Genomic DNA, 144,167 nt, shown 5'->3' on the forward strand with positions numbered 1-144,167 from the left:
TGTGTCTGGCCAACATCCATCTCACCTTCATACTCTAAAAATGCCGTAGAACTCAGCGTTGCCCGGAACACGGTGCCATTTCACACCTTCACGCCTTTGCTTCTGCGGTGCCTGATATTTGGAGCATGCTTCCCCACCTTCAGATTGAGATCTCAGAACGTTTTATCAGCTCATCTGTGAAGACCTCGCTGCTGGTCCCTCCCGGCGTAGAACAGCCTCCTCTGTGTGATCGCATCGGACCTACTTCCCCTACAGCACCTGCCGCAGGCATCGGCTTTACCTGTGCCTGTCTGTGAACCCTTGAGGGTAGGAACAGTGTCTATGCATCTTTGTCTCCTCCATGCCTGGCACATAGTAGGTGATCATGTGTTGGTGTTTGTGAGCTGCCACAACTCACTTGAAGCCCCGTCTGTCTCTACTCCCTTTTCCTGCTCTGCTCTGCCCCTTCAAGGATAAAGAAACTCCAACATTTCTGCCGGCAGACTGGACAAGCCTTGCATGTGGATACAGTAGGCAGCTGCCTTCAAGGTGCAACTGAAGGGTCCCTAGAAAGATCCCTGCCTCCCCCGTCTCCCATCCCTCCCACAGTTGCTTCTCTTCTATGAGTGGAGGTCAGGATTCCTATAGGAATCCACGCTCCGCCTCCAGCTCCCCCTGTAGAATAAGGAGGTGGGACTCAGGGTCCCTTGTAACCCTGAAATACTTCCTCCTCCTCTTCCTCATGCTTCTTCTTTCTTCCTCTAACTCAAAAGAGATGAATGATTTAGAAAGAGCCAATGAATCAGAAACAGGGAAAGCAAAAAAAAAAAAAAGAGTAATTTTGCCAAGTTATTATTCAAAGGAGCTCTCTGGGACTAGGAGCAGAGCAGCGCCATCCATCACGGCACAGAGCTCTGGGCCTGGGGTCGGGGGAGGTGGGCCTGGGGTGGGGGGAGGTGGCCGTGCGGTCTGTGGACGGCTCTGGGCCCCGTGCGTGAGTGAGCAGCCAGCCTGGGGAAGCTGGGGCCCGCTGCCAGGCACTGCAGAAGGAGGGAGGGAGGCTGGAGGGACACTGAAAGGGGACCGGCAGCCCCAAGGCCTGGGGCAAGGCTTACTGACCTGCTTTCCTCAACAGGCCAGAGCCCTGGAGCCTGCCCTCTGGACTGGACTGGGCCAGCTCTGGGGAAAGCACCCTTTGGAGCAGCGGGAAGAGGGATGCGGGAGGCAGGCCTCAAGTCTGGAGCCTCTTCCGCTCAGCTGCTCTCCCCAAGCCTTTGCCACTCTGAGGGAGGCAGCCTTGTCCCACCAGAAGGGGGCCTAGTTCACACTCATCCCTGCATCCCAGGGCTTAGCTCGATGCACACTCCTTGGATGAGTGAACGGATGAAGGATGGCAAACTTGTTCCAGTACGTTGTTTGCTTCTCTTTGGGTTTTTTAAAAATTACTTTACCGTAATTTTTCTGCATGGGTTATCACTGCTTATTACGTTGTAATTATAACACACTTGGGGCAGAAGGGAAATCTGATTCCTCTCTGTGCACGCATTCTACAAATAGGAAGCCCCTGAAAAATATGTATGGAAGGAAAGAGGACAAGAGGGAGAGGCAGAACTTCTGGATGGCATCGAAGTCTCCGTGCAACCCCATGGTCCCACTGTGCCATCATCTGGGTCATTGTTGGCCCCAGGCTCTGCGTTAGAGGACATTTTGGTGCTGCTTACTGGATGAGTTTGTTGCATTCCTAGGTTCTAGGCGCTGGAGTTGAACAAAGTAGACAAAAGATTTCAAGGTCTGCTCTCAGTTTCCTCATCTGTAAAATGGAGACAACAATAATAATGGTACCTGTCAGATAGGGAAATGGTAAAATGATTAAATAAATTAATGTGTATAAGGTGCTTAAGACAGTGCTTGGCAGGTAGTAGGTTTAATAAATGCTGGTTATTTCTGTCTTAGTCTGTTTGGACTGCTATAGAACAATACCATAACCTGGAGGTCTTATAAACTACAGAATTTATTTCTCACAGTTCAGGAGGCTGGAGTCGGAGATCAGGGTCCCAGCATGGTCTGGTTCTGGTGAGGACCCTCTTCCAAGTTGGCCCTCTGCCATCAGGAGGGGTCTGCAGCCCTTTGTGTTCAGGTCCATTATCATTAGATACATTTGAGAGCCTAATAAACAACCTTCTTTCCTAGGGAGGACTACCAGGCTCCCAGGAGTCCGCAAACACTGCCCGCCACCCTCCATGTCACCGGGGAAGCCTTGACCGGCCATGTGGACATCACTGCATCGTTTCCCAAAGCAGCAAATCTTCCCGGGCTGCAGGAGGCCTGGGAAGATGGGAAGATGGAATCACAGCCCCTCCAGCTTGTCAGCTCTGCATTGTGAATTCAGGGGATAATGTGTCTTCTTTTCTCCCCTGATTGCTCCTGAAATCTCTGGCCTGTTTATCAAATCTGAGTGTTTTGCTGCACTTGGCTCTTTAGCTCTGTCTGTGCGCCTCTGCTCTAGAAGAGGGAAACAGAGACGTGCTCCTGGGGGATTTCCGTCCAGTGTTGAGGACAAGAAGGCCAGTTTCAATGAGGCTGTCCCCATGTCAGCAGAGGAGCAAGCAGATGGGTGGGCTTTCAGGGCATGAGGCAGGAGGGCCTCAGAAAGCACCTGACGCCCCTGTCTAGGCTGGACTGAGGCTAATCTCCCAGAAAGGAAAGTCCCCTCCTCACACTCCACTCTCCCAACAGAACCCGATCAAGTCAGCTGAGGCGTATTCGTTCATTCACTCCACAGGCACAGCACCAGGTGACAAGGACAAACAAGCATGGTGCCAATGCAATGAAGTAAATGCCAGCACAGGGCCTCACGAGCTGCTGCGGTGGCCAAAGCAGAGGGGAATCAAAGTTAGGATTGGAGAGAGATGTCCCCACCTTGATCTTGGAGGAGGCATGGGAAACGGGTGGAGGGTGTATTTGTACACAGAAGTCCGGGCATGTGCAAAGGCATAGAGGTGTGACTGTTTAATCTTAGGGTGACTGGATGGCAGGTCAGGAGCACAGGTAGGGAGGGAGTCAGATAGGACTGGAGGCTGAGCTATGAGGAGCTACTCAAAGATGTAAAGCAAGGGCCTGGCAGGATCATGTTAGAAAGACCAGTGTCTGCAGTGAATGAAATGACAGGGAGAACAAATGCAGGCGGAGCAGCTGGTGGAAGGGGACTTGGCCTAAGGCAGAGGTGGGGGATGGACTGGGGAATGGGAGAGAGGTGGATACAAGGCTGAGGGGTGAGCTTGAAGTCTTCCCATGCCATACCATTCAAGCTGAGGCACAAAACCTGTTCAAATCAGCCCTCATAAAAGGAGCATTGGTGGTCAGGATGGAATGGCAACCCCAACCCCAGTTCAGGGTGGGTCAAGTTAGGAGTGAGGCTGCCCTTTCCTTCTTTTTTAAAAAAGGTGGTTTTTTTTTTTTTTTTTTGGTTGTGCAGCAAGGCATGCAAGATCTTAGTTCCCTGACCAGGGATCAAACCTGCAGTGGAAGCAGAGAGTCCTAACCACTGGCCTACCAGGGCAATCCTTGTCCTTTCCTTCTTGAGGATCTGTGTGGTCTCTTGACACATCTCTCTTACCATGAGGTATCAGGACCTCTCACCCTGAGCAGTAGTCTCTACGTCTCCTCAGATTCTCAAGACAGAGCACCTGAGTGGCCCAGCTCACGTCCTTCCTACTGGGTATGGATTGGCTGCCTTGGGCTCAGGGTCCACGTCTGATGCCATCAGCCATGGTTGGGGTTGGGGAGGGGACTGGCGCTTATAGGATCACAGGGTTAGGAGCTGTGACGTATTCCCCAGGGGGTGCGGGCAGGGCAGGCAGTGAGCGAGCCTTGGACCATGACGGCCTTTACTTGTGCCTCTATTCGATACCGTGCGTTCAGATCCTACCAAAGCCTTTTCACTCTCTCGTGGTCCCAGGTGGTTTCAGTTGTGTGTGTGTTATTTCCAGCTAGCCTGAGAGCGCCCTGAGACTGGATCCTTTCTCCACCAGCCTCACATTTCCTACAGAGCCCTTGGAAAAGAGCTTAGTAAGAGCAGTACATAAAGATTTTTTGCCCCATCTTGGGTTGTAGTAAAGAAAAAATGTCATTTTTTTAACATAAAAAATTTTTTTTTTGGCTGCACCCCACAGCATGTGGGACCTTAGTTCTCCGACCAGGGATGGAACCCACACCCCCTGCATTGGAAGGCAGTCTTAACCACTGGACCAGCAGGGAAGTCCCTCCAGTGTTATTTTTAATTGCTTTACTATTTACTTAAGATTTGCAATAGGATAGTTGTCTCTTTGTCAGGGCCTCACCCTGTGAACAGTAAGGAGCAAGATAACCTGACCCCAAAATCCTTCCCTCTTCTCCTCTGCAAACTGACCCCTGACTTTGTGCTGAGCAACCCCAGGTGATAACTAATAACCAGATTAATTAGTTCTGAGAACGCTGATGCAGCCACGTGCCTCTTCTCCCCAGTGATGGTGAGAATCCGCTGGGGATTCTGGGAAAGTTTTCTTTTTCCTGATAAAAGGAGCAGGAGAGGCTGGTGCCACCTCTCTCCCGTGCTTCCTGTCTTGAGATTCCCGGACATCCCAGGTGATCCTAGGACCAGGAGGCAGAAGCCAAAGGTGAGTGGAGGACAAAGGTAGGAAGGCCCGGGCACTCCAGGCTGTGGGGAGCCTCTGCCTGCACCAGGGCTTGCCTTCTTGTTCTAGGACAGGAAGTTTCTTTGCTCTGCTCTGTCCCCCGCTCCCAGAACAGTGCCAGGCACAAGTCACCTCTCAGTAGTTCTCTGTGGATTGAGGGAATGTCTTTATTGTTTAGACCACCTTTAGGAGCTGTGTTGAAAGTAAAAGTCGCTCAGTCGTGTCCGACTCTTTGAGACCCCATAGACTATACAGTCCATGGAATTCTCCAGGCCAGAATACTGAAGTGGGTAGCTGTTTCCTTCTCCAGGGGATCTTCCCAACCCAAGGATGGAACCCAGGTCTCCCGTATTGCAGGTGGATTCTTTACCAGCTGAGCCTCAATGGAAGCCCAAGAATACTGGAGTGGGTAGCCTATCCCTTCTCCAGTGGATCTTCCTTACCCAGGAATCAAACCAGGGTCTCCTGCATTGCAGACAGATTCTTTACCAACTGAGCTATCAGGGGAGTTGTGTTACTTACAACTAAACATATTCCTAACTGATTCAGTATCTGTAAAAATCTGTGTATGCTATGATTCTAAGTGGAGTAGGCTGGGTGGACCCACAAGCTCAGGTGGCATCCTAAAAGTTTGAAAAAAGATGCCCCTGGCCCTCAGCCTTCCTCTGCATGGAGTGGGGATCACTTGCCCTTCTATCCCCTTCAATTTGCACTTACACCCCTTCTTGATCCTCAAGGGAAGGGCAATGTTGCTCATTATTTTTTACAAGTCAGTATTTTTTTGGCACCACCTGGAAGCTTCTGGCCTGGCCCTGACTCCCAGAGCTAAGGAGACAAATAGGATCCAGCCCTTCCTAGGTAGGAGACATTAAAGCAGAAGGCAATGGCACCCCACTCCAGTACTCTTGCCTGGAAAATCCCATGGGTGGAGGAGCCTGGTAGGCTGCAGTCCATAGGGTTGCTAAGAGTTGGACACGACTGAGCGACTTCACTTTCACTTTTCACTTTCATGCATTGGAGAAGGAAATGGCAACCCACTCCAGTGTTCTTGCCTGGAGAATCCCAGGGACGGGGGAGCCTGGTGGGCTGCCGTCTATGGGGTCGCACAGAGTCAGACACGACTGAAGCGACTTAGCAAACACTAGGGGGTGGGGAGCAGAAAGAGGGAGACTTTCAAGTCATTTCCTGCCCCCTGGCTCCAGCCTTGCATTATCCCTGACGTGAGTCATTAACCTGCTAATTACCAGCCAGTTACCTCTGCTGAAGCTACACTTCTAGTCTTTTAAACCTTTCTCCTCGGTACACAAAGGGCCTGACAACCTCAATTCCCCACCCCCACCCCCCAAGCTATCTTTGGTGGGGACCTAAAAAGTCCCTCTGCAGACAGGTCCTACACATACTCTGGCACCCCCTCCAGTGTGTGCTGAAGGGAACCTCCCCCAGGAGGCTCCACAATCACGAGTGCTTGTAAGTCAGCAGGGAAGTGAGTTGTATTATTCCTACCAAATGGGATGGAGAAAGTAAAGATCATGAAACGACCAGCTTTTCTGAGGTCCCCACTGCAGACCTAAAACCTGACTTTGTAATAGCCCCATTATTTTTACATCCAGCTGAAACAGGAGGGAAGAGGGCAGGGCACAACCTTAAAAGAATGACATCGCCATAGAACATGCCCAAAACTGGTTAGGACTAGCTAGGTTCAAGATGGCAGACTATGACTTTCAGTAGAGCTTGAGCCTCATTATACACTCGTTGTAATACATTAGCATCTAAGTGACGAACCCTCCAGTGCCGTGACAGTTCTGACATTGGCCATAAAAGGTCAGAAAGTGGGCAGTGGTCCAATTCCTAGAAACCCCTGCTTCTTCCCTGAAAGAGTTGGAATAATCCTCTCAGTCATTAGCCTAAGAAATTACTCAGTCCATAAAAACTAACAACCCCATATTTCAGGGCCTGTTGACTTCTGAGATGGCCCCCAGTTTGTGGAGTATGTGTATGCTAGTCACTCAGCTTGTTCCAACTCTTTGTGACCCCATGGACTCTAGCCCACCAGGCTCCTCTGTCCGTGGGATTCTCTAGGCAAGAATACCGGAGTGGGTTGCCATGCCCTCCTCCAGGGGATCTTCCCGACCTAGGGATCGAACCCAGGTCTCTTACATGTCCTGCATTGGCCGGCAGCTTCTTTACCACTAGCACCACCTGGGAAGCCCCGTGAAAACACAGGATACTGGCCCCAGATAGCTGAGGTGTGTATCAAAGGAATGATTTCACTGAGCCCCAACTTGAGCATCTTCCCATATATAGAAAAGCATTAAATTCCTTGAGATATCTGGTTTTCTTTAAATAACAATAATTTTTTGATGGACTGACTACCTGCTCTTTGTTGCCAAACTCCTATATATCCTGGCTCCCCCCTCACCTCCTCGGAGAAGTTCTCTCAGGGTTAACTGAGATGCTGCCTCGCTGCTTGACATCCTAAAAACTTCCTCCAGTAAAACATAACTCTCAAACTTTTAGGTCATGCATATTTTTTAAGTTGACAGAGGGGTGGCTGGAGGGCTGGCCTAGGTTGACACTCTCTCCTCCCATAGATTCTCAGGGCCTCTCTTTTTCCATGAACTCTCTCTATACTGGCTCTGTAAGCAAGCAGACAGGCCTTTCTCCATATCCTCTGCTTTAGCTCCTCTCTGAAATACCTAGATATCAGTATTTGATGCACATTTCCTGAGTTGTTTTACAGGTGTGAACCTGCCCCCCAAATGGAAGATGTTAACTAATTGATGACCATGAGCACATGGCCCTAGGCCTCCTGGAACCTAAGGCCTGATAATGCTAACCCCCGAGACATAGCCCTGTTACCGCACCATCAGCCAATCAAGAATTGTGCATGAACTGATCACACACCTTGTGACCCCACCCCTCCCTCACCTGGCCCTTTAAAAATACTTTGCTGGAACCCCTCAATGAGCCCCTTCAGGGGGCTTGGGGTTTTTTGGGTGTGAGCCACCCACAGCGTGAACCACCCATTTCGTAGCATGGCCCTGAAATAAACATTTGTCTGCTCCAAACTCCAATGTTTCCATTTGTTTGGTCATGGAGCATGTGAACCTGTGCTAACATCTCTACATCACCGAGACCAAATTTCTTATATATTGGCTCACGGCCTCCCCGAAACACAAAGGCAGACATTTCCAGAAATTCCTGAGGCTTAGGCCAGTGTCACTTTCACCTTATTAGTCAAAACAAATCACAGCCCAGCCCAGATCCAATGTGGAGGGACACCATGCAGGGTGTGGCCATGGGGAGGCCTGGTTCACTGACAGAGTGCCCAATGGCATTTCATTGAAGTTTGTCTGGTTTTCTAAAGCACCAAGATTTCTATAAAAGACTCAGCTCTCTCCCCTTCAGACTGCTGTTTTTTTTTAAATCAACTATAAGAAACACATGTATGCACACGGAGCTCTGAGAGTATTGCCACCCTAACCTGTAAACATTATAAAAATCTCTAAGAGGGTGAAGTTGTATGTTATGAAGGAGAGATTAAACATCATCATTTTTAGCTGCTATTTATGAGATGTCTTAAATGTGTTATTTCATCTGATCCAATCTTCATACCCATTTAGAGACAAACTGAGACTCAGAGGTGTTAGATCATCTGCCCACAGTGGTGGAGCTAGGTCTCTCCAACCCCAAGACCCTTCCATCATATCAAACAGAATCATTAGAGAATGGTGTAATGTTTCTAGTCTGCAGAAACAAGACCCTGAAAGGTGAAACTGACCAGGGTCCCCCAGTCAGGATCCTGATCCCTGCCTTGGAAGAGAACAGATGCAAAAGCAAGCATAGGGCCTGGCACATAGTAGGTATCCAGTAAACACAGGACCTAGCACACGATAGGTTTTCAGTAAACACAAGCGCCACCTCTCCACTCCAAACCTATTTCTTTCACAGCTCGCCATCGTGGGTTCCAGGCAGCAGTCACGATGCTGAGCTGTTGACATAATTGCAGACGTAACTGATTCACTCTCTGATTAGACGTGAAGTTAGATGGCCAGCTCAGAAAGTCTCTGCCCACTCCACCTTGCTCTTTTCCTCACTTGCATTTCACCCAACCATCTTGTGCTTTTTGAGAAGTCTGTTCCTGAAGAGCAGAGAAAAGTAACAGATTGGTGCACTGACTATGCGTGGCCAAGTGATTTATTTGTAATGTGACTAAACAAGATGCGCACCTGTCTGTGGAAACGCGATCACACTGAGTCATCAGGGATTTGGATGGCTGTTTAGGCAAGAAAAAGACAGGAGACGGAGGAGAGAAGGAGAACAGGAGAGAGAGGAGGGGAGGGGAGGAGAAGAGGCTGGGGCCAGTTCCTAAAAGTTATGGTTTCAACAGCATCAGTGAAGCACCTCCAATTGGGCCAGGTGTCCACAGTTAGCTTGACTGATGCCTAAAATTTTGCAATTAGACTTTCATTCCTCTGGTTTAATCAAACACAGTATGTCCCCCACTAAAGCGTTAACGAAACAGAATCAGGGCGTAAAACTACATCAGCTGTTTATCAAGGAGAACGCTCTTTTACAAAAGCAGGAATCTGCGTTTTTTTCCCCCTAGGCAGGGATGGGCATTAACCCAATGTTTGAAGGAGTCACCAGTGAGGGAACAAAAGGGCACAGAGAGGAAATTTGGGGGTTCTAGTTGTTTTACAATGTTATCTTCAGGTGTACGCAAGGTGATTCAGATACATACACACACACACACACATTATTTTCCCTATAGGTTATTACAAAACATTGAGTATAGTTCTCTGCACTATGTAATAGGTCCTTGTTGGTTAACTATTTTATATATAAAAGTTTGTATATATTAATCCCAAACTCCTAATTTATCCCTCCCCCTGCTTTCCCCTTTGGTAAGCATAAATTCATTTTTTGTTTGTGAATCTATTTCTGTTTTGTAAATAAGTTCGCTTGTATCCTTTTTTTAGATTCCACATATAGGTGATACCATGATATTTCATGGCTCCTCTTAATCATTGCAGCTGCCTGTACTGAGCCTTCCCTACCTAGGGCCGTGGGCACCATCCCATGCACGTGTTATTCCGTTCCATCTTCCCAGCAGATGCCCCTCTCTGCAGGTGAGGACACGGCGGTCCAGCCTTGACTTGTCCGTCTTAGCACCCTGAAGGGAAGCTCTGGGTACTGCAGTTTCCCACGGGACTCCCAGCACTGCCCGCAGTGTCCGGCTTCAGGAGGCACTCGGTGCGTCCTCTGTCCACAGAGTGAAGTGTGGTGGAGATGGAATGCGGTGTGGGCTAACACTGGCACCCGTGCCGTTCACCATTTGCTGTAGCTTTCTCCCAGGTAAGCCACTCCCTCTGCCCCACTTCTGGCCAGAGTAGCATGAGAAACTCGTGAACCGTGGCTTGCGGAGGCTAATGTCCTCCGTCTTTGCTCCAGGTCCCTGGGTAGCCCCCATAACTGGACAGCCAGACCCTTCCACTTTGCTCTGCTGGTTGTCTCTTTTCAGATAGTTGCTGTCCCCATTTCAGCTGTCATGCGTTTGAGGGCAGGCACAGCATCTCTGCAGAGGCTCTTTCGGTGATGGACATGTACTTTAGAGTTGTAAGAGGACCTTTCTTGATAGCGACATTTTTTTTTTTAATTGAAGGATAATTGCTTTACAGAATTTTGTTGTTTTCTGTCAAACCTCAACATGAATCAGCCATAGATATACATATATCCCCTCCCTCTGGAGCCTCCCTCCCATCTCCCTCCCCATCCCACCCCTCCAAGTTGATACAGAGCCCCTGTTTGAGTTTCCTGAGCCATACAGCAAATTCCGGTTGGTTATCCATTTTACATATAGTAATATAAGTTTCCTTGTTACTCATTCCATACATCTCACCCTCTCCTCCCCTCTCCCCATGTCCATAGGTCTATTCTCTATGTCTGTTTCTCCATTGCTGCCTTGTAAGTAAATTCTTCAGTACCATTTTTTATAGATTCTGTATATATGTATTATAATATGATGTTTATCTTTCTCTTTCTGACTTACTTTACTCTGTATAATAGTTTCTAGGTTCATCCACCTCATTAGAACCGACTCAAAGGTGTTCCTTTTTATGGCTGAGTAATACTCCATTGTGTATATGTACCACAACTTCTTTATCCACTCATCTGTTGAGGAGCACCTAGGTTGCTTCCTTGTTCTAGCTATTGTAAATAGTGCTGCAATGAACGACGGGATACATGTGTTTTTTTTCAATTTTGGTTTCCTCAGGGTGTATGTCCAGGAGTGGGATTGCTGGGTCATGTGGTGGTTTTATTCCTAGTTTTTTAAGGAATTTCCATACTGTCTTCCAAAGTGGCTGTATCAATTTACATTCCTACCAAGAGTGCAAGAGCATGTCCTTTTCTCCACACCCTCTCCAGCATTTATTGTTTGTAGACTTTTTGATGATGGCCATTCTGACTGATGCGAGATGATATCTCACTGGAGTTTTGATTTGCATTTCTCTAATAATGAGCGATGTTGAGCATCTTTTCATGTGTTTGTTAGCCATCTGTATGTCTTCTTTGGAGAAATGTCTGTTTAGGTCTTTTTCCCACTTTTTGATTGGGTTGTTTGTTTTTCTGATATTGAGTTGTATGAGCTGCCTGTATATTTTGGAAATTAATCCTTTGTCAGTTGTTTCATTTGCTATTATTTTCTCCCATTCTGAGGGTTGTATTCTTACCTTGCCTATAGTTTCCTTTGCTCGACAGCAACATTTTGCCTTTGTGTTTTCTATTAACCTGACCATGGTAGGCTTTCTGGTCAGCATCCCTCCCCTTATTCCTAGCATTTGGTTCAGCTGCAAAGGAGGGGGATGATGAAGTTATAAGTGAAGGGGGAGTCCATCAGAGTGGTAAATTTTTAAAGATTGAGAATATTGTGTGTGGGCAGGGATGGGGGAATGGATATGCATATGCTGTGGGTAAAGCCTCTTTAGAAGGCAAATCACCAGTAAACAACAGTGGCTTAAAATAGAAATTTTATTTTTCTTTCATACAAAAATCTAAGCTGGCAGGATGCCCTGAGAAGAAGGGTAGCTTGGCTCCTTGAGATTATCTAGAGGCCCAGATTCTTTCTATACATCATTCCACCATCCCCAAAGGTACTGTCTTCATCACCTGGTGGAAGCTGGTTCCCACCACCACCATATCTGCTCTCCAAGCAGCATTCTCAACAGGGAAAGAGGAAATAGGCCAACGGCTTCTTTTAAAAGCATGACTCAGAAATCTCACACAATACGTCCCACCGGCCAGAAGTTAGTTACCTGTCCCCCTTGTCTGTAGCAAGGGAGCGTGGGAAACACCTTCTCAAGCTGATTCTAGATAACACCCGGGAGATTCATTGCTAAAACAAATAACAGAGCAAAGATTTGTTGGGCAGCTTTAGACACATCGAGGAATTACCAAAATTAAAAGTGAACCTGTCGCTTGATCCAGCAATTCTAGTTCAGAAAATCTATTACAAGGATGTGTTCACACAAGTACATGAAGATTATGTAAAAGGGTAGTACTGATGGCCTTCAAACAAGTTTGCAAACTCTTGGACGCTCCTCCCTTCAAATGGCTGGACTCGGTGACTGACGTCTAATGACCAGAATGAGGCAGAGATGACCCTGTGTGACTTAGGAGGCTGGGTCTTAAAATGCATTGCTGCTTCTGTTCTCTCTTGAATAACTCACTCTGGGGGAAACCTGCCCCCAAGCTGTGAGGACCCTCAATCAGCCTCGTGGAGAGGGCCACTCAGGGAGCTAGGAATTAGGGCTCTCCACCATCAGACAGCGGGCAACCCCCTCCAGTATTCTTGTCTGAAGAGTCCCATGGGCAGAGGAGCCTGGCAGGCTACAGTCCATAGTGTCATAGAGAGTCAGACACAACATGCTAAGCACCTTAACGTGGCATGGCACCATCAGACATCGCCCACTTGGCAGCCCTGGAGGCAGTGAACCCTCCAGCACAGTCAAACCTCAGTGATTGTAGCCCCAGCCAACATTCTGACTGCAACCCAGTGAAAACCACGAAGCCAGAAGCCCTCCAGCCATGCAGCTCCCAAATTCCTGTCTGGCAAAAACTGTAAGCCATGTTAAATATTTATTATAGTTTTAAGTCACAAAATTTTGGGGTGATGTGTTAGGCAGCAATAATATTGCTTCCTTGTTTGTAGTAGTAAAAAACAGAAATACCAGAAATAATGATGAGAGGTTAGGGAGGGTGCTGTCGCCTAAGGGGGTGGGTTTGGGCTCCGCATGTGCACCCCTTCTGGTACACTGTTGTATATATGCATTGTGTACCCAAAGTGCCTTTCTGGATATACAGTACATACACAGCTGTGTATATTTATTGTATACACAAAGTGCCTTTGTGGACACATATACACAGTTTTTATATAGGTGCTGTCCCCTTGGGCTGATTCAATCAGCTGCCAGGTCACATGGCTCCTATTGTTAAATCAGTCCCCATAAACAGGTAACCCTCACTGATGTGATCAACATGCTTGTGTCATGTGACACCTACATGTTACACCAGCCCCTAAAACATGTGACTCCCATTGATTAAATCAGCTCCATTAGATATCCTGACCCCCACTAAATCAATCATCCTTCTTAAATCTCCTGGCATCTATTTTACCAATCAAACCCCTTAGGTTTCCTGACCTCCATTAAATTCATCTGCCTTCTTAACTCTCCAGACACCCATTAAGTCATTCTGCTTTCTTAATTCTCCTGTACCCCATTAAGTCAATGGGTCTTCTTCTTTTTCTTAAGATTTCCCAAATAACAAAACATTTGAGATTTGAGACTAATGGGAAATTTTAAGTAATGGGAATTGGACTCTCATCGGGGTCTTCTGGGAAATCAGAAGCACCATCCCCTTCTGCAGCTCAATGTTCCTCCAGTTTAATAATCCATTCTTTCTCTGGACGCCATTGGTCTGCTGGTCACAGACATAGCAGCAAGGGGTGGTGTGAGAAAGCTGCAGCGCGCAGAGCTCACAGAATAATGCCTGCACTTGGTGATAACTGGGCTTTGGAAGGTCTGGTGACAGAGGAAACACTTGAATGGTATTTCCTCCTGGTCGCTTCCCACTTCATAGTTTTCGTCCTCTTAGACACCACAGGGATGCTCATCAAGTTCGTGTTCGATCTGCCACCCATACTTGTGATCTGAACGGTCATGGAGGAATTTGCAGTGGTCTTCGAAGCCGCAAAAACCAATCTCCTCGTAGTCCTTACAAATGTCGAGCTGGTAATCCCAGCACATGGAGATGCTGGGGAGCTCGGATGGGGCCCTTCCTCACCATTCTGGAGGAAGCAGTGCCCATAGACGTATCCTTGGGCTTCATGTATTTCTGACAATTATTGACTATTAGATCTTATTAGATCTAATGATTATTAGATTAAACCACCCAAAAGATTATCTTCCTTGCCCCTCAGCTCCTCCTGGATCTTCTGGCTGTGCTCAAAGATGGTTTGTGCATCATGCTCCTTCTCTGTGTCTAGCGTGGACGGCAGTGGCCCCCATATCCTCTGGCCCTATGGCTTTCACCGAGCAAGTGGACTTACAGACCATGCCCAAACACTTGGGCTTGTTTTCCTCCTCCTCAATACTCTGGTCACCGTATGCCACCTCTGTCTACCACTGCCACGGGCCTTCTGTATCATGGGACTGTGGGGAGCTTGCTTCTCTTCCAGGCGAACCACAGTGTTCTCTTCGTCACTGCAGCTGGTTTCTCTGGACTCTTGGTTGCAGATGGGGCACTTCCTGCAGCCTGCAGCCACTTTTTGCCCAGACTTTTTGAAAAGAAAGATCTTTTTCACAACTTGTCTGTCCTCTTTCCTGGGGAAAGTTGCTCTGCCATTTTAAGAGTCTTGAGCTCCGAAATGGCTGTGGTCTGCTGGGTGGCGTGGGCCTGTTCATCACTGCACTGTTGAGTGCTCGACTGTGAATTCGTGCAAAATCTGTGGCCACAGGTGTTCTTAGTCTCCTGACCAACCTTAAAAAAAAAAAAGCCCCCTTAAATCATGTGACTGCCTTTGATTCGAGCAATCCCCTTAAATCAGCCTGGGAAGGGGGCTGTCCTTCTTCAGGGGTGCTTGGGTAGAGTATGCTGCTGCGTCGCTTCAGTCGTGTCCGACTCTGTGTGACCCCATAGACGGCAGCCAACCAGGCTTCCCGTCCCTGGGATTCTCCAGGCAAGAACACTGGAGTGGGTTGCCATTTCCTTCTCCAATGCATGAAAGTGAAAAGCGAAAGTGAAGTCACTCAGTCGTGTCCGACTCTAGCGACCCCATGAACTGCAGCCTACCAGGCTCCTCCATCCACAGGATTTTTCAGGCAAGAGTACTGGAGTGGGGTGCCATTGCCTTCTCCAGGGTAGAGTATAGTTGATGAATAATATCACGTTAGTTTCAGCTGTATGCAAAGTGATTCAGTAATACTTATACATGTATCTATTCTTTTTCAAATTTTTTCCCATTTAGGTTTTTACAGAATACTGAGCAGAGTTCCCTGTGCTATAGGGTAGGTCCTTGGAGGTTATCTATTTTGTTTTAGTGTTTGTTTTGGTTATCTATTTTTAATATTGTGGTATGTGTATGTCAATCCCAGTCTCCCAATTTATCTTTCCCCTTTGGTTAACCTTGGTAACCATAGGTTTGCTTTCTAAGTCTCTGAGTCTGTTTTATGAATTAGATTCACTTGTATAATTTTGATAGCTTACAGTGAATGGGGTCAGATTCCTGATGTCCAAAGAAGAAAATTTAGCTTGAGGATCAGAGACCAGGCTTGACCACTCAGGGCTCTGGTATGGTAGAAGTTTTATTACAGTGAAAAAGGACAGAGAATGCTTCTGACAGACATTGGAAGGCGGCAGAGAGTGCACCCCTCGCTCTTCTTAGCAAGGTCTCATATACTTTTACCAGACCCACTCCTGCAATATGCATCTTAAGTTAACAAGATTAGGATCAACAATAGAAAGATCTTACCAGACCCTATTTGGAACAACAGACTGGTTCCAAATAGGGAAAGGAATACGTCATGGCTGTATATCATCACCCTACTTATTTAACTTATACGCAGAGTACATTATGAGAAATGCTGGGCTGGAGGAAGCACAAACTGGAATCAAGATTGCCAGGAGAAATATCAATAACCTCAGATATGCAGATCACACCACCCTTATGGCAGAAAGCAAAGAAGAACTAAAGAGCCTCTTGATGAAGGTGAATGAAGAGAGTGAAAAAGTTGGCTTAAAATTCAACATTCAGAAAACTAAGATCATGGCATCTGGTCCCATCACTTCATGGCAAATAGATGGGGAAACAGTGGAAACAGTGTCAGACTTTATTTTTGGGGGCTCCAAAATCACTGCAGATGGTGACTGCAGCCATGAAATTAAAAGATGCTTACCCCTTGGAAGGAAAGTTATAACCAACCTAGATAGCATATTCAAAAGCAGAGATATTACTTTGCCAACAAAGGTCCATCTAGTCAAGGCTATGGTTTTTCCAGTGGTCATGTATGGATGTGAGAGTTGGACTGTGAAGAAAGCTGAGTGCAGAAGAATTGATGCTTTTGAACGGTGGTGTTAGAGAAGACTCTTGAGAGTCCCTTGGACTGCAAGGAGATCCAACCAGTCCATTCTAAAGGAGATCAGTCCTGGGTGTTCATTGGAAGGACTGATGCTGAGGCTGAAACTCCAGTACTTTGGCCACCTGATGCGAAGAGTTGACTCATTGGAAAAGACTGATGCTGGGAGGGATTGGGGGCAGGAGGAGAAGGAGACGACAGAGGATGAGATGGCTGGATGGCATCACTGACTCGATGCACATGAGTTTGGGTGAACTCCGGGAGTTGGTGATTGACAGGGAGGCCTGGCATGTTGCGATTCATGGGGTCACAGAGAGTCGGACTGAGCTACTGAACTGAACTGAGAAGGTTCTCAAGAAGGAGAAACATGTCCTCAAGCAGGATACATTGTTTTTATATAATCCTTAGTACAGAGTTTAAGCTGAGATGTTTTGTTGTGTAAACATCAGCTCTGGACTTAAAGAAAAAAACATTTTATGTGACTAAGACTAAAGAATGTAAAAAAAAAAAGTTTATCCTTTTTCTCCTCCTTGAAAACTCCAGACGCTTATCTCCTCCTTGAAAGCCCCAGACCTCTTTTTCCTCCTAGGGGACCCCGGACTTCTTATCAGTCTACCTAAGAATTTACTCTCTCAATTTTTTGATTCCCCATATAGAACTCTGGGAGTTGGTGATGGACAGGGAGGCCTGGCGTGCTGCAATTCATGGGGTCGCAAAGAGTTGGACACGACTGAGCGACTGGACTGAACTGAACTGATTTCCCATATAAGTGATATTATACACTATATGTCTTTCTCTAACTTACTTCACTTAGTATGCTAAGTTCCAGGCTCATCTTTGTAATGGCTGAGTAATAGTCCATTTTATGTTGCGCCACATCTTCTTTATCCATTCATCTGTTAATGGACGTTTAGGTTGTTTCCATGTCTTGGATATTGTGAACAGTGCTGCAGTGAACTTTGGGGTGCCTGTATCCTTTGAACCATGGTTTTTTCTGGATATATGCCCAGGAGTGGGATTGTTGCATCCTATGGTAGCTCTACTTTTAGTTTATTAAGGAACCTCCGTACTGTTTTCCATAGTGGCTGTACCAATTTACATTCCACCAACAGTGTAGGAAGGTTCTCTCTTCTCCACACCCTCGCCGGCATTTACTGTTTGTAGACTATTTGATGATGGCCATTCTGACAGGTGTAAGGTGATATCCCTTTGTAGTTTTGATTTCCATTTCTCTAATAATTAGTGATGTTGAACATCTTTTCATGTGCTTCTTGGCCATCTGTATATTTCTTTGGACATATGTCTATTTAGATCTTCTCCCCATTTTTGATTAGGTTGTTTGTTTTTTTTTTGATATTGAGCTGCATGAGCTGTTAGTAAATTTTGGAGATTAATTCCTTGTTGGTCAAATCATTTGCAAGTATTTTCTCCCATTCTGTGGGTTGTCTTTTTGTTTTGTTCTAGATTTCCTTTGATGTGCAAAAGCTTTTCAGTTTAATTAGGTCCCAATTGTGTTTTTGTTGTTATTTCCATTACTCTAGGAGAGTAAAAAGCCTCTTGATGAAAGTGAAAGAGGAGAGTGAAAGAGTTGGCTTAAAGCTCAACATTCAGAAAACGAAGATCATGGCATCTGGTCCCATCACTTCATGGCAAATAGATGGGGAAACAGTGGAAACAATGCCTGACTTTATTATTTTGGGCTCCAAAATCACTGCAGATGGTGACTGCAGCCATGAAATTAAAAGACACTCCTTGGAAGGATGACCAACCTAGATAGCATATTAAAAAGCAGAGATACTACTTTGCCAACAAAGGTCCATCTAGTCAAGGCTATGGTTTTTCCAGTAGTCATGTATGCATGTGAGAGTTGGACTGTGAAGAAAGCTGAGCGCCAAAGAATTGATGCTTTTGAACTGTGGTGTTGGAGAAGACTCTTGAGAATCCCTTGGACTGCAAGGAGATCCAACCAATCCATCCTAAAGGAGATCAGTCCTGGGTGTTCATTGGAAGGACTGATGCTAAAGCTGAAACTCCAATACTTTGGCCACCTGATGCGAAGAGTTGACTCATTGGAAAAGACTCTGATGCTGGGAGGGATTGGGGGCAGGAGGAGAACCGGACGACAGAGGATGAGATGGCTGGATGGCATCACCAACTGATGGAGATGAGCTTGAGTGAATTCCGGGAGTTGGTGATGGACAGGGAGGCCTGGCGTGCTGCGATTCATGGGGTTGCAAAGAGTCGGACACGACTGAGCGACTGAACTGAACTGAACTGAACTGAGGAGAGTAAAAATGTTGCTGCCATTTATGTCAGAGTGCTCTGTCTGTGTTTTCCTCTAAGAGTTTTATAGTGTCATATCTTACATATAGGTCTTTAATCCATTTTGAGTTTGTTTTTTGTGTGTGGAGGGGCTTCCCTGGTGGCTCAGATGGTAAAGCATCTGCCTGCAATGCAGGAGACCCGGGTTCGATCCCTGGGTTGGGAAGATCCCCTGGAGAAGGAAATGGCAACCCACTCCAGTACTCTTGCCCAGAAAATTCCATAGACAGAGGAGCCTTGTAGGCTACAGTCCATGGGGTTGCAAAGAGGTGGACATGACTGAGCGAATTCACTTCACTTCACTTTTTGTGAGTGGTGTAAGATAGCAGTCCAATTTCATTGCCCTGTATGTGTTTATCCAGTTTTTCTCAATACCATTTATTGAAGAAACTGTCTTATCCACATTGGATGCCTTTGGCTCCCTTGTCAAATACTAGTTGACCATGTAAGCTGGGGTTAGTTTTGAGCTCTGTTCTTAGTATATGTGTCTGTTTTTATGCCAGTACTGTACTGTTTTTATTACTGTAGCTTTGTGGTACAGTTGGAAATCAGGAAGTGTGTGAGTGAGTGAAAGTTGCTCAGTCATGTCTGACTCTTTGCGACCCCATGGGCTATACAGTCCATGGAATTCTCCAGGCCAGAATACTGGAGTGGGTAGCTGTTCCCTTCTCCAGGGGATCTTCCCAACCCAGGGGTCGAGCCCAGGTCTCCCACATTGCAGGCAGATTCTTTACCAGCTGAGGGAAGCCTGGAAGTGTGTGATACCTCCGGCTTTGTTCTTTTTTCTCAGGATTACTTTGGCTATTTGGGGTCGTTTGTGGTTCACTATAAATGTTAGGATTTTTTCCTATTTCTGTGGAGAATACTATTGATATTTTGATGGAGACTACATTGAATCTATAGCCATTTTAGTAATATTAATTCTTCTGATCCATGAGTACAGATATTTTTCTATTTGTTGTGTCTTTTATTTCTTTTCAGTAGTCTTACAGTTTTTGTTGTGCAGATCTTTCACTTCTTTGGTTAAATTTTTTCCTAAGTATTTTATTGTTTTGATGCTATTGTGAAAAGGATCTTTTTATTTCTTTTCATATATTTTATCCTTAGTGAATAGACAAAAAAACGGACTTCTGCTTATTGATGTTGTATGGTGCAACTTTACTGACATCATTGATTAGTTTTAACAGTTGTTTTGCTAGAGTCTTTGGGATTATCTATATACAAGATCATATCACCTGCCTTTCTGTATAAGTAATACTTACTGAAAGGATAAGTTTTATTTAGTCTTCCCGATTTAGATGCCTGTTATTTCTTTGTTTTAGTTAATTACTCTAGCAGGGCTTCCAATACTATATTGAGTAAGAATGGTGAAAATGGACATCCTTGTCTTATTCCTGATCTTAGAAGGAAAACTTTCAATCTTTCTCCACTGGGTATAATGCTAGCTATGCGTTTTTATATATGACCTTTATTATGTTTAGTTATATTGCCTCTGTACCAATATGCTAAGGGTTTTTATCATGAAAGGATGTTGTATTTCGTCAAATGGTTTTTCTGCATCTGTTGAGATGATCATGTAATAAAATATTTTGTTTCATTACTATGTGTTACATTTATTGATTTGCGTATGTTGAACCATCCTTGCATACAGGCATAAATCTCACTTGGTTGTGGTGTATAATCCTTCTTAAGTGTTTTTTAATTCAGTTTGCTGACACTATGTTGAAACTTTCTGTTCCTGTATTCATCAAGGATATTGATCTATAGTTTTCATTTCTTGTGGGGTCCTTATCTGGCTTTGGTTTCAAGGTAATCTTGGCCTCATAGAATGAGTGTGGAAGTATTCCCTTCTCAAAATTTTGTAAGAGTTTGAGAAGGACTGATGATGAGAAATCAGAGAACTCTCTCTCTCTTGCACATGCTGAGGAAAGGTATATCAGGACATAGTGACACGGCAGCCATCTGCAGGACAGGAAGAGAGTACTCACTGGAAACCAAAATGGCTTAACTTTGACCTTGGACTTCCAGCTTCCATCAGTTCAGTTCAGTCTCTCAGTCGTGTCCGACTCTTTGCGACCCCATGAATCACAGCACACCAGGCCTCCCTGTCCATCACCAACTCCCAGAGTTCACCCAAACTCATGTGGATCGAGTCAGTGATGCCATCCAGCTATCTCATCCTCTGTCGCCCCCTTCTCCTCCTGCCCTCAATGTCTCCCAGCATCAGGGTCTTTTCCAATGAGTCAACTCTTCACATAAGGTGGCCAAAGTATTGGAGTTTCAGCCTCAGCATCAGTCCTTCCAATAAACACCCAGGACTGATCTCCTTTAGGATCGACTGGTTGGATCTCCTTGCAGTCCAAGGGACTCTCAAGAGTCTTCTCCAACACCACAGTTCAAAAGCTTCAATTCTTTGGCGCTCAGCTTTCTTCACAGTCCAAATCTCACATCCATACATGACCACTGGAAAAACCATAGCTTTGATTAGATGGACATTTGTTGGCAAAGTAATATCTCTGCTTTTGAATATGCTGTCTAGGTTGGTCTTAACTTTCCTTCCAAGGAGTAAGCGTTTTTTAATTTCATGGCTGCAGTCACCATCTGCAGTGATTTTGGAGCCCCAAAAAATAAAGTCTGACACTGTTTCCACTGTTTCCCCATCTATTTCCCATGAAGTGATGGGACCAGATGCCATGATCTTCGTTTTCTGAATGTTGAGCTTTAAGCCAACTTTTTCACTTTCCACTTTCACTTTCATCAAGAGGCTTTTGAGTTCCTCTTCACTTTCTGCCATAAGGGTGGTGTCATCTGCATATCTGAGGTTATTGATATTTCTCCCGGCAATCTTGATTCCAGCTTGTGCTTCTCCCAGCCCAGCGTTTCTCATGATGTACTCTGCATAGAAGTTAAATAAACAGGGTGACAATATACAGCCTTGACGAACTCCTTTTCCTATTTGGAACCAGTCTGTTGTTCCATGTCCAGTTCTAACTGTTGCTTCCTGACCTGCATACAGATTTCTCAAGAGGCAGGTCAGGTGGTCTGGTATTCCCATATCTTTCAGAATTTTCCAGTTTATTGTGATCCACACAGTCAAAGGCTTTGTCATAGTCAATAAAGCAGAAATAGATGTTTTTCTGGAACTCTCTTGCTTTTTCCATGATCCAGCGGATGTTGGCAATTTGATCTCTGGTATCCTCTGCCTTTTCTAAAACTAGCTTGAACATCTGGAAGTTCACGGTTCACATATTGCTGAAGCCTGGCTTGGAGAATCTTGAGCATTACTTTACTAGCGTGTGAGATGAGTGCAATTGTGCGGTAGTTTGAACATTCTTTGGCATTGACTTTCTTTGAGATTGGAATGAAAACTGACTGTTTCCAGTCCTGTGGCCACTGCTGAGTTTTCCAAATTTGCTGGCATATTGAGTGCAGCACTTTCACAGCATCATCTTTCAGGATTTGAAAGAGCTCAGCTGAATTCCATCACCTCCACTAACTTTGTTCGTAGTGATGCTTTCTAAGGCCCACTTGACTTCACATTCCAGGATGTCTGGCTCTAGGTCAGTGATCACACCATCGTGATTATCTGGGTCGTGAAGATCTTTTTTGTACGGTTTTTCTGTGTATTCTTGCAACTTCTTCTTAATATCTTCTGCTTCTGTTAGGTCCCTACCATTTCTGTCCTTTATTGAGCCCATCTTTACAGGAAATGTTCCCTTGGTATCTCTGATTTTGTTGAAGAGATCTCTAGTCTTTCCCATTCTGTCGTTTTCCTCTATTTCTTTGCAATGATCGCTGAGGAAGGCTTTCTTATCTCTCCTTGCTATTCTTTGGAACTCTGCATTCAAATGGGAATATCTTTCCTTTTCTCCTTTGCTTTTTGCTTCTCTTCTTTTCACAGCTATTTGTAAGGCCTCCTCAGAGAGCCATTTTGCTTTTTTGCATTTCTTTTCCATGGGGATGGTCTTGATCCCTGTCTCCTGTACAACGTCAGGAACCTCTGTCCATAGTTCATCAGGCACTCTATCTATCAGATCTAGTCCCTTAAGTCTATTTCTAACTTCCACTGTATAATAATAAAGGATTTGATTTAGGTCATACCTGAATGGTCTAGTGGTTTTCCCTACTTTCTTCAATTTCAGTCTGAATTTGGCAATAAGGAGTTCATGATCTGAGCCACAGTCAGCTCCCAGTCTTGTTTTTGCTGACTGTATAGAGCTTCTCCATCTTTGGCTGCAAAGAATATAATCAATCTGATTTTGGTGTTGACTATTTGGTGATGTCCATGTATAGAGTTGTCTCTTGTGTTGTTGGAAGAGGGTGTTTGCTATGACCAGTGTGTTCTCTTGGTAAAACTCTATTAGTCTTTGCCCTGCTTCATTCTGTACTCCAAGGCCAAATTTCTCTGTTACTCCAGGTGTTTCCTGACTTCCTACTTTTGCATTCCAGTCCCCTATAATGAAAAGGACATCTTTTTTGGGTGTTAGTTCTAAAAGGTCTTGTAGGTCTTCATAGAACTGTTCAACTTCAGCTTCTTCAGCGTTACTGGTTGGGGCATAGGCTTGGATCACCGTGATATTTAATGGTTTGCCTTGGAAACGAACAGAGATCATTCTGTCGTTTTTGAGATTGCATCCAAATACTGCATTTCAGACTCTCTTGTTGACCATGATGGCTACTCCATTTCTTCTAAGGGATTCCTGCCCACAGTAGTAGATATAACGGTCATCTGAGTTAAATTCACCCCTTCCAGCTTCCATAGCTGTGGGGAAATAAATGCCTGCTGTTTAAGTTGTTCAGTCTATAGTATTTTGTTATGGCAGCCTCAGGACACTGACTAATACAGGTAATACTCCCATTTCTTCTTTGTCACCCTCTCTGTATTGAGATATCTCAGAAAGCAGAGAGGCTTGGTTTTACATATAGTTATGTCCCTAGAACCTAGCAAAGGGCCTGACATACCACTGCACCCAAATAAATACATCAACATTTGAAGTTTGCCATTCATACTTAGCAAGACAAACAGTATGAAGTAAAAATGCATACTTCATCCTGGCCTGTGCAATTAATTAATTTATTCCTTCACATTATTCAGCTTGTCGATATTTATTGAATTCCTCCTATGTGCCAGACAGATAACACTCAATATATGTTAATTCCCCTCCTGGTAAAATGGACTTGGTGTCTATCTAACTTTACTGGAACTCTAAAAGGAGCCAATTATCCTGCCCTCTCCCCGGGCGTCTGATAGAACTCAGTGTGTCCATCATAGCTATAGGAATATCACTAGCAGGCAAGGCTAGCTGAATTAGACCAGCAGTGTTTAAAGTTTAGCAAGAAAGCTTTCTGCAAATGTCAACACTACCGTTCCATTCCCAGCAAACCAGTGTTCCAGTCAGCAGGGCTGCGGATTCCAGTTTATTGAGTAATGCTGTAGAGAAGTCCTGACGACACAATCAAGTTCTCTAGATGAGGGATACCAGAAGGCAGAAGGTGGGGAACAACCATCACGGCTGCCTATTACGTGCAACATGCAGGATTTGCAGCTTCAGTTATGTCACCTCTGATCCTCATGAAAACGCTGATGGAGGGAGAGATGAGGCTAGCTTCAGCTGAGTGTAGGGGAATTAAGTGAATAGTCTTGTTGAGGCTTCAGAGACAAAGCAGAGCAGGCCTCTGACCTTGCTTCTAACCTGCCTGGACGCTGCGCTGACTGGGAGTGACTGCCTGCTACGAGTGCAAGACTTGCAGCACCAGAGTTAAGATGGGTGAGGAATCTTGAGATTGTTGAGACTCTGGAGAGGCCTTGGCCAACCAAGCCCCAGGCTTAACTACATTCCAAATTTTACACAACAAAACAAACAGCATTAACATGAAACCAGGCTTGCATTTTGGTGACAGATTGATGATGCCATCAGTTTGCCTCTGTCCTGGGATTAGAAGCAGGAACCCTGAACTGCAATCTTGGAAGTCTCACCCGCAGAGCGGACATGCTGCCTGGGACTCTTTCCCAGTTGGGACTTCAGATCTGCTGTGACACAGGACTTCCCAGTGCTGTTTGAGTCTGGATGTTGGTCAAAACCCAATTTGGTGATGTATTCTCTGCTCTTTCTATTTCTCTTTTCTTTTAATGTTAGTGTTGCAGGAAGAGGGAGCCCTTCCAGGGCCCGAAACTGGGCTCTTGTCTAACACTCGGAAATGAATTGTGGGAGGAGACACATGTGCTGACAAAGCAAGAGATTTTATTGGGAAAGGGCACCTGGGTGGAAAGCAGTAGGGTAAGGGAACCCAGGAGAACTGCTCTGCCGCGTGGCTCACAGTCGCGGGTTTTATGGTGATGGGATTAGTTTCCAGGTGGTCTTTGGCCAATCATTCTAATTCAGAGTCTTTCCTGGTGGTGCACGCATTGCTCAGCCAAGATGGATGCTAGCACGAGGGATTCTGGAAAGTGGACAGACACGCGATGTCTCCTTTAGACCTTTCCGGAACTCTTCCGATTGGTGGTGGCTTATTAGTTCCGTATTCCTTATCAGGATCTCCTGTCATAAGACAACTCATGCAAATGCTTACTATGGTGCCTGGCCAGGGTGGGCGGTTTCAATCAGTGCGCTTCCCCTAACATTAGTATGTTGAAAGGAAGCTAGATAATTCTCTAATAAATATCTGTCTTATTTATTTGTATGTAAAAGTGGCTTATTTTGTTAACAAATCCTTTGAACCTGAGACAAAACTTTCAGGCAAAACATTGAGGCCAGATGGGGGGTCTTCCCTTCAACTTCTTAGAATGGGTGGGGCTTCAGAGGCCAGTCACAGGAAAAGAAGAGAGCTGTGCTCTTGCCCAGGTGTCCTAGGACCCTGATCTTCTCCCTCTTCAATTCTCCTCCAAGGCCACGTGTAGGGATGTAACAATTTTAGAATCTTGAGCTGAAGGAGGAAAAGGTTTCCTTGTCTTTTAATGGGGGAGTTCTTAGTGTGTTTGCCTATTGGAGTGCTGGGGTAGCACCTGGTAGCTTGATGAGATTGTAAAATGAAGTTGCTAATGGAAATTACACACTGGGAATTACACAGTTTCCAGAACAATTGCTTAGTGAGTGCTCGTGCTGGGAGATTGGGAGTGTGGCTCCAGCTTGTCACAGCTGTGCACAGAAGGTACTGAGGCCAGGCCTGGCTGATACGGTACAGAAGGGTCTTCTTGCAGAGTTGGCTCTGCACAGGAAGTGGAGCCAAGAAGGAGCCAAGGTAAATGTATAAAACGAGATGCAAAGGGACTTCCCAGGTGGTCCAGTGGTTAAGACTCCATTCTCCCAGCGCAGGAGGTGTGGATTCAATCCCTGGTCGGGGAACTCCCACATACCACAACTAAGAGTTCCCATGCCACAACTAAAGATTCTTTATGCCACAGCTAAGATCTGGCACAGCCCAATAAATTAATTTTTTTAAAGTTCGGATGGAAAAGACACATTCCCTGAGCTAGCTCTCAGTCTGTCCCTGGGTGGAGATCTGAAGACATTTCATCTTGAACACAGGCAGGCAGCTGTATGCTAAAGCCTAGTTCCCAATTCCTGGGCAGAGCCAGAGAGCCTGGAGGCAGCAAGTTCCTCATTTTGATCGTCCTTCATCCCTGAGACAGTGGGGGATTGGGAGAGAGACACTACAGTAGGGAGACCCGCATGTGTGGGGAGGTCTGGAGCATGGCTAGAGTGAGAAGGGCTGGAAGGTGAGAACTGAGGCTGGAGAGGGCAGTAAGTACCACATCGTGACCTGCCTTATAAGGGACCTTAGTCTCGGGTTACATCTGTCTCATCTCCTTTCAACCTCAAAAGTGCAGCTATTGGAACTTCCCCGGTGACTCAGTGGTTAAGACTCCATGCTCCCAATGCAGAGGGCCTGGATTCCATCCCTGGCCAGGGAGCTAGATCCCCCATGCTGCAACTAAGACCCAGCACAACCAAATAAATTATGGTTGTTTTTTTTTTTAATGTCTTTTTGGGCAGTAGATTCTATGGTTGCCCTACTAATAAGCCATTGTGAAATGTATGCTCTTTATCCTAACACTGATGAGAACGATTGTAGGGTTTTAAGTGAAGAGAGTTACACAATCAGATTTGAGAGAGAGAGAGAGAGTGTGTGTGTGTGTGTGTGTGTGTGTGTGTTGGGGGGTTGTAAGGATTGCTTAGTGAGAATTTTTTTGAGGAGCTAATACGTTCATACAGGTCAAAATGTTAAAAGACCGAGAATTCTCCCTTCCATCCTTGCCCTCCTCTCATCCACCCATCCACTGACCCCTGTGACTTAATTTTCCTCCCTAAAAGTAAATCATGTTACCAGTTTCTTCTGCGTCCTTTCAGAGGTATTGAATGCACATACAACAGATTGTCTTTGTCTTTTGTTTCTATCATTTTCTCTCTAATTCTCTATTTTCTTTCAATTTTCTAATTTCCCTTTTTTCTCTTGCTTTCTCTTAATGACTTTTGCTGTGGCTTCTTCTTTGTCTTTGGATGTGGGGTATCTTTTTTGGTAGGTTCCTCCTGTAGATGGTTGTTCAACAGCGAGTTGTGATTTTGGTGCTCTCAGAGGAGGAGATGAGTGCACATCCTTCTACTCCAACATCTTGAACCAGAAATCTCTTACTGATTTTCTAACAGTAATTTTTTCTCCTTCAGATTTTAGACTTCTTTTTAAGAATGAAGATTAAACTTTTTTTTTTTCCTTCCACTTCTTCCCTGAGCTCTGTCAGCTCAGGATTCATTTCCTCCTATTGTTTCCATCTCTTTCCTGAGGTCTCTTCACTATGTTTTCTTAATTTTCTGGCTAGAATTTTCATATGCTCTGTGGCAATATTTTTTTTTTTTGATGCTCCTTTGCCTTGCTGCTGTTTGCTCTTTTTTCTCCCTCCTTTTTTCTTGTCAAATCTTTGTTTAGATGATTCATCATTAGAGCAGGTGATTTCTTTTTCTCTTTCCCATGGACCTTCTGTCTGAGAGTGGCCAAGGCTGCCTTCTAGGTGGTCTGAGTTTTCCTTATGACCCAGGGTTAATATTAACAACCGTAGCCTGAATTGTCTCCAGCCAGTGGTGGTGCTTTTCCCAGTGTAAAGCCTCTCCTCCCCTATTGCCACAGAGACAGATCACTTCCTGCAAACAGCTTGCCTGCACGATGCCTCACTTAGTCCTGGGCCAGCAGGACTCAAGCCACCAGGAAGTGCACCTGCTTCCTGCTCTTGCAAACGAGGGCTTTCCATAGTGCGCCCCTAGGCGTGCCCTCTGCCTTCTGATGGGTGTTTGCAGGTTGTCCCTGAGACTCTGCAGCAAACTGTCCTCACTCCACTTCCTCTGCTTTATTTTTTTCACTGTGCCATGCATCTGGCAAGATCCTAGTTCCCTGACCAGGAATTGAACCTGGTAAAAGCAAGGAGACCTAACCACTGGACCACCAGGGAATTACCTGAGTGCCTCTGATTTGATGGCAGCTCTTCTACCTATTTTGTGTTTTAAGCATCTCCTACTTGCACTCAAAATGGAGTTTTTCCTTTCTCAGTTCCTTTTCACTTTTAGATTGTTGCCAGTAATCGAAAGGGGGATTGCTAACTGGACGCCATCTTCAAATCAGAAGTTCTCAGCATAGAAAGCCTATGCTGTCTGTGGCCTCTAAACAGACTGAGGCAGAAAGCTTGCAGGTTGGTAGACCAGCGATCATAGAAAAAGCAAGAGAATTCCAGAAAAACGTCTACTTCTGCTTCAATGACTATACTAAAGTCTTTGACTGTGTAGATCACAACAAACTGTGGAAAATTCTTTTATGTGATAGGAATACCAGACCACCTTACCTGCCTTCTGCAAAACCTGTATGCAGGTCAAGAAACAACAGTTAAAAATGGACATGGAACAATGGACTGGTTCCAAATTGAGAAAGGAGTTCGTCAAGACTGTATATTGTCACCCTGTTTATTAAACTTATATACAGTGTACATCATGCGAAATTCTGGGCTGGATGAAGCACAACCTGAAATCAAGATTGCTAGGAGAAATATCAATAACCTCAGATATGCAGGTGACACCACCCTTATAGCAGAAAGCAACAAGGAACTAAAGAGCCTCTTGATGAAGGTGAAAGAGGAGAGTGAAAAAGCTGGCTTAAAACAGCATTCAAAAAATGAATATCATGGCATCCGGTCCCATCACTTCATGGTAAATAGCTGGGGAAACAATGAAAACAGTGACAGACTTTAGATTCTCAGGCTCCAGAATCACTGTGGATGATAACTGCAGCCACGAAATAAGACACTTGCTCCCTGGAAGAGAAGCCATGACAAACCTAGATAATGTATTAAAAAGCAGAGACATTACTTTGCTGATAAACATCCATATAGTCAAAGCTATGGTTATTCAAGTAGTCGTGTATGGATGTGAGAGTTGGACCATAAAGAAACCGAGCACTGAAGAATTGATGCTTTTGAACTATGGTGTTGGAGAAGACTCTTGAGAGTCCCTTGGATTGCAAGGAGATCAAACCAGTCAATCCTAAAGGAAATCAACCCTGAATATTCATTGGAAGGACTGATGCTGAATCTGAAGCTCCAATACTTTGACCACCTGACGCGAAGAGCTGACTCATTGTAAAAGACCCTGATGCTGGGCAAGATTGAAGGCAGGAGGAGAAGGGGGCAACAGAGGATGAGATGGTTGGATGGCATCACTGAATCAATGGACATGAATCTGAGCAAGCTCCGGGAGATGGTGAAGGACAGGGAAGCCTGGCGTGCTGCAGTCCAAGGGGTCAGGAAAAGCTGGACATGACTGAGTGACTGAACAACAACAATGACAAGACCAGTGAGGAGATTGCTTCTGCTCTGGGGAGTTGGTGCCAGGGAGGAAGAGAAGTAGATTGGAGACAAACTTGGGGGGTGTGTTGATAGCTTTTACCGTCTGATTAGATGTTGGAGGAGGGGTAGTGGAGAGGGCCAGGAGGAAGTGGACTATTTCAGGGCAGGCTTTGGGAAGCTGTGACATAATCATTAGAAGGACTGACACTGAAGCTGAAACTCTAATACTTTGGCCACCTGATGCAAAGAACTGACTCATTTGAAAAGACCCTGATGCTGGGAAAGATTGAAGGCAGGAGGAGAAGGGGACGACAGAGGATGAGATGGTTGGATGGTATCACCAACTCAATGAACATGAGTTTGGGTAAACTCTGGGAGTTGGCGATGGACAGGGAGGCCTGGCGTGCTGCAGTCGCTGGGGTCGCAAGGAGTCGGACACGACTGAGTGACTGAACTGAACTGAACGTGGAGTTGGGTTTGTTCTGCAGCTTGCTGCTGCGTCCCAAGCCAACTCTGTTTAGGCTGGCCTTCTGGGAAGGGCATAGGGGGTCCTAATGGGACAGTGAGCTCCCTACTGCTTCCCTGGAAGGTCCTCTGTAAGTACCTGGATTAAAGTCTGATGGAGACCTCCAGGAAGACCTGAGGCAACCAGAAGCAGAGTTCTTGCCACTTCAAGATTCCTGTCTCATTCACTAAGTCTCACTGATGATGAGACCTGAAAACAGGCTTTGCAAGATTAAAAACAAACAAAAAACCTGGGCATAAAATGCTCTGTAAAAGTATTGATATCCCAGTGTTTCCTGCCAAGCTCTGCCTAAGGAACATAGATTCCTGATTTTCCCAGGGGTGGAAGGGAGGGCCAGTTAGAGGTCTTAGAGCCCACCCCTGTCTCCTGCCTCCAGAAATGCTTTCTTGGGTAATGACATTGGGGGAAAAAAAAAATGAACAAAGAACATTGTCTTTCTTTAGGATTCTCCAGAGCAAAAAGATCAATTTTTTTTCTTTGATCAGAATGTGATAAGTCCTGGGGATTTTCTTTGTTTTTTTCCCTTAATGTGGTCAGGGTTGAGAACCAAGGGCTACACAGTCTCAGAGGTGGACAGAGTTCAAAGTAAGAAATTTGCTGGCCCCAGGCCTGTCTACTCCTATCCAGCAACACAACTGTCTGCCTGTGTCTGGATGAAATGTCTCCAGTTCTGCTCACTGGGGACAGATTGGTGGCTGCTGTCAATCAGGCAGGTAATGTGTCTTTTGTATCTGGTTAACACTTCTACCTTGGCTCCTCCTCTGATATGTTTCTTGACCCAGCCTATGTGGTTACAGCAGGGCTGGCATCAACACCTTCTGTACACCATTTGATAACTTAGAGCCTCACTCCCAATCTAAAAAGGCTGTTCCCCATTAGCAATTTCTTTGGAAAGTCTCCAGCCATTCCTAAGCTAGTTATTAGGCTTCATAAGGATTTATTTTAGCAAGAATAATCCGGAAACATTGACCTTCTTCCCCTAAAAATTCCACTCTGTGCTCTGCTCTACAGTGGAATGTTTTACCATCGTTTAAAATGGGGTTTATGTAAGATAATGTATTTAGAGAGGGTTTTAAAATGTGGGAGAATGCTTACCATATTGCAAAAAAAAAAAAAAAAAAAAAAAAGCAGGCTACACAACTGTTATGATTTCAAGTCTGTTAAAGATATGTGTGATAGAGTGAAAGGAGACTTGTCACCCTGCTCTTGCCATCGCCCCACACCCACCCCTATTTCTCTTCCAAGCAATTAAAGCCATATGCTTTTTTGTCAAGTTAATGAAGGATATCTTGTCATCTAACCTTGACAGAGAGAAGGTAAATGTTCTCTTGGGCTAATAAGGTCAGGGTGTTTGCTCACAGGAAATAGAGTTACTAGTACAGTAATGGGAAGAATATTAATTTCTTATGTGGGTCAAATATTATTTGTATGGTTGTGGGGTTTTTTTCCTGGAAGAAATTAGTCTTGGTGTAGGGAGGTAGGTTCTTTCTTAGAGGTACTGTTGGGTGAAGCAGCTATATGGAAGACCACCCCCATTCCCTGCCTCCCACACTTGCACCCCAGAACACAGGGCTCCCCTTTGCCCCCTGCACACTACCTCCCAGGAAAACCAGCTTTTCCTCTCTGGAGCAGAAACAGCTGACAGCTTGGGAAAAGACCTGGTCATTTGAAGCCAGAGGCTGGGAATGCGGGAGACATAGGAGTAGTTTTAAGAATTCCTCATTTGAGGAAGAGAGGTCGTTCCCAGAAGAGGATAAGCTGGATTTCTGAGCAGAAGGAGGTCAGAGGGGCAACAGGAAGAGAGGAAAGGGGTCAAGAGGTCTCCTCTCCAAGTAGGAGACTTTGGGGCAGTTCATGCAATAGCCTACTCTACCTTCCCTCCCACCCCCGCCAAATAGAACCCCAGATCTGTTCTCATTCAGTATGGAGCTGAAATCTTCCCTAAGGGCCCAGGGGCACCTCAGAGGAAGGTTGTGTAAGCCCATGCCGAGTGGTGGGGGGTGGGATGAAAGCAGCACATGTCACTGGGGACACACAGAGGTAGCCAGTTGGTCTATTGACACCCTCTTCCCAGAAGACACATTGGGTATCTCCTCACGGTCTTCTGGATAATCACGATGGTATGATCACTCACTTAGAGCCAGACATCCTGGAATGCAAAGTCAAGTGGGCCTTAGAAAGCATCACTACAAACAAAGTTAGTGGAGGTGATAGAATTCCAGTTGAGCTATTTCAAATCCGAAAAGATGATGCTGCACTTGATATGCCAGCAAATTTGGAAAACTCTGCAGTGGCCACAGGACTGGAAAAGGTCAGTTTTCATTTCAGTCCCAAAGAAAGGCAATGCCAAAGAATGCTCAAACTACCGCACAATTGTACTCATCTCACACACTCATAGAGTAATGCTCAAAATTTTCCAAGCCAGGCTTCAACAATACATGAACCATGAACTTCCAGATGTTCAAGGTGGATTTAGAAAAGGCACAGGAACCAGAGATCAAATTGCCAACATCCGTTGGATCATAGAAAAACCAAGAGAGTTCCAGAAAAACATCTATTTCTGCTTTATTGACTATGCCAAAGCCTTTGACTGTGTGGATCACAACAAATTGGAAAATTCTGAAAGAGATGGGAATACCAGACCACCTGACCTGCTTCTTGAGAAATCTGTATGCAGATCAGGAAGCAACAGTTAGAACTGAACATGGAACAACAGATTGGTTCCAAATAGGAAAAGGAGTACGTCAAGGCTGTATATTGTCACCCTGCTTATTTAACTTATATGCAGAGTACATCATGAGAAATGCTGGGCTGGAAGAAGCACAAGCTGGAACCAAGATTGCTGGGAGAAATATCAATAACCTCAGATATCCAGATGACACCACCCTTATGGAAGAAAGTGAAGAACTAAAGAGCCTCTTGATGAAAGTGAAAGAAGAGAGTGAAAAAGTTGGCTTAAAACTGAACATTCAGAAAACTAAGATCATTGCATCTGGTCCCATCACTTCACAGCAAATAGATGGGCAAACAGTGGAAATAATGATAGACTTTATTTTGGGGGGCTCCAAAATCACTGCAGATGGTGACTGCAGCCATGAAATTAAAAGACACTTACTCTTTGGAAGGAAAGTTATGACCAACCTAGACAGCATATTAAGAAGCAGAGACATTACTTTGCCAGCAAAGGTCCATCTAGTCAAAGGTATGGTTTTTCCAGTAGTCATGTATGGATGTGAGAGGTGGATCATAAAGAAAGCTGAGCATTGAAGAATTGTTGCTTTTGATATGTGGTGTTGGAGAAGACTCTTGAGAATCCCTTGGACTGCAAGGAGATCCAATCTGTCCATCCTAAAGGAAATCAGTCCTGAATATTCATTGGAAGGACTGAAGCTGAAACTCCAATACTTTGGCCACCTCATGCGAAGAGCTGACTCGTTTGAAAAGACCCTGATGCTGGGAAAGATTGAAGGTGGGAGAAGGGGATGACAGAGGATGAGATGGTTGGATGGCATCACTGACTCAATGGACATGAGTTTGAGTAAACTCCGGGAGTTGGTGATGAACAGGGAGGCCTGGTGTGCTGCTATCAATGGGGTTGCAAAGATTTGGACATGACTGAGTAACTGAACTGAACTCCCAGAAGACTCTAGAAAGAAGCCTTTTACAGGACTTACAAATTCACAAAAGGAAATAGGCTTAAATGGAAACTACGGTTCCTGCTGAATATCTGGATTATGGCTATCATATTTTCCTGCTTATTTGTGTTTTTCTGAGTTTGTCATTTTAAGAGGTATGTGCTATTTTTGCAATCATGAGGTAAAAAATTCCATGGCCATCTGCCCAAGGAGTCTCAAGGCTGGAGGTTAAGAGGCCTGAGGCAGCTTTGCAGGGGTGGGGATGTAGAGGTTATGACTGTGTCAGGCTGGAAGAAATGTTGAGAAGTCATTCTGTCAACTCCCCTGCCTCTGAGATGAAGTACCTGAACAAGACACAATAGCAGAACTTCCTTCCCACCTCGGGAACTGCCCATTGCTCCCCTCATCCTGCTCCCAGCAGAATCCCCAAAGAGCTTCAACTGCATGGTAAATGTTTTTATTGCTCTCGTGTTTCCATCGTTCACCTAAGTAGAAAACAGGGCATGATCTTCCTGCAAGGTCTTTGCTCGCAGGTGGCTCCAGGACCTGCCTACGGGCTCTGTCCTCTGAGAAGACCCAGTCACCCAAGGGGCTAGTGGAGTCAAGCTGGGCCCCAGGGGAGGGGGAACCCAGGTGATGAGGGAGAGAGTGCGTTGGCCCAGGACTTAGCAGGGAGAGCTGCTGGGCCTGGGAGAAGCAGCTGCCCCCACCCTCACCCCCAACATCCCCCATACCGCTTCCTTTTTTCCTTCCTTTTCTTTCCAATCTCATTCAAGGTGCTGAGCTGCAACAACAGTCTAAAAACGAATATTAAAAAAAAAAAGTTATTTATTTGGCTGTGCCAGGTCTCCGTTGCAGCACATGGGATCTTTAGTTGCTCTGGTTGCAGCATGTGAACTCTTAGTTGTGGCATGTGGGATCTAGTTTCCTGACCAGGGATGGAATCCCGGGCCCCCATACTGGGAGAATGGAGTTTTAACCATTGGACCACCAGGGAAGTCCCTGAACAAAAGCCTAGGCTTTGACCCCTGGCTTCCAGGAGCTTATAACCTGGTGACGGGGGGAAGACTCAGCTGGGGGAGTTAATTTCCTAACACAGGTGTCTGCTTTCCATAACCTGTTCCTATGCCCTATGGCAGGCAGGCAGATAGGAAACAGACATGGTGATGTGACAAGTAAGGGTGTCTCTGTTTAGGTAGGGTTGCAAGAAGAGGTCTGTGATGAGGCTTAGGTCACACCAAGTATAGAGCGTTCCCGAGTTCTGGAGATGAGGGAGAGCTGTGCTTTTGCTTTGGAGCAATACTATTGCTTCTTCCTCCCTCTTCCCTTTCTCTGAATAATTCCTCCTGTCCCCATCCCAAAGATTCTCTGTCCTAATGCCTGAAATTTGTGCATATGTGATTAAATTAATGGTTTTGAGATGGGGAGATTACCCTGGATTATCTGGATGGCCCAATGCAATGACAAGGATCCTTATAAAGAGGTGATAAGCATCTCAGAGAGAGAAAAGATGAAAGGATGGAAACAGAAGCCTGAGAGGAAAGAAGATGCTACGTTGCTGGGTTCAAAGGTGGAGGAAAGGACCATAAGCAAGGTGATCTCTGGAAGTTGGGAAAGGTGAAGGAGTGGATTCTCCCCACGCCCTGCACCTCTACCCCAGCCTCAAGGAGGATCACAGCCCTGTGACACTATTTAGGCATCCAGACTCCTGAACTGTAAGTCACTACATTTGATTTGTTTTAAGCCACTAAACCTGTGGAGATTTGTTGCAGCAGCAATAGAAAAGCAATACAGCTCCCCTCAGCCCTGCCCACAGTCCATGTGAGCCAATCGTCCGAACTACCTCTAGAAACAAGAAAGAGCTCCATGGATTTGAAATTAAACAGTAAAAAACAAGGGAAACATTTGGAGCATATAAAGTTGACCAAGAACTGACCAATTTATAGAGAGTCTGATAAGAAAAAGATCCCAAATCAGATTTGCCAATGAGCAAAGAATATGAACCCTACATGTTCAGCAAAAGAAAGGTGGATGGCTTTGTGCTGAAATGGAAAGATTCTCTCAGATGGGTTACTGGGTCAAAAACAAAAAAAAAAAAAAAAAAAAGAGTAAGCTGCAGGAGTATCAGGAGACTCCATTTGTGTAAAAACAAAATTGAGTCATACATATCAGATTACATATGTTCTTTTTTACTGGAAGGAATCCCAAGAAAATGTTGGGAAGATTGCCTTTGGGAGAGGAATACAGGGGAAGAGCATTTAATTTTTAAAATTTCCTGTTGCTTGCATTTTCTAAATTTATATTTTTTTCTAATTTTATTGAGATATAATTGATATAACATTGTATTCATTTTAGGTGTATAACATAATGATTTGATACATGTATATATTATAAAATGATGAAATAAGTATATTTAATGATTTTTTTTTTAATGTCAAAGAAAGCTGATTTGACCAAGGAGATTTTAACTCATTTTTGGTTTGCTTCTTGGTACCTCTTTGTATTAAAAAAAAAAAAAAAAAAAGAGTTCAACCAGCACAATAAGTGCGGGAAGAAAAGATCCTCTAGAGGAGGAAATGGCAACCCACTCCAGTATTCTTGCCTGGGAAATCCCATGGACAGAGGAGCCTGGAGGGCTACAGTCCATGGGGGTCGCAAAGAGTCGGACACAGCTGAGCACACACACGTGCCTGCCTTCGGGGCCGGTGTTGCCACTCCCTAATCATTCAACCTCTGGGCAAGCCAGGAGACTTCTCTGGGCCTTTGTCTCTTCTGTAAAATTGGGATGATGAAAATGCTTGTTTTGGGGGTTATGATGAGGCTTAAACAAGATCATATTTAGGAATACCCAGGGATCACCCCAGGCAAGAACACAACAAAACCAAGTTTTCTTCTCCTTCCTTGTCTTTCTTTCCAAGCCTGTCAAGGGCTGAAGGAGGCTTTGTTTAACAGCAGAGAGGTAAGAGCAAGTCTTCACCTATAAAAGTACAGCAACCTCGTAGAGAAAACCAAGTCACGAAGCCACACATCTATTCATATTTCCACATTTGTGTGTTTGCCACCACTTGCCGTCTCTGCCAGGTCACAGAAGGTTCATAAACATTGTGAGTGTTTAGAGCCCAGCAGGCACATTTTGCTTTCTCCCTGATGAAACTTGATTGTTGCTGCAGTAACTGAAATCCTAGGTGTCTTTAGCCTACTTGTCCACGCCCCGAGTGTGACCAAGGTGGGGCAAAAACAAGCCCACTTTGTTCCCAGGGCCCCGTGTCAATGTGCTAGTTTTCTGATGAATTCAAACAAGAAATGGAGCAGTCCAACTTATAGCTGCTCCAGGTGGTACCAGGGGCCAACTGTACTGAGCTGAGAGGAAAAGCTGAGCTCTTGGAATCGAAGGGTCTTTAGGAATCCTTTGCTAGGGTGGCCACCTCCCACCAGAAGTGCCTCTGTAGTGTCCTGACCATGGCGGGGGGGCGGGCAGCCCTCTTAGTGTTAAACGTGTGTGAGGTGGGTTTCATTTGCTGGAGGCCCCATACGTGATTGGTCAGTTCAGTTCAGTTCAGTTGCTCAGTCATGTCTGACTCTTTGTGACCCCCATGGACTGCAGCACACCAGGCTTTGCTGTTCATCATGAACTCCTGGAGATGGCTCAAACTCATGTATATCAAGTTGGTGATGCAATCCCACCTTCTCATCCTCTGTCATCCCCATCTCCTCCTGCCTTCAATCTTCCCCAGTGTCAGGGTCTTTTCCAATGAGTCAGTTCTTCATATCAGGTGTTCAAAGTATTGGAGCTTCAGCTTCAGCATCAGTCCTATTCCAGTGAATATTCTGGACTGATTTCCTTTAGGATGAACTGGTTGGATCTCCTTGCCATCCAAGAGACTCTCTAGTCTTCTCCAACACCACAGTTCAAAAGCATCAATTCTTCGGCGCTCAGCTTTCTCTATGATCCAACTCTCACATCCATACATGACTACTGGGGAAACCATAGCTTTGGCTCAATCAACCTTTCTTGGCAAAGTAACGTCTCTGCTTTTTAATATGCTCTCTAGGTTGGTCATAGCTTTTCTTCCAAGGAGCAAGCATGTTTGGCTGCAGTCAACATTTGCAGTAATTTTGGAGTCCAAGAAAATAAAGTCTGTCACTGTTTCCATTGCTTCCCCATCTATTTTCCATGAAGTGATGGGACAGGATGCCATGATCTTCATTTTTTGAATGCTGAGTTTTAAGCCAGATTTTTCACTCTCCTCTTTCACTTTAATCAAGAGGCTCTTTAGTTCCTCTTCACTTTCTGCCATAAAGATGGTGTCATCTGCATATTTTGAGGTTATTGATATTTCTCCCGGCAATCTTGATTTCAGGTTGTGCTTCATCCAGCCCAGCATTTTGCATGATGTGCACTGCATATAAGTTAAATAAGCAGGGTGACAATATCCAGCCTTGATGAACTCCTTTCCCAATTTGGAACCTGTCCACTGTTCTGTGTCTGATTCTAACTGTTGCTTCTTGACCTGAATACAGATTTCTCAGGAGGCAGGTAAGGTGGTCTGGTATTCCCATCTCTTTAAGAATTCTCCAGTTTGTTGTGATCCACACAGTCAAAGGCTTTGGTGTAGTCAATAAAGCAGAAGAGGGTTTTTTCTGGAACTGTCTTGCTTTTTCGATGATCCAGTGGATGTTGGCAATTTGATCTCTGGTTCCTCTGCCTTTTCTAAAGCCAGCTTGAACATCTGGAACTTCTCAGTTTTATGTACTGTTGAAGCCTCAGTTGGAGAATTTTGAGCATTACTTTGTTAGAGTGTGAGATGAGTACAATTGTGCGGTAGTTTGAACATTCTTTAGCATTGCCTTTCTTTGGGATTGGAATGAAAACTGACTTTTTCCAGTCCTGTGGCCACTGCTGAGTTTTCCAAATTTGCTGGCATATTGAGTGCAGAACTTTCAAAGCATAATCTTTTAGGATTTGAAATAGCTGAACTGGAATTCCATCACCTCCACTAGCATTGTTTGTAGTGATGCTTCCCAAGGCCCACTTGACTTTGTACTCCAGGATGTCTAGCTCTAGGTGACTGGTGACACCATCTTGGTTATCTGGGTGATGAAGATCTTTTTGTATAATTCTTCTGTGTATTCTTGCCACCTCTTCTTAGTATCTTCTCCCTCTGTTAGGCCCATACCATTTCTGTCCTTTGGTGTGCCCATCTTTGCATGAAATGTTCCCTTGGTATCTCTAATTTTCTTTAAGAGATCTCTAGTCTTTCCCACTCTATTGTTTTCCTCTATTTCTTTGCATTGATCACTTAGGAAGGCTTTCTTATCTCTCCTTGCTATTCTTTGGAACTCTGTATTCAGATGGGTTATCTTTCCTTTTTTCCTTTGCCTTTAGCTTCTCTCCTTTTCTCAGCTATTTGTAAGGCCTCCGCAGACAACCGTTTTGCATTCTTTTTCTGGGAGATGGTCTTGATCACTGCCTCCTGTACAATCTCACAAACCTCTGTCCATAGTTCTTCAGGCACTCTGTCTATCAGATCTAATCTTTTGAATCTATTTGTCACTTCCACTGTATAATCGTAAGGGATTTGATTTAAGTCATACCTGAATGGTCTAGTGGTTTTGCCTACTTTCAATTTCAGCCTGAATTTGGCAATAAGGAGTTCATGATCTGAGCCACAGTCAGCTCCTGGTCTTATTTTTGCTGACTGTATAGAGCTTCTCCTTCTTTGGCTGCAAAGAATATAATCAATCTGATTTCAGTGTTGACCATCTGGTGATGTCCGTGTGTAGAGTCATCTCTTGTGTTGTTGGAAGAGGGTGTTTGCTGTGACCAGGGCATTCTCTTGGCAAAACTCTGTTAGCCTTTGCCCTGTTTAATTTTGTACTCCAAGACCAAACTTGCCTGTTACTCTAGGTATCTCTTGACTTCCTATTTTTGCATTCCAGTCCCCTATGATGAATAGGATGTCTTTTTTGGGTGTTAGTTCTAAAAGGTCTTGTAGGTCTTCATAGAACTGTTCAACTTTAGGTTTTTTGGCATTAGTGGTTGGGGCATAGACTTGGATTACTGTGATATTGAATGGTTTGACTTGGAAACAATCAGAGATCATTCTGTCACTTTTGAGATTGCACCCAAATACTGCATTTCACACTCTTTTGTTGACTATGATGGCCACTCCATTTCTTCTAAGGGATTCTTGCCCACAGTAGTAGACATAATGGTCACCTGAATTAAATCCACCCCTTCCAGTCCATTTAATTCACTGATTCCTAAAATGTTGATGCTCACTCTTGCCATCTTGTTTGACCACTTCCAATTTGCCTTGATTCACGGACCTAATAGTCCAGGTTCCTGTGCAGTATTGTTCTTTACAGCATCGGAGTTTACTTCCATCACCAGTCACATACACCACTGGGTGTTTTTTTCACTTTGGCTCCATCTCTTCACTCTTTCTGGAGCTATTTCTTCCCTCTTCTCCTGTAGCATATTGGGCACCTCCTGACCTAGGGAGTTGATCTTTCAGTGTCATATCTGTTTGCCTTTTCATACTGTTCCTGGGGTTCTCAATGCAAGAATACTAAAGTGGTTTCCATTCCCTTCTCCAGTGGTTGGTCAGAGTCACCTCCTGTTCCCCAGGCCTTCGGGGAGGTTGCTTCTTTTTCCCCGAGAAGAATTCCCTTACTTTTTTTGATCATTCATCCATTTATTTGTTCTATCCACACACTTTGGTAGAAGTCTTTAAGTACCTGGCACTGTCCTGGGCTCTGATCAGTACAGCAGTGTCCATGACATAGACCCTGACCTCAGGACAAAGCCACAAGGTGTCAACTGAAAAAAAAAAGTACAACCTAAGAGTTGAGAGTTATGAGGTTTTGGGTTTGTTTGGGGGTTTTTGTCATTGCCGTTGTCAATCTTATTTGTTTTTATTGCAGTATAGTTGATTTATAATATTATGCCAATCTCTGCTATACAGTTACACATATGCATGTACATTCTTTTTTTATATTCTTTTTCATTAAGGTTTACCACAGGATATTGATAGTTCCCTGTGCTATACAGTAGGAGCTTGTTTTTTTATCCATTTAAAACGTAATAGTTTGCATACCAATCCCAGACTCTCAGTCCATCCCTCTCCCTCCCCTCAGCCCCAGCCTTTGCAACCAGAGAGCTTTGTTGTATTCAGTGGACAAAACTGAGGACTTAAGCCCCTCAGATAATGTCTGAGCATCTCAGATAACTTGGAAAAACTGCTCCAAAGAGGCAAGAGGGGAGTCAGGATACATAGGAGTTTTTGCAACAGGCACCAGATAGTTGGAACATCAAAAATTTACTGTTAATTAAGGAAAACTAGATATATCCAGTTAAGGGATTTAGTGCTTTTCTATGTATGGGAAGATGCAAGAGTCTGGGCTCACTGACATCATTCCTTTGATACGCACCTCAGCTCTCTGGGGCCAGTATCCTGTGCTTTTTTATCCAGGGTCTCCTCAGCGTGGACCATCAGGGCAGCTGTAATGTGATGGCTTGGTGGCTGCATATCCTTTGTTTGCTGATATGCAGACCATATTTATCATTCACAAAGGGGATGAAAGGAGCAGTGAGCAGGTCTTCTGCATGGGGGATGGCGCCTTGGCTAAAATAGAGACCAGTGGTCACCTAGGACTTTCTGAATACCTAACATGAGCAGGGCAGTAGAGCTACAAAAAAGGGAGATGGAATCTAGAGAGATTTATGGCCTGGGGCTTGATGAAATTTGGGCCATGAGGGAGGGAAGGGGTCAGGGATGATCCAGCTCAGTGATGAGGGTGAGAATGTGGCAGGAGATAGCTGGACCCCAGGCTGAGTAGCCAGAGTTTGCCCCTGTGGACAGATACTCCAAGATGAAGAGGAGGAGAAGCTAAGCCCGACCCAGATAAGAGACCACATGTCTCTTATTCTCAAGGTCAAGGAGACCTTCCTGACTACACGTCCTCTGAAAAGTCCCTTGGTGGTCAAAACAGAGGAGGCGTCACCTCATAGTCAGTGATGTCAACCTACCCATACGCCTCTTTGCTGAAATCCATCTTGGCTAAGAGATACATGCACACACATGGGAGGACCCTGAGATAGACGAAGTACGAACTTCGAAGATAGACGAAGAACCAGGCAAAGCAAGATGACTGGTCAAAGAAAACCCAGAATAAATGACCCATAAAAGTGATTCAAACTGCCCTGAGGACAAGACTCTCTGAGCGCACCCAAGTGTCTATACACATGTACCCTTTTTCCTCTTAATCAGCACAACTTGTTTCACTACTTTTCACCTTTGTGGGAATTCATTTCAACAAAGCCGAAGGGCCTGGGCCTTGCCACTGGTCACTGTTCTCTTGTGGTCTAGTGGTTAGGATTCAGTGCTCTCGTGTCGTGGCCTGATTTCAGTCTCTGGCTGGGAACTGAAATCCTGCTTCAAATGGCTGCAGGCTGAGGCCACCGGAGATCAAGAACGCAGACAGGAAACAGGTTGACGGGAACGAGAATGAGCTGGGATTCAGACCCAACCGTGGGGTTCTGGGCCACCTCCAAGCGGGCAGGCCAGTGGTAGCTGGGTCTAGAGTTTCATGGCACAGGAGTGACATCTAGAATGGTCGTGGGGAATCAAGTTCCTCAATAAATGGTTAGTCAGGGAAGGTGGAAGAGACAGCTTGAGAGAGAGAAGACCGAGGACAGCCCTGGGAGGCCCTATGCGTAAAGGATGGGAACCCCAGGTCTGGGGGGAACGGCGTGGAGAGGAAGGGGAACACACAGAGGAAGTGAAATCACAGCGGCCCTGCGTCCGTGCCCCACTTCTTTTTTTTAAAACAGCACTTACTTTTGGCTATGCCAAGTCTTAGTTGTGGCACACAGGATCTTCTGGCTTGCATACTCTTAGTTTTGGTATGTGAGATCTAGTTCCCTGACCAGGGATTGAACCCCGGCCCCTACATTGGGAGCTTGGAGTCTTAGCCACTGGCCTACCAAGGAAGCCCTCCTACCCCACTACTTGTGGAGTTTCCTTTGGGAAGTCACCTTCCTCCTTTGTCTTTCATGTGGTTTGAGTGATGGTGGTGGTGGTGGGGGCGGGGGGGGTCCTTAGACAACTGTGTATGCCAGCCCCCCACCTTCACCTTGACTGATTTAGGGATGGTGTATAAACCCTCAGGGCCAACAGGAAGCAAGGAGATGTCAGGGAAAGGGAGGCTTTGGGGGAAAAAGGAATTCTTTTACTAGAAGACTCCCCCTTGGCTTGGAAAGAGTAGGGTAGAATGTGAAGTCAGGCTCCAGTACAGCCATTTAAAACTGTGATGGAAAGCCTAGAGCTACTGGAGGCTCCCTAAGTGAGGCCTGAGTTTGAAACCTAAATTGTAGGAGGCAGGACATATAGAGACCGGGTCTTAGATGACATTGTTTGAGCCACTGGATCAAGCTTCACCAGAAGCTAGTGTGCATACATGCTAAGTCGTTCAGTTATGTCCCACTCTTTGAGACCCTATGGACTGTAGCCCATCAGGTTCCCCTGTCCATGGGATTCTCCAGGCAAGAATACTGGAGTGGGTTGCCATTTCCTTCTGCAGGGGATCCCGACCCACAGATTGAACCCACGACTCTTATGCCGCATTGGCAGTGGGTTCATTACCGCTAGTGCTACCTGGGAAATCCGTACTTCTAGGCTTTTCAGTGATGCATGGCCATAACTTCCTTTGACTGTTGAAGTCAGTTTGAGCAGCGTTTTGTATTGCTCCTTGCAATACAGAGTCCTAATTAATGCATAAGCTGAGGAATAGACCACCTTGGGTGAGTGGGTGGAGCATGGGATGGGAGGGGAGGTGTCAGGATTTCAGAAACTTTGACGCTTCTGTGAATCACTATCACCTATAGGGCCACATCAGTGGGTTTTCTGTTTTGTAATCTTTTTACAGGTTTTTCCCCTTTTCCTGCTGTATCACCTCCCTGACAGAACAATTAACATAATTCTAAAGGTGCTTACTCACTAAAAATGAGATGTTGTTGGAAATTAGGTTGGACTCTCCTTCTCCTTATGTTGCTTGCCCAGATACTGAAGGGCTGTCCTCATCAACCAGGGTCAATGGTGTGGAACAGCACGTTCTTGAGTCTCTCCCCACTCAGATCCATCCTCCACACTGTGGCCCAGCATACCCTCTAAAATATATATCCCTGCCTAAAAAACGGGCTTCCCTGGTGGCTCAGGGGTAAAGAATCTGCCTGCCAAAGCCAGAGATGCAGGTTTGATCCCTGGATTGGGAAGATCCCCTGGAGAGGGAATTGGCAAGTATTCTTGCCTGGAAAAATCCATGAACAGAGGACCCTGAGCATGATTAAAATCTGCACCCACTGTTTGTTGTCAAACTGAACATGCCATGCCCTTCCATGCCTCTATGACTGCGTGACTGCTTTCCCTTGCCTAGAGAGATCGTTAATAACAAGAGATCATGTTTGTTGGGCACTTTCCATGGACCAGGCGCTGCATGAACTGCTGCCCATGGGTTGTCTCATTTAATCCTCACAGCTTCCCAATGGGCAGTGCTATTCTCATACCCCCACCGCTCCCAGGGTGTTACCCCTGTCGCCACAACTCAGACACTGGAGGGGGGAATATGCTGGAAAAGCAGTCATGGATTCTGGACTAAGGTCAACCCTGGAGTTAGGGAATGGGTGGAGGATCAATGGGGAAGGTTGGACAAAATATAATTGTCTAAAAAAGAGTCTGAACAGGAAGTGAGGAGAACCAGGTGAGGAACTGGACGTTGTCTCCAGTTTGGGAAATTCCATCTCCCTGGATGTTGGGGCTCCACCCACCCTCGAGCAAAGGTCTCAGGGGACCTTGAGAATCCACATTGGTCAGGCTAGGTCCTCTGGTCTATGTTCTACCCCAGAAACCACAGGTAACGTCTATCTCTACAATGTCTCTGCCAAGTGTGCATGCACGCATGCGTGCGTGCGTGCGTGTGTGTGTCTGTGTAGGGGACTGTTTGCATCTTTGTCAAAGTCAGGAATCTGTGTGACAAGTAGGGTCCTCGATGGCCACTCCCATCCACGGTCCCCCAGGGCACAGTCCCCATCTCCCAAACCTGACCCTTTTCTGCTTGGGAGATGCTGCCCAGTTTTCTACTTCAGCTGCTTCCATCTCACCCCCTCCATACCCTCCCTCTTTTCAGACAATGCAGCATAATTCCTCCAAAGATGTGTTTTCACAAAAGCCAGGAAGGGGAGGATGGCTTCTGAGTGCTTGGCAACAGCAGCCTGCAGCCCAGGCTCACCCAGCAACACAAAGGCCTCTGGGAACAGAAGAAACGCACCAACGCTGGGCTTCCTCCCGCGCTGGGAGCAGCGCAGGAAGAGCAAGCGTGTGGGAATATCTCCACCACCCCTCCGTTCCTGATCCTGGAGTCACTTGATTATGGCTGTCTCCTGTGTTCATCATTTGAGCCTAAGCTGCGTGAAGGCAGGACTTTTGTGTCTATTGTGTTCACTTTGGTGCTAGCACAGGGCCTGACACAGCAGGTGCTCAGTAAGTGTTTCTGGAAGAAAGGGATGGAAGAAGGAGGCTACAGAGCATGAGAGAGGTTATGGGCAGAATAAGGGTAATGGTGCCATCATTTCACCTTGATCCCCATCCGTTTACTCAGAGCCCCTCTGACCCTGTCTCTGTGCTCCCTCACCTGGAAGGGAGAGCATGGGCTTGCTGCCTGCCGAAGACCCTGGACAGCTACTGTCTCTGGCTCCCCTAATGAGGAGCAGCACACAGGGGGAGTCAGGCAGAGCTGGCTGTGAATTCCACTTAGTGACCTTGGGCAGCTTAAACTAGTCTCATCAGCAAATCAGCAGATCGAAGCTACTTAACTGTATTAAATGAGCTGCTAATATGTAAATGTGCCTGGCTCCTGCTGGAGGCTTGAGAAATGGAGCTATTATCATTTACACGGCCTTTTGGACTTCATCTCACTCTAATGACCACTTGCTTTCTGCTGGGCAAATGCAGGGCACTTCCTTTGCTAAGGGCTAGAGATCTGGGGATGAAGAAGATGGAGTCTTGCCCATTGAGGGGGTCATATCTTCCCACATGACATTCTGGCCCCTGGTTTATCTTTCTTGTCTCCTTCTCCAGTATCCCCACTGGGCTCAGGGCCTTTTCTGGACAGAGTTCAGCCCATGACAGCCTCAGCTGACTCCTCAGAGAAGCCCTGGAGCTTCTCTCCACCCCTCAGGGTTGTCCTGACTTGGGCTGCAATGGCCAGATGGTTATACTCTGTCAGTCCCCAGATGTGGGCTGTGGGGGAAGGGAAGGATCTTGGGCAGGGCTTCCCCGGGCAGCTGAGGCTCTCCTGAAGGGGCTGACCGCTGTGCTTGCCACAACCCTCCCAGCAGGTCCCTCACTGAAGGAGCACTTCCCCGGGCAGCCTGCCACCTGGGTAGAGAAGATCTTTTGGCCTAGAAAGATTTTCTGAGACTCTTCAGCCCCAGTGCCTCTGGTTTGGTTGAATTCTTCCAGGAGTGCTGCACAGTCATAGGACTTGCCTGGCCCTGCAGCCTGAAGCAGGCTTCCTGCACAGGCCTGAGGCCTGAGGCTCAGCAGGGTCCTCGTGGCTCCCTTCTCACACCTCAGCGGAATTCTCTACTTGGCCTGGATGGCCTCACACTGGTGAAATTGGTGAAATTCAGCTGTCCTCCTTTAAGACTCAGAAATCATCTCTTCCAGGAAGCTCTCTGGGATCCCACCCCTTTGCTGGGAAGAGTGGGCCCTTCTGAACCCCTCTGAGCATCCTGCGTTTTGTACACAATCAATGTGGAGGAAGTTGTATGAGGTGGGGAGGGGCCTTATCGATCCCTGTACAACAGTAACGTAGTCGTGCCGGCCGCCGTCGGCTACTTCCTCTGACGGTCCTGGCGCTGCGCTGTGCACACACAGCTGGGCTGACCTCATCCAAACAACCCCGTGAGGGAAGAGTAGCTGTCTTGTACAACAGAGGCCTCCGTGCCCACGATCACATCATCACTAAGCATCAGAGTTATTAATAGTACACAGACGGGAGTCAGTTTGAAGCCTCAGAGTCCTCTGGAAATGGCGGTTAGGGAAGGAGAAGGGAAGGAAGGAGAAAAGAGGAGAGGGAGGGAGGGAAGAAAGGATGCGCTCCCCCCCACCCCCTCCAGTCTGTCCATGCCCCTGGGGGCAGGTCTACTGGCTGCCTATTTCCCGGAGCTGTTGAGTCCCTGCCCCCTCCCACAAGCCCTTCCCAGAACCCTCTCAGCCTGGAATCCTGGCCTGGGGAAAATGCAGTTGTCAAATCAAAGCCTGTTGGTGGGGAAGTTTGCTGCACCCGGGCGTGGTGAGTTCACAGTTTTAATCCTGATGTTTACTTTCTTTCTGTCCATCCCCTGTCGCTCCCTTAGAAGAACTGCCTCAGGCTTCCTGTTGCAGCATCAGACAGGGATGGAAGATGCAGCTCGCATTAGCAGTGGAAGCCTCTAAAGCAGCTTAAGTCCCTGGAGGTGCCTGGCACACAGAAACCTGCCCTGAGCCGGGAGCACGAGGGGCCAGGGAGGGGCTCGCAGAGGACAGACACACAGATACAGTCATGTTGATGTGCCTGAGGGCACACAGCTGCTTACCTGCACAGGAGCATACATGGCCCCCAAAGTGCCTCCAGACCGCATCCTCACACGCAGGCGTGCGTGCATCTAACATACGCGTCGATAGACACACACCTGCACACACAATCGCTACAGTGACACACCTGGTTTCTGGTAAGAAACACAGTTGTGTCCTTAGCCTCCTGCCAATGAGTCTACTGATTCCATCTCTGAAATGTCTCTAAGTGTCCCCTGAAGCCCCCCCACCCCACCACAGTCCCGGTCCCTTTAACCCCATCCATTCTGGCTGGATCTCTGCTGTGTTCTTGTCCAGGCTATAGTCTAGCCTACAAGAGCAGGCTTCTCAGCTGGTGCTAGTGGTAAACAACTTGTCTGCTAATGCAGGAGACATAAATGATGCTGGTTCAATCCCTGGGCTGGGAAAATCCCCTGGAGAAGGGAATGGCAACCCGGTCCAGTATTCTGACCTGGAGAATCCCATGGAACAAAGGAGCCTGGCAGGCTATACAGTCCATGGGATCGAAGAATCGGACACAACTAAAGCAACTTCGCGCACACGCACGCACACACAAGAACAGGGCGGCCTGGGTATCAGGCGAACCTGACCATGGCACCCCTGGTTTAAAACCCTTCAGAGGCCTCCCCTTTCCTACCAGATGTAATTCAAATCATTTGGCATCCCATATAAGGCCCTTTGCAATCTGGTTTCAGCCCCCAGCTTGGAGCCCCAGGCGCTCAGCTCTCCAGCAGGGGAACTCGAGAGAGAAGCCGCCCCCGCCTGCTTACCACATGAAATCCCCTCCTCTGCCTCCACCCTTTCCTTTGCTAAACTGTCGCTTAGCCATCTTTCAAGACCCAGCTCAGCCAGTGTCTCCCCACTCCATCCTGATGTTCAAGGCATTGCTGGTGTCATGTCCTACTGCTTTCTCTTGCCCTGACCACCATCAGCGTCACCTCTGTACAAGTGAGCTGCTCCCATGGGACTCCATGCATATCCAGTACAGAGCCCAAAACCCGCGAATACTCAACCAACTCCCGGGAGTGAGTGAAGACGTGAATTGGTCTGCATGATCGTCAGATGGCACTAGGTCAGATCTTTCTGGGCTGGGGACTACTCAGGCAGGTGCTACAACTTCTCTGAGCTCAGCCTAACGGAGATGAAAGGAACCAGGAATGCCCCCAGGCAGAGTTGACAGTATGGGCTACAGAGATGCATGGAAAAATCTTTGCAGAGTGGGGAGTTGGTGATGGACAGGGAGGCCTGGCATGCTGAGATTCATGGGGTCACAAAGAGTCAGACACGACTGAGCGGCTGAACTGAACTAAGTACGTGGTGAGTGCTCCACAAATGATCACTGAGGCTGTTGTTTTTTATTTCTATTTTTATTTTCACTGACGTCCTTCTACTCATGTTTTCTGATGTTCTGTCTCTCTTGCTGTCTACCCAGTTTGGTGCTGCGCTCCCAGAACTGACTCACTGAAGGTTTGCTGTCGGACTGGTCCACACTGTATGTCTTCTGAAGGCTTGTTTCCAGTCTAAGAATTCTGAGCTGAGGGATGTTCTTTCTCCCTGACAGCCTCCACTGAGCCTGGAAGAGGAGAGCTAGACAAAGTATGTTCCTCCGCCTGTCTCCCCAAGCTGCACAGATGTTCTGTTTGCAGTTCTGTGAATTGAATTGAGTTGGGACCTGGGGGTAGGGGGTGGGGGGCTTCCTAGGTGGCACAGAAGTAAAGTAAAATTGGCATTCCTTCCTGTCAATGTAGGAGATGCAGGAGACACGGGTTCGATCTGTGGTTGGGAAGATCCCCTGGAGTAAGAAATGGCAACCCACTCCAGTATTCTTACTTGGAAAATTCCACAGTCAGAGGAGCCTAGTGGGCTGCAGTCCTTGGGTCCCAAAGAGTCAGATACAACTGAGTGACTGAGAACGGGACGCGTGGGGAAGAGAATAGCTGGGCCTTTCTGCTCCAAAAGGCAGAGTCATTACAGCCAGTCCCTCAGCAGCTGCAGGCACCCCCCGCCACCAGATGCTGCCCAAGTGGCTGGGGTTCCCATAGCAACTTCTGTGGGGACCAGCTGTCCCTACTTTGCCACAGGTCCTCCTGGACTTGTGTGAGAGATTAGGAAGAGAATGTGGAGGATGCCAAGAAAGTGATATCACTTTGACATGCAGATGCTTTTATCCTCACAATAACCCTGAGAGGAACATGCTATGATTGTCCTCTTTCTACTGACAAGGAAGTGGAGGTCCAAGGTCACCCACCAACAAACAAGAGGACTGGTCTGTAGTTGTATCAGTTTGCACTGATGCATTCAGCGTGGATCAGCGTAAGGATCTCTGGCCGCAAGCAATAGAAACTTCCGTAAATAGAAAAGAATGCATGGAGGGACTATGGTGCGGTGCCAGCAACAAGGGAAAAGTGAGACATGTGATTGGAAAGAACAGGAAGTACGGCAGCTTCAAGGGTCTGGGTGGAAGGAATGAACAAACAATCATTTCATCAGAATGAAGACACTTCTGTTTTTAAATCTTTTTTCCTCTCCTTTTAGGACTCAGGTTCAGAAGGGCCTGGGTCGAGTGCCACCTGTTAACTGGGAGAAGGCAGAGGCTGTGATTGACAGCCCTACCGAACCTATATCTGGTGGGGTAGGGAGAGGTCCCCCTGAAAAACCTGGGATGCTGTTTCTAGAAGAAAGGGAAATGAATGAATGCCAGGCAGGCCAGAACCCAAACTCACCTGACTGAACCATGCCACGGGGCACAGGATGTTCTGCAGGCTAACTGACCTTGCACACCCAATACACACACACACTCACACACACACACTCCTTTTCTCTTTAGCTTTTAGTCTTGGTTGTTAGAAAGAGACCTGCATGCCTGTGTGGATGCTGAGTCATGTCCACCTCTTGGCGACTCCATGGACTGTAGCTCGACAGGCTCTTCTGTCCATGAGATTTCCTAGGCAAGAACACTGGAATGAATTGCCATTCCCTCCTCTAGGAGATCTTCTGCACTTAGGGATGAAACCTGTGTCTCCTGCACTGGCAGGCAGAATCTTTACCATTGTGCCACCTGGGAAGCCCCAGAAAGAGCCCTGCTGCTGCTGCTAAGTTGCTCAGTTGTGTCCGACTCTGTGCGACCCCATAGACGGCAGCCCACCAGGCTCCCCTGTCCCTGGGATTCTCCAGGCAAGAACGCTGGAGTGGGTTGCCATTTCCTTCTCCAATGCAGGAAAGTGAAAAGTGAAAGGGAAGTCGCTCAGTCATGTCCGACTCTTCGCGACCCCATGGACTGCAGCCCACCAGGCTCCTCCGTCCATGGGATTTTCCAGGCAAGAGTGCTGGAGTGGGGTGCCATTGCCTTCTCCAAGAAAGAGCCCTAGTAGCCTTCTAATGTTATATGTAATTTCCTTATTAGGTATGTTTTTTACAAGATTTTTTGGATGTGGACCATTTTAAGAGTCTATTGAATTTGTTACAACATTGCTTCTATTTCTTGTTTTGGGTTTTTAGGCGAGAGGCATGTAGGGTCTTAGTTCTCCAACCAGGGATTGAACCGGCACCTCTTGCACTGGGAGGCGAAGCTTTAACCACCGCGCGCCTCACTGTGTTTATGTTCATTGTCTATCGCCTGCCTCTCCTGTCCCCTCTAGAACATAAGATCCAGGAAGACCGATATTTTCTCCTATGTGTTCACTACTGTGTTCCCAGGGCCTGAAAGAGCGCCTGGCACCTAGTAGGAGCTCAATAAATGCTGAATGACTACAGAAGCACCAACCGCTCCAACAGACACTTGAGGTGTGGAAGTGAACTGAAAGCAGGATCTGGACCTCACGAAGCTTTGGATTCGTAACACAGAAACAACACAAGTAAATAGCAAAAGAACAAAACCAAGATAATAAAAAATTGTAATACGTACTTTGAAGTAAACAAATATGTGTTAAAAAAAAAAAAGAAAGTGAAAAATTACTTAAGATATGTCCTTCCATGGAAGGACATGGAAAATTACTTAAGATATGGCCTCTCTCAAGCAACATTTAAACAGAGGCCTGAAGAGTGAGAAGAAGCTGATGGTGAAAAGTGTGAATGCAAAGGCTTCCAAGTCAAGGAAAGGCCCAGAGGCTGAAAGGCATTTGGTATTTTTGAGGAACTGGGATGATAACACCAGTGTGGGTGGGCCTTAGTAAGTGGAGTTAGCAAGGGCTAGTGGGGTGATTGGAGAAGGCAATGGCACCCCACTCCAGTACTCTTGCCTGGAAAATCCCATGGACGGAGGAGCCTGGTGGGCTGCAGTCCATGGGGTTGCTAAGAGTCGGACACGTCTGAGTGACTTCCCATTCACTTTTCACTTTCATGCATTGGAGAAGGAAATGGCAACCCACTCCAGCGTTCTTGCCTGGAGAATCTCAGGGACGGGGGAGCCTGGTGGGCTGCCGTCTATGGGGTCACACAGAGTCGGACACGACTGAAGCGATGCAGCAGCAGCAGCAGCAGCAGTGGGGTGATGCAGTTGATGTGGGGGAATGTGCCAGGCACCACAGCCCTGGGGCTTCGTAGGACATGACTTGTGGTTTAGAGTGCATTCTGGGTAATCAGTACTTGAACCCATTTTTAATTCAAATGGATCCCCCTGGCTGCTGGGTGAAGAACACAGTAAGTCGGGGGACCAGTCACTAGGCAATGTGGTGGTCCAGACTGGGGCTGAACATGGGTGGCTGAGGACAGAAGATGGTGGGACACCTTTAAATCACCTCTCAGTTAAATCAAGTGCTACAATCAGGCTAGATGTCACCCTCCAGAGCCCATGAAGGTCCCCCCACCCACAGTTCACTCTCAGTCTGTAGGTGATGAATGGTCCCACTGATGATCTGGCTGGGCCCTGTGCCTAAGTGACGGGTGATGGATGGGATTGGAACTGAACGCTCTGAGCCACGTGGCCAACACACTGCTCCGAGGAGGACTTGAGCCAGGAGTTAATTTAAAGAAAGGAGTGGAGAGCTCAATAACGCTTCCTACACTGCTCAATTAGTGGAAAGGGCTACTGGGACCTGGAGTTTTCAAGAGCCCCTTAATCATCTTCTGTCTGCCTGACAGTGTGCAGGAGTGTGGCAGAGATAATTGTACCTACCCATTAACAGATGCAATTAAGGCTCTAGGGCCTCTAGCACCCCCTTCTCCAATTAAACAGCAGATGAAGGGCCCATGGGGGTGGCTTTTGAGATGAATCACTTGGAGATGAAAACTTGGAGGCTGGAAGTCTGGATGGAGAGGTGATTAGAGTCCATCAGATCGTGATGGGGAAGGTGAGACCCTGGTCCAATCCCAGCCTGCTCCCTCTTGAGGCCCTCCAGCCATAGACTTGAGGATGAATTAGAGTTCAGCTTCACCCAGAGGAGAGTCAATGTTTGGAACCCACTGACCACCACCTCCAGCCAGCTGCTGCTTCTTTGCCAAAGACACACCCACAGAGTGTTTAGATTCTGGTGAATTCCTGGATAATTAATTTTGTGAGAACTGCGGCTGTCTGGTGTGTTGGTGGCGGGGGGGAGGGGGGGAGCAGGGTGGAGAGGAGTGGAGTGCTAAGAAGACATGCTGCTGTCCTGTAAGGGGTGGGGCGGGGAAGGCAACACCCTTTCCTGGGCATCTCCAATATGCCAGGCGTTGTGCTCCTTCTTGTCTTATAGACCATGTCCTTCAATTTAATCCAAATCCCACAGCCTTGGAGGAAGGACATGCTCTCTCCGTACAGGAGATGGAACAAAGCTTGGGGAATTCAAGTGGTTTATCTAAGATCACAGAACTTGTAGGTGGTGGAACCAGGATTGAACTCTGTTCTATCTAACATCCAAGTTGTTGCTCTCTCCACTATGCCAGGCCCCTTTGAAATCTCAGCGGCCAAGACCGTTTCCCCTGTGTCCCTTCATGCCCCACGGGGTGGACTCAGAGGGACATTTCAGATGTTATTTCCAACTCTCTTCCCCCACCCCCTTCCCCTTGGTGAACTGCTAAGACTCTGTGGTCTCTGAGGGGCCAAGGTAGGACTTGACAGGTGGTGAGTCCTGTGGTGCTGGCCATCATGCTCATTTCAAGCCGAAAGAAAAAAGAAACCCCCCTCCCCCAAACTGTCTCTTCCTGGTCTCTTTATGCATCTCACCCATTACAACTGCTCTGAATCATCATACACGTGCTGATCCTCATTTGCATTCAACATCTCCACTGGAGCTCCAGGGCAGGGCCCAATTGAGTAGTTCGACTTCTGAGTTTGCACTGAGGAAGCTCTGCTCCTCCTGACCCTCCTAGCGCAAGGGTCCCCCCTGCAGGGGCCCAGATGAAGGCCAGGAGGGGACAGCCTGCATCTGCCCAGGGACCCTGCGGCCCCAGACATGCTGCTGTAGCTCTGTTGCTGCCCTGGGCGCTCAGGGCGTGAGTGATATGTTTCCTAATCCCCAAATCCTCCGTCTTATTTTCCTGGGAAATTTGGATTTTCTCTGTGGCTTCAGTGAGGAGCTATTTCTAGAGAGGAACCAGAATCACTGGGGTGAAATCATCACTAGACTGTGTCAACAGGGGACTGCTTGCCAGTCATCCTGAGGCAGGAGACAGATGGGCCCCCGGAGCAAACAGTTGGCACTGGTTCTCTGCGGACCGATACTCCGAGACTAAAATAGCAGGACAATTGAGGGAGGAGGTGGGGCCCTGCCCAGACAGACGGTAAGAGACCACGTGTGCCTCTTTCTCAAAGTCAGGAGACCTTCTCGACTACACATGCGCAGACAGGCTCCTCAGAGGTCAAAAAAGGAGGGGGCGCCACCCCATAGTAAGTGATGCTAACTACTCACAGGCCTCTTGAGTGGAATCCATCTTGGTAAGAAATGCGTGTGCACACATGGGAGGGTCCTGAGATAAACCAAATAGGGACTCTGAACCAGGCAAAGCAAAATCATTGGCCAAAGGAAATCTCGGAGAAACACGTAAGTTTAAATTACCCACAGAAGTGATTTAAATTGCCACAGGGGTACAACTCTGAGTCCACTTGTGTGTTTATCCATATGTACTATATTCCTTTCCTCCTAATAAACACTTTACTTGTTTCACTACTTTTCGTCTTTGTGGGAATTCTTTTCCGCAAAGCTGAAGAGCCAGGTCCTTGTCACTGACCACTAGTCTAGCGGTTATGATTTGGTGCTCACACCGCCGGGACCCGACCTCAGTATCTGGCAGGGAACCAAAGCCCTACTTCAAGCTGCTGCAGGCTGAGGCCACCCGAGATCAACCCTTCTTCTGAGGCCTTCCTGGGTAACACCAAGACCCCTGCTGCTTTTCTGGGGCCTAGTGTCTTCTTGAGCTTAGGACTCTCCCAGGTCTGCCTCATTCACTCCAGACTCCCTGGAAGCTCTAACCAGGTAGGGAGAGAAAAGGGGAGGGGCACCCAGCTGCAGCCTGACCTAGGTGAGAAGCCTGCTGCTGTCCGCAGCAGCCACCGGGCATGCGCTGACTGCCAGCGGGAGGGTCTCTGCTGCCCCCGTGACCCCTAGAACACTGCTGCATGTTTAGGGTGGCAACCAATCCTCTCTCCTCCCCTCCTTTTCTTTCCAAACGTTTACCAAAGGTCCACCACGAGTCTGGCTGAGTTCTCGGAGCTGAGGACCACATGATAAACAAGCAAGTTCCCTGTCCAGCTGGAGAGACACTCAGGTAAGCAACACACAGTAAGAAGTCGAGTGTAAGAGTTTTTTTCAGGAGAATGGGGAGCAAAGGCCTCCCTCTGGGAGCAGAGGCGGGGATAATGATCCGGCTGGGGGAGACTGGCCTTTGCGTTCAGTCCTGAAGGCTGACTAGGGCAGGGAGGCACAGATTTTCCAGGAGGAGGAAAAGCCTGAGCCGAGGTGAGAAAGACACAGGGGATGTGGTCTGTCACTGCCACCTGCATGCTGCTGCTTCCACAGCCCCAGAATTGTCAGGGTTTCATAGCGCCAGCCCCAGAGTGGAGGGATGGCCAGGCCTTGCAGATGGCAGCCCATGAGCCAGGTCGGGGCTCTGAAGGGCCGGGAGACACTGAGGCCCCTCCTCCTCTCCACTCTATATTTTGGAGTTGGGGTGGAGAGGCCACAGACACCTGCTCTGGGGTCAGACTCCAGATTCAGGGAGAACCCTCAATCCACACAGCTTGGGTAGGAACGGTCTGGCCAAGATGTCTCTAAGCCAGAGTGAGCACACACAGGTGTGCACGCGTGCATGAGAGCATACACATGCAGAGCTGCGAGGGCCTGGATCCTTTCACTGCTCACCCTTCTCTTCCATGAGCAGATTCCCCTTCACACCACGCTGAGCATCACCAACTGACTGATGCCAAACAGATGGTGGGAAAGTGCGCTGGTTCCAAGGGGGGATGGGCGGCAAGGTCATTGCTGACCTTGAGTGAGGGCTGGGCTGCAGGGCAGTGGAAGGACAGTGAATGGCGTCCCTGTCATCCTGGTAGCTCAGCCCAGGCCCTCCTGTCCGGCCACCTGTGTTCAGCTGGGAAGCTGAATCCACGAGGTTAAGTCTCCCCACATCCGGCCTCACAGTTTCCTTCTCTTTCCTCTTTTCTTTCTTAAATTTAAACCTTCTGCTTGCTTCCTTCTCTCCTCTTCTCTATCCTTTGTGGGTGGTGGGGGAGGGTGGGGAATGGGCCGTGAGAAAGAAAAAACGTGGGAGCCCTGACTTTCAGAAGCTGGCCTGACGCCCACAGCAGAGTTGGGTTATACGCCTGTTAGGTATGAACGATTTCACAGAACACTGGCCTCAAAGTTGACTCTGAGATCAAGATAAAATGAGATGAAGCAAGGCCACTTGGTAATTTTGTCTAAGACTTGAGACTTCCCTGGTGGTTCAGTGGTTAACTTTCACTGCAGGGGGCACAGGTTCTATTCCCAGGTTGGGGCACTAAGATCCCACATATGCTGCACAGTGTGACCAAAAAAAAAAAAAAAAAAAAGATACAGAGACCAAACTTATGGTTGCCAGGGAGAGAGAATGGAGGTAAGGGATAGCTAGGGAGTTTGGGATCAACATGTACATTCTGCTATATTTAAAGTGGATAAACAACAAGGACCTACCATAACAGGGAACTCTGCTCAATGTTATGTGGCAGCCTGGATAGGAGGGGAGTTTGGAGGAGAATGGATACATGTATATGCATGACTGAGGCCCTTTGCTGTTCACCTGAAGCTATCACAACATTGTTAATCAGCTATACGCTAAGTTAAAAGTTAAAAAAAAAAAATTGTCTAAGACAAAAACAAAGTCATTCTGTGCTGTGCTGTGCTTAGTCTCTCAGTCGTATCCGACTCTTTACGACCCCATGGACTGTAGCCTGCCAGGCTTCTCCGTCCGTGGGGATTCTCCAGGCAAGAATACTGGAGTGGTTTGCCATGCCCTCCTCCAGGGGCTCATCCCAGGAATTGAACTGGGGTCTCCTGCATTGCTGGTGGGTTCTTTACCAGCTGATCTACCAGGGAAGGCCTGCCACCCAACAATACCCCCACTCTTGGCCAAGGTGGGTGACTGCTACTTCTTTACCAATGTCAGTTTTCTTCATTCTAGTCTCCCCTCCCCATAGATGAGAGTCACTGAAATAGTCATAGAAGAGCCCTACTTTTTGAAGCCATTGATCTAGAGCAAGGCTCATTTCCTGAGACCCTCTACTAAGTCACCCCACCACAGCTCAGTGCTATGGTGGGTTCTTTCTAAGACCCTCCAGTGGGAATAACGCCCCAGGATTCCCCACGGGGATACTCTCCCTCTCTATCATGAGGAACAGACTCAGCTGGGTTAATTGTAGATGTCTTCCTGGTGGTCTTTGGCTGAAGAGCATCAACAGAATTGGAAGTTCCAGCCAAGATTCAGTTGAGAACCACCACCTTAGATCAGGACCGTCACTCAGTGCAGTAACAGTACATACATCTTTCACAGGATGAGCCCCAGGTCCTGGTATTTATAACCCCACCCCCAGGTGATTATTCTGTGTGTCCTGGATTGTGAACGATGAGTGACGAGTCACTTTAAGGAGCCGGAGTGTAGTCAGAAAAGCAATGTCTGTGAAGCCTTGCACTCGGGTCCTGCACCGGGTGCTCGGCTCCTGTGAGCTTCGTGTGTTTGCTTCTGTGCCTTATTCATTTTGCTGTCCCTCTTAATAAACGGCTGTCGAAGGAACACCGATGCTGCTGATGGGAAGCCGCAGATCATGTCAAATGCAACACATCTCAGAGCGTGCCACCGTTTTTCTCCCCAAACCATCCTTCCCTCCATCTCAGTGTTCTCTCGGTCACTAAGGTTACAGCCCAGAGTCCGAGGCTCTCACTCATCCCACGGCCCTGCCCCCTCCTCTTGCAGGATCTTGTGACCCTCCTTCCTTTCTGATTCTCAGGCCAGTGGTGGTTTGGGACTCGCAGCCTTCCCTATTCAGTTCATAATCTCCAAGTTAGCTCTTTCTAGAACTTGGCCTGACCATGACACACCCCCAGCTCAAACACCCTCCATGGACCCTCATGCATGCATGCATGCTCAGTCACTTCAGTTGTGCCCAGCTCCTTGTGATCCTATGGACTGTAGCCTGCCAGGCTCTTCTGTCCATGGGATTCTCCAGACAAGAATACTGGAGTGGGTTGCCATGCCCTCCTCCAGGGGATCTTCCTGACCCAGGGATCCAACCTGTGCCTCCTGCATCTCCTGCATTCCAGGTGGATTCTTTGCTCACTGAGCCACCTGGGAAGCCTCCATGGATCCTTATCACCTCCTAGTAATGTTCAAGCCCTTATCTTGACTTACAAGGCTTTCCATAATTTAGTCCCACCTCACACACAAATATACTTTAATGAAGTGTTCTCCTTAGGTCCAAAACATCCTTCATGTTTTCAAGTCATACTTTGCTTATGTTGATCCAGCTGCCTGGCATGCCCTTCCCACCACTTTTTCTAAATAAATCCTACTTATCATTCAAATTCCAGCTTAAATGCTACTTTCTCCATCTCTGATCACCTCAACCAAATGAAGCTACTGACCCTTTGTCATCTCTTAAAACCATCCTCCTCATTTGTTTCTTCTTATCATACACTGAACTGAATTGTGCCTCAATTTCTTCATGTACATAATGGGGATAATGTCATAGAGTTATGATGAGGATGAAATGAGATAATCACACAAGTAGAATGCCTCACACAGAACCTGACAGAAACAATAGTTAGTATCACTGTAATAACTGTTTTTGTTGTTGAACAAGGTTGAACTCTCCCGGAGCAGGTGTCTTAGTTTCTGTGGGCATACAGTTCACCTGGGCATCTTGTTAAAATCCAGGTACGGTTCGGGAGGTCTGGGGTGCACCTGAAAGCCTGTATTTCTTTCCTTTTTATTTTTGGCTGTGCCACATGGCATACGGATCTCAGTTCCCCAGCCAGGGGTCGAACCCATGCCCCCTTCAGTGGAAGCATGAATTCCTAACCACTGGACAGCCAGAATTCCTAGAGCTTGCATTTCTAACAAGCTCCCAGATGGCACAAAAGCTGCTTGTACGAGGACCACACTTGAAATAGCAAAGTCCGAGAGGGCAGGGTTTGTGTCTTGGGTAACAATATCTTTCTCACAGAATCTGGCATGGATTCCTGCACAGAATAGAGGCCTCATCATTTTTAAAAATGAATGCATCCTCTTGGTAGTGGTAGGAATGAGACTGCAGAGACAGCCCCCTTACTCAGAAGCTTGCACACACACCCACTCCACCCCAGTGACTCTAACCTTGCGTGGGACTGAGATTTCCCAGGGGCCCAGCTGCTGTGCTTCAGAAATCAGTGCTCTGAGATGGAACGGCTGTGTGCTACCCTTATAGCCCTGATTAATTCCCTCCCTTTGTTTGCCTCATTATCGTGATTAGGTTCTGCCTGTAGCATAGCAACGGCTAATTGTAGGCTGGTTGCAGAGTGCATAATTCCCGCTATTAAAATTTTATCGAGGCTTAATTGTGCTCCTTTTTTTGCAGCAGCGAAGCTTCAAAGTTTCAGAAAAGAAGGGATGTGGTTAGTGGGAGCTGATGATTTTTTAATCTTAGCAAGCTCTGGAAAGCCTGGCTCTGCAATCGCATTGACCTTGAGATGATTTCCCGCGGCCAGAAAGAAGCCCATCATTTATTTATTAACCCTCCAGAAGGTCTGCACACAATCCCCTGTGGCCAGGCAGAAAGAATATTATGGGTCAAATGCCATTACAGAAAGCCCCAGAGAGAAAAGACCAAACTATTTGGCCATGTGGGCATTTGGGCTGGAGAGCAGCAGTTTGTACACGGCCGTGCTGCGACATGTTACTCCGCACACAGTGCCACATGGCCACTCAACGGCCTTCCAAAATCAGCAGCAGAATTGAGACTTTGAAAACAGTTTTCCAGGAATTCAAGTGCCAAAGCGCCCCAGCTGTGTGTACTGGGAGGTGAAAAGAGGTGACCCCATTAGCAGGTACTTTCTACAAAGGCTTTTCAAGCCCACGTGATCACCAGCAGCACCAGGAGCTCATTAGAGCAGCACGCTTCCGGGCTCCAGCTCAACTTACTCATCAGGAATGAGGAGGTGGGCTGAAACTCACTCCTCAGGTAATGCCCATGCTGAGTCACTTTGGGAATCACTTACCTGCAGTTGCAAGGGACTGGAAAATGTCTAAAAGCCAGTAAAACAACTGACATCTGTGCATTAGGGTGAGGGGTTCAGTGTGTACCAGTGGTGTCCCACTCTGTGACCCCATGGACTGCAGCCCAGGATGTCCATGGGATTTTCCAGGCAAGAATACTGGAGTAGGTTGCCGTTTCCTCCTCCAGGGGATCTTTTTTTGCGGGGTGGGGTAGGGGAGTGGGGAGTGTCCACTTAGTCTGCTGCTGCCGCTGCTAAGTTGCTTCAGTCGTGTCCGACTCTGTATGACCCCAGAGACGGCAGCCCACGAGGCTCCGCTGTCCCTGGGATTCTCCAGGCAAGAACACTGGAGTGGGTTGCCATTTCCTTCTCCACCACTTAGTCTACTTAGCTCAAATTGGAACCATAAAGCCTGATGGTGCCAGATGATCTAAGTCAGTGGTTCTCCAACCACAGAGTGCATCAGAACTACCTGGAAGTCTTCTTAAAACACAGATTGCTGCTCCCTACATCCTGAAGTGTCTGATCCATTAAGTCAAGAGTGAGGCTGAGCCTCTGCATATTTAACAAGCTTACAGAGATATGCTGCTGCTACTGCTGTAAGGACAATACTTTGAGGACCACTGCCCTCAATGATGCTCCAAACTTGGACCAAATATGTCTCTCTGAAAAGGGCTGAGTTGTGTTTCTTGATCCTCACATTATAGACTGTTGCTTTACGTGATGACTCTGTGCTTGTGTCTTAGACACCAACCTGTAACCCAGAAACAGAGATATTTGTAATCAAGCTTTGGCCTGAGGCGTTATGAAGGAGGAGTTGAATCCAGGGGTCTTGGATTTAAACATGCTGAATCCAGATGGACCCACACTCTTTTATCATTATTAAGTCAAGCAAGGCTTTTAAAAGGAGGTGAGATTTGGGGCACTGTTTAAATGAAAGGCAAGGAGTTATTTGATGAGCTGATTTCAAGCTGGAAAAGACTTTAGATAGGGTTCAAAAATGGAATGGCAGTGAATGAGTGGAAAATAGTGCACATTTTATAGAGGGGAGATAAATGGGAGGGGGTGGTAATGGTAAAAAGGGGAAAATCAGAGGAGCTTTCAAGCAGGTGTTGCAATTCAAAAACCTTCAGAGGCCAGACAGATAATAGAAATGAATGAGGTAGACAATTCAAATTAGAAGCTGTGATTCCAATTTAAATAAGAACATGGGGAGGGGGAACATGGTAGACGGCAAAGGCCTAGCCCTTCTAGAAGGGGAGCCTCAATTCTGCTCTTGCCTGTTGTTGCCAGGGAAGAATGTAGGCCCAGGAATGGTTTGCTGTTTTGAATTTTCAAGAGACGCTGGGAATCTGAATTCTAATATGGAATTTGCCAACTTGTAAAAACTGAGCTCTGGGGTGTCTCTGGTGGTCCGGGGTGTCTCTGGTGGTCCGGGGTGTCTCTGGTGGTGGGGTGTCTCTGGTGGTCCGGGGTGTCTCTGGTGGTGGGGTGTCTCTGGTGGTCCGGGGTGTCTCTGGTGGTCCGGGTGTCTCTGGTGGTCCGGGGTGTCTCTGGTGGTCCGGGTGTCTCTGGTGGTCCGGGGTGTCTCTGGTGGTCCAGCAGTTAAAACTTCACCTTCCATTGCAGATGTTGTCAGCTGCATCCCGTGTCGTAGCCCCCATGCCTTGTGGCCAAAAACCAAAACATAAAACGCAAACAGCATTGTAACAAATTCAGTAAAGACTTAAAAAATGATTCACATAAAAAACTTTAAAAAAATTAAACAATACTGAGCCCCAGTCAAAACATGCTTGTGAGCTATTCATTTATAACACAGGTTTAAAGAGTTCAGTTCCTACTTCCTAGATCCTAATTCATGGGAAGGCTTCTGCAGGTAGTTGGCATGTTTTTTGGTCTTCTAGGGTGAGGATTAGCTATAAGGAGAGAAAAAGAAAAAGAGTAAGAAGGGGTAGAAAGATGAAAACAAAGGAAAACATTGTAAAAAGAAGGAATCTACTATTAGAAGTGACCTATGGCACCCCACTCCAGTACTCTTGCCTGGAGAATCCCAGGGACGGGGGAGCCTGGTGGGCTGCCGTCTATGGGGTCACACAGAGTTGGACACGACTGAAGTGACTTGGCAGCAGTAGCAGTCCTGTACATGGGAGAAGGCAATGGCACCCCACTCCAGTACTCTTGCCTGGAAAATCCCATGGACGGAGGAGCCTGGTAGGCTGCAGTCCGTGGGGTTGCACAGAGTCGGACACGACTGAAGTGACTTGGCGGCGGCGGCGGTCCTGTACATAAAGAATATATCACTTCTACAGCATCCCTGATGTGGTAGACTGTTAATTTGGTGGCCCTTGTGGAGTTTCCTCCCACAGTGACTCTGGGCTTGGCCAATGGGTCATTAGAAAGCCTGATCCCAGCAAAGTCTTGATAAGTCCTCATGCATTGGAATGCTTATTCTTGGGATCCAGCTGCCATGTGGAAAGACCAGGTCCCCACTTTTCAGCCATCCCTGCCAAGGTGCCAGGCAGGTGGATGAAACCATCTTGGACAGTCTGACTGCAACTACATAAGACCTCAAGAGAGACCAACAGAAGACTCTCTAGCTTACCCTCAAATCAGAGTTGTGAGAAATAATGGTGGTTGTTCTAAGCCACTAAGTTTTGGAGTGAAGATCTTCTGTGACTTATGGTGGATTGTGCATCCTGACAAACCCATCACAGATCTAGAATATCATAAGTTGAAAATGTGTTTTAAATATATCTAACCTACAAACATAGCTTTACCTGGCCTACCTTTAAATTGCTCAGAACACTTATATTAACTGATAGTTGGGCAAAATCATTGTCAAGAATGTTAAATATCTGATGTAATATGTTGAATACTGGACTGAAAGTGAGAACCGTAATGGTCGTGAGGGTATAGAATGATTGTCAGCGTATTGATTGTCTAGCTCGGGTCTCAGGACTGACTAGGAGCTGTGGCTCACTGCTACTGCCCAGCTTCACCAGAGAGTATCCCTACTATATATCACGAGCCTTGAAAATGAACAGAATTCAAAATTCTAATTAGGCTTATACTGAGTGTGTATCACTCTCCCACCTTGGTAAAGTCGCAGCATCATAAGTCAGGAACCATCTGTACTTTGTTATTCATGAAAATTAATGGAGACACCTAGTGAGCAGTTGGCCTATGAATCATATATGATTCTGCGGTAGCATAAAAAGTAAATATTTGGTCTTCGTCTCTGGTTCCTAGCATAGAACTCCTAAAACCCTTGGAATCTCCTGAATGATAATGTCTTTTGTATACTAATGAGATGACTGGAGACTGGGGTCTCAACATAGCTTCAGGATGGGGACTGGTCACCAGAAAGACCGAGGCATGATTAGAAGGTTGGAATGTGGAACCTTAACCCATCCAACCTCTGAGGAAGGAAGAGGGGCTGGAGACTGAGTTTCATCACCAGTGGCTGATGGTTTAGTCAGCTATGTCTCCATGCACACCCATCCCTAACCCTGTGCATCTCTTCCATTTGGCTGTTCCAGAGTTCTAGCTTTTATAATAAACCAGAAAACAAGTGTTTTCCTGAGTTCTGTGAGCTGTTCGAGCAAATCACCAAACCTGAGAAGGGGGTCATGAGAACCCCTGATTTATAGCTGGTTGGTCAGAAGGATAGGTGGCCCAGGACTCATGATTGGTGTATCAGGCAGTCACGTGGAACTATGCCTTTAACGTGTGGGGTTTGACGCCAAGTGAATCACACTTGAATTGTTGGACACCTAGTTGAGGATCTGAAAATTATAGAGATTCTGTTTGGCTGGAAGTAACAGAACATCTGATAAACAGTGACCTAAACAAGTAAGAGATTTATCATGCTCGTGGCAGGAGAAATAAACTTTTAATCATTGGTCAAAATCAGCTGCAGAGACTAAGGAACTTCAACTGATGTGGCACATTGACATCCACCCTAAAAATGGGGTTTTGACTAGTAAGGAGGAAAGAGGAATGGATATATATTTCACAGTGTCCCCCACTGCTAGAAAAAAACAAATGTGTTTCAAACACATTTCATGATTTCCTCCTCCTCATTATACCAGCCCAGCAGCCCGTACACCCAGCCTGTACATCACATCTATCCTATGCTCCAAGGATGAGGTCTCTGTCTTGATTTAATGGCTCAGCATTTTGTATTTGTCTCTTTGTGTTTTTGTTTGGGGAGTGGCAAATGAAGCTTAGAGACTGGTTTGTCTTTGCCAGCAATTTATTTAGCACAGGTTCACTGTGGGAATTATAATTTCACAAGCCAATAGCATCCAGGATCTTGTCTCTTAAGAAGCCAACAAAGAAATAACACATTCCAAACAAATGCTAGATTAATCATACTGTTGTTTCAGGCAAGGGGAGATGACAGAAATAAAGTCCAAGTACAGTTCGAGGTGTACCTTTCTATGAGCTGTGGTTTCTAGGGAGAGCTGGCTTTGTCAACTGAGAGCTGACATCTAGCTACCAGTGCAAAAATAAAAGTCCTTTGCGGCTCGAGCAGGTTACTAGGAAACAGAGGCGTCTGCTGCTGGGCAGGCTAGGCTGCTCCGAGGGTTATCACTCCAGGGACTGTGGCAGGGCTTGCACCACTGCGCACAAGGAGTGCCTCCCTGAGGCAGGAACAGGCGTCTCTTCTCTTCCTGAGACTGCCACTCGGCTTAACACCCTGCCAAGCCAGAGTAGCCTGGGTATGTAGGAGCGAGTGTCTCAAAATCTTGGGAGAGCTAGATCAGCAAAGGGTGGCTTTACCCAGACCTGAACTCTCCACTACAACGCCTGCTATTTATATTCTAAATATCCCCTTGATATAGCTGCTTCTCCACTTGTTCTTACTGATAGGCTCCCAGCAGGGCCTTCAGCAGGGACTAAGTGCCTCATCCGCTGACAACAGATGAGATGATGACATCCTGATATGGCTTCCTTACTTCATTCTGGTATCAAAACCACTTCACCACTAAAAAAACCACTTTTTAAAAATCTTTGCCATATCAGATCAGATCAGATCAGTTGCTCAGTCGTGTCCGACTCTTTGCGACCCCATGAATTGCAGCACGCCAGGCCTCCCTGTCCATCACCAGTGGGTTCAAATAATTCCACTTGTCATAAACAAGTGGCTTGGAAATTGTATCAAACCAATACTCAATGGTCTGGTTCCAGGCTGTTTGATTTTATAAGAAGCTGATTGACCTTGAAGTTGATCCAGTCCACTGATAACATCACTACTGATAAGAGATCCCAGGGCAATCAACTTTAGATTTGAAGCAATGGCAACGAGCAGACATTTTCAAATGGGCATACTGTCTGCCAACGTTAGCTAACTTTCAGGATTTTGGATCACAAAAAAAGAGACCATAGAAGGAGCTAAAAATAAAGTCTGTAGTTCACAAAGTTAGCCTGTGGCCATTTCATGAGTTAGAAGTGCCTTGGAAGGAGTGGGAGGAAAGCAATAAAAAAAATGAGATTGAAACTCACTCATTTTCTTTCTTTTCAGCAGCTTCTTGGGAGGGAGGAAATGAAGCTGAATAAGACAAGAAAATCACAGAACTTAGACTTGGCAGTGCTCTTAGAAATCAATTATCTAAACTTTCACCCGATTGTAAATAATAGCTAACATTTATTGAATATTGACTACAAGCCAAATATTATACAAAATAACTGACTTGATTTTTATTATCTTTTTAAAAAAATAATTAATTAATTAGGCTGTATTGGATCTTAGTTGCATCTTGCAGGATCTTTTCCTTGCGACGAAAAAACGGCACACGGACTCTAGTTGGCGGCTCTTGGGCTTAGTCGCTCTGCTACATGTGAGATCTTAGTTCCCCGGCCAGGGATGGAACCCAACTCCCCTGCATTGCGAGGTAGATTCTTAACCACTGGACCACCAGGGAAGTTCCTTGATTACTTTAATTCTACCCTTGAAAGTGAAAGTCACTCAGTCATGTCCGACTCTCTTCGACCCCATGGACTGTAGCCCATCATGTTCCTCTGCCGTGGAATTCTCCAGGCAAAAATATTGGGGTGGCTAGCCATTCCCTTCTCCAGGGGAATCTTCCCGACTCAGAAATTGAACCCGGGTATCCCACATTGCAGGCAGATTCTTTACCCGCTGAGTCACCAGGTAGGCCTGATTCTACTCTTACCAAGTTTCTAAAAGGTAGCATAATTTTAATATCTGTCTTACAGGCATCAAATTAAGCAACTTATTCAAGGCCACAGTGAAAAGAAGCTGGACCAGAATTCCTGGATGTGTACTGCCTCCTCCTTCGTTCTCTCTGTCCCATCCCCTGACAACTTCTGCCTCTTCTAGCTCTCTACCCCTCCAGATGCCTCATTCCTGCTTGGAAAGCTGTGTTCTCAAACACTCATCCACGTATTAAGATGACATCTGCTTCTCTGGAACTTGCGTCGTCTGTCTGCCCACCAGAGTAGCACATAAGCCAGTCCCTCTGCCCTCTGATAGTCCTTCCAGTGTCTGCACTCCTGAATCATGCATCCTCGGCGCCTTTTCTTCTCCAAGCTAAAAGTCTACAACTGCTGTACCTCTTCCCCGTGATACCTTCCTACATGCTGTGCTTCTTCCCCTATGTATAGTGCACTCAGACTACAAATTCAAACTTCTGCAGACGCCAGACCAGTAATGAAAATAAACAGAGCAGCAGGCCAGGTACAGCAAGTCACGTGAGCTTCTCATTTTTTATTTTTCCACTTTTCATAGAGACAAGGATACTGAAAAGTTTTTCTCTGAAAATTCAGTGATAAAGGCAACTAACCCTCCATCTTGCTATGTGGGGACAACAAGGGATGGTAAGCACTGTGGAAAAATGCCAAGCGAATGCATGATCTAAAGAAAGCAGTGTTCAGGTCCAGCCAGGTGTTGTCATAAAGGATGGTGCCAGAGCTTCTGAACTTTTTCAAAAGCTGCTGGAAGCCTGGGTTTCTATTTGAAAGATTCTGACTTTTTTCAGATCAGTTTTTTCTTTTTCTCTTTTGTTCTTTTCTACAGCATTCTATAAGCCAAACACAGTGTATCTGTAGGCTGGATCCAGCCCCTGGGCTGCTGGTTTACAACTGCTCTGGTTGCTTATCAGTTAGACCCCAGACTTTGATGAAGTCTGGCCAGTCCTATGGACAGTGGGATCCTCACCTCGCTTGACCTAAATACCATGCTTCTAGGAATGCAAGCTAAATGTGCAGTACCTTTCCTAGCCGCTGTGTCACATCCTTTAAGTTCACATGGAACTCCTGGCCAAGTGAGTAACTTCAAGTCTTCATGTAAAGGGTGGCCCAGCCTACCTCTTCATCCATCTTGTGCAACTGAAACTGTTTGGTGTCATGTTCAGGGACCTCAAGAGCTCTGGTCCTTTATGTCTCAATGCAGAAAGAATTCAGCAAGAGGCAAAGTGATAGACAAGAGGTGATTTATTAGAATAGAACCCTTGAGAGGCTTACAAGCAGGCCGATGAGAGGATGTCACACCCCAAGAACTTACTGGGCTACAGTTTTATAATCAAAGTAAAAGTGGGGAGAGGGAGAAGAGCTTTTGTCTTTCTTGAGTAGATGTCATGTTTCCATCATCGGGTCCTCCTTCAGGTTGGGCAGGAGAGTTTTCTTGTCCCTATGTGGTCAAGCTAGGTCCACAAATTGTTGTTTTTATATGTGCAGAGAGCATGTCCTAGGGATCATTAACTTGCTGAGCTCACTGGGCCGTATGTGGGTCTCATGCCGCACTGCTTTATTGTCTTGGGGTATGTCTCGTGCTTCCGTTGCATAATTTTGTTGCTAAACAAGCCTGCTTTCTTGAGTAATCATTCACTTACAAGGGTCTCCCTTGTTTTTTCTATTTACAATCCCACAGTGGAAACAGTGTCAGACTTTATTTTTCTGGGCTCCAAAATCACTGCAGATGGTGACTGCAGCCATGAAATTAAAAGACGTTTACTCCTTGGAAGGAAAGTTAGGACCAACCTAGATAGCATATTCAAAAGCAGAGACATTACTTTGCCAACAAAGGCTCGTCTGGTCAAGGCTATGGTTTTTCCTGTGGTCATGTGAGACCACATGTGAATGTGAGAGTTGGACTGTGAAGAAGGCTGAGTGCCGAAGAATTGATGCCTTTGAACTGTGGTGTTGGAGAAGACTCTTGAGAGTCCCTTGGACTGCAAGGAGATCCAACCAGTCCATTCTGAAGGAGATCAGCCCTGGGATTTCTTTGGAAGGAATGATGCTAAAGCTGAAACTCCAGTACTTTGGCCACCTCATGCGAAGAGTTGACTCAATGAAAAAGACTCTGATGCTGGGAGGGATTGGGGGCAGGAGGAGAAGGGGATGACAGAGGATGACATGGCTGGATGGCATCACTGACTCGATGGACGTGAGTCTGAGTGAACTCCAGGAATTGGTGATGGACAGGGAGGCCTGGCGTGCTGCGATTCATGAGGTCGCAAAGAGTCGGACCCGACTGAGCGACTGATCTGGTCTGATCTGATCTGAGTGGGATTAACTACTTAATCACCTATTTTGTTTCTTTACTCTTTTCCTATAACAATGATATTTTGAATCTCAATGCCTGACTGCATTCCTCCCTGTTGGTCCCCATTCTGTCTTGGAGAGTTTTGTTTGTTTCTCTCCGCCTTTGTGTGCAACTTTGACCAATGCTCCTTCCAGGAAATCACCAACTCCTGATACCCAGATGAACTCTGACCCATCCTGAAGGCATTGATTAAAAATATTGGCTAGAAATATGGAGCTCCAAGGCACCCCAAATATCACCAATGCACTAATAATACTCCTTAGCTTAAGAATGGAAGGAAACTAGCCTGTGTTAAGCACCTGCTCTGAGCTCAAGCCTGCCGGCTCCTTTATCCTCACTTCCCACCCATTATAGAGACCCCTTCTGCAGCTCTGCTGCTGTGTCCAGGAAGAACCCCCAGGCTTCACTCCATATCATGAAGTCTGAACTCTCAGCTCTGGTCTGGAATTCCCAGATTGGTTCCTGATTGAACTATTGAACTGTGTATTTGGGTGTGGATCTCAGCCTCAGCTCTGGATGTACATCCACACTCGACAGCTAGAGGCTCAGTGTGGCCCAAGCCCAGCACCCATCTTGGGCACCCTGCCCTTTGCCTGTGCCTGAGACTGGGGTCTTGCTTGACCAGGGGGTACACACTGTGCCAGGCATTGTCCTTGGCACTGTAGCATCTATGATCTCACTTAATGGTGAGTCCACTTACTCCCACTGCCATCTGGCCCATATTTTCAGCTAACCTTTTTTGATTATCAGGGAATTTGTATTATTCATGCTCTTCCTGCCCCCTCATTATTATGACTAATTGCAGGCAGGGCACTGAGCTGTTCACCCACCTGCACAAAGCCAGCAGCACATACTTACTCAGATTCCTTCTCTTTTTGTGAAATAGCTTACTGTTCTCATCTATCAAATGGGGTGGTTTTGAGGGATCTATTAATAGATGTTAAACATTTATAACAGAGCCAGACGTGTCGTGGGCACTTATGAATGTTAGCTTGAAGGAGTAGCAATTGAAGAACTTATGCTGGCTACCTCCTGATCTAGCCCCAGTAGCCAAACAGGGGGCACCCCCTTCCCTAAGGGAATGTGACTAATCCCCTACCACCACCATGGTCAGCAGCAGGCACCCCAAGTTGGTTTTCTGACAAAGGGAAAGGATTGGTTTAAGCCATTCACATGGCCCAGAGGACAGCCCCCGGGAGACACAGGCCTGATTCTTGCCTCTGTCAATTACTTGTTGCGTAACTTTGGAGCAGTTGTTTACTTTCTCTGAGCACGAGTTCTCCATAAAGAGAGAGCACTAGTATGTAGCTCACAGCACTGTGGTTGGGATCGAATGAGATTTAGAGTAAAACCCTAGGCACACAGTAGGCACTTGATATGGTGCTGATGACAAAAATACCGAGGCAGACACTGCCTTTGGGCCTTCCCAGTGAGCAAAAGTAGCCTTCTTTTTCTCCTGCCAGGTTTAAAAAAATTGAATTACAGACTTATTGTTTGGTTGTTGCAAAAAAAAAAAAAAATTCAAACTAACAATACAGGCATTTATAAAGTGAAAAAGTTGGAGTTTTCTGCACTCCAATTCTACCTCTCCTGAGAAAGCCACTATTAACTATTTGGGATGTGTGCCCTTGCTGACATTTTTCTAGACACACACACAACATGCATTATTTTTATAGCAACATTCGCATCATCCTGGACATACTGTTCTGCAACTTCTTTCTCTTTCAAGCAGACTTTCATAGACATTTTTCCAAGTCAGAGTATATGGGCTTGTCCAGTGTTACAAACTTAATCATGTCTCCCCAAATTCATATATTGAAGCCTTAGCACCCAGTCCCTTAAAATGTGACTGTATTTGGAGATAAGGTCTTTTTAAAAAATGTAGTTAAAATGGGTCATTACTGTGAGCCCTAACCCAATATGACTAGTGTCCTTTTAGGGAGAGGAGATTGAGACACAGAGGTTCAGGCACGTGTACAGAGAGAGAGCCGTGTGGGCACACAGTGAGAAGGCAGCCACCTGCAAGCCCAAGAGAGATGCTTCAGAAGAAAGCGATCTGCTCACACCTTAATCTTGGACTTCTAGTCTCCAGAATTTTGAGAAAATAAATTTCTGTAATTTAGGCCACCCGGCCTGTGGCGTTTGTTGCAGCAGGGCTAGTAAACTTACACATCCAGTCTTTCATAAGATACATAGTATTCCGTTTTATGGATGGTATAAAAAATGTGTTTGTTGATGGACTTTTAGGTTGCTTACCATTTTATGCTCTTAAATCTATATGCAGCTCAGGAAGCAACAGTTAGAACTGGACATGGAACAACAGACTGGTTCCAAATTGGAAAAGGAGTATGTCAAGGCTGTATATTGTCACCCTGCTTATTTAACTTCTATGCAGAGTGCATCATGAGAAACGCTGGACTGGAAGAAACACAAGCTGGAATCAAGATTGCTGGGAGAAATATCAATAACCTCAGATATGCAGATGACACCACCCTTATGGCAGAAAGTGAAGAGGAACTAAAAAGCCTCTTGATGAAAGTGAAAGTGGAGAGTGAAAAAGTTGGCTTAAAGCTCAACATTCAGAAAACAAAGATCATGGCATCCGGTCCCATCACTTCATGGGAAATAGATGTGGAAAGAGTGGAAACAGTGTCAGACTTTATTTTTTTGGGCTCCAAAATCACTGAAGATGGTGACTGCAGCCATGAAATTAAAAGATGCTTACTCCTTGGAAGGAAAGTTATGACCAACCTAGATAGCTTATTCAAAAGCAAAGACATTATTTTACCAACAAAGGTTTGTCTAGTCAAGGCTATGGTTTTTCCAGTGGTCATGTATGGATGTGAGAGTTGGACTGTGAAGAAGGCTGAGCACCGAAGAACTGATGCCTTTGAACTGTGGTGTTGGAGAAGACTCTTGAGAGTCCCTTGGACTGCAAGGAGATCCAACCAGTCCATTCTGAAGGAAATCAGCCCTGGGATTTCTTTGGAAGGAATGATGCTGAAGCTGAAACTCCAATACTTTGGCCACCTCATGCGAAGAGTTGACTCATTGGAAAAGACTCTGATGCTGGGAGGGATTGGGGGCAGGAGGAGAAGGGGATGACAGAGGATGACATGGCTGGATGGCATCACTGACTCGATGGATGTGAGTCTGAGTGAACTCCGGGAGTTGGTGATGGACAGGGAGGCCTGGCGTGCTGCAATTCATGGGGTCGCAAAGAGTAGGACACAAGTGAGGGACTGAACTGAACTGAACTGATGCTGAGTGCTGCAGGTAATATCCTTGCAATATGTTTGTGCATGTATTTGTAGGCTTAGCTCCCTTATGAGGAATGACTAGGTTGAAGAATGAAAGGGAAAGTGAAAATGAAGTCATGACAGACTCTTTGCGACCCCATGGACTGTAACCTGCCAGGCTCCTCCATCCATGGGGTTTTCCAGGCAAGAATATTGGAGTGGGTTGCCATTTCTTTCTCCAGAGGTTGGAGAATATGCACGATTTAATCATTGTTGGACTATTGAAAAAAGCTGTTCCAGAAAAACATCTACTTTTGCTTTGTTGACTATGCCAAAGTCTTTGTGTGGATCACAACCAACTGTGGAAAATTTTTCAAGAGATGGGAATACCAGACCACCTGACCCACCTCCTGAGAAATCTGTATGCAGGTCAAGAAGCAAAAGTTAGAACTGGACTTGGAACAACAGACTGGTTCCAAATCGGGAAAGGAGTACGTCAAGGCTGTATATTGTCACCCTGCTTATTTAACTTCTATGCAGAGTACATCATGAGAAATGCTGGGCTGAATGAAGCACAAGCAGAAATCAAGATTGCCGGGAGAAATATCAGTAACCTCAGATATGCATATGATACCACCCTTATGGCAGAAAGTGAAGAACTAAAGAGCCTCTTGATGAAAGTGAAAGAGGAGAGTGAAAAATTTGGCTTAAAGCTCAACATTCTGAAAACTAAGATCATGGCATCTGGTTCCATCACTTCGTGGCAAATAGATGGGAAAAGAGTGGAAACAGTGACAGACTTTATTTTGGGGGGCTCTAAAATCACTGAAGATGGTGACTTCAGCCATGAAATTAAAAGATGGCTGCTCCTTGGAAGAAAAGTTATGACCAACCTAGACAGCATATTAAAAAAGCAGAGACATTACTTTGTGACAAAGGTTGATCTAGTCAAGGCTATGGTTTTTCCAGTGGTCATGTATGGATGTGAGAGTTGGACTGTGAAGAAGGCTGAGCACCGAAGAACTGATGCCTTTGAACTGTGGTGTTGGAGAAGACTCTTGAGAGTCCCTTGGACTGCAAGGAGATCCAACCAGTCCATCCTAAAGGAAATCAGTCCTGAATATTCATTGGAAGGACTGATGCTTAAGCTGAAACTCTAATACTTTGGTCACCTGATGTGAAGAACTGACTCATTTGAAAAGACTCTGATGCTGGGAATGATTAAAGGCGGTTAGGAGAAAGGGACAACAGAGGATGAGATGGTTAGATGGCATCACCGACTCAGTGGACATGAGTTTGAGTAGCTCAGTGAGTTGGTGATGGACAGAGAAGCCAGGCATGCTGCAGTCCATGGGGTCGCAAAGAGACACACACGACTGAGCAACTGAACTGAACTGAACTGAATCAATGTATGAATTAGTTGTACCAGTTGAAACTCCAGTACTGTAGGCAAAACACTGCCTCCGTTTACGTCCTAAGCATAACTGCAGGGACTTACATTCTGTGCCGCACAACATAACTAAACTGACAGTCAACAGAATATGACACCCTTGCCCTTGGTTTTGCTTGTACCGACCACTCCTGCCTATGCCAGGACCTGGCCCTAGCAACCCTCTGCAGAAACACAGTTTTCCAGAATGGGTAAAAGTTCTCAGCAGACCTTATAATCTCTTCATTGTGAAGTCAAACTTGATAAGAACAAATGGCCATACTAGAAACAGAAGGACTCATTTTAATTTTTAAAGAGTATAATTAGATTTGAATCACACATGGTATATTGGATTTAGGGAGAAAATATTTCATGACAAGCTGCCACTATATTTGTTGCTTCTCATTTTTAAACAAATAGGAATGAGGGTTGAAGGCTGCAGATGGGGATACAGGTTGGCAATGCCATTCCATTAGGCAGAGTTATTTTGAGTTGATGCATCAAACTGATCGTTTGTTTAGAAAAAAATTTTTAAGTGGGAACCATCCTCTGTAGTGAGAAATAGCATCTTCTGGAGGTGCTATTGCCCAGGTCCTTTTTGGAGAGTGTATAAAAACAGAAGCCCTGACCACTGGCCCCTTGGAGGATATGTGGAAGAAAACTGGTCATTCCCATGGTGACCTGGCTGCTGATTTGAGAAGAGTGGCCAGCAGTTGAGCATTGGTCTTTGTTCCATCTGTCTCCCACCTCGGACTGTGGGTTCCTTGGGAGCAGGAACCATCAAATGTACCTCTGCTCACAGCCCAGCCTAGGCCCTGGGCACAGATTCTTTCTGTCCTCCTGATATGCTTACCACTGAGACAGTCTCATCCAACTTTACGACTTTAAATATCATCTATTTGCTTTTGACTCAAAATCTTGTGCCTCTAGCCTAGAACTCTCCTCTTAATTCTAGTATTTATTTCCATTTGCCTATCTGGCGTCTCCATTTGGATGCCTAACAATCATCTCAAGCTTAAGATGTTCAAAACTGAACTTGTGGCCTGCAGTTGCCTCTGAATCTGATCTACCTGCAGCCTTTTCAGTCTCAACCAGTGGCAACTCCATCATTGCATCTGCTCAGCCAAAAACCATGGAGTCATTTTTGATTCCTCATTCTCTTATTCCTCAAATCCTGTTGGCTCTATCTTCAAAATTTATCAATAATTTTTCCAGGACCTTCACTGCTATCATCTTGGTTCTAAGCTACTGTAGTAGACTGAATTATGGGCCCCCAAATGGCATGTCCAATTCCTAACCTTTGGAGCCAGTGAATGTGCCCTTGTTTGGAAAGAGGGTTTCCTTGTAGGTGTAATTAAAAATCTTAAGATGAGGTTCTCTTGGATTCGGGGTGGGCTCTAAATCCAATGACGAGTGTCCTTGTTAGAGAAGGGCAGAGGGGGATCAGAGACACATGGACACATGGAGAAATCCATAAGAAGATGGAGACAGACATCAGAGTTTTATAATCCCAAACCAAGGGATACCTGGAGCCACCAGGAGCTGGAGAAGGCAAGGAAGGGTTCTCTTCTGCAGGCTTTGTAGAGAGCACAGTCCTGTTGATACCTTGACTGGGGACTTCTAGCCCCCAGAACTGTGAGATAATACATTTTTATTGTTTTAAGTCACCTAGCTTGTGGTAATTTGTTATGACAGCCTGAGGACACAAATGCAGTCACCGTAATCTCTCACCTGGATGATTGTAATAGCTTCCTAATTCATCTTCCCATGTCCATCCTTACCTCCCCATGGACCTTTCTCAATGCACAAACCAGAGCAATCCTTTAAGCTATGTCAGTTCACACTACTCAAAACTGCCAGTGGTTCCAATTTAACTAAAAATAAAAGCCCCCCCCCGCCCCTTTTTTTAACCATGACCTTAAAGGCTCTATCTGATCTTCCACTTCCCTGCCCTTACTCTCTCTGACTCTCTCTCCTACTTCTCTCTGTCTTGTCTATCCACTCCAGCATCAAAGGCCTCCTCTCTGTTCCCTGAATATGCAAGTACCTTCTTGCTGAGAGTCTTGCCCTGTCCATCCCCTCTGCCTGAAAGGCTCTTTCCCAGATGTCTGCTGCTCAGTCCTGGGCCTCCCAGAAGTCTGTTGCAACTTCACTGAGTTAGGAGATTGATGGGCCCCTCGGAGCCAACAGTTGGGGTTCGTTCTCTGTCTCTCCAAGACAAAAATAGCAGGACAATTGAGGAAGAAGGCTGGGCCCTGCCCAGATAGGAGATAAGAGGCCATATATTTCTCTTTCTCGAAGTCAAGAGACCTCCTCACCTACACAGGCACAGAAAGGCTCTTTGGAGGCCCAAAGGGGGGAGATGCTAAGTGAAGCTAACTACCCATTGCCTCTTCCTTAGACTCCATCTTGGCTAAGAGAGGTGTGCATACACATGGGAGGATCCTGAGATAAACCAAATATGGACTCTGAACTGGGAAAATCAAAACCAAAGGAAACCAGAAAGAAATGCCCCATGTAAGTGATTTAAATTGCCACGAGGGCACAACTCTGAGTCCACTTGTGTGTCTATCCACATATACTGTACTGCTTTTCCTCCTAATGACACTTTCCTTGTTTTACTACTTTCTGTCTTTGTGGGAATTCTTTTCTGCAAAGCCAAAAAAGCCAGGGCCTTGTCACTGACCCCTGGTCCACTGGCTAGGATTTGGTGCGCTCATTGCCGCAACTCGACCTCCATCTCTGGCTAGAAACACAAGCCCTGCTTCAAGCCACCGCAGGTCATCTCCACACTAGAGAGGCTTACCGTGACCACTGTTTAAAAAATGAAGCCCTCTGCATTCCTGCTTTGCTTCCTCTGCTTGACATCTGCTCATTGCGTCTATTACTTTCTAGTATGCTTGATCCTTCCTTCACTTATTACGTTTATTGCTTCTCTCTCACTAGAATATAAGCACTCAAGGACAGGGATTCTTGTCTGCTTGTTTCTTTTTTTTGTTTGTTTCCCTAACTTTTGTTTTGTATTGGGGTATAGCCAACTTCCTGGTGCCTCAGTGGCAAAGAATCTGCTTGCCAATTCAGGAGACACAGGTTAGATTCCTGGGTTGGGAAGATCCCCTGGAAAGGAAATAGCAACCCACTCCAGTTTTCTTGCCTGGGAAATCCCATGGACAGAGGAGCCTGTGGGCTACAGTCCATGGGGTCACAAAAGAGTCAGACGTGACTTAGTGACTAAAAACAATATCTGACTAACAAACAGTGTGTGATAGTTTCAGGTGAGCAGCAAAGGGACTCAGGCACACGTGGACATGTGTCCATTCTCCCTCAAAATCCCCTCCCATCCAAGCTGCTCCATAACATTGAGCAGAGTTCCCTGTGCTAGACAGTAGGACCTTGCTGGTTATCCATTTTAAATAAAGCAGTGTGTACATGTCCATCCTAAACTCCCTAACAATCCCTCCCTGCCCTGACCCCAGCAACCATAAATTCATTCTCTGAGTCTATGAGTTTCTTTCTGTTTTGTAAGTAAGTTTATTTGCATCATTTCCTTTTAGATTCCACATATAAGCAATGTCATACAATATTTCTCCTCCTGTCTGACTTACTTCACTCAGTATGCCAGTCTCTAGGTCCACCCATGTTGCTGCAGATGGCATTATTTCATTCTTCTTAATTGGCCTGCATGTTCATTATTGAGTCCTTAGCACTTAAAAGAGGGCCTGGCATATAGCAGGGATTCAGCAAACATTTGTTTTGTGAATGAATAAATAAATTGCTATCAGTACACTTTTTCTATTTCTAATTATTATTAATTTTTTCAATATGTCATATATTCATATCATTCAAAATTCTGGGCTGGCCATCTTGTTGTCCATGCTCCCTGCTTCTCTTGGTCTGATTCTGGGTGGGGTTCATCTTCAGAGCCAGCTAAGAGTAACAGCTGCAGTTCATTGGATGTTTACTGGGCTCTAGGTATTATATACTGGAGAAGGTGATGGCACCCCACTCCAGTAGTCTTGCCTGGAAAATCCCATGGACAGAGGAGCCTGCAGTCCATGGGTTGGCGAAAAGTCAGACACGACTGAGCAACTTCACTTTCACTTTTCACTTTCATGTATTGGAGAAGGAAATGGCAACCCACTCCAGTGTTCTTGCCTGGAGAATCCCAGGGACTGGGGAGCCTGGTGGGCTGCCATCTATGGGGTCACGCAGAGTCGGACATGACTGAAGCGACTTAGCAGCAGCAGCAGCAGCAGGTATTATATACACTACCTAATCCCACTTAATCCTCTACTGGGGAGGGACCAACAGCCCATTTACCATTGAAGAAACTGAAGTCAGAGTGGTTAAGTAATTTACTTGCCCAAGATTACCCAGGAAGAATCAAAAGCAAGATTCTTTTGCAGGTTTGTTACCAGAATCTGGACTTGTAATCACTAAATGCTTAACCTCTCTGTGCCTCGGTTTCCTCGGTCAGAGCATAGAGATAATAATAGGGATTATTTCATGATATTGTTTTGAGGGTGAAGAGGAGAAACAAGGAGCAGAATGGATCAAAAAGAGTTGGGAAAAGAGTTTGAGGCAGGTCACAATGAATGTTTAGGGACGCAAAGTGTTTCTCAAAGTGTCATTAAGAGCCACCCAGATTAGCATCACTCTAGGTGCTTTTCTCGGGGCTTCCTAGGTGGCTCTGTGGTAAAAGAATCCACCTGCCAATGCAGGAGATGCTGGTTCGATCCCTAGGAAGATCCTTCCACGGGAAGATCCCCCGGAGAAGGAAATGGCAACCCACTCCCGTATTCTTGCCTGGAGAATCCCATGGACAGAGCAGCCTGGCGGGCTACAGTTGATGGAGTCTCAAAGAATCAGACACAACTGAGCACGCATGTAGGTGCTTATTTCACATGAAGATTTTAGGACACCTTCCTATGTGTCCTTAAGAGTAGAGTCTTGGAATCTACACATTAAATTAGCATCCAGGTGATTCTGATGCACATTGAGATTTGAGAATTTCAGGTCCTGGGTGTGTGTGTGTGTGTGTGTGTGTGTAGTCGTAGCTCTATTCAGATAACTTCTCTTCACCTTTCCTCTGTGCTCCCCACACACAAGTCATGTTTCTCTCATCATCAGCATAGCCAGTAGTCCATCCAAAAGAGAAGCAGAGATTCCAAACCCAGAAATCTGTGTTTCTGATTTTTTTTTTTGCTGAGAAAAAAAGTAGTGCTAGATGGTCCATGAATGATGTGAAGCTGTGGTCTGATGTCTTGAAGATATAGGAACCCATCTTGCCCTTGGTGTGAAAATCACCCCAGAGCCCTTGGGACCAGTCCTGCTGGTCCCCTGAGTTTCCCAATACCTTCAATGGACTAAGTAGGTGATGAAAACTCAAGTAAACAATACTCATTAATGTTATGATCATGCATGGCATTTTCTATTACTAAATGATTCCCATACACAGATATTATTCACTTAAATAATCAATCACTGTCAACAAATTACAGGATGCAGAGAATCAAATTAGCAAAATGAACTATGGAGGTAAAATTCATTTGAAATTCAATTTGGTCACAACATTAGCTTTCAACTAGTCTGCCCAATGGTTTGAGTACCTTCCTTTGGCAGAGTTTTTTTTTTTTTTTTAAATAAATGCAATTAACCTTTTTACTGTTCAACTGCTGTTGGCTGCCACGACGTTATTACATGACACCTATGATCTAGCAGTGAAATAATTAAATGATGGCGTGAGATGAGGACATCAGGGCAGTCTTATGACTTAGGGGTGGGACATGACTTAGGGGTGGGACAACAAGAAGGGTCTGGGAGGTGGGGATGGGTGTGCATTTGCACTGAGCCTTCCCCAGGGAGCATCTGATATTGCTGCGTCATCCCGAGATTTGCAGAGAAACCTTCTCAAGACCCATCTCCCACTCTGGATTCCTCATTGCCTATTCCACACACCGCAGCGTGCATTCTACATTTCCTGCTGATTCCCCTGAAAAGCCGGCCCCTCCCCCACTACCGCCTTCCCTTTCTTGATTCCATGACTCCTTTTCTTCAGTCACTCTAGCTGGAGAGTGGGAGTCACCTCAGACTCCTGTCTCTCCCTCCACTCCCACGGGACAGTGAGTCACATCACCCCTTCACGCCGTCTTCCCTTGGAACCTGCCTCTAGCCCCTGCTGTCTGCTCCTGTGGCCTCCACGAACCATCTGGGTCCCGACCTCTACTCCCTTCTCACCTCTGCATGGCTACATCCTTGTTGCCACCTCATGGTCCACACTGCACACCTCTGCCAGGTTGAACAGACAACCCTCAGACTCAAGATCCTGCAACTCCTTTCCAGCGTCCACAGGATCAAGCCCAAGCCTCCCATCCATCAGTCCCCAGCTGTCCTCACCACCCTCAATGGCCTGGCAGGCAGTTTCCCCAACATCTCTTGCCGCTGTTTCTGCTTGTACCCAGATTGCCTTTCAAATTGTATCTTCTTCCTCGTCCCCAAACCTGCTCCTCACTTTCCTGCTCTCACATCTTCACTCCTGCCAGCCACTCCATCTGGGGGGAAAAAAAGAAAAAGAAACCTTTTCTGTTTCTCTCTCTGAAAAATCCTTCTTACCCAAGGCCCAGCCCCAGTCCCACATCTGTCATTAAGCCTTCTCAACAGCATGCTGGTCTCCAGAGATGGGTCTTCTTCCAATAGCTCAAGTGCTTATTGTCTGGGGTGCTCCTTTTGATCCTTAATAACTTGCTTTGTGGTTTCTTTCCATGCTCTCAGCTGTGTAGTACAGTCTTTGAAAGCAAAGACATGCCTTGTGGTCCCTGCTTAATGCTAAATGGGTGAAGCCATTTCTAAGCCTTCCTTGGAAAAGGACAACACCAGTTTCTTTTGTGTTCTGTTTTCAGGGATGTCTTGAGGTGGGCAACTCAGATGTGCTGAGAGCAGGAAGCCCTGCTTCGGAGGGGAGTGTGGTCAGTGGGCTGATGGGATTTTCCACATATGGACTGAGGACATGCCCATCTGTGGGTTCTGAACTGCATCCCTGGCTTTTCCAGATCACCCCATTATCACAACAGAGCTGCCCCACTGCTGGGGGAGCTGCAAATGGTGGCAGACTTCCATCCTCCCTTCATGAGTAGCCATGGGGAAATAAATCACATTTAGACATTCAGTTCAGTTCCGTTCACTTGCTCAGTCGTGTCCGACTCTTTGCGACCCCATGAATCACAGCACACCAGGCCTCCCTGTCCATCACCAACTCCCAGAGTTCACTCAGACTCACGTCCATCGAGTCAGTGATGCCATCCAGCCATCTCATCCTCTGTCGTCCCCTTCTCCTCCTGCCCCCAATCCCTCCCAGCATCAGAGTCTTTTCCAATGAGTCAACTCTTCCCATGAGGTGGCCAAAGTACTGGAGTTTCAGTTTCAGCATCATTCCTTCCAAAGAAATCCCAGGGCTGATCTCCTTCAGAATGGACTGGTTGGATCTCCTTGCAGTCCAAGGGACTCTCAAGAGTCTTCTCCAACACCACAGTTCAAAAGCATCAATTCTTCAGTGCTCAGCCTTCTTCACAGTCCAACTCTCACATCCATACATGACTACAGGAAAAACCATAGCCTTGACTAGACGGACCTTTGTTGGCAAAGTAATGTCTCTGCTTTTGAATATGCTATCTAGGTTGGTCATAACTTTCCTTCCAAGGAATAAGTGTCTTTTAATTTCATGGCTGCAGTCACCATCTGCAGTGATTTTGGAGCCCAAAAAAATAAAGTCTGACACTGTTTCCACTCTTTCCACATCTATTTCCCATGAAGTGATGGGACCGGATGCCATGATCTTTGTTTTCTGAATGTTGAGCTTTAAGCCAACTTTTTCACTCTCCACTTTCACTTTCATCAAGAGGCTTTTTAGTTCCTCTTCACTTTCTGCCATAAGGGTGGTGTCATCTGCATATCTGAGGTTATTGATATTTCTCCCGGCAATCTTGATTCCAGCTTGTGTTTCTTCCAGTCCAACGTTTCTCATGATGTACTCTGCATATAAGTTAAATAAGCAGGGTGACAATATACAGCCTTGACGTACTCCTTTTCCTATTTGGAACCTTCTGTTGTTCCATGTCCAGTTCTAACTGTTGCTTCCTGCTGTGAAAAGAAGAGAAGCAAAAAGCAAAGGAGAAAAGGAAAGATATAAGCATCTGAATGCAGAGTTCCAAAGATAGCAAGAAGAGATGAGAAAGCCTTCCTCAGCAATCAATGCAAAGAAATAGAGGAAAACAACAGAATGGGAAAGACTAGAGATCTCGTCAAGAAAATTAGAGATACCAAGGGAATATTTCATGCAAAGATGGGCTCTATAAAGGACAGAAATGGTATGGACCTAACAGAAGCAGAAGATATTAAGAAGAGGTGGCAAGAATACACAGAAGAATGGTACAAAAAAGATCTTCACGACCCAGATAATCATGATGGTGTGATCACTGACCTAGAGCCAGACATCCTGGAATGTGAAGTCAAGTGGGCCTTAGAAAGCATCACTACAAACAAAGCTAGTGGAGGTGATGGAATTCAGTTGAGCTATTTCAAATCCTGAAAGATGATGCTGTGAAAGTGCTGCACTCAATATGCCAGCCAATTTGGAAAACTCAGCAGTGGCCACAGGACTGGAAAAGGTCAGTTTTCATTCCAATCCCAAAGAAAGGCAATGCCAAAGAATGCTCAAACTACTGCACAATTGCACTCATCTCACATGCTAGTAAAGTAATGCTCAAAATTCTCCAAGCCAGGCTTCAGCAATATGTGAACCGTGAACTTCCTGATGTTCAAGCTGGTTTTAGAAAAGGCAGAGGAACCAGAGATCAAATTGCCAACATCCACTGGATCATGGAAAAAGCAAGAGAGTTCCAGAAAAACATCTATTTCTGCTTTATTGACTATACCAAGGCTTATGACTGTGTGGATCACAATAAACTGTGGAAAATTTAGACATTAGGAGACTGCTATCCTTTTTGTAAAATATACAATTTTTAAAATTTATTTATGTTTGGCTCTGCTGGGCCTTTGTTGCTGTTTGGGCTTTTCTCTAGTTGCGGAGATCAGGGGCTACTCTCCAGATGCGGTGCGCAGGCTTCTCAGTGCAGTGGCCTCTCTTGTTGCAGAGCACAGGCTCTAGGCACTCAGGCTTCAGTAGTTGTGGCTTCCAGGCTCTAGAGCACAGGCTCAGTAGTTGCGGCACACAGGCTTATTTGCTCTGCCATATGTGAGATCTTCCCAGATCAGGGATCCAACCCACGTTTAGGACACTTCTATCCTTTAGCAACTGGGAATAGAATTCTTCAGGGGTCTGTGTAGCATCTCCACAAATTCTTGGGATTCTTCTCCCAGATGTTGAGCTTGTCTTTCTCAGGTCTGAGGGTTGAAAGAAACAATCTCACTTATCTCCTTTCTTCCAAAATTCAAACTACTTCTATGGCATCTGGTGCTCCTCCTGACATGTGGTTATGAGGTGTGTGGATTTGGTGATCAGGGTACCATGTTCCCATGGGCTGGCCCAGCATCTGGGCTGGAGTCAGGTTGTCCATCTCCAAGGGATGAGACATGAAATGACAGTCTAAGGGGGTTTCAGGTCACTTTGGTCACTGAGCCACCATCTCCTCCAGCCCACCAATTCTTTGGGATACTCTTTGAGAAAAAGCCAGCAAGGCAGGTTCCTCCTAGGCTCTTTCCTGGTTTGAAGTTTTGGCTCAACATGTCCTGAGTGCCTCTATCAACAACTTTAATCGGTCTGTGCCTCTTTAACAGAAGACATCCTTTCCTGTGACATTGTTTAGTGTGTAAATGAAACAAAGTATGTTCAATCCTTAGCACAATGTCTAGGATACTGTGGGTTTTCTGCAAATGTTTGTTTCTTTCAGAGCCCAAATAAATAACCCAGGGTATAACTGTGCTTGGGAGAATATGGTCTGAAAAATGACTACATCTCAGGCAGCTCTGGCCTAACCTCCAGTGAGCAGGACCTAGGCTCTCACCTCAGCTCTTAGCCTCAGTTCCTGCTGCTCCCATCCTCCTTGGCCATCTGCAGCCCTCATCCACCCTAGTCTCAACACAGGCCTTCCTGGAGAGGCAGAGAGAGAAATGGGAAAAGGAAGACAGGATTAACACCCCCCCCCCACCAGGACCTTGAAGGACACAAAGCCCCCCAGTCCAGAGGATGTTCCCTTGCCACCCCCACAGCTCATCTCACACATTTCTCACATTGATACAAACAACTTTGTGCTTATCAGAGAAATGGAAGTAATTGGAGTGTGCAGTGAGATCAAGGGAGGGTTTTTTAAAAGATGGGAAGTATGATTTTACAGTTACTGATGGAAAGTATCAAATAGAGAAGAACTATTTGGAAGAGAGAGTCTTCCACTGCATCTGGTTTTGCAGTACTATCTGGTTTCCTTCATCCCCCTTAAATTTTAGGTTAAATTTCGCTTTTTCATGTCAGTTACCCCCTTATACTCCATCAGTTCAGTTCAGTTCAGTCGCTCAGTCGTGTCCGACTCTTTGTGACCCCATAAATTGCAGCATGCCAGGCCTCCCTGTCCATCACCAATTCCTGGAGTTCACTAAAACTCACGTCCATCGAGTCGGTGATGCCATCCAGCCATCTCATCCTCTGTCATCCCCTTCTCCTCCTGCCCCCAATCCCTCCCAGCATCAGAGTCTTTTCCAATGAGTCAACTCTTTGCATGAGGTGGCCAAAGTACTGGAGTTTCAGCTTTAGCATCATTCCTTCCAAAGAAATCCCAGGGCTGATCTCCTTCAGAATGGACTGGTTGGATCTCCTTGCAGTCCAAGGGACTCTCAAGAGTCTTCTCCAACACCACAGTTCAAAAGCATCAGTTCTTCAGTGCTCAGCTTTCTTCACAGTCCAACTCTCACATCCATACATGACCACTGGAAACACCATAGCCTTGACTAGATGGACCTTTGTTGGGAAAGTAATGTCTCTGCTTTTGAATATGCTATCTAGGTTGGTCATAACTTTCCTTCCAAGGAGTAAGCGTCTTTTAATTTCATGGCTACAGTCACCATCTGCAGTGATTTTGGAGTCCAAAAAAATAAAATCTGACGCTGTTTCCACTGTTTCCCCATCTATTTCCCATGAAGTGATGGGACCAGATGCCATGATCTTCATTTTCTGAATGTTGAGCTTTAAGCCAACTTTTTCACTCTCCTCTTTCACTTTCATCAAGAGGCTTTTTAGTTCCTCTTCACTTTCTGCCATAAGGGTGGTGTCATATGCATATCTGAGGTTATTGATCTTTTCCCCGTCAATCTTGATTCCAGCCTAGAGGTAAGCATAGTCCAGTGGGAAGAACTTTGGGATTTGAGTTCAAATCTTGCTTCTGCCACTTATAGGTTGAGTGACCTCTCTAGACCTCCATTTCCTCCTTTCTAAAATGCTAATAATAATAATCAGTTCAGTTCAGTCGCTCAGTTGTGTCCGACTCTTTGTGACCCCATTAGGTTGGTGCAAATCTAATAGTGGTTTCAGACCATGAAATTTAAATCATTATAATTAGGCTCAAACACATCTTTATTAATCAAAATAGGAACCAGTATAATCAACAAACACATTTTTGCCAGTGAGAAAGAAGTTTTTTTATTCCTGTAACATAAATATTTGTGCTTTGGGATTTGACTAACTCCTGAAAAACATTTTCTGCCTCTTGCTGATTGTGGAAGCATTTTCCCTGCAAAAAGTTGCAGAGATGCTTGAAGAAGTGGTGGTCGGTTGGCGAGCGGTCAGGTGAATACAGTAGATGATATACAGTTCAGTTCAGTTCAGTCACTCAGTTGTGTCCGATTCTTTGCGACCCCATGAATTGCAGCACGCCAGGCCTCCCTGTCCATCACCAACTCCCAGAGTTCACTCAGACTCACGTCCATCGAGTCAGTGATGCCATCCAGCCATCTCATCCTCTGTCGTCCCCTTCTCCTCCTGCCCCCAATCCCTCCCAGCATCAGAGTCTTTTCCAATGAGTCAACTCTTCGCATGAGGTGGCCAAAGTACTGGAGTTTCAGTTTCAGCATCATTCCTTCCAAAGAAATCCCAGGGCTGATCTCCTTGCAGTCCAAGGGACTCTCAAGAGTCTTCTCCAACACCACAGTTCAAAAGCATCAATTCTTCGGTGCTCAGCCTCCTTCACAGTCCAACTCTCACATCCATACCTGACCACAGGAAAAACCATAGCCTTGACTAGACGAACCTTTGTTGGGAAAGTAATGTCTCTGTTTTTGAATATGCTATCTAGGTTGGTCATAACTTTCCTTCCAAGGAGTAAGCATCTTTTAATTTCATGGCTGCAGTCACCATCTGCAGTGATTTTGGAGCCCCCAAAAATAAAGTCTGACACTGTTTCCACTCTTTCCACATCTATTTGCCATGAAGTGATGGGACCGGATGCCATGATCTTCGTTTTCTGAATGTTGAGCTTTAAGCCAACTTTTTCACTCTCCACTTTCACTTTCATCAAGAGGCTTTTTAGTTCCTCTTCACTTTCTGCCATAAGGGTGGTGTCATCTGCATATCTGAGGTTATTGATATTTCTCCTGGCAATCTTGATTCCAGCTTGTGTTTCTTCCAGTCCAGCGTTTCTCATGACGTACTCTGCATATAAGTTAAATAGACAGGGTGACAATATACAGCCTTGACGAACTCCTTTTCCAATTTGGAACCAGTCTGTTGTTCCATGTCCAGTTCTAACTGTTGCTTCCTGACCTGCATACAGATTTCTCAAGAGGCAGGTCAGGTGGTCTTGTATTCCCATCTCTTTAAGAACTTTCCACAGTTTATTGTGATCCACACAACATAACCATATTTATTAAGAATATATTCCAATATCAAATGTCAAATTTCAACAATGTACAAGCCACAATTACTTTTACACCAACCTAATATTTACCTCTTGAATGTGTTGTAAGGATTAAAGGAGTAGGATTTGTCCTGGAGCAGTTCTTAGCTAGGAACTCAAAAGTAGTCATTGCTGTTGTTACCATTCTCTTACCAAAAGGTTATTCCACATCTTTCTGAGATGCACTGAGTTCCTTGCTAGGAGGCAACCATTTCTTTGGCATCAGTCATGGGTCAGAGTACCAGATCCCAAGATCTGACTGTATAATTGTTTGTGCATGGAGAGAGCTAAAAATAAATCTAGATCTGGAGTTACATTCTCATGCTACGTATTTATCCAGCTGTTTCCTTCTCACAATCACTTTTCTCATCTGCAATTTCAACCTTCAGCTGGAAGAAGTCACGAAAGCATAACTGATATTCACAGGCCTTTGATTTTATTTTTTAAAGATTTTTTTTAATGTGGCCATTTAAAAAAGTCTTTATTGAATTTCTTACAATATTGCTTCTGTTTTGTTTTGATCTTTTGGCCTGGAGTCATGTGAGATCTTAGTTCCGCAACCAGGATCCATACCCCCTGCATTGGAAAGTGAAGTCTTAACAACTGGGCCACCAGGGAAGACTCCCAGGCCTTTAAAACTCCTCTGCGTGAAAATTCAGACTCCCCAGGGGCCCACTCTAGTTTTCCTTGAAACTTGGCTCATTCAATGGGAAACAGGAACAAGCAATGGGTGAGAGCCTGAGAAGCTCTATTGGAGGACCCATGGACCATCTAGAACAGTGGCTGTCAAACTCTGCTACATACTGATATCACCTGGGGAGTCCCTGCACCAGGATTCTGATTGATTGACAAGGGCCAGGGCATAGGGCCTTTTAGAACCTCTCCAGATGATTCCATTGTGCAACAGAGTTGAGAACCACTGGACGAAGAAGCTCTCCAGCCTCCTCAGTGGGATAGCCTGCCCTCACCTGTGCCTTGTCCAGACTAAGCCAGCCCTTCACTGGGAGTCAGGAGACTAACCCCTTCATTCATTTGTTCAAGGATTACTGCCGCTAACAGTGTCTCCAGGGCCCTGTCCCTGCCCGTGTGGGTGACCCGCCCTCATCTAACACCCTCAGTCCTTGCATTCTTATACTTGCTCTTCATGGCATTTCTCCCTTGCTTTTCTTCTCCACATCTGTGAATTTCTTGAGTGTAAAGACTGGGTCTTCCTTTCTTATTCTCAGTGCCTAAAATGTTTAAGTGAGTGAATGCATATATTAATACGAATGAATGAATCCAACAGTGGGAATCCAACTTCAGAAGGGAGGTGGTGTAACAGAGCATGGCATCTGGAGAAGACAGGTTTCAACTGAGATCCCAGCTCTGCTACTTAGTAGCCACACGCTGTGGCCTCCCCAGTGACTCAGCAAGTAAAGTATCCGCCTGCAATGCAGGGAGATGTAGGTTCGATTCCTGGGTCAGGAAGAGCTCCTGGAGGAGGAAATGGCAGTCCACTCCAGTATTCTTGCCTGAAAAATCCCATGGACAGAGGATCCTGGCAGGCTACAGTCTAAACAGTCGCAAAGAATCAGACACTACTGAGAACACACACACACACGCACACACACACACACACACACACACACACACACGCTGTGACAAAGACCCAGCGCAGCCCCCAAATATGTTAGCTCTTATTAGAATGGGCAAGGGCTGCTATTTGCACTTTCATGGGCGTTTAGACGCTGCCCTCATTCCTTAACTCCTCTTGATCCCGGGATTCCTACCCCAGTAAGGAGAGTGTTTCTGGGGCAGCCTGGGTGAGCAGAATGCTCCTTCCTCCGCCCTCTGTGTGTCAGCTCCCCCAGCCATGGGTGGGAATCCCCAAGGGGAGCAGTTAAAAGGAGGCTTTTAACTTCCTTGCTGTTTTGTGTTGATTACAGGGCAGGTGGAGACAGCTGCTGGGATTGCGCGGCATCTGCTATGGCCTGTCAGCCCCCGTCAGACTCACCCTGAGGGCAAATACGGCTCCAGCTGATGAAAACCTTAGTGGCAGTCTCTGAAACAGCCTGCAGCTGCTGCCCTGGCCTTTCCTCTTATTTTTCACGTGCTTGGGCAGTTCCAGCCCTCTGCCCAGCCAGGGCTAGAGACCAGGCACCCGAGTGCCTTTCTCCAAAGATCATGTTACCGAGCGCGCTCTCTGGCTCCACCTTAAAGCACATCAAAGACTTGAGCAAAAGCAGGCTGGCCAGGGATGCGGAAGCAGCTGTCTACTTGATGTGTTTGTTTCCAGGGTCACTGGAAAAAGCCTTGGAGCCCCAAATATTTTCCTGCTAGAAGGTTGAAACTCTACCATTAGGTACCCAATCTTATGATTTAAAGCAGCGGTTCTCAAAGTGTGGTTTCTCTGCACCCCAGCGCAGCAGCACTTGAGAGCTCATTAGAAATGGAAAATTTGGGACTTCCCTGGTGGTCCAGTGGTTAAGATTCTGCACTTTCAGTACTTCCACTGCAGGGGGTGCAGTTTGATCCCAGGTTGGTGAACTAGGAGTCCACACTCAGTGGTGGCCAAAATTCTTAAAATCAAAAACCAACTCCCCACCCCCAGAAAAAAAACACAGAAATGCAAATTCTGTTTCCACCCACAGTCTAAAATCAGGATCTGGGAAAGAGAATGTGTTTAACATGCCCTGACAGTGCTTCTGATGTGCTGGTGACCCCACTGAAAGGAGGCGGTTATCCAGAAGGGCTAAAACTCGGCAAGGTGATAGCTTGGAGCCTGAGACAGGAACAGGGAGATGGGTGGGAAGGTCTTGTCTGGACAATGCAGTCAGACAGACTCAGAACAAGACTGTTTAGCACTGCTTTCTAGCTCTGGGGACAAATTGCTTAATCTCTTTGGCTTTCATTTGTATTATGAAATCCAAATTGTACAGCCAGTTTAAAAGCAAAAATAAAACAAGATATATAAAGTACTTGCACATACTAAGTGCTTAGTGAGGGCTCATATCCTCTCCCCACCCCATCCTCATCTCATTTCCCATACAGAAGTCTAGGTCAAGTGCCATGGTAGGGGAGGGGGTCACACAGATGGGGACTTGTGAATTGCAATGGCGTGGACCAGAGAGAAAGACCATAGAGGTGGATGGGATGCTAAGAGAAGGAGGAGCAGAAAGGAGAATAAGCAGTTCCCCTCAGACCCCCCCCTCTGGTGCCCTCTGTTTTGCAGGGGCTGACCCTGAGGGGCAGGGTCCACCTCCAGTGGCCCCATCTCACCACCATACTTCCCAGATGCTGGGTGGGGCTGGTTCTTTGCTTATTTTTCTCCTACTTCATTCTAACCTCTTTCAGGTGCATGACTTACAGATCTAAAGCTTTCCTGCAGGGAGATGACTGGTGGAATTATAGACGTGGAGCGCTTTCCTGTAACTCTGGGTCCTTGGGGTTGAGAAGAAGGTCAGCAATTGATGCAAAGGCCACCCGGGAGACTAGACTCCTTTGCAGATACTTCCAGGGACTCTCAAGTAGCCAATAGGCAGGCAGCTGAGAGCATCTGAAGAGAGACAGATGTGGCCCTGGAGAAGCAGATGCAAGTGCCCCAGAGAAGCCTGCTCCCCTTTCTTTTAAAGACTTCACATCATATCTTGAGCCTTTGATGGGAAGACATATTAAGATCTCAGTCTCACTAAGCAGTCTCATGTGATGTGGTTCTGGGGTAATGATACCTCAATTTCCCTAACTCCCCATTGCCAGGAATTCCAGAGTCAATGTTTCATCATTAATTTAAGGCATCTCTTTTAGAGCTCACATCTCCATTAAGCTATGTTCTGGGCTTTTGAGTCAGCTTATATTCAAACCCCAGCTCTACCATTTATTAGTGATTATGTTCTGGGTTAAATATTTAACCTCTTCAAGCCTCATTTCCTGCCTTTGTGAAATGGGAACAGTAATTATATACATAAGTGTATGTATATACCTATAATTATTTCAAGGGTTAAAAATATGCAGCACTGTTTGGATTTCTCATGCATGTATTCCTTTAAAGTTACAGAAAGAGAGGAGGGAGTAAGGGCTGAAGAGAATGGTTGAGATCAGAGAGGGCTACCAGGTCTCCCATGGGCAGACTTGCACTATCCGGGCTGTGAAGGATCCCAAGCCCGACCCCAGTCTCTGCAGACAGAATGCATGACTGAATGAAAATGTCTGCTCCAGTCTGGGCAGGGGTCTGGTAGCACGTGCAACCCACATTGGCCATCTCTGCTCTAGATGCCCCCTCCCTGAAGGCAAAAAGACAGGCTGTGACTCTTGCAATTACCTGCAGTAGACGTATAGAAGCCATTACCTGGCATTTCCAAAGGCTCACACAGAAAGAGTAACTCAGCTTCTTAACTGAACGCCGTCTCCCAGTATCATCTTGGAACAGGGAAGCTGTCCCTGGTCACAGAGTACCTCCTCTTGATCTTCATGATGAAAGTCCTTGATGTCGACTCACCAGGAGAGAAAGAGGAGTGCTTGCTCTGTAGGGGCAGGAGACAGATGTTTGGTGAAGCTGGTTTCATCAGGTGGGCTGGGGAGGTGGGGTCTAAGAGGTGGGTGAGCATCTCAGGGGAAACCCAGCTCCAGCCCCTTGGCTATTTGTCAGGTCAACTGTGGCTTTTGCGTGTTTCCCAGCTGGAGGTCTGTAAGGCACACAGGTGTTTTACATTGTTAATCAAGTAGATCTTTTTTCCTTCCTAATAATCTCATCTCCCTCCACAGCTGTGGAAACGCTTTGACAAGCAGGCCTCGGTGTATCTGTGCAGAGCATTCAGTGCACGGTGGCAGGGTGGGCGCCTGGCCCCTTGGGACAGCAGGCACTGTCTGGGGCCCTTGGGACTTTGAAGCAAAGTGAAAGTCGCTCAGTTGTGTCCAACTCTTTGCAACCCCATGGACTATACAGTCCATGGAATTCTCCAGGCCAGAACACTTGAATGGGTAGCCTTAGGGGCCATAAAAAGGTTTTGATTTTAAAATCAGAAGAAATAATGAATATAGAATAATGAATCCAGCCAGGATTATATTTGTCTTTATACCGATGCAATCATAAAGTATCTTTTTTTTATAAGATTGATTTATTAAGTATGATACATATCACATATCATTTTTTTTACACCATTTCCATTGAGACAAGTCCAATACTTTGTAGCAAATACATGATTTTAAAAAACAAAATTAAACAAAACGCCTCAGTCAGAGATGCCTCAGCCTTAGTTGATGGTTGACCAGATTGGAGCCCATGATGTGTTTAAAAAATAAAAGTCTGGAAATCCACCAAACATTCCTAATACCAACTAGAAAATGTCCTGGTTAAAGTCCCTAAAATACAAAGAAATGATTATTATACTTTCTTTGCTCATTTTAAATATTTTTTATGGTAGAAGGAGCCTATAAAAACGCAAGTGTCTAGGGCTTAGGGAAATTATAACCTGGCCTTGAGCATGGCATATGGAAGAGATTTGAATTCGTTCTGGAATCAAAGCTGCGATCCTACCTCAGTTCTGCTGACCCCATGACCTTGAGCAAGCCATTCACCTGGGGTTTCAGTTTTCTTGGGGTTCAGTGCCTATAAGCGCAGGGGAGGGCCAGGGGCCCCTTTCCTCCCCTTCCTCTCGGCCCCAGCTCTAGAAGATAACTGAATTGTAGGAGAATATGGAAACACACACCAGGTATATAAAAGGTCGAATTCTCATTACCTGGAAGGAAGCTGGGCATCCCCCATTTGGGCCAAGAATGGACAGCTCCAGAGGTCAGGTGAGTGTGTTCACAACACCCTGACACCCTAACATCCACCAGGCAGTCACCATCTGTCCCGTTGCTGAGAAAAAGGGAAGCTAGGGAGATGCTGGGTGAGTACGCTGGGTCTTTCAGTGGTTGTTGGGACTCCAAGAAACCACACAGCTCTGGGCAGAGTGCGGAACTGACTTCTGGAATAAGCCAGGGTGCAGCGGGGAATGGAGAGGAAGGCAGGAGGGGCTCCAGGTTGAGAGGCTTGACCAACCTGCAGACCAAGGGCTGGTCATCCTGCTTGTGCTCCATAGGAGATGGAGAGATGCAGAGATGGAGATCTGGAAATTAAAGGGATTTTTCAAAAACAGGCTTTGGGAGAGTAAGGGGAGAGGAAAACGGGAAAGTTTGATTAGGGCCTGCTGTTCTGGGGTGTGACACAATGTATTCCTTCTGCCCAGGGAATTACCATAAATCCACATTACTCTTCCCAGCCCTAGGAGTTGAGTTGTAGGTTTTGGCGATGTCACTAACCGTCAGACAAACCCGGCGTGTGTTCCCATAACCCATATGCCTCATTGCTCTTCCTCTCTCCTCTTTCCTTCCTCTCTCCTTCATAGCTTTCTTTGCTTTTTCTCCCTTCCCCTCTGGCCTGATACCGCTCTCCCTTCTCCCCCTTTCCTCTGCTTTCTCCCCATGCTCCAGAAAGCAGAGAGAAATGTGCCCAGTGGAGATCTCCCCACTGTGGGGACCCCAAACAGGAGGGTCAGGAAGCCTCCCTGAGAACAGTGGTATCTATCTTCCTTATGGTAGGTGGAGCTCTAAATAGCTTAGTCTGACTGCAAAGTTAACCTGAGTTCTGTTGGTGGCATTACTAATTTGAATACCATTTCTTTTCTTCTCCTCAAGCACTTTGGCAGAATGGAGTAGGGAAATGGAGACAGCATTTTTCCTTATCTGAGAACGAACGGTTCCCCACTTAGCTGTGGAGAGGTCAGACAGCTGGACCCCACCCCACCCCGCCCACAGGACAGGGTCAGTGGTCTGGGAGCCAGTGATACCAGGGCCTTCATGTTTCAAGAAGGAAACCCATTATTCCTCCTCTGCCTGCACCCTAGGGAAAGAAAAGCAGGGCATAGCTTAGAAACAGAGAAAGTCCAGTCCTTCCCAAGGGCTGTTTGGGGTGGAGATGATGGGCTGGGCAAATGCATGGGCTGGCAGAGCCCTCTCTGTCTCTGAGACCTCCCCACCCAGGGCTGCTCATAAACATGGTTTCAAGGCTGCTGTAGTTAAGAATCAAAGAGATGAGTGTTCAAACAATCAAAGGTCATTTTGAAAGCTTATCAGATGGGCAACATAGTAAAAGTTTTTGAAGAACTTGCCTACTAAGCAGGTGTTCTCAGATCCTCCCGGAAATAAGCATATGCAAGATTTCAAAAGACACAATCTGGAAATGTGCTGCTCAAAATATACCCTTTGATTCAGTAATTTCACTTCTGAATTTATTTTAAGAAACCCATAAATGTCATTAAGAATTACTCACAAAAATGGCCATTGCAATTTTTAGTATAGTAGTGAATATTTTGAGATTTAGAGGAGTGGCTAGCTAAGTTGTGGTATATATTTATTCAGTGAAATTCTGAATATCCATTAAAATGACTGTAGATATGGATTTATCAACTTGGAAGGTGTTCATGATATACCATTTAAAGGAAAAAGTTTTCTAAGCAGTATAGATATTATGATCTTATCTTTTAAAGAAAAAAATATAGCATTTACAAGTGTATTAACTATCTGTTGATAGTAACATATCAAATTACTCCCCAAACTTTGTGCTTTAAAATAATAAGCATGTATTGCCTCACACTTTCTGTGAGTCAGGAATTCAGAAATGAATCGTGTCCCTCTGAAAGTTATGTAGACGTCCTAACCCCTAATACCTGTGACTGTTGTTTTGAAATTTACATCTTAAGATGTAAATAAAGATGAGGTCACACTGGAGGAGGGTGGTCCCTTAATACAAAATGATTCGTGTCCTTATAAGAGGGGAGAAGAAACACCCAGGGAGAATGCCATGTGAGGACAGAGGTGGAGCTTGGAGAGGCAGTTGCAAGCCAAGAAACATAAAGGATTGGTAGCCACCACCAGGGGCTGGAGTCTCACCACAGATTTTGGGTGGAACATGGTCCTGCCAACACCTCGATTTTGGTGTTCCACAATTGTGAACAACTTCACACAATTTCACACAAATTCCACACAATTTGGTGCAGATTCTAGGTTCCACAATTGTGAGATAATACAGTTTTGTTGTTCTAAGCCACTCAATCTGTGGTACCTTGTTATAGTAGCCATAGGAAATGAATACAGTGGTCCAGGAGGAGATATTTATATTTATTTTTATTGAAGTATAATTGATTTACAACGTTATGTTAGTTTCTGGTTACAGCAAAGTGATTCAGTTTATATTATATATATGTATTTTTTCAGATTTTTTCCATTATGGTTTATTGTAAGATATTTAGTATAGTTCCCTGTACTATACAGTAGGACCTTATTTTTTAATCTGTTTTATGTAGAGTAGTTTGTATCTAAGTAGCTAATCTCAAACTCCTAATTTATCCCTTCCCCGTTCCCCTCCTATTTTTTGCCTTTGGTAACCATAAGCATGTTGTCTATGTCTGTGCGTCTGTTTCCGTTTTGTAAATGGGTTCATCTGTGTCAGCTTTTGGATTCCACGTATAAGTGATAGCATGTGATGTTTGTCTTTCTCTGTTTGACCTACTTTACTTAGTGTAATAATCTTTAGGTCTCCATCCATGTTGCTGCAAATGTCATTATTTCATTCTTTTTTTTTTTTAAGTTCAGTTCAGTCACTCAGTCATGTCCGGCTCTTTGTGACCCCATGGACTGCAGCATGCCAGGCTTCCCTATCACTAACTCTTTTTTATGGCTGAGTAGTATTCCATTGTGTATATGTACCACATCTTTATCTATTCATCTGTCAATGGACACTTAAGTTGCTTCCATGTCCTGGCTACTGTGAATTGTGCTGCTAGGAACATTGGGTTGCAGGTAGCTTTTCATATTTTATTTATTTATTTAGTTTTGGCTGCACTGGATCTTCTCTGCTGCATGCAGGGGCTACTCTGTAGTTGCAGGGCAGGGGCTTCTCAATGCAGTGGCTTCTCTTGTTGCAGAACACAGGCTCTAGAATGTGTGGGCTTCAGCAGTCATGGCACGTGGGCTTAGTGGCCACGAGGCATGTAGAATCTTCCTGAACCAGGGATCAAACTTGTGTCCCCTGCACTGGCAGGCAGATTCGTAACCACTGAACCATCAGGGAAGTCCTCATGTATCTTTTTGAATTAGAGTTTTCTCTGGATATATGCCCAGCGGTGGGATTGCAGGAACATACGGTAGCTCTGTTTTTTAGTTTTTTAAGGAAACTCTGTATTGTTTTCCATAGTGGCCACACCAGTTTATGTTCCATGAAGGGATTTTTTAAACTGAGGAGAGTTTGTAAGCTCCCGGGAATAATGGAGATAATGAGCCCCTGAGGGTGCAGGAGCGCTGGGTAATGGCCAGGGTAGGGTCACTGGAGGACAGAGAAGATGGTATCCCAGTGGCTAGAGGGGCTGGTTTTCGGCAAAAGCAAGTCCATTTCTGTTGCAATAGGAGAGAAGGTAGGGGTGTGTCTGCAGATGGAGATGAAGTCCACAGGCCTGGTGGTGAGAGAATAAGAGTTTATGTCTGAGGGAGGGCTTCTATTCCCCCAAAGAAACATGAGGTGAGAAATGTGGGAAAGATTTCATTTGGCTAGAAAAAGGGTAATAAGAATATCCCATTAAAGTGATGTTTGAGGTAATTTTTCTTTATTTCTAATATGTAATTCCTAATTTTTTCCCAATGAGCCTAGATTAAATGTCCAGTAAAAAGTATTTTTTTTTTTCAGTTTGAAAAAAATAAATGTCCTGGTGCTGAAATTTGAGCATTAGTCAGCTGTTAATGGGTATCTATGCACTCTGGAGGTGGGAGACGGGGTGAAATGTTCAGGTTGTGGGGATTTTGGGGTAAGCAGGAATCTTTGGAATTAAGGAGCCTTAGGCACAGACAACTTCAAACAATAGTTGTCATACTTTGGATAAACACTAGGAGTGAAAACCTCACCAGCTAGCAAAGGACTTCAGTGCCTGGGGACTTGCAGAGCCTGAGTGGATCAGGAGGTGGGACCCACTTTCCTCCTTGAAAGATGCAGCTCTTATTCCTTGACGCTCTGGACAGGCACACATCTGTTGGAGAATAGTATGCTTTTTTAATTCCATGGGGAGAGAGCCAAATGCCTGTGGAAGCATCTTAAGGTTGTAGAATTTCAGAGCCAAAAGGGAACTCAGAGGTCTCAAGATTCTCCAAGTCTAGTACTTAAATCATCTCCCTCAAAACTAGCAGAACCCAGGACCTAAGTCATCAGAAAGTTCCCATCCTGGTGGTTCTGATGACTGGGAGAGTTTGGGAGCCAGGGCTCTGATATAACTCTGTCATATGATGGAGGAACAGCTGTGGTCTGAGACAGTAAGTGACTGGCAGAGAAGCAAGGCTGCTGTCCCAGCCTCCTCAAGTCAGGATGTGGACTGAAAAAATACACACAACCTAAAAGTTGAAAGTAATATTTTATTCAGTGGGAATTTTTAGGACTTTAACCTGGGAGACAGCCATTTCAAGTAACCCTAAGAGAACTGCTCTGAGAGGGCAGAGGGGAGGAATCAGGTTATAAAGAAGTTTGCAACAAAGGGCAGGTAGTCTGAACATCAAAGTATTTTTATGACTTAAAGAAAACCAGACATCCCAAGCTAAGGAATTTAGCACATGTCTGTGTATGGAAAGATGCACGAGTCTGGGCTCACTGAAGCCATTCCTTTCACATGCATCTCAGCTATCTGGGGTCAGTATCCTGTGTTTTTTCATGTCCTGAGCTCCCTTTAGCTCACCATAGGAAGTGGCTACGACTTGATGGCTGCCAAATCTCAGGTATTCTTCTCCTTCCAGTGCCTTTAGGGCGTATGAACTCATATTGGAGGGCTGCAATGGCTGATGACTGTGGCGTTCTTGTTTACTGATATGGTAGGAAATACTACATTTCTCAGGACCTTTCCACCATCCGCTGTTGAGCCCTTTTCTCATACCTTCCTCTCCCATGTCTCCCCTCTCTCCTTTTTGTTCCTCCAAGTCCTCACCCTTCAGGGTCCAGCTTAAGTCATCTTCTCACCACTAAACTTTCAGAACAACCGGCCTCTCCCTCCTTGAGCTTCTGCAGCCCAGACTGTCTGCCAGACACAATCCATCCAGGGATGCCAGCTTTGGGTATTTTGATCCTTTCTCGCAACTAAGTCTGCCCACCGTTTGCCCAGTGAAGGTGAGCATCGCTTTTCTTGCCTTCTCCCACCCCTTTGCCCGGCAGAGTTGGATGCATGGGAGACCAAGGGGGCAGAGTATTGGACTGGCCATCAGGAGGCCGCTCCCATGGTAGGACAGCCAGTCATCAGCCCTGAGGCCCGGTTTTCTTATCAGTGAAATGTGGCAAGTGAATGAGGTCAGTGGTTTATCAACAGCAAAAATCTTTTTTTTTTTTTAAGCAGTGGAACATTTTGTGCAGTTGGAATCAGTACCCTAATGTATAAACCAAATGAAAGAGGCGCACGTGGGTGAAGCAGGGGTGGGACACTCAGCCTCCCCCTCCTCTTCACTGGCTGTGTGATTTGACACTATCGAAAGGCCTTCCAGCTGACCTCTGACACCTGCTAATGCTCTACATGCCGAGTGATTGCTAAATACTCACGATCAGCCAATTGGTTTGATTTCTGCCAGGCCTTTCCTCCTGCCACGTTGAAATGTTCTGTTCCATGGCCCTCTGCCCGGCAATATCTGGACATTCCATTCTATTCCGTTCCTTGCATACAGAGCTGCCCGGGTGAGGAGCTGGAATGCTGCACTGTCCCTCACGGGGAAGGAGGTTCAGCATCTGGGCAGGGCTGATGAGCTTTCATGGTATTTACCCTGGAACTCGGGACTCCCTGGGGAGGAAGAAGTTGCCTTGAGATCCCCACTCATAAGCTTTCCAATAAGTAGCTGCTTTTCTCTAAGCTCCTCGGATAAGAGCTGTCAGGGGAGAGATTTCCTAGCTGAAATCTTTTACTGTCTCTGAAGCTGAGGCCCCGACACTCCCACATCCGCCCAGCAACTCTGACATCCTTTCCTCCCCAGGGAGCATTTCACTCACTAGCCACGAGTTCTCAGGGAAATCTCAGGCCTTGAGGCTTGGCACCCTCATCTGTGAAACTGGGATGACAACATTTACCTTGCAGGTCGCTATTCAGCTGGTACACACCAGTAGAGGTATTCCAGTTATTAGAATATTCAGATGTATCTATAGCGGTTGGTGAAAAACCACTGAGCTCCTGGATTTCCCTCACTCCTAAACATTCTAAACATCCCCTTCTGGGACTTCCAGGCATCCATAGCATTGGCAGCCTGAGGGCATGTCTGACACAGCAGCAGGAGCTGCAGATCTGGTCCCAGAGCTGTAGGCAGGGTCAGTTCTGAGAGTTTGGTGTCTACACCTTCCTGGCTGTTAAACATTTTAGTTATACTCTTGGCTGTGGCGATGCAAGGTAAGGTCCATGCAGCACCCAGCACCTGAGCTCCTGAGGCACCAGAGAAATGGTCATTTCTGTAATTCTCATACTTCACAGCACTGGGCCTCCCAAATTTGTGTTCCTCAGTCAAAACCCAGCCAAAACGAATCCTCTTTCAGGCTTTCACACCACCCCTTGTTTGCTCTATCAAGAACTGAGGCATGGGGGTGGGTCTTGTTTGTTGGTTGGTTTTTCAATAGTCTTAGGCCATTTTGTAAAGAGGGAAGTGGTACAGAAAGGGTTGTTCCTTAGCCTTTAGTCTACACTGGCACATGCCCAGAGCTGGAGTTTGACACACAGTGTATATTCCCCGGTCAAAGCTTGTTGGCTCACTTCACAGAAACCCACCCTGAGGACTGAGAAAATCCAATCTAGCTTACTGAGCATTGAGGCCAAGCACGCCATATATTGCATGCTTTTTGGTCCCTGGTTGAATCGTGGCCAACAAAGATATGTTTATTGTATGTCTCCACCTGTTAGACTGTAAACTTCACTGGGGCAAGGATATTTGTCTTGTTTATTCACTGAGGTGTTCCAAGTGCCTAGAAGAATGCCAGGCACATGGTAGCTACTCAATACAAAATTTTTTATTGAAGTTGGTTCTACTGGCAGGAAGGGAGTAAGGCACAATGTAGAACATACTTTTTCTATGTAAGAAAAAGTAAGGGGATAAACTAGAAGATATAAACATAGCCACTCACATCCCAGCAGCCAATAGTAGTCACATGGTAATATCTGACTGCAAAGGAGGCTGGGAAATGTAGTCTTTATTATGAATGCTATATAATCAGCTGCCTTTAGTGAATCTAGTACTAATGGGAAAAGGAGAGAATGGTTTTTGAAAGAAAAGCTAGCAGTCCCTACTCAAAGTGATGGTTGAATAAAGATTGTGTCTTTCTTTTAACAAGCCCCTAGGTGATTCCAAGTCACAGGGGACAGGAGCACCCCCACCCAAAAAAAACCCCATTAATTTCACAAAGTGTCTAAAGCAAAATTCAGAGAAAGAATATTCTATTCAGCACAACTTTCAGTTTACAAATGAGAAAACTGAGACTTAGAAAGAACAGCTAACAAGAGATAAAGCTAGTGCACCTAATTCCAAGTAGAATCCTCTTATCTCACCATGCCACTTGTCCTGAAACATGGAGCCAGTGACAAGGGTGATACTCCAAGCCAAGGACCCTTAATGGGAGAGCGTGAAGCATCAGCACTATTCAGAAATTTATTAGAAATGCAGATTGTCAGGAAATTATCAGGCCCCATCCCAGACCAGGGTGAGGCATAGCTCACTGTCCACCTAGTAATTCTGATGCATGCTGAAGTTGGTTATAGATAAAGGAATAAATTTCTAATTGGGAAATTTTCAGAACTCAGGTAACTTTTAGGGATTGCTTTTCTTGGGTTGGTTATTGGTCACTTACTCCTTAAAATAACCTGTCCTGCTCTGGGACATCATTTTAGGAGCCCAGCAAATGATGGCCACTAAGAGAAACAGAACTGAGGCCACAAGTAGGTATCTTCTATTGAGCAAGAGCATTTCTAAGGACGCAGGGAGGCCTCCAGCTCAAGCCCAGAGCACTGGAGGTGGTTTACACAGGCCTCATGGCCAGGGACCAGCTCACATCTGTTTCTGTCTCTTTAGTAACCCAGATCCATACCCTCTCTAACCCCAGTGCTTATCTGGGCTGTCCAAAGATGTCAGTTTCTTTTTCTTCAGGTTTCTTCAAACCAGCTCCTTTCCTTTTCAAATTTTTGCAGATCCTTTTTGTCCTCTGCTTCTTTCCCCAATTGTCTTAAAAATATGTATCTGAAGGAAAGAAACTTCCATTCTCTCCTTTTCCACTAATGTCATCAAACTAGAAATTAAAGATCCAGGGGAAAAGTGACTTAAGCTGTGGGACTCCTTGGCACTTCCAGTCACTGGAATTTCCTCTACCCATCCAACTGCAGAAAGCCCTTGATTGACTCTAATCCCAAATAAACCTGCTCTTGGCTCCAGAAAACTCATGCTGTTTGTTTGCCTTAGCCATCACTCTGTGACTAACTCATTTCATGAACTTGGATTGGTCACCTAACCCTACTAATCCTTAGCTTCCCCAACTGTTAAATGAGGAAGTTCATTATGTGTTTCTTAGTGCTGACAATGGAAACTCCAGACATTTGGATAACAGGCTACAAAGGGACATCAGTGACCTGCCACCTGGTGATAGCAGGTGATACCACAGTTCAGTTCAGTTCAGTCACTCAGTCGTGTCTGAACCTTTGCAACCCCTTGGAGAGCAGCACGCCAGGCCTCCCTGTCCATCATCAGCTCCCAGAGTTTACCCAAACTCATGTCCATTGAGTCAGTGATGCCATCTAACCATCTCATCCTCTGTTGTCCCCTTCTTCTCCCCACTTCAATCTTTCCCGGCATCAGGGTCTTTTCCAATGTGTCAGCTCTTCGTATCAGGTGGCCAAAGTATTAGAGTTTCAGCTTCAACATCAATCCTTCCAGTGAATACTCAGGACTGATCTCCTTTAGGATGGACTGGTTGGAGCTCCTTGCAGTCCAAGGGACCCTCAAGAGTCTCCAACCCCACAGTGCAAAAGCATCAATTCTTTGTGGCACTCATCTTTCTTGATAACCCAACTTTCACATCCATACATGACCACTGGAAAAACCATAGCCTTGACTAGACACACCTTTGTTGGCAAAGTAATGTCTTCGCTTTTTAATATGCTATCTAGGTTGGTCATAACTTTCCTGCCAAGGAGTAAGCGTCTTTTAATTTCATGGCTGCAGTCACCATCTGTAGTGATTTTGGAGCCCAGAAAAATTAAGTCTGCCACTGTTTCCACTGTTTCCCCATCTATTTGCCATGAAGCAATAGGGCCAGATGCCATGATCTTAGATTTCTGAATGTTGAGCTTTAAGCCAACTGTTTCACTCTCCTCTTTCACTTTCATCAAGATGCTCTTTAGTTCTTCTTCGCTTTCTTCCATAGAGTGGTGTCATCTGCATATCTGAAGTTATTGATATTTCTCCCAGCAATCTTGATTTCAGCATGTGCTTCTTCCAGCCCAGCGTTTCTCATGATGTACTCTGCATATAAGTTCAATAAGCAGGGTGACGATATACAGCCTTGACGTACTCCTTTTTCTATTTGCAACCAGTCTGTTGTTCCATGTCCAGTTCTAACTGTTGCTTCCTGACCTACATACAGGTTTCTCAAGAGGCAGGTCAGGTGGTCTGGTATTCTCATCTCTTGAAGAATTTTCCACATTTTATTGTGATCCACACAGTCAAAGGCTTTGGCATAGTCAATAAAGCAGAAATAGATGTTTTTCTGGAACTCTCTTGCTTTTCTGATGATCCAGCGGATGTTGGCAATTTGATCTCTGGTTCCTATGCCTTTTCGAAAACCAGCTTGAACATCTGGAAGTTCACAGTTCACGTATTGCTGAAGCCTGGCTTGGAGAATTTTGAGCATTACTTTACTAGCGTGTGAGATGAGTGCAATTGTGCAGTAGTTTGAGCATTCTTTGGCATTGCCTTTCTTAGGGACTGGAATGAAAACTGACCTTTTCCAATCCTGGGGCCACTGCTGAGTTTTCCAAATTGGCTGGTATATTGAGTGTAGCACTTTCACAGCATCATCTTTTAGGATTTGAAATAGCTCAACTGGAATTCCATCACCTCCACTAGCTTTGTTCATAGTGGTGCTTCCTAAGGCCCACTTGACTTCACATTCCAGAATTTCTGGCTTTAGGTCAGTGATCACACCATCATGATTATCTGGGTCATGAAAATCTTTTTTGTACAGTTCTCCTATGTATTCTTGCCACCTCTTCTTAATATCTTCTGCTTCTGTTAGGTCCATACCATTTCTGTCCTTTACTGAGCCCATCTTTGCATGAAATGTTCCCTTGGTATCTCTAATTTTCTTGACGAGATCTCTAGTCTTTCCCCTTCTGTTGTTTTCCTCTATTTCTTTGCAGTGATCACGGAGGAAGGCTTTTTTTTTAATCTCTCCTTGCTATTCTTTGGAACTCTGCATTCAGATGGGTATATCTTTCCTTTTCTCCTTTGCTTTTCACTTCTCTTCTTTTCACAGCTATTTGTAAGGCCTCCTCAGACAGCCATTTTGCTTTTTAACGTTTCTTTTTCTTGGGGATAGTCTTGATCTCTGTCTCCTATACAATGTCATGAGCCTCCGTCTGTAGTTCATCAGGCACTCTCTCAGATCTAATCCCTTGAATCTATTTCTCACTTCCACTGTATAATCATAAGGGATTCAATTTAGGCCATACTTGAATGGTATGGTCTAGTGGTTTTCCCTACTTTCCTCAATCTAAGTCTGAATTTGGCTATAAGGAGTTCAGGATCTGAGCCACAGTCAGCTCCCAGTCTTATTTTTTGCTGACTGTATAGAGCTTCTCCATCTTTGGCTGCAAAGAATATAATCAGCCTGATTTTGGTGTTGACCATCTGGTGATGTCCATGTGTAGAGTTGTCTCTTGTGTTGTTGGAAGAGGGTGTTTGCTATGACCAGTGCATTCTCTTGGCAAAACTCTGTTAGCCTTTGTCCTGCTTTGTTTTGTACTCCAAGGCCAAACTTGCCTGTTACTCTAGGTATCTCTTGACTTCCTACTTTTGCATTCCAGTCCCCTATGATGAAAAGGATGTCTTTTTGGGTGTTAGTTCTAGAAGGTCTTGTAGGTCTTCACAGAACTGTTCAACTTCAGGGTTTTTTGCATTAGTGATTGGGGCATAGACTTGGATTACCCTGATATTGAATGGTTTGCCTTGGAAACAGAGATCATTCTGTTGTTTTTGAGATTGCATCCAAGTACTGCATTTCGGACTCTTTTTTTGACTATGATGACTGCTCCATTTCTTCTAAGGGATTCTTGCCCACAGTAGTAGATATAATGGTCATCTGAGTTAAATTCATCCATTCCAGTCCATTTTAGTTCACTGATTCCTAATATGTAGATGTTCACTCTTGCCACCTCCTGTTGACCAGTTCCAATTTGCCTTGATTCATGGACCTAACATTCCAGTTTCCTATGCAATATAGCATATCTAGATACAGATAAATGACCCAGCAAGGTTGGAATAGCCTGACAAACCCAATTGACAAATACAAGTGAGGAACTCCAATTTAACAAAAACAGAATTATCAGGAGGGTTTAGTCAGCATTTAATTTGTCCTTATCCTCATGATTTTAGGAAACCAGGTGAAAAAAAGACAAGGCTTGGCCAACAAGCTCAAGGGCTGATATACTTAGGTAGCTATGGCCCACTCATCCATCCATCCATTTATTTTATACCTCATCTTCTTCCCCAAATTATTTGAGGCAGATATAACAAAACTAAAAACTATTACTTTGTTACTGTAAGAGCACAATATCTCACTCTGTATAACAGGTTCCAGATTCATACATCTCAGTTCCACTGACTCAAATTTGTTCCATTGTATGGCAGAGTAATATTCTATTGTATATATGTACCACAACTTCATTGTCCATTCATCTGTTGATGGGCATCAAGGTTGCCTCCTGTACTGACTATTCCAAATAGTGCTGTAGTGAACAGTGGGGTCCATGTGTCTTTTTCAGTTCTGGTTTACTCAGGGTATATGCCCAATAAGTCAGAAAGAAAAAAACAAATATCACATATTAATGCACATATATGGAATCTAGGAAAATGGTACTGATGAACCTATCTGCAGGGCAGCAGTGGAAACGCAGACATAGGGAACAGACTTGTGGACACAGTCGGGGAAGGAGAGGGTGGGACGAATGGAGAGAGCAGCATGGAAACATAGATACTACCATGTGTAAAACAGTTCGTGGGAAGCTGCTGTGTAGCACAGGGAACTCAGCCCGGTGCTCCGTGATGACCTAGAGTAATGGGATGGGAGTTGGCATGGGAGGAGGCTTAAGAAAGAAGGGATATACGCAGAAAACAGCACAACATTGTAAAGCAATTATCCTCCAATTAAAAATAAAAATTAAAAAAAAAACCAAACCTTTCAGTGTGTTGAGAGAAGGGAGGGCAGAGGAGGGTATAAAAGGAGGAAAGAGAAGCTGAATGATTGACAAATAGCAAAGAGGAAAAAAAGAAAATACCATCCCCATCCAGCAAAGGTCCATTTACTGAGCAAACAACCCTTTCTATTTCTCTTTAGCTGTGTTCTAAAAAGGCCTCTGCTGAGCAGTATCGATTGGGGAACTAGGCCACAGTCCCTCTGCCAGGCAGAATCCATCAAGGCGGCACCAGTACTCACGGGAGCTGGTTTTCGGCCCTGATAGCACAGGAGCCCAGCAGAATCTTTGCAGGAGCCAGTTTGGGCCTAAGTGTGTCCCCGAGGAGAGGGGAGACTGAAGTAAGATCCCAGGAACTAGGGTGGAGTTGACATTCGCTTCCTTTGGATGCTGTGGTCCAGGACCAGGCCCCCTTCCCTGTGTGGAAGGTCTGTCAATCAGTCTGCCAGTCTCCTGATGAATAGGCCTGTCTTATTTGAGCCTCAAAATATCCTGGGGAACACAATCCAACTGAGGTGCCTGACCCCTCCTTGAGGCTTTTGTTAAAGAGAAAATGTTGTCACATTTTCTAAAAAGTGAGCCAGAGACTGCCCAGAGACTTTAAATATTGAAGGAAGGAAAGAGGAGCAGGGTATGACCATCTACATTGATAGACCTTATTAGCAGAGCTGACTCAGTGGTAGGAAGTAAAATCCAACGGTCCTGAAATAAAAATTTTGGAAAACAAGTTTTTCATGAAAAACAGAAGGAAACCAGCACTGCATGGCCATGCCTAAGAGTGGTCCCTGGGGAAGGCAGAACTGGTGCGCTCAAGATTTCTAAGGAAGGAAAAAACCCACTCCCAGCAGGGGTCACCTGGGGCCATTCAGAGGGGAGGTGGGATGGAGAAGACGGAGACCCCGGCATAGGCAAGGGTAGAGCCAGAAGTATATAGTACGTTTGAGGCACAGAGTCGCGGTCCACTCGGACTGGAGCCGAGCCTGCCCACACTGGGAAAAGTATGAGTGGTGGCTGTGGGCATGGAATGCTATAAAGTTCACATTTGTACAATGCTGAACATGTGTATGAAAGTGAAAAGTGAAAGTGTTAGTCACTCAGTTGTGTCCGACTCTTCACAGCCCCCAAACTGTACCCCGCCAGGCTCCTCTGTCCATAGAACTCTCCAGGCAGGAATACTGGAGTGGGTAGCAGCCCACCCACAAGCCACTGAGAACACCTCACCCACAGATCCCATGATATTAGTAACATGAAGATATGGGATTCTCCAGGCAAGAATACTGGAGTGGGTAGCCATTCCCTTTCCCAGGGGCTCTTCCTGACCCAGAGTTGAACCTGAGTCTCCTGCATTGCAGGCAGATTCTTTATTGTCTGAGCCACCAGGGAAGCCTGGATATGTGTATATAGTGTATTAACTGGTGAATTCTCACAATAGGCCTGTAAGGGAGGTACCATTGTTTCCCTCTTTTTACAGATAGAGAACCCAAGGCACAGAGAGATGAACTAGCCCAAGGTCACCTGGCAAAGAAGTGGTAGAGCTGACCTATGAACCCCACATCCTGGGTCCCAGACGGTGAGTTCTTAGCCACTCTGTGGTCCTGGCTTCGTGGTCTCGAAAGACAGCCAGTGTGTGAGGAAGAGGATGCTGCCAGGTTGGGAGCATTTGCCTGGATATTGAAACCTGGGGCTTCTGAGAGCAAGGGCTGCTACAGAGAGGGCAGAGCCTGAGACGTCTTTCTGGGCTATCTGCCCGCCCTCTCTCTATTCTGGGGGAGGGAAGAGTGGACATTGGAAAGTGACTGTTTTGTTCGTTTGGTTTCTGAGCAGGTCTCCAGAACAAAGTTTATATGTGTATATATATAGCAAACAACCTTATGTAAACAAGACAGGGAATAGAGACAGAAGATATGGATGGAAATATAGAGTCAGCAGCATCCCTCCTCTCTTGGCTAACACAAAGGCAGAAGTCTTTATACTGAGCCGATCAATGACCAGTCAGGCCATTCTTTTCGTCCACAAAAAAATCAATTAGTCATTCTGAACCAACAAAGAGGAGCAACAGGACAGCCTAAGTGATGAAATTCACTTCTGGGAAAGCTTATACTGTGTAGTTATTCGTTTAATCTTCAAAACAACCCCATGACTTAGATACTACTGTCATATCCATTTCAATAGGCTGACTATTTCCCATGGTCGAAAGCCTTTTAGTTAAGAGAGGCCTCAGTCAAGGGTCAGGGCACCAGGCTTGTGCATCCCAGTTTGCCACTGATGAGTGTGTGATGTTGAGTCTCAGTTTTCCCCACTGTAAAATGGGAGCAGGGGTTGAAGTGCTGCACTGCGAAAGCTCCATTCTGCTCAGGCTTTGTGATTTTGGAACCCCCCCCAGGGCCACATTTTTCCCCTGGTTTCCTGGATCCAGGCTGGCTGCACGGCTCCTGCCCACAGCTGCCCCTCTCCCTGCAGGAACAGGCTTGTACCCTTTCACCCTATGCCAGGGCCTTCAGTGAGCATCTGTCACTGCTTTCTGCTTCTTGGCGTGAAGCTGGGGAGGGCTGGAATCCTGTGGTGCCTGGCTAAAAGGCAAGGCTCTTCCCGAACTGGCTAAGGAGTGGAAAGGAACATGGCAGATGGTGGGCAGAGCTGCCCTGGCCCCCAGGCCCTGGGTGGCTGTCATCTGCCACCCTCACTCTGGTTGCCGTCTGGGCTGGCAGCACCCATTGGCCAGGGGGTCTGGCCAGTGGGCCAAATGGCTTTTACAGACCTGAAGAGCACTGAGGCTTGGTTTTATACTTCTCATTGCTTTTGATTTTTGAGTTGGCATTTTTCATCTTGTCAAATAAGGAAATTCAGATTCTCTTCTGTTTCTGAGGCTAGCTGGCACTGAATCAGGGGATCCAAAGAGGCTCACTGGCCCTCTGCCCTGCTCCCAGGTGTTAGAAGGTCTGTGCAGCAGGGTGGAGTCCACTCCAGGGAGGAGAGGAGACTTACCACCCCACACCAGAATTGACAGACCCAGAGGCCTGACCTTTGGACCTGGATCTGCCTTTTTCTGTGCCTCTCAGAGATCAGCACGTGAAATGGGGCTGAGACAAAGCAGGCGCTCTCTCCAGGTCTCAAACCTATTTCTCTGCCTCAAAGTTGGCACATCATAGCCCATGGGCCAAACATAGCCAGCTGTCTGTTTTTTGTAAATAAAGTTTTATTGGAACACAACCATGCCCATTTGTGGTAGCTTCTTTCACGCTACAGAGTTGAACAGTTACAACAGAGACCATATGTGGCCTACCGGGCCTAAAATATTTACTATCTGGCCCTTTACAGAAAAAAGTCTGCCAACTTGCTCTGGATAGCGATTGTCACGGTCATAGGGGTTAGTCGTTGGAAATGCCTGCTGCTTTCCCTTTAGCCAAGGCTGTATGATAGTACAAGTAGGGACTTCCCTGCTGATCCAGTGGTGAAGAATCCACCTTACAATGCAGGGGATGCAGGTTCCATCCCTGGTTGGGGAATTAAGATCCTACATGCCACGGAGCAACTGAGCCTGAGCATTGCAACTACTGAGCCCATGCGCTCTGGAGCCCGTTGCATGTCACAACTCGAGTCTTGGCACTGCAACAAAGATCCCGAGTGCTGCAACCAAGAACTCAATGCAGCCAAATAAATAAAAATAAACCCTTAAAAATAATACAGGGATAATAATACAGGTCTTTTGTGGCCAGAGGTGTTTCAGAGCTCAGGATTGTTCAGAGTTTGGTGTATAAACACATAATCTGTAGTGTATTATATATTGACCTGTGGGGTCTGAGGCAGCATGCCATAATCAAACACGTTAAGTTTTTTCTGTAGTGAAATATATGACTATTGCCACTATGTGAGATAAAGAATATCATCCACAGGTTCCCATCAGTTCAGGCCAGATTCTACCACTCAGTACATCCGGTTAGGTCAGGTGTGGCTGCCAAACGCAAAATGAGTTACAAAAATCACTTTGGGCTCTGAGGGCCTTAGAATTGCTGCTAAGGGATTGTGTTGTAATTCTGACACTTGATTGGGCACGTGTGAGGAACATGGGGTAGCCTGGACCACCGTCCTAGGAGGGCCCATGATTATTCTATTTGATAGATGAGGAAACTGATCACAGAGGAGGCTTGTGTGTGGTCAAGGTTACCCAGCCAGTGAGGGACCGAGACCAGCATCCAGCCCAGATTCGTCTCTGAATTCTAATCTTAGCCTTTCTTTAAAAAAAAAAAAAAAATTATTTATTTGGCTGTGCCTGGTCTTAGCTGTGGCATATGGAATCTAGTTCCCTAACTAGGGGTCAAACCTGGGCCCCCTGCACTGGGAGCACAGAGTCTTAGCCACTGGATCACCATGAAAGTTGCTCTAATCTTAACCTCATTTAAGACCCAGATTTAATCCTCCCACCCTTGTCGTCTTTCCTGAGGCCTTCCTTGAGAATGCAGGTCTACATTTACCTCTGACTTTACAAATCTTCTTTTTTTTTTCTTGGCCTCAAAATTCAGCACTATACACTATCATGTCTAAAACAGATAGCTGGTGAGAAGTTGCTCTATAGCACAGGGAGCCCAGCCTTGTGCTCTCTGATGACCTAGAAAGGTGAGGTTAGGGGAGGGGAGGGAAGCTCAGAAGGGAGAGGATATATGTATAATCATAGCTGGTTCACGTTATAGTATGGGAAAAACCAACACAACATGGTAAAGCGATGTTCCTTCAATTAAAAAATAAGTTAAAAAAAGAATCCACCACGTTATCCTCTGCTGTGTGGTATGGTTGTGCCTGGGTGGTTTCCTCATCTTTTGGAGGGCAGGGTCTATGAATTCTGTCTTTTCTTGTCTTTTCTACAGCGATGGGCACTGGGCTGAGTGCTCAGCACATCTGTGAAGATATAGTGTGGTTGAAAAAAGTAGCCCACCTGGGCTGTCATTTTACTTCCTGCCCCCAGAAAGGTGTGGAATGAGGGAAGGGGAAGTTAGCTGGTATGTGTCTGGAGCAGGGCAGGCTTGAGAACATGCTCTAACGCCTCTCATGGAACCTTAACACTCCTTAGCGGAGGTGGCTAGACTTGGAGGTGCATAGATGTAGATGGAAGCGTATGTGTATCGTGCTTTGTTAAACTGGAAAATGCCACAGAAAATCTGCAGGCATAAAATCCAGCTACTGCACACAGACACCTTGATGGCCAAGGACAGCTGGGAGTCAGAGGTGACTGGCCACTGTGGTCAGTGTCAGCAAGGAGGACAAAGAGTCTGCATTCAGGAAAAGCATTTGGGTGAATCTCCTGGCAAAGTTCTCCTGTGGGGCTTGGATAATGCTGATGAATATGTGCATTTTGAAATGATCAGGAGTCAGTCTGATAATCTATTGCGTGTAAAGAGGCCTTTGGGAGCAACTAACCCTTCCTCTACTGCTATGGAGTCCAGCCCTTTATGAGGAGGGGGACCTGGGCCACATCCCCACAGTCATTACCAGCCGTCATCATTACCAGGGTAGGTTACCGATACCTACCATCAATACCAGGGTAGGCAGTACCTCATGCCTGCTGACATGAGGAGCTTGGATAAAGCTCTGCCTCGGGTAAGACCCAAGTCCCCATCACTGCCTTCAAGGATCTTGTGGTCCATTCCATTCCACCCTAAGTGCTCAGGGACATGATGGACGAAGCATGGCTTCTGAGTTCAGTAAACCTATGTGTGGATCCTGACTGTACTCTTGGTAACTGTCTGGCTTTAAACAAATCACTTACCTTTTCTGAGTTTTAGCTTCTCATCTGTAAAAGGGATTGTTAATAATATCCCTTTCTCTGGGTTGTTGTGAGATATAATGAAATATTCACTATTAAATATCACTAATGTTCACTATTAAAATAATCAGATTTCAAGTCCCTTCCTTTCCTATCCAGTCATTCCTCTCTGGAGGCAAACAGTAACCGAGATCAGGGAGGGCCTACACTTTGCACATGTGATGCCCCTCGCCCTCCAGTGCATGTGGCAGGCATCGCTAATCAATCACTGCATTGGGCTCTGTGCTGCTAAGCTGAAATGAGGCCTGGACTCTTCAACCTACCATTCCGGGCTCACAACCAGTTAGGACCTAGATCACTTCCTATACAACTCATGTGGCTCATTCCTTTTTGTGGACTGTTGGAGACCCACTAGGGACCTGTTTACCTAAGGAATCTAGGAGTCTTCTGGAGAAAGAGTTTATCCTAAGAGAAGAGAGCAGGGAGATTCAGAAGTTAGATTTAAGAATAATGGCCCAGGGTGTGGGGAGTGGGAATGTGGATTCTGCCACTCAGAATGACCTCTGGCCAGCTCCACCAGTCTGATGTCTGAGCCCTTTTCTATAGGAAGAGCTACAAAAAATTATAAAAGAGCAGCCTTATAATGATGGTCATAGATGCTAATGGTCTAAAATAGCTGCTGTTTTAGGGCCAGCAAGTGCTGTTTGGAAGAGAGAGAGTGTCTCCAGCTTGGTCACCTACGCTGGGTGTTGGGTATAGGTAGGTGTGCAGGATGGGGTTTGGGGTAAGAGTGGCTTCAACACAAGTGTCAGCAGCAGCAGCAGTAGCAGGGCCCTGGGTGGTGCCCCTGGCGCAACAGGCTTTGGAAGGCACCCTCTGTGGCTGCTGAATGTGCCTTTGATGGTGACTGAAGGTATCAGCTCAACAAGGCAGAGCAGATGAGCAGGTGGGGTCAGGTGCCCTGAGACCTCCATAAGCATAGGGTGTCACCCACTGATAACCCTCAGAACCACATGGGAAGAAATTTGAGGAACCTCAGAATGGAGGCAGCCAGAGAAATATTTTTAAAATCGTATTCCTATAGCCAGCCCCTGGTGATCTAGGATACTACAGAGCTGGTGTATGATCTTGAGCCATCATGCATCTTATATTATTTTTTAGCAGAATTCTTTTTGTGAGACTCTGGTGCAGACGCTAGAAGCCCAGCTGGATTTTATGCCTCGTGGTGTCTTAGGTAGTCTCAAGAACAAGCTGGAGTGAGAGTAGGCCCTTGAAAAAGGCTGTCCAAAGGAATGAATAAAGGAATCATGGAATGAATTGATGTATGGATAGATGGATGGGTAGATGGAATGCCTTTCCAGAAGCCAGTATGGATGCTCCCTTAACACTGATGTTTATTTGCATTTTTTCCCTCCCCACCTCTCTCTCCTTTTCTTCTGACAACATGTTTCTTACTTCCTTAGTTTTCATGTCCTCCATCTTTGTTTCCACTGTGAGCCTCTTTTCTTAGAGTTTCACCCTCCTGAGAGCAGAATGAAAGGGTGGGTCGATTTTCCATCAATTAATTAATTAATTAATTGAGTCAATAGATGTTCATTGAGCTCTAGCTGTTCCTTCGTCCATTCAAGCAGGCACTTGACAAGCTGTTTAATGAACACCAGTAGAGCATCTGAAGTGGAGCCAGGAGGTAACCGATGGGGGAGCAGAAAGATCTAAATAAGATCCCTGCTCTCTGGGGATCAACAATCTATTGATAAAAGATAAAACCAAGAGAAACCAGACGCCACTGAGCTCTGCTGTCTCATCACTCCCACTCTAACCAGTCACCCCACATCCGGGTTGTGAGGGGCAGTCCGCTGGTCGTGCTTCTTGCTAGTTGGTCTAACAGCACTGTCTGTGATGGATGTGTCATTTACAGAGGCAGCCAGGCCCTCTCTCTCATTACCACCATTTACCCTGCTCATCTAATTTTTCCAGCAGCCTTGTCTTCGGTCCTTTCCGTTCCTTCCTTGATTTGAATCCTCAGGTCTCAGCATTAAGAGATCTTGGAAGCATCTTGGTTTCCTCTTGTGCCTCCCAAGGCTGTTCCTGGGGCGCAGGCCAGCACCTCCAGCGGCAGCCTGCTCCCTCTTGCATGACCAGCCTCCTGTCCCACCATGGCAGTTTCATATGCTGGGCTCAAGTTGACCCACTTTGTCTGGACTGCATTCATCTTTTGAGCTGCAACCTGTCAGATACTGGCTTTATAGCTATTCCATTTCTTTTCAGGGTTTTTATCCTTGAGAATAAATATTTCCAGTTTCTCAGTTTTTCCTAATTTGAAAATGATCTTCCACAATTCTGAAGAGTTTTCTCTGGGCAGACTCGAGCTTTCCTGTAGATCCCTTAAAATGTACCCTTTCCCCCAAAATTGATGACTAAAAAGAGGTCTGCCCAGCAATTGAGGGGTTGGCTGGGCCACTGCTCTACTTCTACTGGCTGTTATTGAACTTAAAGCCAACTAAAATTACCACGTCTCCTTGACTTGGACAAGATGTGAGAGTTACATGTTAAAGTTAATATAGACAGAATTGTCTAGTAGTCCAAGCCGCTGATTGTATAGGAAAGAAAACTGAGGTCCAGAGAGGCTAAGTAACTCACAGGTCACGGGGAGTGAGGACAGAGTAGGGGCTCCTACTGGTCCAGTACTCCTTCGAGTGTATCAGGCTGCCTTTGGTTGCCATTTCAAAAAAGGAAGTGGAAAACATCTTCTGCTTTGAAGTCAGTTTTTCTCATTCAGTATTTTGTGCTATTGAGCTTTTGAACCCAGCCATGACCTCAGGTTGAATTCTTTGGGGTTTCATCCTACTCATTGCATTTGATCTGTCAAGATAATTTCTGACCTTGGTTTGGTGATGGATGGCTGCAGCAGGTCTTTCTCGCCTGGTGTTGGAACTTCCTGTAGCTCTGGATGCTCTTGGTTCTGTGCCTTCTGTCAGCCGTTTCTACTGGAAGCTTGGCAGAGAAGACACACTGTCTGAAGCCAGCCTCACCATGCGCTTCCTTCTCCCCTCACCCATCTGTTTGGCTGTTGTCTTCCACACTGAGTCTCTTTTCTCTCACTTGCCTCTTATTCTGCTATTAGAAGCCCTACAGACCCATTTCAGATTCTACTCCCAGTATGAAATTTAGGGGGAAATGTGATAATCGGTATTTGTTTCTTTTTTAGTCTTTTTGAATATTGAGTTTTAAAATTTACTTATTTTTAATTGAAGGGTAATTGCTTTACAATATTGCATTGGTTTCCGCCATACATCAACATGAATCAGCCACAGGCATACCTATGTCCCCTCCTTCTTGAACCTCTCTCTCTCCTGTCCTACCCCTCTAGGCAGTCGCATAGCACCGGGTTTGAGCTCCCTGTGTCATACAGCCAGTTCCCACTGGTGGTCTATTTTACATACAGTCATGTACATGTTTCAATGCTGCTCTCTCTATTCGTCCCACCTTCCCCTACTGTGTCCACAAATCTCTTCTCTCTGTCTGCGTCTCCATCACTACCCTGCAAATAGGTATTTGTTTTATTTTGAGAACTAGCCTTTCCTGAGCGTCTGTATGTTGTATCGAGAAAAATGTCTGGGCCAGGCACTGGTTCCAGCCCTTCATGGACTCACAGTATATCTCTCTCCTCAGCTGGCACATATACACAATGGGAGGCAAAGGAAACTCACAGCTAGTGAGCATCTGCTCGGTGTTAGCAGCTATGCTAGGGACTCTGATTACAATTTGCATTTCATTCAGTTGTTACCACAAGCCTGCAAGCAGGTAATATCTCCACTTTAAGGAAGAGAAAGCTAAGGTCAGAGAAGTTAATTTGACAAGGCCCATCCAGTTAGTAAGTAACAGAATTTCTTCACCCCCTGCTGTCTCTCTCATGGTCAGTAATTGTAAAAATCAAATAATTTAGTAATGAATGTAAAACTGCTTTGAAAAATATAAAGCGCTCGGTAAATGTTAGGGACTATTGTTAAAATGCAAAGTTTTTCTCACTTGCTTGCTATCCTTCTCCGTTTCTGCCATCTCCTCAAAGTAGAAGCAGCTGCCTTTGGTCCAGACCTTTCAAAGAAATGTCATAAAACTATTTTTCAAAATGTCAATGCCTGTGTACTTTAGCCCAAAGTAATTAAGCCTCTTTATTTTCTCCAAGTCACAATGTAGAACCCTGGGAGCTTCCAGAATGTGCCCTTTCTCCTCCAGCCCGAACTAATGGAAATCGAGGCTGAAGGCTGAGATTGCAGGGGAGTCGGTGAGAGCCCTTCCGTGCCACAGAGGCCTGGCCTGATTTTGGCGGGTCTCCAGCCTTGACCACAGAATACTAAATAATAGCAAGTTTGAATTATTTATCTAGGGGCCAATGACTCATGATGGCATGGTCCACTGCTAGCAGAGTGCCAGGGGCCCAAGGTTGTAGGTGAGTGGGTGCCAGAGGCAGGACTGCAATCCCGGTCTCTAGCCCACCACCCCCAGCCCCACCCTTAGGCCCACCTCCACCCCTGGGTTAGTGTTAGTCACTCAGTCGTGTCCGACTCTTTGCAGCCCCAATAACTGTAGTCCACCAGGATTCTCTGTCCATGGGATTCTCCAGGCAAGAATACTGGAGTGGGTTGCCATTCCCTTCTCCAGGGGATCTTCCCGACCCAGGGATCGAACCCAAGTCTCCTGCATTGCAGGCAGATTCTTTACCACCTGAACCACCAGGGAAGCCCTCTACATACCCTCTAATCAGCCCACCTCAAACACAGCAGGCAGAGCAACAGCTCAGTGCCTGGAGGACAACTAACATTTCAGTGATGTTACAGGGGGTTCACACTGAGCCAGATATTGGTGCATGCGTTTTCCCACTTCATCTCCACAGCAGTGCTTCTTTTCTCTATTTTTTCTGATAAAGACACTGAGGCTCATTCTCCAGGTCACACAATTGACCAGGGGTAGGGCCAGAATGAGAGCCCAGGTCTGACTTATTTCTAGGACACCATGTGGACTTCCTCTTAGGATTCCTCTTACCCGACAACTGGTTCTTGTTTTTTGAACTTCTTATTTTGTATTGGAGTATAACTGATTAACAATGTGGTGATAGTTTCAAGTGGGCAGCAGAGGGATCCAGCCATATGTAAGCATGTATCTATTCTCCCCCAAACTCCCCTCTCATCCAGGCTGCCACATAACATTGAATAGAGTTCCCTGTGCTATACAGTACGACCTTGTTGTTTATCCAAGGTATATCCAAGGTATAGCAGTGTGTATACCTGACAGGTAGTTTTAAAAGCAATCTCTAAGGTGTTCAGGTGGTGCCAAGCACAGTCTTGGGGGAAACAACAGATTTTTAGCATGGATTTTAAAGTCCTCTATGGCCTGGTCTCATTCTAACTGCTTCATATTGCAGACACACAGAGCTTTCCATCATCAGAATCATCTGAAAGCTTCAAAATACAGATTCTTGGATCCCATGTCTGATTTACTGTAATCATAGTACTTGTTCCTGGGACTCAGGAATCTGTTTTTAAGTCTCCAAATTGATTATGATGATCAGTTGGTTTGGAAACCATCATCTTATACAAGCCTTCTCTTTAGACCCTTTCCAAATTACCATCTATACTCCCATTTCTGTGACTTAGCTCATTGCCATGTACCTCACTGAGGTTGGCTGTTCTCTATTTCTACCCATCATTCTTCTTTTTTTTCAATATCTATTTGGCTGCACTGGGTCCTAGTTGTGACGAGCTTCACTGTGGCATGTGGGATCTTATCTTAGTTGCAGTATATGGACTCGTAGTTGTGGCATGTAGGATCTAGTTCCCTGACTAGGAATCGAATCTGGGCCCCCTGCACTGGAAACACAGAATCTTAGCCACTGGACAGTCAGGGAAGTCCCATCTACCTATTGATTTTTTAACCCAGCTCACACTCCATCTATAAGGATCTTGACCATCACAGCTTCCAGGAATGGTCCTCTCATCTGTATTCCATGAACACCTTTGGCCCTCAACTGGGAAATATATTAGGATGTGAATTTAGAAGCTATAATAGAAACTCAAAATAACAGTTTTGCCTCATTTAACCCTAGAAATATATTTGTCTTCTGTAACAGTGCCGGAATAATCAGTCCAGTGGTGTCTCCAGGACACCAGGACCCCGGCTTCTGCTATCTTCTAGTTCATCCCTAGGATAGCACCTTTGTTCACATGATCCAAGACGGCTCAGCACCACATCCACATCCCAGCCAGTGGGAAAAGGGAAAATGAGATGAGGGAGTACAATGACCTAGGAGCCGCACAGAACAATTGTGATCACATGGCCCTGTCCAGAACTTGATCCCATGGCCACACTTGGCTGCAACGAAGGGGGAGAGGTTTAACTTTACTCTGAATGGATACATGCCTAGTTAAAATTGGAGGTTCTATGAACTGTGTGAGTAATAGGGGAGAACAGATGTTGGGGAACAACTAGCTGGTTAGTAATTTTCTGTGTTCCCAGCAAGGTGTGAAAACTGGGCCCCTGTCTTATCCCTGCTTGTGATCTTTCTGAGTGTCTAGTATACGGAAGGCATTAGATGAGTCCCTGTGATTGGTGAGTTAGACGAGAGGGCTAGGCAAAGCGCTGGGATTTAAGTCAGATTTTTATTCTAGTCTGTGTTCTCCATAATTTAGGGGAAGTTTGTTAACCTTTCTGGGCTTCAGTTTCATAGAATCATAAAATTTAGTTGAAAGGCACTTAAGATATTATCTAGCCCAACTGTCTCATTTTAGAGATGAAGAAGCTTAAAACCAGAAAGGGTAGTGACTTGTTCAAGACACAACAAATATTTGTAAATAGAAAGCCAGCATCCAGGCCTTCTAGCACTCAGCCCAGGCACAGCATGAGGGTATCTCACAATATTTGGAAAATGAGTACAAGGGACAAGGAGACCTTGAAGTGCCCTTCCAACTCAGAAACTCTGATGCATATACGTGCTCATGTTTCTACCCTCCAATCAAATTAAACACAAAGCTAGTCCTAAACCACCATATCCTGCTGAATCTTGCTATGTGCTCCAGCAGCCTAGACTGTCATTTAAGAGACAGACAAGTTCAGAGCTTTGAGTTCTGAGGTCATCTAAGAAGCAAAAGTGGTTGGGAAGAGCAAGGGACCTACTGCTTGGTCACCAGCAGCAACATTCCCTGTGATCTTCTTCCAAGAGGACGCTGCTCTGAGTGCCAGGGAGTAGCTGGCCTCAGGGGATTTGGAATCACGGTCATACACAGTTACATAGCAGTGGAAGAAGATGTATGTAACATCCACAGAAGAAATGTCACAAGGCGAATGGGCCGTAATAACAACAAGAGCTTCCATTTATTTATTCCATTTATTGCCCAGCTGCAGCCTGTGCCCCACTCTGTGATAGGTATTTATTTTATAGGCTTGATCTCATTAAATTCTCACGACAAGCTTCTGGGATTACTGAAGGTCATACAGCTGGTAAGCGGTGATTAATTGTCAGGGGAGTACTTTGAAGACAATAAAATACGGAGCAGTTCAGGAGAGATGCCTATGGATAGAGAGGTATGGGAAGGCTCTGTGGGGGAGGAGAGGGACCTCCTCTCCTGGAGGAGGATGGTTACACTGGACCCTGAAGATGGGTGTGATTTGTGGAAGAAGAGAAGAGAGGGAAAGTGAGCGTGGGTGGTAAGGCAACATATGCACAAGGAACATTGAGTAAACAAATTCCTAGGGAAGATGTGGGAATAAGCGAACACAAGGGCAAAAGCGTGAAGTCCCACAGCTCACACACGGCATAAGAAAAGAGAAAATAAAGTGATTGGGAAAGTGTAAAGGCAGTTTGTGTCAAGTGCTTTGTAAAAATGTATAGATCGTTTCTTCCACGAACCTCACTTCTAGGATTTAACATAAAGAAAATTTCAGAGACAGTGTGAAAGGTGGAGACAACTAGATGTCTAATAATAGGGTAATTCAATATATTATGGAACATAATATATGCTTTTACAAAACATATTTTTGAAAGATGTGAAATGATCTTCATAATGTCAAATAAAGAAGCAGGATACAAAGCTGTAGTGCAACATTCTTTTTTAAAAACATTTGCTTGACTATGCTGAGTCTTAGTTGTGGCATGTGGGATCTGGTTTCCTGACCAGGGATCAAACCTGGGACCCGTGCATTGGGAGTGAGGAGCCTTAACCACTGGACAACCAAGGAATGCAAAATTCTTAATATTAAATGATATATATACACACACACACATATAAAATCGTGTGTGTGTGTGTGTGTGTGTGTGTGTACACCTATTCACAGAAAAAAAGACTGGAAGGAAAGATACTCAGCGTATTTACAGTGATTATCGTTACCAAGTGAGAATATTGTCAATTTTTCTTTAGACTTTTTATGTTTACCAAATTTTATTCAGTCAACATGCACATTTATAGTAATAAAAATGCTCATTTTTAATCTTTTAAAATTTAAAATCCCCATACTCTGCCATGAAATACTATAATAAACATCTTACTTTGTCTTTAAAGATAATTCATTATCTCTTCTTCGAGTTATGCAGACCACTAATATTCCAACCAAATGATTGTTCAGTAATCACTACATCTATGGATTTTTTGAAAGTTCATTGAAACCTGATATTCCTGAATTCCCATGTTAAAGCTTTTAGCTCCATGGCTCCCACTGGATCAGAAACACTCAAGTTCCCCATTAATGTTCTCTGTAGCTATTTAGATAAATTGCCTTCCCTAGAACCATAAATCCTAAATGAACGACACCCTTATTTCAGGGGACAGGCACCAAAGCCTTTTTCAAACTCAATGATTTATGAATCTGCAGTTTTCAGAGTGTCAGGGGTCTTTCATCAATACCCTCAGGACCTTCCCAAGTATAGGAACATATCAGATGGAAAGACATTACTGTGCTCGGGTCAATAGTTTTTACCTTTATCCTTTCTGCTTGGTTTGATTTGGGGGTTTACTTTTTTCCCTTCCATTGAAATAGGATATTCGCTGAGTAAGAGAGGCAGTGCATTAAATATTACTTGATCAGAATCCCAGCCTGCCTTTGGCCTCACTGCAATGGGGGCAACATAAAGGTTAATAACTGAGCGAGGCTCCCACGCACTTAACCACAGAGCAGCACCCCATCACCGAGTGACAATTAGGAACTCTCCTTGAATTCCAATGATGGGTGATCAAACAGAGCTTCACCCAAACCAGGCAGACCTCTGCATGAGCTCAGATCTCCATTCATCACAGAGCTGACAGCCTGCAGAGCTCCGTGTGGAATAGGCAGCTGAGTCTTCCTGTTTTACCCAACGGAATGATCTATACTATCAGGACTGAGAGGGAGAGGAGCAGAGAGGGAGGAGGGGAACGAAATAGGCTCCTCTTTGGCATGTTTGGACAATAGCTCCAAGTGTCTGTTAGAGACTTGTAAAGAAATATCACACAATGATCTTGCTGTCCCTGCTTGCCACTTTCTGGCTCTCAGACAAGGATGGTTCTACCTGAGATAGTTCTCTTTTTGGAGGCAGCATGACAATTGGAACAAGCACACAGCCAGTGTGTGATTTTGGATGAGTCACCCTAGGTCTGTTATCTCATCCATAGAATGAATGGGTTGGATGAGAACGGAGGTTTTCAAACTGGGTTCCTCAAGGTCTTATGTTCCATAGTGGTGCCACAAAACCACCAAGGGCAGGGAGGTGGGGAGGTTAGTGAGGCCAGGCACAGCTGCTTTACATGAGCTCATTGAATTTTATTTGTAGGTTGTTTTTAAATGTGCAGAGCATGGTCTTACATACTAATCTCATTTGATCTTCACAATGTTGTAAGGCTGTCAAAACAGATAGTACCATCTCTTCCAGTTCCTATTGCTATGTAACAAACCACCCTGAAACTGGATGGCATAAGACAACCATTTTATTATGTTTACAGATTCTTTGGGTCAGAATTTCAGACAGGCCCAAAAGGAAATGCTTTCTCAATCCTATGATGTCTGGGACTTCAGCTGGGAAGACTCAAAGGCTGGAAAGGACTCAATGGCCAATGGCTAGACTCCCCTGCAAGTCTTGCATTCACAGATCTGTCTGTTGACTAGGACACCTACATATAACCCTTTCTCTGACGTCTTGTCACATGAGCTAGTTTGTGCTTCCTTATACAGTGACAGATGAGTTCATAGAGCTGGGTGTTCTATGAGTGAGGCAGAATTGCATGGATTTTTTATAATCTAGATTCAGAAGTCACACAGAGTTGCTTCTGCTATATTCTATTGGTTGAAGCAGTCCCAAAGTTTCACCCATAATCAAGGGAAAGAACAAGATGGGACAAGAATCTGGATCACGCTGTAAGATGAGCATGCGGACCTATGGCTGATTCATGTTGATGTTTGGCAGAAACCCCAATTCTGTAAAGCAATTATCCTTCAATTAAAAAAAAAAGCATGTGGAATGACAGCATGTGTTGTGGCATAATTGGAGAATATAGTCTGTCAAGCCCTTTTCATTTGAAAGATGAAGAGAAAGAAAAATTGGTACCCTTCTATTAAGGGCAGAGCTGGGACTAGAACCAAGTCCTTCAGATTTGAGCTCCTTCTACTTTACCATGCTGCTTTTGGATATGAGTTTATTCTTTCTGAATTAACAGGTCATTAACTTAGTGAATCAGTTCAGTCCACTCATTCAGTCGTGTCCGACTCTTTGCTACCCCATGAATCAAAGCACCCCAGGCCTCCCTGTCCATTACCAACTCCCGGAGTTCACTCAGACTCACGTCCATCAAGTCCGTGATGCCATCCAGCCATCTCATCCTCTGTCGTCCCCTTCTCCTCCTGCCCCCAATCCCTCCCAGCATCAGAGTCTTTTCCAATGAGTCAACTCTTCGCATGAGGTGGCCAAAGTACTGGAGTTTCAGCTTGAGCATCATTCCTTCCAAAGAAATCCCAGGGTTGATCTCCTTCAGAATGGACTGGTTGGATCTCCTTGTAGTCCAAGGGACTCTCAGGAGTCTTCTCCAACACCACAGGTCAAAAGCATCAATTCTTCGGCGCTGAGCCTTCTTCACAGTCCAACTCTCACATCCATACATGACCACTGGAAAAACCATAGCCTTGACTAGACAGACCTTTGTTGGCAAAGTAATGTCTCTGCTTTTCAATATGCTATATAGGTTGGTCATAATTTTTCTTCCAAGGAGTAAACGTCTTTTAATTTCATGGCTACAGTCACCATCTGCAGTGATTTTGGAGCCCAAAAAAATAAAGTCTGACACTGTTTCCACTGTTTCCCCATCTATTTCCCACGAAGTGATGGGACCGGATACCATGATCTTCATTTTCTGAATGTTGAGCTTTAAGCCTACTTTTTCACTCTCCACTTTCACTTTCATCAAGAGGCTTTTGAGTTCCTCTTCACTTTCTGCCATAAGGGTGGTGTCATCTGCATATCTGAGGTTATTGATATTTCTCCCAGCAATCTTGATTCCAGCTTGTGCTTCTTCCAGCCCAGCCTTTCTCATGATGTACTCTGCATAGAAGTTAAATAAGCAGGGTGACAATATACAGCCTTGATGTACTCCTTTTCCTATTTGGAAGCAGTCTGTTTTCCATGTCCAGTTCTAACTGTTGCTTCCTGACCTGCATATAGGTTTCTCAAGAGGCAGGTCAGGTGGTCTGGTATTCTCATCTCTTGAAGAATTTTCCACAGTTTATTGTGATCCATACAGACAAAGGCTTTGGCATAGTCAGTAAAGCAGAAATAGATGTTTTTCTGGAACTCTCTTGCTTTTTCCATGATCCAGTGGATGTTGGCAATTTGATCTCTGGTTCCTCTGCCTTTTCGAAAACCAGCTTGAACATCTGGAAGTTCACGGTTCATGTATTGCTGAAGCCTGGCTTGGAGAATTTTTAGCACTACTTTACTAGTGTGTGAGATGAGTGCAATTGTGCGGTAGTTTGAGCATTCTTTAGCATTGCCTTTCTTTGGGATTGGAATGAAAACTGACCTTTTCCAGTCCTCTGGCCACTGCTGAGTTTTCCAAATTTGCTGGGAAAACCACTAGACCATTCAGTTATGACCTAAATCAAATCCCTTATGATTAAACAGTGGAAGTGAGAAATAGATTTAAGGGCCTTGATCTGATAGAGTGTCTGATGAACTATGGAATGAGGTTCATGACATTGTACAGGAGACAGGGATCAAGACCATCCCCATGGAAAAGAAATGCAAAAAAGCAAAATGGCTGTCTGGGGAGGCCTTACAAATAGCTGTGAAAAGAAGAGAAGTGAAAAGCAAAGGAGAAAAGGAAAGATATAAGCATCTGATGCAGACTTCCAAAGAATAGCAAGAAGAAATAAGAAAGCCTTCCTCAGTGATCAATGGGAAGAAATAGCGGAAAACAACAGAATGGGAAAGACTAGAGATCTCTTCAAGAAAATTAGAGACACCAAGGGAACATTTCATGCAAAGATGGGCTTGATAAAGGACAGAAATGGTATGGACCTAACAGAAGCAGAAGATATTAAGAAGAGGTGGCAAGAATACATAGAAGAACTGTACAAAAAAGATCTTCAAGACCAAGATAATCACAATTGCATGATCACTCACCTAGAGCCAGACATCCTGGAATGTGAAGTCAAGTGGGCCTTAGAAAGCATCACTATGAACAAAGCTAGTGGAAGTGATGGAATTCCAGATGAGCTATTTCAAATCCTGAAAGATGATGCTGTGAAAGTGCTGCACACAATATGCCAGCAAATTTGGAAAACTTAGTGAATAGGCTGATTCAAACACGAATCCTCACCATGATGGTGTGTGACCAGTCAAGAAAAGTCTCTTCTGGTGGATGGAACATTTTGGTTTTGTCAGTTCTCAAAAAATTGAATTGTTATTGTGGTGCTCATTCTGCAATACATAGAAATATTGACTCATTAGTTGTACACCTAAAACTAATGTTGTCATCAATTACACCTCAAAATTAAAATTGAGGTAAAAGGCTAGTTTCCAGTCCAGCATCAGGGGCCTAACTGGTACTTAAAAGGATTGTTTGGTTGGCTTTTAAAAATGAATCAGTATTTTATCTTAAATCCTTTCCAGAGTCAAGGCCATAAAAGCACTTTTTTTTAGACTACTTTGATGCTTTGATTGTTCCCACTTGGAGTCTACTACTCTCTTCATCCATTCTCACAATACCTAAGTAGAAAATTCTTTACTGATCCCGTAGCCATTGATTGGGAGGTGGCAATGCCTGGCCCTGTGTTGGACACAGGATCCAGAAACAGTTAATGACAGTCCTCGACACTGAGGGCTTTGCAATCTAGAGGAGAAGATATCTAACATAGCTAATGCTAAAGACAGCTGACTGAAGCGCTGATGCAACACAGGGGAAGCAGCAACAGACACTGCCTGAGAGATTGACTGACTTCACAGGGGAAATAACATTTAACCTGGATTTGGAGAGGTAAGAGCTGTTCAGGCAGAGAGTACATGGGGTAGAAAAAAGTCCCAAGCATGGGGAATACACATGGGAAACAGAGATGAAAGGATATGATGTGTCTTCGGAAAGGTAGACATCCTTCAGCATTGCAGGATAGGTGTGAAAGGTGATCAGATAAGCAGGGGAGGAGTCTGGAGCAATAAGTTAAGGTCATCTTGTAAAAGAGTACCAGTAGCATCCCTAGATATACTCTGTGAGCTTCCCCTTCCTTATAGTCTCATTTTGCTCCCAACTCTCAGACTCAGCTCTCTGCCTCTCCACAATTAAAATATACTCTGGAAAGTTATATTAGTCATTTACATTATAGTATAAATGAGATTATTCATAGTCTATAAGCACTTCTTTCTTGGAGAGTTTCCTTACTATTTGAAATTTGATTTCACCTTAAATAATAAAAGGCTGTGTCTCTCTTGTTTGAAAGACTGTTGTGGCAATCCTTTCTATGACCAATGCACTCTCTACCTATAGTGAGAAACTTGCAGGAAAACATCTACCACTCGTCACCAGAGACAGAACCCTGCATTCAACTGGCTATTTTTCCAGCTCAATGTGCCTGTACCATCCCTGGTCATTTAGAGCTCCCCTGGTCTCTGGATGAGAGCTTAATTATCCCAAGAGCTGCTAACCACGTCTCCCGATAAAATACCATCCAACTCCTAATGATGAACCTGCAGAACTTGTATCCTTCACATACAGCTAGCCAAACTCCTAGGCATGGGGCAGAATGTAAATGTTAACGGTCTCATAGCTCATTGCCTATAAAAACTGTTTTATGAGCGTCCAAGTGACAGGCGATTGTCCAGTGCCTGCAGCTAGAGTGGTAATTCCACCTCCTAACACCTGAATGAGATGAGTGTTGATTCTCTCTATGAGAACATGTGGGTTATAGTGATGTGCAGGGAAAGCCCAGACCTTGCTAGCACATTGACACAGTTCATTCGCAGCACTGCCAGGGAGGAAATGAGGATGCTTTCTTGCGGTGATTACTTTCCTTGTTGATTGGTGTCAGGTACTTTCTGACCTCTTGGCTCATCAGTGTCCCTTCTCATCACCCACCTGTTGCCATTCTTGAAGTCTACCTGGCCTGGTATTAGAAGGCAACTGACTATTAAGCTCCATTATTGCTGTTTTCTCAGAGTGCTTTTTTTAACCTATGATTCCCACCATCTCTCAGCTTCTGACCCCATAGATGGGCTCCTGATTCTTGGCTCACTTCCTGAGCCCTGGCTCCCCTGCTCTCCCACTGTGTGATTGGCTTTTCTTTCATCTGTTGTCCTCTGGTTGCCAAGGACACTTTGTACCCTCCTATAAGTACGAGGCAACCAGCTTGCTCCCTGAGTATCAGTACCCCAAAGATTGACATTGAGTCAGCCATGCTGTAGCTGCCACTTTTGCTCCTCTGACGTGACCCTGGGCTTGGGAAGAAATTCTTACATTGCTTTCCTGTGTCCAAGCCTCTGCACTATGCTGCAGTCCTGGTCACCAGGTAGGTCTAGTCTTATCCTTTTGCTTGACCCCCTGTCTTGCCTGATTCCTTCCTAAAGGCTTCACTTCCCTCCTTTGAAATGAAGACCCTGTCTTACTTTTATTGTGCAAACTGTGCCCTCAGGGGCTACAGTACAGTGGGAACCCCAGTCCTTTGATCTCCCTCTTGTCATGCTCAGTTAATGTCAGGCCACGGCTTCTAGGACCACCTGGAAGACCCTGATCTGGACTCTGTCCATTTTCCCTCTGGTCACTGCACTTCGTTTCCTTCCATGGAGTTCCTGCTGCCATCTGTTGCTGGTCCTGCCCAGAAACCTGCCAGATCTCATCTACCAGGACAACTGCTTTGACAAACAACCCCAAATGTCAGTTGTTGTGGTTCAGTTCCTAAGTTGTGTCTGACTCTTTGTGACCTCATGGACTGCAGCATGACAGACTCCTCCATCCTCTACTATCTCCTGGAGTTTGCTCAAATTCATGCCCATTGAGTCAGTGTTGCTATCTAACCAACTCATCCTCTCTCACCCTCTTCTCCTCCTGCCCGCAATCTTTCCCAGCATTAAGGTCTTTTCCAATGAGTTGGCTCTTTGCATCAGGTGGCCAAAATACTGGGGCTTCAATCCAAGTGTTAGCAGCTTAACACATCATTCCTCATTCACATCAGTTCAGGTGTATGACAGTCTACCACACAATGATTTAGGACCCACTCTGCCGGGGTCCAGCCCCGGCTGATCCAGGGTATTCGAAGCGGGGACGGCGTCGGCGACTTATTTAATTATTTATTCATCAAAGATATAAAGAGTAATAGAATAAGGATAGCTCAGTGAGGAAATTCAGTGGAGAAAAGCGGCTGAAATAAGGATAGCTCAGTAGGAAAATTCAGTGGAGAAAAGAAGCTGAGTGGCTTGGTTTACGCGGAAAATCAATATAACCCGTGACACCAGGTTAGCTCTGACCACGGAGGCCGCAGGCGCCCTCTCGAATAGCGGAAGGTGCCCCACCTTAGACACCTTCTCGAGTGGGTCTTAGAAGCCCAGGCAAATAAATGGTCGCAGAGGACATCCACGCTCCAGATGGACGCTCAGCCGGAAGTTAAAGGGAAGAATGACATGGGGAGACCAAGTTTCAGTGAACAAGGCCCGCACTTTATTTTCCAAAGTAGTTTTTATACCTTAAGTTATGCATAGAGGATAATGGGGGAAGGGGTAGAGTCATGCAGCAAGCCAGGCTTTTTTCCTGTAAACTTATCATATGCAAAAGTTCAGGTGATAGACATCATCTTCTGGCCCGGAGGCCTGTTAACATTTTAAGAAACTTATCTTTCTCTAAAGGTGATTATTCCAAAGTCAGGCGCCAGCCTTCCAAAAAGCATTGAACAAAGCTGCATTTTACATTTCTATACACCCATTATATCAATCAATACACTGCCAAGGACACAGTAGGAGTATGGAGACTTAGCAGCAAACATTGGCCCAACAAGTGAAAAACCCTTCACCAATACATTTTCTAATCAATCTTTTAACTACTCAAAGGAATCTGTGTTTAGGCAGTTTAGAACATCTCCTGCCTCTCACAGTTGGGAGGCTCTGAACAATCACATGTGGCCGGAAAAACCCATTCAGGCAGGCTAGAGGATTTCCAAAGGAGTTTGTAGGTTAAACACTGTCACACCCAGGAATTATTAACTGGAGCTGTGAGCTAACTCTTTTTTCAGAGAGAGGTAGTGGGGGACAGCCCCCCGTAAAGTCAGAGGTGTAGGTGAAAGCACAAAGCAGAAAGTAGGCAGACTCTGGTTTTGGGGGTAGATGCTCGAGAATTTCCAGGGGGACTCCTGAGGCTCGATCCCGCCTTTGCGTATGCCGAGCCTCCTTCCTCATGACCTTTGTCATGGGCGGAGTGCCTCACGCTGGCTCCCGGAAGTGATAGAATTCCAGTTGAGCTATTCCAGATCCTCACTCAATATGCAATGTGCCGGCTCCCAGCATCTCCCCCTTTTTTATTTCTTAAAACAGCCAGAGGCAGCTCAGTCGCGAGCTTCTGAATGTTCTGCCGAAGAATCCTGACAATACAAGGAAGAATGAATATGAGAAGCAAAATTAAAGCACCAGCAGCGATGTATCTAAGGATATTAGACAGAATGTTTTTTCCTGAAATGAAAGTTAGAGAAGGTGTGAAAAAAGTCATTAGCTGCGGTAAAATCCAGTCGAGAGTGTTTCAGGGTCTAGATTTGATTATGAAGTTTCCCTAAGTCCAGGCCAATGTCAGGGCTGTTCCAAACACCTGAGATATGATTTTTGATTTTTTCCCATTCATAATCTGTCCCGTTTACCTTTAAAGATGTCACGCATATCCACCGGTAATCAGCGTGGCAAGACAAAGCCATTTTCACTTTTAAAGCCTGTAAATCAGTCCCAATATGCATTATTGCCTCTTCTAAGGCGTCTACTCTCATCTCTAATTTCCTATCTATAGCTTCCTGTGTTGTTAGAGTTAGTGAAACATTTTTAGACATGGTATCAACATATTGGGCAGTATGCACTTGTTGAGTCAATGATATTGCTGCCACAGTAACAGAAGTAATTGCGGTTATTAAAGCTGATATTCTTAAAATAAGTAAGCCCACAAATCGTCGCAATCGCATTAAATCCTGAAGTTGTTGTAATACAGCAAGACTATAGTTATATCAATAAGTGTTTACATTATAAGATAAGGTGGACGTTGTAACACTACAAAGGAGCAAACATTATATTGAGGGTTTAAACAAGATGAGAGCATACATTATTCACAGATCACTACATTGGGTCCACCAGTTTAAAGTCACATGTACATTAAGTTTTCCAGAATCATTGGTAAAGAGAAAAACATAAGGAGAGGGTAGACAAGCCAAATCAGAATAAGTAGAATTATTTTCTGGTTGGAGTTCGCGCTGCAGCAGCCTCGTCAGTCTCGCCGGGACCTCGATGTTTATCTTGCCTCCCCTTCTGGCGGCTCCTCTTTTGTGATCGAAGCAATGGGTGAACTGGATGTCTGGGGGTCTGCAACATGGTGAATCAGCCTGTCTAAATTGGAGAATCTGCATCCTGTGGAAAAATACAAGCACATCCTCGACCGATAGTTAATAATGGGTCAGGACCCTTCCATTGTCCTGAGAGGGCCTTCCATTGACTAATGGTTTTGCATTTAATTGCTCTGGGCACCAATGAGGAAGCATTGCAGTAGTTCCAGCCAGATCAGTATTTAGAATATTTATTATGAAAAGAGCATATTGCAAGATTTGATGGGGAGAGCTATACTTAAACTCCCCTTCTTTTAATTTTTGAATTTGGATTTTTAATGTTTGATGTGTTTTTTTCACAATGGCTTGTCCCTGTGGATAATAAGGGATGCCTGTATTATGTTTAATTTGAAACTTTATACAAAATTTCTGAAAAGACTTAGAAGTGTAAGCAGGAGCACTGTCAGTTTTCAAAACTTTTGGCAGGCCCAAATATGAAAAACAAGTAAAGAGATGTTGTATTACATCTTTACCTGTCTCTCCAGTACGAGCAGTTGTAATAATAACGTGATAAAAGGTATCTACAGTTACATGAACAAAGGACAGTTTTTCAAATGAAGAGACATGAGTTACATCTGTCTGCCAGAGTACGTTAGGTTTGAGACCATGAGGATTAACTCCCATAGGTATATTATTATAAACAGTGGGGCAGTGTAGGCAAGAACGCACAATCTCTCGAGCAGTCTCTCTGGGAATTGTTTTGGAATTGTTATCTCTCTTTGGAATTGTTATCTTAAGGCAGTAGCATATTGATGATGAAGTGAGTGAGAGGCTCTGGCCTCCTCAATCACAGTAGCCACTGTATTTTTGGTTAACAAGTCAGCCAAATCATTAAAGGCATTTAAAGGGCCAGGCAATCCGGAATGAGCCCGAATGTGTCCAATGAAAAATATTTTATTCTTTTTCCAAATTTGTTGTTGTAATTTAGTTAACAAATGAAATATGGTAGTTTTATTTTCAGGCAAAACCGCAGTTTCAATGTGTGGAATCAGCCTGACCACATACTGAGAATCAGAGTAAAGATTAAATTTCTCATCTGTAAACATAGCAAAAGCCTCTATGACTGCTGTTATTTCAGCTCTTTTAGCTGAAGTTTTTTGTGTTTTTAAAACTTTTTGGTGATTTTTAGTAACTATGAAGGCTTTACCATTTGCTGACTCATCAGTAAAAACTATTTGAACATTTGGAATAGGAGATTGTTTATATCTGACAGGAAAATTAACTGGATGTCTGGATATAAAATTTAGCAAAACATGTGAAGGTAAATGATGCAAAAATTTTGACCAAAATAGTTTCTTATAGCAATCTGCCAATTTTCAAACATTAGAAGAGCATCAAATTGTTTTTTATTATATGGAATTACAATTTCTGATGGCTCTTTACCAAATAATTCAATGTTCCGCTTTTTTCCTTTAATATCAAAGTAGCTATCAATCCTGGATAAGAAGCCACTACTTTTTTAGTTTGAGCGGGAAGATGGACCCACTCTAGGGGGCCGTTTTGCCATAAATCCAATTTTTTGTCTGGCTTCCCCAATTACACCTATGGGGGTTTTATGGCAAAGGAATTGTCAAGCAGTTGTCAATTTAATTTTTAAAATTTACATTTTAACAACATAAATTTAGAGATATGTTAATTTAGGTCTAATGTTTAGTTTAGGTCTCTGTATAAATTTAAATAATAAATGTATAACCTCCTTATCTCATTTTAGTATACAGATATACCTAAATGCAAAATGTATTTATATAGTTTATACTTGTTACCATATAATATATATAAATCGATATACTTGAATTAATCTTTATAATTAATATATTAATATATATATTACAGCAATACAACACGTACACAGCTAATACCAACCAACACAAACCAATGCACTGCAATAATACATGTCACACATATATATAATAATACAGTATATAGAACATATATCACAGTACATCAATTCATACCAATTAATATCAGCCATTCACACATTATATTACTGCAATATATATTCAATTATACAGTATATATATAATATGCATATATAGTATACATATTAATTTATATACAAATTAATTAAGTATAGATCTATAAATAGAATTAGGTATACCTTCATTATATTTTATTTATACCCATACCTAACTAGGCAAACTGTAATTATGTAAATATATTTATATTATGTATTTATAACAACATATAAAGTATTGTTAATTGTACCTCCTGTTGATAACTAAGAAATTGAGAAAACTCTTTCTCTGAGTATCTCCTATTTGAGACAGCACGTCCCTCTCCCATAGGGTAAAGGGGAGCGTAGGAACTACATAGGGTTGGAAAGTTCCACACGTATCCTCAAACTTCCAATCTAACATTTTTGAACTTTTAACTACTGTGGGGGCTTGAGGGCAAATGAAACAAAATTTGACTCCTGAAATCTATCAGGGCAACTTGCCAATCATCACTATTTTGTAAAAGACTTGTAGTTGATCCTTATTAAGTGAAATTATTATATTTGTTACTTTTTTTTTAAAAAGTTTTACACTTCTTTTTTCCTCCTTTTATAATTAATTGCGTCACCAAGCTGGGAAAAGATAAAACTATTTTTCTTGGGGTCACTGGTAGATGGAACCAATGGGCCTTTTTGTCACAAGCGCCTTGTAGGTGTATGTTTTGTGGCAAGAATAGTTTAATCTCATCTTTTGGTAATATTAATCCTAATTAACTGATCATTTAAAGTCTCATCTACTTTAACAAGAGCGGTCTGTCTCATTTAGTCAACTTTTTCTTAGAACTGGAATTAGGATTGCTTTTTAAGTAATCAAACAAAGGCTTTAAATCTGCAGTAGTCAGTTTTAAATGTGGGCGTATCCAGTTAATGTCTCCTAATAATTTTTGGAAATCATTTAAAGTTAGTAAACAATCTTCAAATGGGCATTATCAATTTTCAAAACTTTTGGCACCTAAATATGAGAAGCAAGTAAAGAGGTGTTGCACATCTTTATAAGCTTTTCCAATTATCGTTTTGTAAAGTAAATCTGGTCTATAGCTTTTTATATGACAAGTAACCATCTAACTTTGTTTGAATACTTCCAGCAATGGGGAACTCACTACTCTTCAAGGTTTTAAACTCTCCCTCACCTTTTTTTCTACAGCATTCCCACCCTGCATACCACTTTCTCTAATCTCACCAACTCATTTTCAGTATGTGTTGGCCAGGAGCTGGGTCAGTCTTTCCCAGCAATGTTAAGAGACGTCTGTTCCTGTTTCTAATAGCCCTGAGATTTTACTTTTTTGAATTAAAAGATCTTTTAAAGGCCTTGGAGCTGTAATTTCCTGGCACCCAAAAGGCTAGATCACTAGATCTAAACGCTCTGTGGCTCTTAGCTTGAGAAGTCAAATTTTTTCCTGTCTGATAAGGTAAAAGCAAAAACTGTGTTATTTTTTGACTTTTATTAATTTGTAGTTTTAGTAGGCTGCGAGATCAAAACTTTAATTTTTCTAATATAATCAGAATCTACCACACCATACACCACCGAAATTTCTTGACAAGAAAGCGAGCTACGCCCTAGCACAAGTCCTACAATGCCCTCAGGCAGGGGGCCAGCCACTCCCATTGGAATCGGAGCAACCGGCTTGTCAGGGGTTAATATTGTTGCTAAATCCCCTTACGGTTTTTCTCTTAGCCTGGGTGAGACCCCCCTGAGGGGGTTTTCTCCAAGGAGCACGCTCTGCATATTGTGTATGCAGTCTTGTTTTAAAAGCTCCACTGTTTAAAAAACTTTTTTTCTTCCTCAGGCTTAGGTAACACTTTGAGAGGCTTTGGGGGCAAGGCGGGGAACTCTTGGGCCCTAGAAGGCGCAAACGGAGGCGGCGGCGATGGCCTTAAATCATAAAGTGGTGGATAAGTTTTTTGTTTTTTAAAGGTTTGTGCAGAGCGGGAGGGAGCTCGCCAGGGCACCTGGTCACAGCGTCTCTTACTTTCTTTCTCTCTCTCTTCTGCCTTTCTCACTTTTTTCTCACCCTTCTTTTTTCGCTACCCTTCTTTCCTTCGTTTCTTTCTCTTTACCCTCTTCTCTTCCTTAATTTTTTTTTTTTTTTTTATCTTTTTTTCTGTATCTCCTTTTTTAACTTCCTTTCTCTATCTTGATGCGTTCTCTGATTCCTTCCTTCTCCGTTCTTCTCCTTTTCACTCTTTAGCTCTTTTTCTATCTTTACATCTTTCTCTACTTTTTTCCTTTTTCATTTTTTTTTTTCTTATTTTTGTTTTTTGTTTTTTTTTTTTTTTTTTTTTTTTTTTTTTTTTTTTACTCTTTTTTTTTTTGTTTGTTTGGGTGAGGCCCCCCGAGGGGTTTTTCTGCAATGAGCAGGCTCTGTATATTGTGTATTCTTTAAAAGCTCTTTTGTTTTAAAAAAAAATCTTTTTTATCTTTTTTAGCTTTAGGCAATGTTCTGGGAGACTTTGGATGTAAACTGGGGAATTTTTAGGCCCTGGGAGGTGCAAGCGGAGGTGGGGTAGTTGCCTTAAATCAGAAATTGTTGGATAAATTTTTAAAGGTTTGTGTAGAGGGGGAGGGGGCTCGCCAGGGCGCCCGGCCGCAGCGTCCTGTAAGTCCTCTCCTTCCTCGGGAGGTAGAGCACAGTCTCCCTCCTTTCTTTTGTCAAGGGCAGAAAATATGATCTGCGCAGAAGGTGGAGACCCACTACCATCCACCGCTATAGCTTCTCCCATAGGCTATCCCACAGCCTCATGAGGAGGGTCCAGAACATTTTTAATCATATTTATAGGATAAGTTTTTAGTTGTTTTTTACCTTCACCCAAGTATCTAAATTAACAGTAGCCTCTTAACAGTTTCAAGATTACTTGTATAGAGTTGTCATTTTTAGTTTCAGTGTTACCCATGTCAGAAAATTAAGTATAATAGAAGATAAAGCTTTTAGCTTTTAAAAGATCAGGCTTTTCTTTGGCCTTTTAACTTCAGAAACTGTTTTTTCTCTCTAACTCTTCAACACTTTCAACACTTCCCACTCCTACTCGCCCTGTCTATCCTACAGGGGGGTCCGCGGCACCCTGAGTGGGGTCCTATCCGTCCCTAAAATTCAACACTGGGGGAAAGGGTTGGGGACCTACCTTCGAATGTCCCCTGTTCGGGCGCCACCTGCCGGGGTCCAGCCCCGGCTGATCCAGGGTATTCGAAGCGGGGACGGCGTCGGCGACTTATTTAATTATTTATTCATCAAAGATATAAAGAGTAATAGAATAAGGATAGCTCAGTGAGGAAATTCAGTGGAGAAAAGCGGCTGAAATAAGGATAGCTCAGTAGGAAAATTCAGTGGAGAAAAGAAGCTGAGTGGCTTGGTTTACGCGGAAAATCAATATAACCCGTGACACCAGGTTAGCTCTGACCACGGAGGCCGCAGGCGCCCTCTCGAATAGCGGAAGGTGCCCCACCTTAGACACCTTCTCGAGTGGGTCTTAGAAGCCCAGGCAAATAAATGGTCGCAGAGGACATCCACGCTCCAGATGGACGCTCAGCCGGAAGTTAAAGGGAAGAATGACATGGGGAGACCAAGTTTCAGTGAACAAGGCCCGCACTTTATTTTCCAAAGTAGTTTTTATACCTTAAGTTATGCATAGAGGATAATGGGGGAAGGGGTAGAGTCATGCAGCAAGCCAGGCTTTTTTCCTGTAAACTTATCATATGCAAAAGTTCAGGTGATAGACATCATCTTCTGGCCCGGAGGCCTGTTAACATTTTAAGAAACTTATCTTTCTCTAAAGGTGATTATTCCAAAGTCAGGCGCCAGCCTTCCAAAAAGCATTGAACAAAGCTGCATTTTACATTTCTATACACCCATTATATCAATCAATACACTGCCAAGGACACAGTAGGAGTATGGAGACTTAGCAGCAAACATTGGCCCAACAAGTGAAAAACCCTTCACCAATACATTTTCTAATCAATCTTTTAACTACTCAAAGGAATCTGTGTTTAGGCAGTTTAGAACATCTCCTGCCTCTCACAGTTGGGAGGCTCTGAACAATCACATGTGGCCGGAAAAACCCATTCAGGCAGGCTAGAGGATTTCCAAAGGAGTTTGTAGGTTAAACACTGTCACACCCAGGAATTATTAACTGGAGCTGTGAGCTAACTCTTTTTTCAGAGAGAGGTAGTGGGGGACAGCCCCCCGTAAAGTCAGAGGTGTAGGTGAAAGCACAAAGCAGAAAGTAGGCAGACTCTGGTTTTGGGGGTAGATGCTCGAGAATTTCCAGGGGGACTCCTGAGGCTCGATCCCGCCTTTGCGTATGCCGAGCCTCCTTCCTCATGACCTTTGTCATGGGCGGAGTGCCTCACGCTGGCTCCCGGAAGTGATAGAATTCCAGTTGAGCTATTCCAGATCCTCACTCAATATGCAATGTGCCGGCTCCCAGCACCACTCCTTCTATCCAGTGGTCCTTCCATCTTTTAGGACCTTGGAATGCTTCACTGGTTCCTCCATATCCAGCCAGCCAGTTGATGAGAAAGGAAAGACAGCAAAATGTATCTCAGGAGGTTTTAGAGCCTGGCCAAGAAATAGTGTTCATTGCTTCTGCCCTGATAAGTCAGCAATGAGGAGTTCATTGCCTCTGCTAGAACAAGTACCTGGCCATACCTAGAAAATGAAATCTTCCTGTGTGCTGGGAGAAAAGGAATTATTTGATGTACAAGTATCACTGTGCTACACAGTAGAGGCATCTTTTTCTAAGGGTGATCTCCCCTCAGCCCAGCCACCTCCTCCTTCCCCTACCCCCAGTTTATCATTCTGCCCGAAGCCTGGAAAGGACTGGGCTCCTGAGTAGACATCTCGGAAGTGACAGAGATGTGAACTGGGGCTTTTGCTTTCCCATCACCTGAGCAGAAGGTGGATCCCATTGCAGGGGCAGGGAGAGTGTGGAGTGCTCTATAGAGAACCTCAGGCCCTACATAATCTCACAAATTGGGTTCTTCTTGACAACTGTCAGCTTTTCATTTCTTCCGAGAAATATTCTCTTTTCCCTCCTGGGCGCTTTATCAGAGAAGAGATACTCAAGTGATAGGTGCTTTACAAATATCTAAATGTAGGGAAAAAAGTGGCATGAAGAATAATTTAGAAAAAACAATGTAGATTGCCATGGAAACAATCTTTAGAACACACTGGGGAGAAGGAATCATTGTTAACATGGTTCATATTTTTGCAGAGATACCCAATCACCAAACTCAATTCCAGACTATTCAATCATGCTACCTTCAAAATTCTAGGGTTGTTATAACCAACGAGCACATGCTGGTTTTCAGGGAGCCCTTTTCCTATTCATCTAATAATCTTTAATGAAGATAATGCTTTAATTAAGGCAACTTACTGTTTCGCTGTTGGTTCATTTAAAATCAGTGAAAGGTCAAGTTACCATTAACACAGTGAGTTTACTGAGCTATTCCAGAAGTATTTTTATTCTGACAGCAGAGGCTTATATGGCAAACATACATATTTAATTGAAATGTGCACAAGGAAAATGGGACGTGTATCTTTTGTATTGCATGGAAAGAAAATGAGAAACCATCCCTAACTACTCAAATGCAGTTTTTGTCAGATTTTTCTGTCCCAATTAAAGCCCATAGGTGTGGATGAGTCTTGGTCAGCAATAATGATTCAATAACAAAAACCTCGTGGGGGTGCAAATGAAGAGTTTGTTCCAGGTGCTGCTAAAGAACTGTCAGAAGAAGGGCAGGGGCTATGGGGAAGTCTCAGAGATGTAGGGTCCCACGGTCTAGAGGCTGGTCCTCAGCCTTGCCAGCACAGAAATGCAGTGTCTGCCATGGTTTTCTGTCCACTGTTCTCACAGGGCTCCAGTCCTGGCCTGTTTCCAAGTCTCCTCCCCTTCCTGGGATAAATGCCTATGTCTTCTTTTTTATTTTTTGGTAATTAATTTATTTTAATTGGAGGCTAATTATTTTACAATATTGTAGTGGTTCTTGCCATACATTCACATGACTCAGCCACGGATGTACATGTGTCCCCATCCTGAACCCCCCTCCCACTTCCCTCCGCATCCCATCCCTCAGGGTTGTCCCAGTGCACCGGCCCTCAGGGCCCTGTTATGTCTTCTTCATTGGAAGACAAAGCCATTGTCTGACCTTGTGGTCCCAGGAGCCAACTAAATCACAAGTCACGCTCTAGGCACTCCCAGGACTTCTGGGAATGTATTATATTTATGTTCTCTCCTTTCCTTTTCCCTAGTCTTCCTAATACATGACATCTGTGGGCTCAGGGAGACAAGAGCCAATTTGCTTGCCCAAATTAGATGCCAGGTCTTAATAAGATTATGAAAGTTCTTTCTCCCTTTCTTTCATTTCTCTCTACAAGTTATTTCTTGAGCATATACTACATGCTAGGTATTCCCTCTGGTGCCTCCAGTGTTTTTTTTCATGTATCCCTCTCCCCTCTCTGTGACTGCTTTCTGTATCAGATTTCTTCCTTTCCTCCACCTCTCTGTGACCTGCAAACCTGTTTTCAGGGCAGTTCAGCTATAAATCATTTGCATGACTCTCACAGTGCTCCTCTTCCTAGAGAAATTTGACATGTGATTGTCTATTGTTGTATCAAATATTCCATGTTCAGTAAATCTTAGACAGCAGTTTGCAAGCAGGAACCTTCTCCAAAACCTTACGTCCCACCACTTGGCAACCACCCACTTGGAACATGCACGAGACTGGTCTCTTCACTGACTCCTTTTTGAGAAAATATGCTAACATTGCTCGTCAGACAGAGCTCCAAATCCTTTTCATTGCACACAAGACCCTGCATAATCCAGCCTTCTACTTAACTCTTTAGACTCTTTCTGCTCCATTGAAAGAAAACCACATTGGAATTTTGTTGAATCTTTGATAGAAATACCATCTAATCTTAGCATGTTTCTACTTGGAGTGTTCTAGTCATCAAGCCCTTTCACCACAATAACTCCCGTTCCTACTTCAAGTCCCATTTTAAATGTTACTACTTCTGGGGAGCCTTCCCAGACTCCCAGTGAGACTGGCATTAGGCTCCCTGATACATGATCTCATAGCAACCAATAATTTTCAGAGCACCTGAAAATTGTTGTTAATTGTTTCATGGATGTATAAAACATCCATAGTTGTGTTCAGTTACTTGTCTCATGGACGTACACCTCATCAACTGGTCTTCACAGCCGTCATGTTTATTATCATGTACCAAGCATCTGGCAGAATGCTGGGCTCATAGTAAATATCTGTAGAATATATACATGACCAATCATAAGTACTTTGTAGGTACTAATCGTGAGTACTTACTAATCTTAAGTACCATGCCTCTACGTCAAAACTTCATCAAGAGTTTCCTTATTTATTATTTGGTAATTTAAAAACTAATTAGCTCTGCCCTGCAGAGTGGTCACCTACTGTCAAGGGCCCCTCCTCTTGGGCAGACTCTGTACTTGGATTCTATTCTCATTGGCTCACACTTGAGCTTTCCCAGTTTCAGCCCACCCTGTTAGATCCTACTGGATTAATTTTCCCCAAACACTGATCTGACCAGGTGACTCTTTGGCTTAAAAGAGTTGGCTACAGAATAAAGCTCAGACCTCCCCTAGCCTTCAAGCCCACCTGTATTCTGATTCTGACCTAAATTTCTGTATTCACTTATTCTGTAAAGTAAACTGTTTGTTCCACCATGACATTTTTATTCACTAAGTTTTTGTTTACATTATTTACTTCACTCAGAAGCACCCCCTTCTCTTCTGTTACCAAACTTCAATCCATGTTAAGAGTGCAGTTTATGTCCCATTTTCTCTGTATGACAATCCCTAGCCACCTGTGTTAGAACACGTTCAGCTGTAAGTGATGAGGCTAACATCAAATGAGTTTAAGAAAGAAAAAGAATTTATTGGTTCATGTAATTGATAAGTCCAGGTATAGCATTTAAATATGACTTTAAGTAAAATATTATCAGGAATCATTCTGTCTGGATTCTGCTGATTCTTTTGATCTGTTGATTTCTTTCTGAGTTAGTTTTACCAGGGAGTGGGTGACAATAAGTTTCATGGGGAGCCCCATAATGCAAGGTTAAAATCCTACCAGCTTAACAACCTTGGGAAAAACAAACTTCTCATTGTTAAAAGTTTCAACAAAAGTCCTAAAGAAGGATGGGTCACATGCCCATCCTGAACCTATTGCTATGGTACTCTGATTAACCTGGGCTGGGTCATTCGTCCATTCCTGGACAAACGGGCAGAGTAAACCTCACAGAACTGCATTAACAGACAATGGGGGTTGGGTGGGTCCCCAAAGGAAAATTTAGATACTGTTACCAGAAGGGGAAATGGAAACTAGGCAGGCAAAAACAACAGCTATCCATTCTACCACTCCAAATGTAAGTGGGTTCTCCTGGCCCTGAATTCCTAAGGCTCTTTTTGTCTACACTGCTTATTTATCACCATGGCCTTGTTTCTCCATGGTCACCATAGCCTCAGACACCACATCTTAATGCCAGTATTCCAAGCAGAAGGAAGAAGGGAGCAGATGGAGAGAGGACTTTCCTAGAAAAAGGATAGTTTCCCTAGAGACCATCCAGGAAACTTGGATCACGTGGTGAGGAGGTAGGGAAAATGAATATCTGGCAAAGCGGAATGGATGAGCTGAAACTGGATTAGCTCAAACGAGGTTCATTCCTGGGACTGAGAATATTCTGAACAAAGGCAGAGTTCTGTTAGAAAAAAGGAGGGGGTGCGGTTCTTGTTGTTGCCTAGGTAACCAACAGTGACTGCACAGGAGGCTTTTTCATCAACTTACCTGCTAGCAATTACTGCATGCAAGGCATGACATGTTTTGGATTCTCATCTCGTTTCTATGATTTCCTTTTTTAATGGCAGGAACTGTGGCTTGTACTCTGCATCTTCACAATGCTTTGTACTTAGTAGCCATTCAGTGAATATTTGCTGACTTTAAAAATTTGATGATGAGGTACTGAGAGGAAAGATAGAATTTAGAGTGTTTCCAGGGCCTTGTTTAAAGACTTACTTTTTGCTCTTACTGCTACAGGAAATGATAGGTCCCACATCTGTGTTACGATTGTTGGAGTAATGGAGCTGCAAATAAATCTCAGGTATATCTTCTCAGCTCTAAGTTATGTTCTGGTCAACTTGTAAAGTATTTGACTCTTTGTATATATGGCCCATCTAGATGGTTCTTACAGATGTAAGATGAATTTAGACAGGCAATGTATGTGATTCAGTTAACTGGTCTCCTTTTTATGTCTTTTCCTCATATTTTATTTAATAGGGAAATTGCTCTCCCACTGAATCTTAATTCACAATGTTAATACTTCAGAAATACAGTTTTATATTCAAGAAAGAATTTCAATCTTCTTGCTGTCAAATATACTCTGATCTCACATGGGTACTTAATGGTGTCAGGATGTCAATTTCATTTTGACAGGGCCCCTATAGGTGGAAATTTCAACTTTTTATTCTTGGTTAATATGGATGGGTAAGAGGATGTTTGAGGATATTTCTACCTCTGTTTTTATAGAAACATATACTTTTCCATAAATTTGTATGACAGCAGTATGTTTGTGAAGCACTCTCAGCTTCTGAGAGTGAAAAGTTTCCTTCCTGCTCAAGACCTGCTATTAACTGCCTCCAAATGACTCCATGATTATTGCAATCTCCCAATTGTTGTGATGCTCTGAATAGTGTGAAGGCCCTGGAATCTTTATTTCCACCAAGAAATGATTTCCTCCACTTATTTTTGGTGTAGTACCACTAGTGCCACTTGAATTTTAGATACAGCCATTATGTCTACAAATCCATTGTACCTTGCTCTTCAGGTAGTGTTACCGCCTGATGTGAGTTTTTAGATGTTTGTCCAGGAGTAGGATTAGACTACACTATTCTCAACACTTTTGTATTATCTATTGATGCATAACAAATGATGCCAAAAGGAAGTGACTTCCAACAACAGGCTTAAAACCTGGGCCTACCACAACTTTGTAAATCAACTATATTGTTGTTCAGTAGATGAGTCGTGTCTGACTCCTTTGCGGCCACATGGACTGTAGCCTGCCAGGCTCCTCTATCCATGGGATTTTCCAGGCAAGAATACTGGAGTGGGTTGCCTCTTCCTTCTCCAGGGGATCTTCTTGCCCCAGTGATTGAATCAGCTTCTCTTGCATTGGCAGGCAGATTCTTTACCATTAAGCCACCAGGGAAGTCCCCCAAATCAACAATATTTCAATTAAAAAAAATAGACACGTTATCTCACACAGTTTCTGTGTGGAATAGGGGAGAGGCTTATCTGCGTGGTCCTGGCTCGTAAGGTTAGCTCAAGGTGTTGGCCTTGGGTTGCAGGCATCTGAAGGCTTAACTGAAGCTGGACTGGGCCTTCCATGATGGCTCACTCAAACACAGCTGTAAGCTGGAGGCCTAAGTGTCTTGCCATGTTGGCCTCTGCTTGAACGTCCTTATGGCATCGCAGCTGGCTTCCTCCAGAGTGAGTGATCACAGAGAGAGACTAAGGAATAAGCTGCAATGCCTCTTATGACCTAAATCTCAGAAGTCATATCCTGTCACTTCTGCTAATGTTCTCTTTGCTAGAAGTGAATCACTCACTTGGTCATGCCCACACTCAAGGGGAAGAGCTCTGCCACTTGAAGGGAGATGTATCAAAAGTTTTGTGGATATATTTAAAAAGGAGATAGTGGAGGACAGGGAAGCCTGGCGTGCTGCAGTTCATGGGGTTGCAAAGAGTAGACACAACTTAGCGACTGAACAACCACCACCACCACCACCACCACCCTCTTGATTCTCTCCCTTGTAACTAGGTATTTGCAAAACAAAGCAAACTCAGAGGTTTAGATTGTGAACAGCAAAATGGATAGATGAATACTGCTTTCTCAGTCTTGGGGTAATTCATGTAGAATTTCAGCCTTGTAACCTTAACAGTTAGGTGCTCCTCCAAAACTTGAAAAGGGAGGAGCGGAGGTGGGGTCTGGGAGAGCCAAATTTCTTCTTCCAGATTCTCCAATGATACTGTCTTCTATGCCCCTCATGAATATGCAGTGGCCAGGTCAAAGCTTTCCCCAGTGCATGCTCAGAGAGGGGGATGGCAGTAAGGATGGAAGGGACAGAAAGAAATAGAAGTGTTGGATTGCACTCACCTGGACTAATGGGTTGGACACACGCAGCAGATGGTAAGACCTGAGTAAGAAATTAGCTGGTTCTGTCCTGTTGCTGGTTGGCGAAGACCAGCCACAGATGGGGGAGCAAGAGTGAGGTTATGAGTAGACATTGGTCCTGGGATTAAGAAGTGCCAGAGCCTTCTGCTGAAATCATCCACAGCACCGCCAAGAGATATACAGGATCCGTGGGCAGAATTCAAGCCTTGGATCTTGAAAACAGAAACCATGGTGGTTCTGGCTCCCTGGCAGTTCTTAACACACAATGTGCTGGTACAGCACTTGGTACCAGATGGAGAGGTTGCGAGGATAGGGCATGACTCTGAGGCCACTGAGCAAAGCATCATGCCACAAAGACAGATGGTGAGAGGGGTGCCCCTATCTGTGGTGGCTTACTGCCTTTTTGGTACTCATCCTGCCTGTGTACCCTTCACACTGGGCCTCTTCAGGAGCTTCTATTTCCAAAGCATTTTAATTTAGAAGTCAAATGTGAGTATTCCAAGCTCCAATCTAGGCTAAGAGTGCTTCACAGCTTTTCTCTTTTCTCACATTTAGAGACATCTAGGTTTCTGATACACTGATAAATAAGGGAGTTATAGAATAGTACACTTTGTGAAACAAGGCACTGGAAAGAAGACGCCACAAAAGGAGAGAGTGGAGTCAAGAACAGAGTTTTCTTTCCAGTACATTCCTGCCATTAAGATACCAGTGCAAGGGCTTCCATGGCAGCTCAATGGTAAAGAATCCACTTGTCAATGCAGGAGACACAGGTTCGATCCCTGATTGAAACCTTATGGCATGGTAGCTGACTTCCTCCAGAGGTTTCCTCTAGAGTGAGTGATCAAAGAGACAGCTAAGGAAGAAGTTGCAATGTCTCTTATGACCTAACTTCGGAAATCATACACTGTCAATAATTCTGCCATGTTCTCTTTGCTGGAAGTGAATCACTCACATCCAGCAAGATCCCACATGCTGCAGAGCAACTAAACCTACACGCCACAACTATTGAACTTGTGCTCTAGAGCCCGGGAACCACAAATACTGAGCCCATGGGCCCTAGAGTCTGTGCTCTGCAACGAGAGAGGCCACTGCAATGAAAAACCCAGGCACCACAACTAGAGAGTGGCCCCTACTCGCTGCAGCTAGAGAAAAGCCTGCATGCAACAACGAAGATCCAGCACAGCTGGATTTTAATTTTAAAATTACAACATTTAAAAAAGATACCAATGCAAGAGGAGGTGGGAAATAGAAAATAAACAGATTTATATTTCAAGATACAGATATACTATATATGTCATTGCCCGACGAAAGACATGCAGGGGCTCTGCTGCTACCTGCTACCACCTTAGATGCAGGTGGGAGGGGCCTCCTTTTAAGGGGCCCTGCTCTGGTCCTTCTCCAGCTGTATTCCTACACAGGAGTCCATCAAACCAAAGCCAGCTGCAGCTGACTTCAACCCTTTAGACCTCGTTCCAGGTAACTGGAAGGCAAAATTCTCTGCCCCAATGGTCCTGAGCCTGCTTCCAGGGCTTTTATGAGCTTCCTCCCCTAGATCTGAAGTATAAACTCCTGGATTCATGGAATGGCTGCTGCTGCTGCTGCTAAGTCGCTTCAGTTGTGTCCGACTCTGTGCGACCCCATAGATGGCAGCCCACCAGGCTCCCCCGTCCCTGGGATTCTCGAGGCAAGAACACTGGAGGGGGTTGCCATTTCCTTCTCCAATGTATGGAATGGCTAAGAGATTACAATTTTATAGAGGGAAAAGTGGGAATGGAGCATGGACATATAGGCTGGGGTACCCGTGGAGTGGGGTTACTTTGCAGTGTGCAGCTGAACTGTGGGAGGCAAAGAGGGTAAGACCACTCTATGTGAGGACTAGCTCTCTGTTCCAAGAAGAAGTCCCAGAATCCTAAGTTTGGACATGGTCTTCCAAGTTGTTAGCTAAGTTTGTCTAGGCAAAGGAAGATATATATAGGACTTCCCTGGTGGTCCAGGGGTTAAGACTCTGAAGTTTCACTACAGGGGACACAAGTGTATATTGTCACCCTGCTTATTTAACTTATATGCAGAGTACATTATGCTAAATGCCGGGCTGGATGAAGCACAAGATGGAATCAAGATTGCTGGGAGAACTATCAATATCCTCAGATACGCAGATGACACCACCCTTATGGCAGAAAGCAAAGAAGAACTAAAGGGCCTCTTGATGAAAATGTAAGAGGAGTGAAAATTTTGGCTTAAAACTCAACATTCAGAGAACTAAGATCATGGCATCCAGTCCCATCACTTCATGGAAAATAAACAGGGAAACAGTGAGAGACCTTTTTTGGGTTCCAAAATCACTGCAGATGGTGATTGCAGCCATGAAATTAAAAGACGCTTGCTCCTTGGAAGAAAAGCTATGACCAGCCTAGATAGCATATTAAAAAGCAGAGACATTACTTTGCCAACAAAGATCCATCTAGTCAAGGCTATGGTTTTTCCAGTAGTCATGTATGGGTGTGAGAGTTGGATCACAGAGAAAGCTGAGCACTGAAGAATTGATGCTTTTGAATTGTGGTGTTGGAGAAGACTCCTGAGAGTCCCTTGGACTGCAAGGAGATCCAACCAGTCAATCCTAAAGGAAATCATTTCTGAATATTCATTGGAAGGACTGATGCTGAAGCTGAAATGCCAATACTTTGGCCACCTGA

General features: G+C 45.2%; 3 long non-coding RNA genes, 1 other non-coding gene and 1 pseudogene across 7 annotated transcripts; 3 read left to right on the top strand and 2 right to left on the bottom strand.

Moving 5' to 3' along the window:
• The first annotated feature begins 3,454 nt into the window (after positions 1-3,454).
• On the top strand, positions 3,455-66,706 carry LOC129620970 (uncharacterized). Of its 2 annotated transcripts, XR_008698960.1 has the most exons (4): positions 3,455-4,634; positions 48,663-48,826; positions 54,825-54,910; positions 66,088-66,706. It is a non-coding gene; the product is annotated as an uncharacterized LOC129620970 (long non-coding RNA). The 2 variants fall into 2 exon arrangements; XR_008698961.1 differs by lacking the exons at positions 54,825-54,910; positions 66,088-66,706 and adding an exon at positions 50,927-51,147 and having other exon boundaries at positions 3,460-4,634.
• On the top strand, positions 9,264-46,523 carry LOC129620973 (uncharacterized). Its single transcript, XR_008698965.1, has 3 exons — positions 9,264-9,559; positions 9,689-10,010; positions 44,781-46,523. It is a non-coding gene; the product is annotated as an uncharacterized LOC129620973 (long non-coding RNA).
• On the bottom strand, positions 13,513-14,558 carry LOC129620969 (E3 ubiquitin-protein ligase RNF113A-like; annotated as a pseudogene).
• Positions 18,705-18,776, top strand: TRNAC-GCA (transfer RNA cysteine (anticodon GCA)). The gene has a single exon. It is a non-coding gene; the product is annotated as a tRNA-Cys (tRNA).
• On the bottom strand, positions 61,387-90,647 carry LOC129620972 (uncharacterized). Of its 3 annotated transcripts, none has more exons than XR_008698963.1 (3): positions 90,323-90,647; positions 65,374-65,419; positions 61,387-61,531 (listed from the first exon to the last, which is right to left on the bottom strand). It is a non-coding gene; the product is annotated as an uncharacterized LOC129620972 (long non-coding RNA). The 3 variants fall into 3 exon arrangements; XR_008698964.1 differs by lacking the exons at positions 61,387-61,531; positions 65,374-65,419 and adding exons at positions 82,026-82,501; positions 83,122-83,207; XR_008698962.1 differs by lacking the exons at positions 61,387-61,531; positions 65,374-65,419 and adding exons at positions 82,026-82,501; positions 83,122-83,207 and having other exon boundaries at positions 90,296-90,647.
• Between the last annotated feature and the right edge of the window lie 53,520 nt (positions 90,648-144,167).

The sequence above is a fragment of the Bubalus kerabau genome, chromosome 10 (assembly GCF_029407905.1).
Source record: "Bubalus kerabau isolate K-KA32 ecotype Philippines breed swamp buffalo chromosome 10, PCC_UOA_SB_1v2, whole genome shotgun sequence".
In the NCBI taxonomy this organism is placed as follows: domain Eukaryota; kingdom Metazoa; phylum Chordata; class Mammalia; order Artiodactyla; family Bovidae; genus Bubalus; species Bubalus kerabau.